General features: G+C 33.8%; 2 protein-coding genes across 2 annotated transcripts in view; one reads left to right on the top strand and one right to left on the bottom strand.

The window, feature by feature from the left end:
• Nucleotides 1-1,282: 1,282 nt before the first annotated feature.
• LanB2 (laminin subunit gamma-1) lies at nt 1,283-69,786 on the bottom strand. Its single transcript, XM_089646125.1, has 26 exons — nt 69,558-69,786; nt 55,499-55,763; nt 52,488-52,605; nt 45,271-45,454; nt 44,157-44,463; nt 24,647-24,832; nt 23,907-24,132; nt 22,529-22,743; nt 22,190-22,404; nt 21,658-22,015; nt 21,331-21,516; nt 20,806-21,003; nt 20,275-20,563; nt 18,964-19,119; nt 17,702-17,816; nt 16,369-16,556; nt 15,989-16,106; nt 15,571-15,812; nt 12,077-12,281; nt 10,231-10,468; nt 8,974-9,176; nt 8,137-8,218; nt 7,123-7,211; nt 5,948-6,077; nt 5,371-5,464; nt 1,283-2,689 (listed from the first exon to the last, which is right to left on the bottom strand). The coding sequence occupies exons 1-26, from the start codon at nt 69,690-69,692 to the stop codon at nt 2,572-2,574; spliced, it is 4,860 nt and encodes a 1,619-aa protein (XP_089502251.1). The 5' UTR covers nt 69,693-69,786; the 3' UTR covers nt 1,283-2,571.
• Nucleotides 69,787-88,871: 19,085 nt separating this feature from the next.
• LOC149412306 (UDP-N-acetylglucosamine--peptide N-acetylglucosaminyltransferase 110 kDa subunit-like) overlaps nt 88,872-119,764 on the top strand; it is a 118,978-nt gene continuing 88,085 nt past the window's right edge. The window contains exons 1-2 of the mRNA XM_089645911.1: nt 88,872-89,085; nt 89,199-89,409. Coding sequence (XP_089502037.1) covers nt 89,052-89,085; nt 89,199-89,409 — 245 coding nt within the window. The 5' untranslated portion in view covers nt 88,872-89,051. The remainder of the gene's footprint in view (nt 89,086-89,198; nt 89,410-119,764) is intronic.

The following is a 119,764-nucleotide window of genomic DNA, read 5'->3' as shown; positions in this document are numbered from 1 at the left end:
CGGTTTCCTAACAACAAAAACTGTTGATGCATCCAGTTCGCCACTACACAAGCAAAGGCCCCTTTAAAATGATTTACGTGTACCTTCTGTGAAAATGTTATAATATATCGTAATAATCGGAAGATTTCCATGATGATTTTATGAACCAAATAGCCCCTGTGGGTGACTATGCGGAAAATCTCGCTTGTCGCGGGGTTGAACAAATTTTAGCACTAGCCACACTAAAATTATTGACCAATCGCAGGCGGTAGACACTGGACGGTGTCACAATATTTACAATTTAAAACGTCAAACTAAACCGGTCAAAACGACGTTCACAACGGTGATGTTATTTATTTATTACGGATTTTGTTTGATGGTTTATTGTCTAGTTACGATCTGTAACATGTTCCCGGGCCACATCCCGACTTTACCGACTATAACCCCTTTACTGGTGCCAGACACGGAGGTGAAGAATCTGACTGAATACGGATACGTGGAGAACTGGCAGGTCCCGGGGTAGCACCGCCACTAAACACGAGCCCATGTCCCCACACCCGCCACACGCTTTGTTCTCCATTCCCCGTAGAATTTACACACCGCCATTTCTGCAGCTGCCATCTTTGAAATTGTGAATCGGCCTCCAGTTTTTCCGAAACAAAATGACTTGTAACACCATCACAAGAGTACTGATCTAAATATTTGACAAGAACTGAGAGAAGAGAAGCTTCCTCCTTCGTTTTCAACCTTCAGGTTTGGTTTCTTTGTGAAACTAAACTAGTCTGTATAAGAAATCAACCTGAACTTTAGCAACACCACCCCGTTGAAACATCAAACTTCACATGAGAGAAGACAAGACTTGCTCCATCGTGATATTGCTGAAAGAATTTATTTAATTTCCAATACCTGGCTCAACAAAACCACCCTCTTGAGGAATACTCAATAAAGTCCCTCCCGCAATTTAGCAATGTTTTAGTTCCTTTTTTGTGCATTAAAATGTTTTATTTTTATATACAAGTTACCTTTAGTATCAGTTCTTTATGTTATCACAATAAATTATTGGTATGAATATTATTCACTTCTTGATCTAACATGTATTAATTCTTGGTTCATATTTTTCCATGCATAGTTTCCAAATATATCTGTAGTACTAGCAGCAATCCAGAAATGTTTGTTTTCTTTTTGTGTTGTCCTTACCAATAATACCATTCTTTACCCAAAATGAAGTGCCAACAGCTGAGAAACAAAGTTTCCAAGAAGAGCTGATGAAAAAAATTAGTAAAAAGATATTGTTGTTGGTTTTTTTTTAATTTATTAAGTATTTCCATACATACACACAATAAATTTATTAAGAAAAAATAATTATGCATTTTTTACTGCTATACTTAAAACATCCATTTCATAGTAACAGTTACAACTGAAAATTATTTGGAAATAGGCCTTAATTTGAATGGATATTTCATAATCTAATAAGTTACGCTAGACCTTAAGAATAGTAAATGCAATAATCACTAAAAGCATAGTTTTAATTGGAAGCGTATATTAGAACATCCTGAACTTTTCAATGGCGTAATAAAACATACAAAATAGGCAATTAACTACAACAGTTTGCCTACGGTACAAAATCAATAGAAAAATACACTGGCTCTGTGAAACGTCTGGCTAAAATTTATTGTGTCAATATTTTATAACAGTAATGTAAAAGTATTTAAAAAAATAATAATATAAGCATTGTTGATGAACATTGTGGCTATTTATTCACTGCGCAAACAATTAGACGCACAAATTTATTTTAAGTATCAAAACACAAAAGGAAAGAAAAATTGGCACATATCAAAGATATTTTTGCAATACGATCTGGCTTATGAATGCCCTGCTTTGCAACGCAACGCCTGCCGTGCATTATTCCATAAAAATATCCAATATATTGATCATCCTGGCGCATTTTGGAATTTACAACATATTTAGCCAAACTGCAGATAAATCTTTGGCATTTAGTATCATATTATATATTATTATATTTGATTATTTCTGTTTCAAAATAACTGATTTAAAAAAAAAATTATTCGACAATAAATTCATCACTTAACCACAACAAGTATAGTCTAAGAGTATTTTTATATTCTTAATATATAATAATGTATCTATTTTAATATAATTATGTACACATATGAAATCAAAATATTGTGGCTAGTAAGAACCAAACAAAAAATTATAACTACTTACACTCACAAACCGTATTTTATAAAATTATTTTAAATATTATTTTAAAATGAAACAGCTAAAGTTTTCTACTCAAGCTATTTAGCTTTAAGCTGTAGGAAAATAATATTATATAACTTGTCAATAGAGAATGTGAGTTTCGTAATAAAATTGTGTTTGAATTTAATTTTAATGTGCTTTAAACCAATAAACATTATTGAATGAATTGTGTTTAAGGCATATGTTCACAAGGCACTGGTGTAATGTGGAAATTAGAGGATGCTTGGATAAATTAGCTGTTGGTGATAAAGTAATGGTTTTACTTTAGGTTCATATTACCGAATACTACTCGTCTTCTCCGTCTATGGCACGTTGTGTCAAAGTTTTATCCTACGGTTCAAGTCTTACTCTTTTGAAGCAGCCATTGGGCAAAACGTCTAAAATTTTCTTAACATTTTCTACTTGTAACTTTAGCATCTTGGCCTCATCTTCATAGTCCTTCAACCATCTGAAAAAAGTAACACAAAGCAATTAAGGCATAACTCATTTCACAAGTATCACTATCAAAATAACCTAATATATAATATAACCAGGCTAATAAGTCTTCTCCTGCGTTCAAATATATAACACCACAATGCGACGCATTTTTCATCTCGTCTCGCCAACCAATAATACTCTTTAACCCTTAGGATACGACCAACTACATTAACAGTTGAGTGAAATCATGACTACCTTCAGGTGCACTGCAATGTGCTGTGGATATTTTAAATATAGATTTTACAAGTTTTGAAGCATTTCAATATTGCACATGAAAATTCCTTAGTAAAATGTTGACATTGTAAATGCCTGTAAATTATTTCAAATACAATTTTCAATGTTATATTTGGCTTTGATATATTTACAAATTATTAGCCGTTTTCTAAGGGTTAATCGGTAGGGGTCCGAGCCCTGCATTTGCAGTGTTGAAGAATCGTACACAAGCACTACAATTGCAGTGTCCTTATACATTCATTTCGCCTTCGTGTATTGCCTCTGCTGGGTTAGATAAAGACAAAAATATGGTATCGTCCACGTGTTGGCTTCAAAAAATCTTTTTATATGTGTAGTTTCTTGCCGGCCCCTACTGGAACAATAATTAAACTTATTTCACATAATTATTTTTTGTGTAGACCTCGCTCAAATAATGCATCCAAATCATAATAAATAAGTCAAAATAATTGTTTTGGAAAGATGTCAATACAAACAAAATGAAATGTTACTGAGCAGATAAAATATTAATGATTAACACGGACCTAGCGAGGTACTTGTATCTGTTTGTTTAAATTATGTATTTTAGAATATTTTTTTTTATCTATGTGTCAATAGCACGAGTATTAAATTTGACAGGGATTTGATCGTGCATTTATTTATAGTATATTAAGCAATCATACAATTTATGTATATTTTTTTAACCTTTAGAATAAAGGTGAAATTTTTCTCTTTGAACATGATCTTAAAATATACCAGTAGTTCTGTGAACAGCAGACCTCATTAATTTTGATTATTCTGATTCGACAGTTCGTAAAGCTTATGCAAACTCTGATGGAGTAAAAAGTTACTATCTAATATGGCTGCCATCTTGACAGGATTGTCCGGACACGGAACACACAAACCAATTTACAGACAGGTGAAGTACTCAAGTTAGAACAGGATTTCTATACGCTCAGCCTTCTTGTTATTATATTCTGTGCAGTTGAACACATTTACAATTTATGCAACAGTATTGCCAACTGCACACAATATAGGTACAAGCGAGTATCTAAATGACACAGTCCTTTAGATACTCGCTTTTGTTGTTGCAATTAAAAATAATTTTCGGTGTAATATTTCTAGTTGGTATGTTGAAGGTGATTAAGCTCAGTAAATCAGAGCTGTCTATAATTAGATTGTCAATTTTAAAAATAAAAGTCTAGTCGGAAACAAGTCTTCTATCTGAGAGTTTTAATAACTTTATAAAGTGGTTATGATATATACTTTCTATAGGTAGATTGAGTTTATAATTAATATATCTTAGAAATTTATGGCAAACTTTTCAATGGAATCGGAGTGGTTATTTAAGTGAGGGGACCAGATACAAGAATTATATTCAACTTGACTTCTAACTAAAGAATAAAATAAGATTTATAATGTTTATATGTTTTTAAAGTCTCTGCCATTATGGAGAATTAAGCCAAGAATTTTTAATCCTTTATTTGTTGTACACAGTAGTCGCCTAGTGCACCTGCTCGCTTAAGAAGGCCGTTTGTACCGAATTGGAAGTGAAACAAGCTAAAGGGGAAAAACTGACTCGGTCGTTTTTAATAAATTTACTGAACATATTTTAGAAATGTTGCCAGAGGTATGGAGTGGATTTTTTTTTAAATTTTGTATCTATAACATGCTTGTACCCAATGCAGCGAGGACACAAACCTAGAAATAACATTAGTCTAAGTAAGTATTAGTAAGCTTGATGAAATTCCCACGATGGTTAGAAATAGATTTTATTAAGTTTTAACTTTTTGATGTTTTTATTGTTCTAATATTTTCCACAAAACCCCCAATTTATTTAAAATATATTACAGAAACTTTTGCTTTCAGAAAATTTACGTATCTGACATTGTTGGTTGAGACAAGTGAATTATACAGGTTCAGATCAGTTTAAATAAATTCTATTATTTTAAGATCTTTGGCATCATTGTTAATATCAAAGTAAAAATGTTTGATATTCATGAAAATTATTGAAATCATCATAATAATAACTGTTTTCATCTAGCAATTATTGATTCCATTTAATCAAATTTTGCACATATTTTGAAAGTTCAAAAACCAAAATATTTCAGGCCGGTATTAAAGTTGCTTTTAAGCGCGACTTGAAGAGATATATTTATGTTCATCAAGTAACTATCGGGTAGATATCCTGACTAACCAATCCTAATAATTTCAGAGTGACCTTAAGCAGATATTTGTAAGTCATTTAGAATAAGAGTACAAAAAAAACAGTTTTATTGTTGTTGCAGTTCAATTTAGGTTGCATGGCAGCAATATTAGCATTTTTTTTTTTTTTTTTTTTTTTTTTTTTTTTTTTTTTTTTTTTTTTTTTTTTTTTTTTTTTTTTTTTTTTAAATAAATTATTAATAATTACAATATAATTAATGTAATCTAATATCCAACCTTTGGTGTGAGCTTTTAGCCTCTTGAAGCATCTCAATATGTCCTGTCAAGTTTGCGTTCTTCAATTCTCTCTCTGCCTCTTCCAAATGCCGTGCTGTAATATTAAAAACAAGTAATGAGATTCTCATTATTGACCTAACAGTATTCAGAATCATTAATTAACCACATAAATAATTTTACTTAACAATTAAAGACTCCCTATAAGATTCAAATCTAGTAATAAACCTAGCAGAGCAGGATCCTTTGCACACCCTGCAGCCTGCACAATATGGGTTGTTATTATTATGGGTTATTTTTCGACAATATGGGTTATTTGTCAACATTCTGATGAGAACAACAACAACAATAACAGTTCACGTAGACTAAATTGAGCCGATTAAGTAAATGTGAACTGTCATTTATTTGTTGGAGATCCGCAGTCGTGCTCGGAAGCGTTAACATATAACTGATATTGTTGATAAATCTTTAACCGATGAGCTTGCTTGCAGCAATAATAATATTAGTATAATAACTAAAAGTATTTCATTGGAAAATCTACTAAAGTATGTGTTCAAATTAATAAAATAACCAAACTCACCCAATTGATCCAAGGTATGATCACGTATCTCGGGCAAGTTTTTGAGTTCATCGACAATAGTGTCAACTTCTTTTAGTGCCTTGTTAACAATTTTTTCGGCCTCAGCTGCGTCAGTTTTGGCTTGACCCACCTAAAATAATAATTATAGTAAAAAAACATTTCTTTGTGGATGATTAAAATATTAAAAACTCATACAATGAGTACTGTTGAAGTGCACTAACTTCGGGAGGTTCCATATGATATACAAGTAAAAAAGATAACAATTTTTTCAGAATTTAAAACATTTGAAGGTATAAGATTTTCACGGCCAAAAGTATTTTTGTTATTTGTTTTTGGGGTATTATGCCGTGTTGCGCTAACTCCTTCTTTAGCCAACGTTTCGGACAGCATTGCAGTGTCCATCATCAGGGCAGATCTGCCCTGATGATGGACACTGCAATGCTGTCCGAAACGTTGGCTAAAGAAGGAGTTAGCGCAACACGGCATAATACCCCAAAAACAAATAACAAAAAAAAAAAAACATTTGAAGGTAGTTTCACGTAAAAATACTAATTGGTTATATGGAAAAAATAATATTATTCTATGGAAAAAAAAATTATGGCAAAAAAAAACATAACTTCGAAAAATGTTATTTATCTTTTTTACTTCTACCATCATATAGAATCACCTCAAGAAGTTAGTGTACTTTACCCTAGGACACTCTGTATATTTATATTGTAGTACAATAATTACTTTTGCAAGCATCATGAATTTTTTTTTTTAAAGACCTGACCTTTATAAATAACCTGACAATATTTGAAAATCTCCTACTACCACCACAGTAAGCGGAAAATGTTGCTTGTGTTGTGATGGAGGACTTAGCCAGCCCAGTAATTGAACACACAATGCCTGGGTGGAACACACAACCCAAACGCCTGGAGGGAACACAAGACCCAAACGCGTTCTCAACTCAGCCACTGACCGGTCAATTGTTTTTGCATTTAGTCCCCCCATTTCCAAGTACCAATTAAAAACAAAGTAACTAAATATATCATTAGTAAAACCCGACTTGTTCATTTTTAATAATTATACAAAATGTCAATATTAAATAAATAAGTAATATTTATGTAATATTATTTCCCCAGTCTATCAACAATGTTAACAATATAAAAAACTTTGTTAAAATAAAAGTGTACCTTAGTTTTGGCATCTCCAGTCAACTGCTCATCATCTCCAGCTTGCCTCTCGAGGGTATTTATTTGTCTTGCAGTTTCAGATAAGCGACCTGCGAGATACAAAGAAAGGATAAAATAATGATTTTCACAAACATAAAAGCTCTTTATGTGGTACTTCATTTTATAAGTATGTATTTTAACATTTACCCAAATAACTGCAAGATAAGAGAGTTTGACTATGGCCCCAATATTGAATATTTAAAGATTTTAAAGTAAAATTAAATGAAAACTAAAGTTTTAAAGATTTTAAGCAAAAGTAAAGATTTTAAGCAACCTATTTTTGTGCTAGCTTAAAGGAAGAATAAAAAGGCATATAAACGTTTAATGAAAAAAATTTATCTGAGACTAATTATTTCTTATCAACTTTCGAAGCTTTCTTTGAAATGGATTGTTCTTAAACTTATTGATACATATAAACTTATTAAAATTAATGAGCCAATAATTTCAAAATACATTATTTTGGTGCTTTCAGTTGAACAGCACAAGCCACATTAATTGATTTTTCAAATTTTGAAATTGATCAATAGACTGCTTAAAGATAATAGCGCGAATGAACCATCCCCAGTACATACCACCGTTTTTCACAAAAGTGGTGCTATATAAATTATCCAATTATTATTATTATATTATATATAAGCAAGCAAGAGTGTGTATATTCCTATATAGCTTTGGTCCCTCCATTTTCATTTACATTGGTATTGCACTTACACCAATTTTTTTTTGTTGAAAAATGGCAGTAAATGTATTTAGATTCGGTCTCCATAGTAAATAGAAAAGGCTTTTGTACATTATGACTCCATTGAAACACAATCATAGAATCTGTTTTTCCTCCTTCCTAAAATCTGGGTCTCTTCAAGACCCGCATTAATAAATCCCTTCCTACATTCCCTACCTTAACTCGCCTCACAACGCTACCCAACAGGGTGGCTACTTAGCTCCCTTGCCTTTACACTGTACAGACAGGGATTATTTTACCTGAAAGCTGCTTGGCCTCATCGTGTAACCTTCCGGCGCCACTCAATGTTGTGGCTGCCTTTGTGCGAATAGCGTGCGCTTCCTAAAAGAAACAACCATTCAATTACTTCAAAAGAAAATCACTGTGAAAATACTTACTACACCATATTATAATACTAAATATTTTGGTACAGACACCATTTCAGCATTCCTTTGAAAAACGTAATAAAAGGGGGTTTTACTGTATATTAGTACAATTTTTATTTTTAATTTACCCCTTGCTATGTGCTCAATTCGAATTTGAGCCCGAATAAAAGTCTTTGTAATTAGTGCGCAACACTAATTCAAGTCGTACAATTCACTTTTTTTTAAATTAGGGACAATGTTTTAGTTATGATTAATTCAGATAAGTAGCTAGTGAAATGTAGTAACCTAATAGGCTAATTGATTTCCTACTATGAGTTTTGTTGAAAAAGTTCAGCATTCTTAGGGTTAATATTTTAAAGTATAATATATATTAGGGTTAATATTTTAAAGTATGTATATATATCTTAGGGTTAATATTTTAAAGTATGTATATATATCTTAGGGTTAATATTTTATGTATTACATTTTGATACTACATATTTGAAATGAGCCTGTTGATATGGAATTTACTAATCCTTTGCTATGAGCTAGGGGTTATTTAATTGCAATTTTATTTTAAATACCTCCTTAAGTGTAAGCATTTATTAATATTCCTGGAATTTAGTGAAGATATACAATATTTTGTAGAAGGGTTCTCTTTTAGAAACAACTGTAAATGAAAGTTATTACTTTTCCAAGTATGAAAAGTTAAGCGAACATAATTTTGCAGACCTCTGATGCTTGTTGAGCATATTTGTGGTGAGCGTCTATGGCTGTGTCCTTTGCCACCTTGGCATTTAGCCCGGCCATCTTAAGATCCGCCTCCACAGTGGTGTGCATGTCTCGGGCCTCATCAACAAGTTTATCGATTGTAGGGAAGGACCTCAGAGCAGTTTCGGCTTCTTTGCTAGAGGTCTGCACTTGATTGTGGAATTCTGAAAAAATAGTGAACATTTTATTAATAGAATAACCCCTATTATCAATTAATCAATAGCCCACTATGCGAGGGGCCTCCCCATGAAGACATCGCCAGCCAATGCAGTCTTTCTTGACTCATGATCTGAAAAATCAGTCTCTAACCAACTTTGACACCAATAAGAAAACTTTATATGTGGGTTCCCCTAACATCTATACGTAATTAACTAACAATCATAGGGGTAGGCTGAGAGGAAGAACCACCAACCAATCGGTCTTAGCACATACTCCTTGCTTCAGTCATATTCATACATCGTCTCATACATATCCTTCTGCTATTCTATTGACATGTCCTGTGTCAAGAATTTGGTTCACTTGATTGTGCCATGTCTTTCTTGGGTGTCCCCGACTTTTTCTACAACTCAAATTTGCATCATATATTTACTCTCTTTATTTACTGTTCCTTACACTCCTGTCTTTTTTTATCTGCTCTACGCACCCAAATCATCTAAGCGTCTTTTTCTTAATCTTATTACGCTTACATCAGCCACACACGGTTTTACCACACATTCACCTTGGGGATCCCATTTCAACAGCACTCAGTTTCTAGATCTCATTTCCACAGCACTTTCATCCTTCCTCTGTCAGATTCATGCCTCACTGACGTACATCAGAGTTGGTATCAGCACTCCATTCTGGACTGCTACCTTCGCCTCTTTAGATAAAATCATATGTATTATTATAGAATAAAGAATACAAAAAATGCCTTGGTGGCGTGTTTCATGATCCAAATATTTCCCTAATCGAGGCATATATTTCAAATGAGATGGAGATCTACGATGACACGTGAATGTAAGTGAGACAGAGCGCTGGGCTATTGGGCTAAATGGAACATTTGTCACCATTCAAATTTGTATGGAAGGCACTTCTAGTTTTCTTCTTTATTCTATATATATAGAAGGAAGAGTTTGCCACACAAATTTGAAACTTTGTGATGAAGGATATTATAATTTAAAAGAGAATTTATAAATAAAATTTGATGCATTCATTTGTGAGATTGTAAAGTACACTTACGTTTAAGTGTTTGCTTGATATTTCGTGCTTCTTCGAGTGTGCTGTTTCCCAGCTTGACGGCCAACTCAGTCTGGTTGTGGATGGCGTCCAAATGAGCGAGCTGGTCTTGAATCGAAGCCTGCTGGATCGAGCCTCTCTCCAGAAGATTCTTGGACTTATCAATTTGATCACCAAGATTTTTCAACATTTCTTTATTATCAGACAACAGTTTTGCTACTTTGTCTTCGATTTCTTTAGCCTGAAAGATTAACAATAAACATAAATATACCAACGGAGAGATGAGATGATACCATTTTACTGATGTTTGCCTAACCAAACTGAAGAGATAATCCCTAGAAGTGTGATCTATGTACGTATACCGAATCGAAAGAAAACGGATGCCATCAAATTCACATAAAACAGCCAACAAAATTGATTATCCGTTCAAGAAAGAATTTCAATATTTTAAAAAGTTTCATTTATTTTCACCTGAAGTAAGGTAAATAGAACTAACTTTGGGGGCACCAGACTTCTCACGCACTTCTATCGTTATTTGGTTTTGAACTGAGAATATGCTTAGTTTATATTGGGATGTCATTTATCCAGTTCCTACCTATGCCTAACCATCACCTTGCTGGAAAAGTATTTGAAATTTTGAACAATCGCAAGAACATAGTGTAGTGATGCTACTAGAATATTCAGGAACGATCGCCAATGCAAAACGCATTGTAGCGGGAACTCTCTAGATACAATGCGATCATTCGGCGCTCCTACCTACAAGTGTAAACGTTCTCCGGGCGACTACAAAATGAGGCACATCGAGATGTACTCAGTCAGTCATTAATTAGCAGTTTTACGAGTGACCAACCTGCGAGCCCTGCGACCGGCCACTGAGTGGCTGGTACCCCCGTGTCGCACCCCGCTGTTACTTCACTGCGCCGCTACAGGACCTTATCTACCTCTGGCTCTGTACGGACTACGAATTATCATGGACTCCTCGGGATCACATCAGCACAAATTCATGTGCATTTGTTTTGAAATCAGAAGAAGGATTGAACTACTAGAAACAAGTTGTTTGTGTTTTTACATGTACATAATCTTTTTTGCATTAGACATCGGTCCAGCTATTTGGCTGCAATTTCGATTGCTGGCAAGCATTTTTACCAACCCCACTTTTGATTATATTTTTTTTAATTAAGAAATACTACGAAATAATACTTTTATGACTACATAACCCAGTATGAAGATGGCTAAAATAAGCTGAAACCGGTAACGGTTAAAAAATAAAATAAGTGCAAAAAGTTTAAAATTGTTTCAAAATATCATTATGTAGCATCAATGTTAAATGTTTCCGAAACTCTCAAATGTTTCGAGAATCAGTGGTTTCCATAGATAATCTGAAAATTTGTTAAACCGAACAGGCTCTGTTTTTAATTATTCGGATTATAGAGACTATCTATCTATACAAATAAAAATGTAAATGTTCGTTCGTTCAAAATTCGACATCTCCTAAAGTTCTTCACTAATGGCTTTGAAATTTTGACACAACATTGCATTCGAATACGCATGTGTTTTTATATACCTATACATATTATCTATCTGCACAGATTAACTGAGCCACAACAATGCGTTGCGGGGTTACAGCTAGTATTGTAATAAACTTTGTAGACTCCACTATTTCAATAAAATTTTATATATTTCAGAGCCAAGGGTTCCTTCATCAGTATATAATCAAACATTTAAATAAAATAAATAACTTTGTAATAAATAACTCTTGATTTTATAATAATTAAACGAAATAATAAATAACTTTTTTTTATTTTATGTATTATTTCGTTCAATGTAGAATAGATTGTTTATTACTTACGCTTGTCTGTATCACATCAGCATCAAATCTTATTTTCTTCGTATCAATTTTGGGAATGACAGTTCTGTCCACTTGAGCGTAGATGTCCAGAGCATCGTTGTAGGCACCGGATGATCTGTTCAAAGACTGAGTCGCCATATCTTGGACATTGTTGAGTTTTCCTTTGGCAGCGGATATTTCCCCAGTCAAAAGTCGCAGATCAGCGCTAAAACATTAAACTTAAGTATCAATACATTGTTTACTGGGTTTATGGTATTACTGTCGGGAAATCAAACAAGGAGTGAACCAGCATAAAGAAAAAATTGTATCTTATATATTTAATATGTCCATAATGTTATCAAAAATGGACTAGCAAAGAGCCCTGCTTTAAAAGAAAATCAATCAATTCAATATAATATGTAATAGTTTTTTTTATCTGAATACCGCACAAGAGTCCCAATTGACAATAAGACTACGGAATCCGCAAATTGGGGTGAGTTGTGAGACTGGAAGGAATTGGGGGGGGGGAGGAGATGCGGAAGAGGAAGACGTGCAGAAGTGCCTTGCTATTCGAATCTGGTCACCAATGTTTCGATTCTGAGCAGCAGTATTTCACCATAGAGAGACAAAGAGAGAATATAAAGTGGTAGACACTCTGTCAAAGCAAAAGCTCTGGCATCATATTTCCACAGATTTATCTATCTGGAGTTTCTAGATCAGTATCATTATGTACAGCTAGCTCTCATCACAATTACGATCATTAGCCAAATAGCTTTCTACATGAGCTAAATCTAAGAAGAAGCCGGGTGGCAAAGTTAGTACATTGTAAAACAATTAAAGAAAACCTCACTAAATTAGATCAATGATTGGCTTTGACTGTAATGTTCAAGATTTTAACTCAAAATGTTTAAAAACCCATTGAAAAAAACTACATCCTCTTAAGCAAAAGTGTTATTACTACAGCATAATTTATATACTTGACTGTTCATACGTATCCAGATATCCTAGATCCGCTTATGAAGGCCCAGAAATCAATAATTTAAGTCATAATGCGCAAACCATATACATAGGTTCTCTAGCGATGAGCTCTTTAAACAATTTAATGTACTTGATGTTCGTCAAAACTATATAAAAAAGGTTATTATCCATGTACATAAAAATCTAGACAATATTAATAAAATTGACCATAAACACATCACAAGAAGCCACACCAGAAATGACCTTATGATCCCAACGAGCAATACGGCAAAGTACCAAAAGACACACACATACTTGGGACCTAAATTGTACAACAAAATCCCCCCTGAATTAAACATAAAAACTTGTAATATTTCATACATAGGCCCAATAATAACTAAATGGTTGATTGGACTGGGCAGAGGAGAATCTGAAAAAATGTTAAAAAACGTCATGTAATAAATAGACATAGACTAATCACACACTATATATATCTTCCATTATTCTAATTATTGCTCATACACAATTGAAACATACACAACAGCTCAAGTTCGACTCTATCATAAGATTGTAACGATTAAACATCACAAATTAAAACATTAATAAGATATATTATAGACATAGACAAATCACACACTTACTTTCACATATTTTTTGGTTTCTTGGAACGGGCAATTTGCCTAGTTAGGAACCATTAATTTCGACTTGATAAGGTACAATAATCGATAATCACAAAATATTTTAATTATATCTTGTATCATATTGTACTGTGTGTAAATTTAAATGAATAAATCCATGATTTTCCAATGAAATTCATATTTACGTAAAAACTGCAAGAACACTCAAACCCCGAAACCGCTTGATACCGTGTCACCGACACAATTAAAAATCTTTACATCACAATTACTCAATCAAATGATATGTGATTAATCAAGATAATTACATAGCGATATAGCAGCAGAACCTGAAACACATCTGAAAATAACCATCCACCAAATATGATTTAAGATTTTCACGGCCAAAAGTATTTTTGTTATTTGTTTTTGGGGTATTATGCCGTGTTGCGCTAACTCCTTCTTTAGCCAACGTTTCGGACAGCATTGCAGTGTCCATCATCAGGGCAGATGTGTTATTTGAGGTTGTGTTAAAATGTGAGCTTATGTATGAGGTTGTGATACCGTGTTGCCAGCTCCAACCCTCTGAGCTAATATTAACGTATCATTTTTTTTATTTTTTATTTAAAGTGGTTTTCTTCGTTTAGCTCTGGTGTATCCGTCAATTACCGGATACCAAGAACTATTAAGCTTAGCTCCATCGTCTCTATTAATGTTTACGGGATTTTTATGAATTTCAATGGCCTCCGTAATCAGCCGTGCTCTATAAGTTTTCGGTCTCCCCAGGATTTCAGGAACAAATCCAAAGTAATGCCCGGTGTCAATCAAATGCTCGGCAATTGCCGATTTGTCAGGGTGGCCGAGTTCGGCCGAACACTGCAATGCTGTCCGAAACGTTGGCTAAAGAAGGAGTTAGCGCAACACGGCATAATACCCCAAAAACAAATAACAAAAAAAAAAAAAAAAAAAAAAAAAAAAAAAAAAAAAAAAAAAAAAAAAAAAAAAAAAAAAAAAAAAACCATCCACCACCTCACTCGGAGCCACCAATCCACGAAATAACCACCGCTAAGGAACCGACTCAGTATTCACGTTGATCCCCCTCCACTACTCACCCGAGGGAATTCCATGATGGCCGCCGTCTTCAACCAATCACAGCACAGCATATTCCATTGAGATTTTAATCAAACAATGATTACAAATTCAAATGTGACTATTTGTGATAACATCAGACCCAATTTATGGGAAAATGATTGAAAATATAACCACAGAATAAATATCAACATCAAGAAATGATTATACGCTAACATAATAACATGAAAAATTATACCTAAATATATTTGTTACTCTTTGGGAAATGTTCAAACCAAAGATATTTAACTTCAAACCCAATATAAAAATTTGTATAATTTATTATAAAATAAATAAACGAGACTGGGGGAGATGGTTTTGGTAGATTGAACTGACTTGGTTAAAGGTATCATATCAAAATATTACTTTCCTCTCAGCAAACTAATTACGGAGAGGAAAAATACCCAACCAATTTACTCCTCACTAAAGAGGAAAATCTCCTCCGAGAGGGCCCGATTTGGATTTGTTCTATAAATAGAGAACCGAATTCCATACAAAGTCAGTTCAACAACTACCTCTGAGAGGGAATCCTCTCTACTGAAGAACCATTACCAAGTCTCAAGAAATATTTTCAAGTGTTTTACTCAGTACTTAGTTCAGTTTTTGCCAGTAATAAATTCTTTTCATCAGCTCAGATTTGGAAATAAATTCCTTTCTGAACTTGGCTTCAAAACTTCACTACAAGCTTTCACCACGCTCGAGAGACTGAAACGTTGACAAGTTTACCCAGCCTCCTACGTATATACAGTAATTGTACGGACGGTTAATTGTCTCGTACACTTGACAACAATTATGTTGATAAAAATTAGTTCTAACCTTATATTGGATTGCTGACCAAGACCATCCTTGGCCAGTTTATAAACTTCGGAGGACGTGTCATAAGCGGTCATAGCAATCTGAATGATGTTCTTGGACTCCTTCTCCAGCTTCTCGGTGAGGAGTCTCGACTCCTGTGCAATGTTGGACATCTGCTTAGACTGTTGGCCGAATGTCTCTGATCGATTTTGGGCCTTCACCAGAGCTGCGGCACCATCAGTATTCAAATAATCCAATGCATTCTGAAATATTTATACATACAAACTCATAGAAAACAGTTGATTCGTAGTTCAAAAGACGTAAAGTAAATAGATAAAGAAATAAAGTTGGTAAACATCAATCTTTCATTATACATGGTCGGCAATGAATGCATTAATACTAATAATTTGAAAAGGTATAACATTCTGTCTACACTTACATCTAATTCTTTCTGAGACGCTTCAATCAGTTCCTTGGAAATGGTGATATTCTTAGAGCCATCGTTGGCAAATTTGTGAGCGTTGCTTGAAGATTTGTTCACATTTTCCAACAGTCCCCTGAAATGATTTCATTTTCGATAATAAAAAAAAATATATCATATGCAGAAGAACAAAACACCGAAACCAACAACTCTCAGTGTAAACTTATTTTCTATTCAATTTTTTATTTTTTTTTATTTTAGAATCTTCCCCAATCAAGCTGTGCTACACTTCTCACGTTACTGTTCAATAGTTTAATTTGGCAAAAAAAAAATCCTCTTTCAGTTTACATTCAGGCAGAAGGTATGGACAACATAATACCATCCAGTTTATTATTTACCTGATATGTTGCAATCTCTTATTGAGATCCTCCAAGCGATCCGCAAGAGACTTTCCACCAGCACTGGCTCCTGCTCCCTCCTTTGCCTTGTCTGATAAGTAATTAATGTCGTTCTTCACTTTCTGAAGGTCAATATCAAAATCAGAGTCAGGGATGACTGTTGGATTTTTCTCAATGTCTCGAAGCATCTAGAATAAATTAATATAGCATACAATAAGAAAAGTAATCCCAAATAAGTAATCTCTAAAAACCACTGACATTATCTGTAGAATACTTAATATCATTATACTAAATTAGTAGGTGTCGTAATCTGAGGGGGATTTTATTAAAAAAAAAACTTTTTTTTTTCATTTAAATAAAAAGTGTCATAATTTAGTTATGCTAACTCTTGTCTTTGGAATTAGATACCTACATTTTGTTCATTGCTATTGAACAGGGTATTTATTAATAGATGTACCTGTGTACACTTGTACAGGGTGAGCAAAACAGACAGTGCAGTTTTGTTTTTTTTTTTGTTTTGCCTTGGAAAGGTTCCCGTTAAATGCTGATTCTAAGTTCGTTTCAGCTTTTAAAAAATTATGGTCAGCAGAAGAGGATAACTATCATGTTGTTAAGTCTGTCAGCTTATTACAATTTGATAGAAAGCCGAAAAACATAGCCTAGTATCGACGTTCAACGGGGATCTTTCAAATGTCCGTACAAACAAAACTGCACTGTCTGTTTTGCTGCACCCTGTACCTAGATAGCATGCAGTTGGAAATAATAACATATTAAATTATTTTATAAATAAATACTAATATTTAATATTCTTCCGCAGGGTTCTATTTTATAATTACTTCAACAAAATTTACTCCTTGAATACTGGTAGACTAAGTAAAGGACTCTAACTTCGGGGGGTGGGTCTACGTGATAGTACAAGTAAAAAAGATTATTGACTTTTTTCAAAATTCCAATGTTTTAAAGTAGTTTTTAGATAAATTTTATAGACCTCCGCTGCCAGCTTTTTCAGCCACTTCTTCACAGCTTCCTAACTATTCGTCTGCTTCCTCCTGCTCATTCCCACCCAAAAACTTCTTTAGTTTAGTGTAAAGGTGATAGTCCGAAGGCACAAATCAGGTGAATAGAGGGGGTGGGTGATTATATCCCACCCAAATAATGTCAGCAGCTCCTGTGAAACTCGCGTGGTGTGGGGCATGGTTTTGTCATGCAGGAGGCTGACTCCCCTCAATGATGACCTAGGAATCTACTATGCATATAAACTGCATAGCGATGATCATAACACTTAAGTGCTTTTACATATTACACTGTTTGAGGAAGTATAAGTGTTAATCACCTGTTCAAGCTTTTGTAACTTTGTTCTGTGTATGTTGACGGCATCCTGCACGAGGTTGTAGCAGTCGGGACAGTCCACGCACCCGTTTTGTCGATTGTGTTTGTTCTCTTTGCACCTAGAAAGCACAAATAAACGATTATACAAACAATCATTTATTTGTATACATAATAATAACATGATCACTGTGGTTGATGGCTGATCAAACACTGACACGGGCTGAGAATTGACAGTTGCCATTATTTGAAATGGCAAATGTCAAAAAAAATTATATGGAGCTGATATTCGATTTGTCACAATATCAAATGTGACAGGGGTTCAAACAACTGGGTCTTAATCATGCGTAAGTTTGCAATGAATCCCTGGCGATTTATGATCCAATTTGCAGATGGATTTTAACCAGAAATTTTGTGCATTTGTTGTTCTCTGTTGAATAAGAAATAATCAATGGAAAAGATATTGGAAAGCTATCAAAGTGAATTTCATAACTACATAATTAGCTTGAAATTATGAGAAAAACATTTATTACTTTGTGAAGGAAAAATCGAATACATATAAGACAAATATAATGATTTTTAAACTTTAGTTCATACGGTACTCTTCCACTACATAATCCACCACCCCAAAAACTGGGCAAGTGTCCAATTAGTAAAAGCGGCGGATTACAGTACTGAATTTGAGATGCGAATACCAGCCAATTATAGAGCTTAATGTTGTGCTTTCAACCAGTAGCGGCTCGTGACTTTTGGGTGTTCTAAAGTGATAATATTACAAAAAATGGCATTATTGATGTTGTAGCTGAAAACAATTTTTTTTTCTTTGAAAATTTTTTTTTTGTATGAAGATTTTCAGGAAATTTCATTTTGGCCATGCGCCGCATGGATATCCTAAAAATCTTCTTACAAAAAAAATCTAATCTTTGAAAAAAATTCGTTTTCAGCTACAACAACATCAATAATGCCATTTTTGTAATATTGACACCCAAAAGTCAGCAGCAGCCACTGATTGAAAAAGGTCGATTACTGAGAGAGTACTTTGTCAAGTTGGACCTCTCGAATACTTCTTACAGAATCATCGCTTCATAATCAGTCACTGTCTATCCATCGTTGATAAATATCTTATACAAGTTTTCTTCATTTCTCCTGATCCTTTGAGCAATACTATCTTTACCGTCAGATTCAAAATGGTAATTGATGGGAGACTTAGGCATCATTCAGTCTAAGACAGACAGTGGCCGATGGTGTTAATGATGATCTGTTGCAAACCTGTCACATTGGCGCCCCTCCACATTGTCAAAGCAAGGACACTGCCCCCGCGGGTCGCACTGCGGGCCCTTGGATCCGATCTTGTCGCACTGGCACTCCTTGCAACCGTCCATTGAAAATCCATACTGAGACGGTTTGCACATGTCACACTTTGCCCTTAAATCAACAAGAAATTTTACTGGTTAAAAAATTATTTTAAAATTGGTTAATGTATTCAATTAATATTTGTCACTAAAGTACCAATTACCTTCATATGTGTCTGTATCATTGGTACAAAGAAGGACTTAATATGTATCAACTGGTCATATTATATTATTTACGATTATTATTATTTTAGGATTTAATTCACGCAACAAATCACCTTTGTCCTATTAGCATGAAAAATGTAATACTCCATTAACCCCCTTTATGTGGGTGACAAGGCAGTTGGGTTGAGAGCGGCCGTACTCCGTTTGCGAACAAGACAACAGTTGGGTTGAGAGCGGCCGTGCCCCGTACGTGAACAAGACAACAGTTGGGTTGAGAGAGGCTGTGCCCCATATGCGAACAAGACAACAGTTGGGTTGAGAGCAGCCGTGCCCCGTATGCGAACAAGACAAGGGTTGCGAAGTTTAGGCGTCGATAAAGTCAGAATCCTGTGGTCGTTATTTGTAAACATTCACATAAATCTATAAAACATCTATAAAAGACATCTATTATAGACATCTATAAAATTTAAAAAATATCATTATGTTTATATTCTCTAGTCATAAGTATTCATGGTTGAGTGTGCATGCAAACCCATACAAGTAAGAAGCGTATGTAGGGCTAGCTTTACATGCGTAAATTAAATATACAACTCATGTAATTTTTACACACTTTTTTCAATAATTTTCGAAATGGCCCAAAGTAAGTGTTGGAATAGAAGTTTGCTAAAAGAAAAAATGATTCAGGCACTTTCATTCCGTTAATGACAGAATTAAGAATAAAGGACCAATAGCAATTCTTTAATTTTATCCGAATGATATGCCAGATGACAGCAATCGATTTCAAATACATCATATTAAAAAGTATTGAACCGCTAATAAGAAAAGGATGCCCATTTTCAGAAAGCTTTTTACCACCTGAAAAATAAATAACGATATCTCTTCGATTTTTGCAATCTGATATTTTTTTCCGTTTACATTCGTTATCATAGTATCATACTTTGGGTTTTGCCTAGTGTTATTTTTTTGGGGAGATTTTAGTTCTAATAATAAAAATACCTGTTTTTGTAGAAAAAAAAAACCTACAAAATTATATTTTAATTTTTAGCATCAGCAACATAAGTACCCGGTAACTCCCATCTTGCAGGGACACTCCCCGGTGACGGCGTCGCAGGTCCGGTTGAGTGAGCCCTCAACGTTGCAGGCACACACGCTGCAACCGGCAGCTGTGAGGTCGAAGTAGCCGTCCTCACAGCGGCTGCAGCTGGGCCCGGCAACGTGAGGCGCGCAGGTGCAGCGCCCGTCCAGCGCATCGCACTGTGGCACGCCGGGTGCGGCGAGTAGCGCTCCCGCCCCGTCGCAAGCGCAGCGCCGGCAGTCGCCCTTGCGTACGGCTAGCGCGTCTCCGTAGTGGCCTAAAATTATTATTCATAATACTGTTTTTTTAAAAAGCACGCCATAAAACAAAAAACAAAAAATTGTATAGTACCGCCACTGTGGTATATTATATATAATTTTAAAACATTTTATTAATCAATTTCCTTCATGCCACAAGCATGATTTCCTATTATTAACATCACCTATTCTCATCATCGCAGTGAGGTTTTAGATTTGAAATTATAGAATCTTTACCACCTTTTTTAAATAAAATGATTACCTGGTAGACACTGATCGCAGTGAGAACCGGCAGTATTGTAGATACATTTCAGGCACTCCCCAGTGGTCCGGTTACAGTTTCCAACAGCATTGAGGTCGATGTTCACATTGCAGTCACAGGGTTTGCAGATGTTCACCGATCCAAATAAACCAGTTGGGTCTCCGTAGTATCCATCAGAGCAAACGTCGCATTTCATTCCTGAAATCCAAATCATTATATCAAAGTGAGACGTGACAAACATAGTCACAGAAACAAAATTAATCAAATAACCTCCATATTCGTCTTAATATATATTCTTATTATGTACAATTATTTGAGGTCAGCGACTTACCTTCTTATAAAAGCTAATTATCGGTCAAGCGTGAGTAGTGTAATCAGCAGTAAACCTGTTAATAAAGTGTAATAAAACCTTTTTTTTCCTAAATAAAAAAAAGGTTTTATTATATTTTATTAACAAGGAGTTCCACCAAAAATTAACAATAAAAAAACAGATATTCTAGTACATATTACATAATATGTTCTTACCTGTATATCCAGTGGGGCATTCCGTGCAAATGATGATGGCATCCGGCATTTGAATACAAGGTCCGTTGCTGGGGCAGGGACATTGAGTGCAGTCATAAGGCGTACCAGCCAAGGCATTTCCATAGTAGCCACGGGCACAACGCTCGCAGTTATCACCATTGGTGTTGTGTTCGCAAATGCATCGACCTGAAACAATAATTATTATGTTTAGGTTTTATAAATTATGTATTGACAAAACAGTTATGACTGACCATTTCTTAGCTGTGGTGTCAAGAAGCAGATAATCACATGGGATAAAAATAATACTTGAAATTGTCAATAACCTACCTGTTTCAGAGTCGCAGATCTTTGCGTGGTTGTTGCAGTCGCAAGGCACACAGGGCTTGAAGGGGCCTCCGCGGGAGGGACTGTGGCGGTATCCTGGCGCACAGGACTCGCAGAACTGCCCTACGTAGCCCATGGGACAGGTGCACATCTCAAGCCAATCAGCTGACTTGCCTGCCCCTCCGCGCGCCGCACTCTCCAGTCTCACGCTGTCCAAGAAGCCAACTCCCTTGTCGCCATAGGTGGCACGAATCTTCAGACTGGTCAGATTCGACAAGATAGACATGAAGGCACGAGCCGACACTTTTGGACTCCACCCATATATCGAATTTTCGTGCAGCCGGAACACATACTCGTTACTCTAAAAATAATTAAGAAAATCGACATAATACCACCTGATATATTGAAAAAAAAATCTTATTGACGCAACAAATACAAAAAAATATATTATAACAGTCGCCAAAGATTCATAAAACATTTCGCATTTTAAAATCAAAGAACTTCATTGCAATAGGAAAGCAAAATATTTTTATACCTGTTTACCCGGGTATTGGTTGTTTTGGCCAAATATAGGTATGGCTACATATGTTCCGGCTCCTTCCAAGATCAAGTCCGATGATGAGGGATAACTTGTATGATCTCCAATGCTCAAGTTAAACTTCAAGTCATGGTTGTAAGAGGCTCGCTGATCTCCAAGATACATACTCGGTGCAACAAAGTATATTGGTTCATTACTAGGCGATCGAACACCTACACATTAAAATAATTAAAGAAAATTAAATGTATTAATGCACAGGAACTCAAAACATTAATCAAATTAAGTAATAGGTTATACTGAACACAAAAAATTGAATGTATTAAATACACAACTCACCAATATGCTTCTTGGCAATATCATATTCTACGCCAAGAGTTTGTCTCTGTTCATCCTGGGCAGACCACTTTTCTAAGTTTCTTGCAAAGTTAGATTCCAATGTAATTTTAGAATATCCAATGGCTGTCTGGCACTCGGCTGAGTGGCCGTAGCAGAAGCACGGGGTGCACCCAAACTTGTTCTCCAAATCCAAAAAGAAGAATCCAGGCTTGCACCTTTAAAAAAGGACACATTATAGTACTCTGATACTGCCAATCTTATCAGGAGAACATTAAAATATAAAAAGAAGAAGATCATCGTTTTATTAACCAGTGGGGAAGACAAAAAACTTCAATAAATAAAGAGATCTATGTATTTGTTAAAGCCAAAACGTAGACAATTCATACCATAAGTTACCTATAAGTTTTATATAATTATGTTTGAATTTTTTTTAAATTTACAACCATGCATGATAAAAATTAAATTTTCATGGTGCAATGACTTCTTATTAAGTAAAACCTCAAATTATAATATTTAATTTTTGAAGATAATATTAACAACTCTCAAAATAAGATGTGAATCAAAACAGATTCTGTTGCAATTGGGAATATTAAAAATAAAAATGGATATATTTATCCAGGACACTATCTAGATTACAGTTAAATTTGGGTAGAATCTTGAAAAAAAAGAGCATTAATAAAATGAAGATAATGTTGGTAGAGCTCTACCCTGGCAAGGCAGAGGTCCTGGGTTCATTTCCCAGATGCTACTGAATCTTTTACTGATTTTTCTATTTCACGTCTTTCAAGTCACTGTTTCAAGGACCAGCAGAAAAACTCACACAATTCTATTTAGAGCTCGATCTCCATGAAGACTTGGGTATAAAGTAGTTGACAACCCAAAAAATTTGGGAGCTATTATTATATCTTAGTGTGTATATATTAATAAATGATCATATATATTTTGATGATTCATGATCGTGTATATTTTTTTTTTTTTATATTAACCCCACACAAAAGGCCCTAAAGAAAATAATTTCCCTTAAGGCCCATGTCATCTTTGGGATGCTACGTGGAGGGTCTTTTCTAAGGAAAGGAAGGAGAGGAATTTTTGGGAAGATAAAATGTATGAGGGTTGGGTAGGAATCTAGGGATCAATTTCAGAGACCAACTTCTCCCAATCTGGCACGCCACGCAGCTGGTGGGTGGTCGCATCCTGAACACACCTCACCTGATGAACCCGGCCACCCCTGCTAAATCACCAAACGCAGCGAACCACTCGGCAGAGAAGTCGGTTATTCTATAAATGGTTCCCGGAACGGCAGTACGTTTAAACGCCTACTTTTATTTACAAAAGTTATATTATATTCGCCGTGTTTAACTAATACTTCAAAACTTACTCTCGACATCTCTTTCCTTCTACGTTTTCCTTGCATCGACATATTCCAGTCTTGGCGTCGCAGGTGGGACTATTGTCAATGGAGCCAGCATCGTTGCAGCCACAAGGCTTGCAGCCGCTGGATGTAAACTCAAAGAAGTTGGGGGCGCAAGAGTCGCACTTGTCCCCAGTCACACCGGGCTTACACTGGCACTTGCCCACGCTGTTGCACTGAAGGGATCTAGAACCTAGAAAACACATCAATATTTATTTAACTGCTTAAAACACTAAAACCTTTAACTCATAAATCATGCAGCTTAACGCTTTTAACCATCACCCATCAATGGATTCTGGTCAATGGATTGGACAAGTTAACAGTTAAGATAAGTTAACACTGCTAAGATATACGTAAATCTGATAAGTCAAAATATGAAAATTTTCAGTGGGTATGATTAAAAACAGCTTTACTTAAATTATTTTTTAAGAACTACATATTATATTGAATACTAAATTCAGCATCTCTGAACGTAGGAAGAAAGGAGGAAGAGAATTTCAATGATTATGTTTTATTATTGATTTATCAAAATGGGATAAGGCTTGGTGCACACGTCAGGGAATCACTGCAGCTCGGCAATGACGGCATGTACACCAAGCCTAAAATGTGAACATTTGCAGGTGACTATTGAAGTTAATTCAGTTTCTCAAATCATAGGAGAAAAGGGGGAAGAGTGTTAAAACGATGATGTATGATGTTTCATTTACCTGTGGGGTTGCAATCACAAGCGACGCAGACAGTATCGTTGCGCTGGAAGTAGTTGAGTTTGCAGCGCTCGCAGTTGGGTCCGTCCCTGTTGTCCACACAGTCCAGGCAGTGGCCTCCATGACTCGTCCTGTCGTACAAATCCTGGTCGAAGTAGCAACGGTTGGAATATCCATTGCAATTGCAAGCTGGAAAGAACAAAAGTCACAAATTATTGCTTGTCTCAATCTAGTACATTTGAAGCATTCTAAAATTTTACAAACATATTTAACAACATGTGATTAAGATTATCAACATTCTTCTTGTGAAATGTTTTTTTCTTGTTAAGACAATTCAAAAATATTGTTTATTGTTTATTGTTGTTGTTATACGCCCATAGGGGCTTTTACATAGATTATAAATAAGTTTTACATAAGTTATCGAGTTAGAATTTATACTAAGAGTTATAAAAGTGAAGAATTTTAAAAAAATATACAAGTAGTTTTTGAAGAATATGGCGTAAAGAAACATTTTAAACAACATAATATTTAACAATAACAAAGAACAAAATATAATATAAAACATTACAATAACATATCTAATCGTTAAATCTATTACAATAATTTGTATGATTCCACAAAGTGTTGGTTTAATTTGAATTTAAGATTATAAAGGGAATCATGGAATATATCTATAATACCACCAAACTTGTTGCCCAAATCATGCATCCTATTGGTAAGTGAGTTTGACTGATAGTTGGTTTTATATGATGCAATATGGCGTCTTGTCTTATTTATTTACAGTTATTTGGATATTTCATAGCTGAACGGCACTCGTGGCGTGGCAAGCTTAAAAAATTTGCACTGACCTAGAAACTCCAGACACATTAACCAACAGGTTGATTAAAAAGGGTAACAAAATGTATTGGTTTTGCCCAAGTTTTCAATCAATTATTTTATAAAATTTAAATTGATTGTTTATAACAATGTGGGTTAAACTTGTCAAATTCCACTGCACGTTTTATACGCAAACAATATATAAATAGCACTTGGTTTCAACTTAATTACTACAAGAAATAACTATTTATGCAGTGGGAGATAATAAACGGTCCATTCAAATTCCGTTTTTACTCAAAGTTATGTTTGAAGGTTAGGAAATACCCATAAATTATTAAAAATAACTCAAACTAACACCCTAAAAACCTATTTTGTGCATGTTTACTTAAACCCCCGACTTAAGACCGATTGTAGACATGACAAAATCAACTATTTTCGACACACACGAACTCTGTTGTTCATTTCCAAAACAATATTTTTTCTAACTAGAATTTATTTTAAAAACGTTTGCCTGAAAACAGTAAGATGGCGGTAATGTAAATCTTCGTTATAAAAGTTATGAATTTCAGTTACCAGATGGCACTATTTTTTTTGTATTATTTATTTAATTAGTTTATACTACGTTAGAATTTAAACGAATATATACAAGGTAACATTTAATTTAATTGTATGTATTTTAATATTTTTACAGAAAGCCTGACATTTCATTTTATATTATTATTATTTCTTCATATATCTTTAGTCCTGATTTTCCATATTATGACAAGTATGATGATGTATGTGCCAATTTCTTAATTATGTATATCTCTATTAAAAACATTTTGGCATTTGGTTTTACATAGTATTTTTATAGTGAATAGCTCACAAGAGTCCCAACTGCTCCGGTCTGGAGCCAGTGAGACTATGGCATCCCCGATTGGGGTATGTTGTTTGGCTGAAGGTAAGTGGGTAAGGGAAGGAGATGGGGAAGAGGAAGGTGGGGAAGTACCTGGCCATTTAGATCTAGTCACTAAACACGGCTAAAGCCATTTGGAGAAACGTTTCAATTCTGAATGGTGGTCTTACACCAAGGCGATACTGGGAGTATCTTCTACTCTGGAACGTGCCGCATATATAGTATTTATTATTTTAATTAATCAATTGTGAAATAACACAAATCAATCAAATAAAATTTATTTGCGTACACAGGGTTCGAACCCGCGACCTTCGGAATGGGAGTCCAAAGCCTTACCACCCGGACTACGCCGGCCGGCATTGTAAAAAATATACCTACATCTGGTCAAAAAACAGAGAACCTGTGTTCGTTCTACCTCGGTCAACAAAACCGTTATAAATAACATTATTGTTTTCTAAGGCCCACAGAAATAAAAAAAACATTGCGGCTCCGACCGAATGTTTCGGTTTGTAGTATGTAGACCTCAGAACAGGTATAAAACTTATTGAGGACTATGGAAATGGAACAAAAATAAATACAAATAAACTTTTTCAAAGTAATATATTTAAAAAAAAAGAATCGGAATGTGGCCTGAAACGGCTTTAGCCGTATTAGGTGACCGAATCTGTATAGCCAGGTATTTTCCCATATTCCTCTTCCTAGCATCCCATATTTGTTTTGACATAAAAAAAGATAGTGCTATGTATTTGTCTTTGAGAAAGGAATGAAGGAACCGCAAACAACGCATAACGCTGCTTGCGGTTGCTTCGTTCCTTTCGTTTCAATGTGTTTATAAATTACACTACTACAGCTACACTACTCGCGAAGTTGATCGAAGTTGACCGAATACGATAGTGTGGGCACGAACTTCGCTTCGCTTCGGGCAACTTCGCTTCGCTTCGCCCGACTTCCGATTGTTGTCGGTAAATGCGCCCGAGTCAAAGGACTCGAAGCGTCACGGCATAAATAAACCAATCACTGACTGGTTGGACTGGTATTGTGGACCTCGAAGGAGATGACGGGTGTATGATGATGTATATATATATATTTATATTTTATTTTTATTTTTTTAGAACATTTAAACATTAAATTATATGTTAAAATATATAATGTTACATTACATATTATAATATATAATACTTTATCTTGTCTTCAAATCTTGAACCACTATTATTTATTTTTATTTTATAATATTTTCATAAAATGAGAATTTGTACCCGCTAATCCGATGTCAGCGAGAGATTAGTTCAACAATATTTTATGTATTCAACTATACTGCTACAACTAAGTAAAATGCATAAAAAGTGCCAAAATGCCGTCGTGTGTAATGACTAATGAGAAATGGTTTGCTTTAACAATTTAATAATAAGGTAATATTTGTATATCGCAGTTTTGTGTTATTTCATTTCAAGTGCGCTTAAAACTATGACAAAATTAAAAATAATCCTACAGTGCTCCTTACAAAATATTGATAAAATAATGTTTAATAAAGAATATGCAGTATACGAGTATACAAGGTAATGAAAAGATAACAAAAATTAACAATAATAGTGCTGTTATAGCATAGAACAATATTAGTAGAAAGTAACGGTGCTATTATAGCACAAATAAGAATGTCGAAAAATCCTGGGATAAATTTAATACAATGTTATGGATAACATAGGAAAACGAGACAAAATTCATAAACAAATTAAAAATACACCGTACGACATGGAACCAGTGCCGTATCCATAATAATATCCATAGATGTATAGTTCAAGTACTTCATCTTACAATTATAGGCATACCTTCGTAATGTAGTATAAAAAACAAATTAAATATGAATATAATTACGTTGTGGAAGAAATTTTTTTTTTTTTAAGTTAAAAAAGGATGAAGGGGCCCCGAGACGTGCATTGCCTAGAGGCTCCGACATGCTTAATCCGGCCCTGCATGGAACAACTTAATTACTATAAAAGATATAGAAACATCTTCACTATTAGAATAGCTAAAGAATTGTACTATAAAGAAAAACTTGAAAAAAAATAACCCAAAGTAAATATGGAAAATATTAAAAGAAGTTACATACACACAAAAATACAAACAGCAAAATACTATTGAACATCTAAATATTAAATTAATAAATTAGATACCAATACAAGTACAGAAACTGTAGCAAATCATGTGAATAACTTGTTCGCAAGTATAGGAGAAGTTTTAGCGAACCGTAAAAATACAAAATACAAACACACTAACACAAACAAATAGATCAAACATCAATACACAACCGACGCAACACAGATTTATACGCCAATTAAACTGTAAAACACTACTAAACTACATTTTTGGCTTTTAAAACTTTGGCTTGTAGAGCATTGACAACATGGTCCGGTTCTCTAATTTTCATACCGCGTTGAATTCGGCTATCCGCTAACTCTGGCAAAAGTGATTCGTTGAAAAACTTTGTCAGGCGTGGTAACACTTTTAGCTCAAATTCATTGTCAGGATATATTCTTATTACTTCTACTCCACTTTCTGAATAAATTATAATGTCACAGAAGTCCTTTCTTGTAATGAATAATTGTCCTTGAACTTGAAATGAATAATTATGTGACTTCTTCAACACAAGTATTCCATTCTGCACGGCAACGAAGATATTATCTTCCAGAGCTGCGTCAAAAATAGTTTTGTTTCCGATTGAGGGCAGACATTTTACTTCCACTATACCATTTTCTCCAACCAATCCATCTGGACTTGCCCCCAAGTATGGCCATTCCTTTCTCACAAAAATACCACATGGCGACACTTTTACCTTGTATCTTTCCTCGTACAAGTCAATCGCAGTCTTTTCTTTGATTCTGCCATAGATTATGGCTTTGGTCATGAGGTCTCTCCTCAGAAGCAAATTCTTGACAGTATTGTGTCGGGGTGTAGAATTTCTTAATTTATATATAACGCCAAACTTCGAAGCTGTGAGCCGTTTATGCCTCGCCTCCATCCAGAGAGGATTGTCTGCTTGACCGATTGTCAATATTTGCAGTTTGGTGGTATCTGCTTCAGAGGAAATTTGATGACTCAGCATATCCATGATGCCAGTCATCTTTTCATTTAACTCCTCAGAGGAAAGGTCAGGTTCTGCCGCTTCGGGTCCATATTCACAGTCCGGTCCTCTACTGACGAGTGATTTTCTAGTTTTATACGGGTTAGTGAATACCAAGCGTCTAGCCAAACAACGACGTTTGAGTCGCCTCGCTACCACACGCTTGGTCGTTTGACCAGGTGACTTCCCCGTGATCGTCTTGTGCAAGTCAGTGATGTGAGCTGATCCCAAGGTGTGACTCAAGCCTGCACCGTAACATCGACCCTCGTAACTTGTACCTTTAGAAAAATCTATTCTTTTGCCACCTACAAACTTACTGACAAGTGACATAAAATTCTCAGCTAAGTTCGTAGTGACATTTTTCGTAAGTCTATCCGCTTTACGGACAACAGCATCCAGTTGGATGCGTAAATCTGACAGCAAATGCGATTTCTCTAAAAAGGGTACATAATTGATTGCATCACCACCAATGTGTTTGCAGTATTGAGCACGACATTTTGTGTGACTTCCAAAAACATGGTCAGGACCATTTTTGAGGTCATTTCGCAACTGGTCCAAATTGCCATTAGCCTGCATTATAGCACCACGTGCAGCACTTTTCAGTCTTTTAATTTCCCTTCTTAATATCGTACGACTGCTGGCATCATACTTCGTGTCCATTGTCATTTTATACAATTTGCTCGTATAGCACTTGACAACGTGATTTGCACATTCGAGTTTTTGTATCTTGTATCCAAATGGGGCCATTTCTCGCACCCTTGCATAAATACTGGAGTCACCATCCCCAATTAAAAATTTGGTCCAAACATTGAATTTCTGAAAAATAAATTTAAGGCCCTCAACTATTATAGTTTGTTCCATTCCTGTTGATGGACCGGAATAGTTAATACTGCACTCATGTGGGCGCGTATTTTCACGTGCTATCGCACATTTGTGGCAGTACTTATTTTTAATACCGAGATATAGAAGCTTCCCCGTCCGTCTCCCGATAATACAGGCCACTCCTGACTTTGCAGAGAAACTATGTCCGTAACTTCTCTTGGACCAACCTCCGTCAACAATTGCTGTTATAAATGGATGTCCTTCATCGAAGTCTCCATTGTCACGAGCTAGCTGCGCCTCTTGTCTGTATCTCAATTTCGATAAAAGTCCATCCCGCGTTTCTCTCACCAGAACGAACTTTCCTCCTGTACATGTCATCGGGTGCAAACATATTTCCTCCATTTGACGACAAAAGAAATTGATGTCCACAACCCGTCTACCGCAAGGAATGTGACCGCAAACTTCTTCAGTGCTCTTCTCAATGAGTAGTGGTGGTAGGTTTTCAGGAGCAAAGTTGCCATCAGGAGTAATGTTGTCACCAATCTGCTGTAAAACATGTTAAATATTAATAGTATTCTTTTGTGGAGTAACCAGCTAAATAATTTGTCAGTGTGAAAACATTCTGAAATAATGCATGTTTATGAAGCGTCATGAAAATGAGTAATTATTTACCACAGGGGTGCTTGCCACGCTTATTGATGATTGATGGCCTGCCAGTTTTGAAGTTTTCGCATACGTTTTTGACAAACCAACTTTCCACTGAGGTTCGATTTCGTACGACTTAGGTGAATCTACGTCAAAATTCACATCGAACACAGGGATATCCAAATTCACATCTTCAGTAATATTCAGTTCTTCAATTCGTCGTTTCTTCGAATACGCATTATTCCTGAAAAAAATATTTATTGTGAATATGTACGAAAATTCTATTACCAACGCATAAGTACAAAAGTTTCGGGGGGCCAACTGTCGGGTGATCAACTGTCATGTGTTCTGGTGTGACAGATGTTTATTCACCCTTCCCACTACGGTGCAAGGCGATGGGTCGAGAGAGTCCCGCAGGAGAGGTAAAAAGATCTCCCTCAACCAGTGTCTCCAAATCCGACCCCGACATACAGTGGGTGAAAAGACGCATCCGCCGCCAAGTTCCAGACAATTGAACCCGGGCACCTCTGCTAAGTCATCAAAAGTAGCTGTCATAGGTAACCTCTTAGGCTTACCTATGACAGAGGTGTCGGTTATCCAATGAATGGTTCCCGGGGCAGCGGTCCACATATCCGCCTCTCAAATTAACAGGACTGGACTAAGACATAAAAACATACCTTGCTGCTTGCAAAGATTTACTCCTCTTTGATTTTTTTCCCGTAATTTTCCGTTTCGTCATTATATATAAAGAAAGTAAAGGCGCTGCACTGCACTGCACTGAATCACTTTTATAATAAAATATTTAAAAAAACTAATGTGTACCAAATAAGCAAAGCACAAGTCTAGTCACAACGTAATATTATGAAGATGAAAAGCAACAACCCCTGTTGTCTCACCTCAATGTAATCCGTCACTGAGCATTATTTTTTTTACAAAACATATTTATGTTGTAACTTGAAAACCAATACCCATATACCCAGATGAGGTTTGTTTGAGTTGCCTTTATGAGCGTTGACTCACACGTGCACCATAATTACGTGGCACTAGTAATTACGCTTGCTCGCTTCAAAATACTCTAACCACAACATATGGCAGTCAGGTTATTTGTGTTTGGTCTTTTCATTCATGTTTTTTGAGAATAATTTACAAAAACAATAATAAATCGATATAGGACCGCTGACCTTCTGTCTCTTGAAACGAACATGCACATAAGTATTATATTTGCGGCATTTTTCAGAGCATTAGATACTGTCAGTATCGCCCTGATGAAAGACCAAAAATCATTATTTAAATTTAGACCGTAGAACGGGTATTATTTATTGAATAAGTGAATCTACCTGGCTATTCAGATTTGGTCACCAAACACGGCTAAAGCCATTTCAAGCAACGTTTCAATTCTGAATGGTGGTCTTACACCAGGCGATACTGAGAGTATCTTTCACTATGGAACGTACCGCGAATATACCATACGTATATTAATTCATTAATTGTGAATAACACAAATTAACCAAATAAAATTTACTTGCCCACTTCGGGATTCGATCCCGCAAACTTCGAGTCGAGAGTTTTACAGTATAATGTACAGAATAGCATAACTCATGCTAACACAAACTCGATACTCAAGTCGGGCCATGTCAAGAGTCAGAATAATAGAAGAGTATGTATGAGACGATGTATGAATGTGAATGAGGCAAGGAGTGTGTGCCAAGACCGAGTTGTTTGGCGGTCCGTCCTCTCTGCCTACCCCTGCGGGGAAACGGCGTGATGGTTAGTTAGTTAGTAGTAACACAAACTCACACACCTAATAGGTTAGATTTTTTTCTCTTTTTCTTTTTGTACTTATTTAGTACTTTGATATAAAAAAAACAAATTCCTGTAATATCGAAAAATCTGTTTTTGAAAAAATAATAAAATACACAGATTTAGGACGGGTTGTTTCGGAGAATTTGAACAATTCATCAAATTTCAACGTTCATTTTCGGGTTCCGTGAAAGACTTATTCAAGTTCTGTTTTTATATCATTGTAGGCTAGTTGCTTGACAAAACTGAAATAAAAACAGAACTTAAAAAAATCTTTCACAGAACTTGAAAATGAACGTTGAAATTTGATGAATTGTTCAGATTCTCCGAAACAACCCGTCCTTAGGAAATGAGTTCAAAAGAATTTGACATTCTCAGACTATAAAAATATTCCCATTTGTAATTTCGGCTACTGGCATTATACCTAGCTCTCTTATAAAAAATTTAGGCGTATTAGATCTATCAAAAAATTTATATATATAAATGTAAAAGTCAGTCATTTTAAATACATGTAGGATTACAAAATATTATCATATTATTAATATTTAATTTTTAAAAATATGGTATAATATCATATAATTTAATAATAATAATATTTTAATATATTTTAATTATAATATATATTTATATAATTGTTAAAATATATATTTTAACAATTATCATATAATTTAATAGATAATTGTTAAAATATATATTTTAACAATTATTTATTTAATTAAATGATAATTGTTAAAATATATATTTTAACAATTATCATATAATTTAATAAATAATAACTTAATAATATAATCGGTTTGAAAAATAAACAATAACCAAGACTCCGACCATGATAGCGCCATCTGTTGGGATATTTAAAAGAAGCTTTTAGTTCGATGTTCTACCGTGTTAAAATTTTCAAATAGGCGCCACTAGACGGCCTACTTTAAAAGTAATTTAAAAATCTAAGTTTTCTTTCTTAAATTATAGTATAAAAAATATTAAATTAACTTTAAAAAATGGAAAAATATAATACCAATAATTTATCGTTTAGTTTTGTTAAATAAACGTATCCAAAGTTTTATAATCTGCATTTTAAAAACAAGAACAATTAGTGTTTATGAAAAAATTAAACTACGAACCTATTTTATTTATTTTTTAGTTTTTTTTTTCGTACGTTTAAAGAAAACCCCTTCAGGTATTTTTTGACGATATTAAGCCTTTAATAGTATTTTTTAAAACGCACGTATTACGGTCTGAAAAAGGTCATATTTTCCATTTGATTTTGATAATTACTAAGCCTATGTTAATTTAAAAAATGTATAAAAAAAATTTTACTTGTTGAAAACACTATCATTATCGATTTGTTTAATAATATTATCATTATTTTAAATTAATAAAAAACTACACTCGGCCTTAAATAGTTATCTCCATTAGGTATTTAAGTTGTTTATTTTAAAAAATCCTTTACATGCAGCGGAATTCGATAAGTTTACCTGATGTGGTTACCTATGTATATTTTTGGACACAATAAGATAGATATACATTTGGTATTTTTGTCGTAATATTTACCAGTAAGCGGAGTAAGGGTACTTTACCAAAATAAGTACCTATCTAAACATACGTAAATGTTTTATATTTGTATTTAAAATATTTATCAATGTGATATAACAATCGTAGGTATAGTGCAATTAAATGTTCAGAATGAATTAAAGGCAATAGTAAAGTTGGCAAAACAATCTTTAATTATACCTTAATACAAACATACTATACTCATAATAAGGTTTACTTGATCACGCCAGAGTCCATGGCATGCGTGTTTTTAAATATAAATAACAATAACATCCATGAGACTATTGCCTGCATTCGCGAATGACGTGAGTGGTTTATTTATGCGAATGACGTTTCAAAGTGTAAACAAACGGCAGCCATCATGGTTTTTCATTTACTAGCTTGCCATTGGTCACCCGAATTTGAATGTATTGCCATAATAGAGAACTTAGAAAGGAACTTATTTATGACAGAATCGTATGATATTGCCGACGATAATAACATTAAAATTACAGTTTACATTTTTTTAATGTTTTACTGTGACAAATTTCAAGGCATTTTAAATTAATTTGTTTCTATTACATTATCATTGCTTAGCTGTCCTGTAAAATCAATTTATTTCTATCCAATTAAACATAGCTGCACAGGACAAACCACGTCATCGGCCGCATTTCAGAATATTTTGACAAAGAAATTATTTTTATTTTTTTTTCCAAAAGTTCAAACCCGCAGAGTGAGATTGTCATACTAAATAATATATTAATATATTACGTACCAATACGATACGGAAACTTAACGTGCATACTCAATAATAATAAATGAACAAGCATGACCACACCCGAAACAAATTATTATGTCAAAATATAATATAGGTAAATAACCAGAATCTGTTATTTCCCGTGAAAAAACACGTAATACCTGACTTGCCAAGAAAAAACTAAGGATTTTTTTTATAGAGAATCATATAAATTACACATTTCAAATACGTAAAATTAATAATTTTGAAAAGTATTATGCTGTATGTAGGTACTTTATAGCTTGGATGAATTTGAAAAGATTCTATATTGTAGTTGAACATTTCTTTTTTTTAATTTTTTGGGGCAACGGGGCAACTAAAGGGATAATAAAACGTTTAGAGACGGGTCTACGCTTCGGAACATTTTAAAAGACTTTAAACAGGTGATAAACAACCAGCGACAATTTTTTGTTGTCAAATTTAGTAAATAATAAAACAGTATTTTCTTTTAAACTTTATAATCTCCTAAACCAAACCGTATCTAATGAGGCACAGTCCCTAAACATGCCGACAAATTTTGTGCTTGGGGCCGTCTGCATAATTTTGATATGGGCACCGAGGTATTTTTCCCCACAAATAATGAGCCATGTACACATAAAGTGCACAACAAATTGAATTCATTTGGGCGCCTTGTACGGGCATAGCGGGGACTGGATACTGGACGCCAGTGGTTATTGGCTAGTGGTCACTGGTCAGCGGTAACAGTGCAGAGAGTGGTTTATTTATGGTGCAGCCATACTACCTAAAACCATGCCTACAACGATACACCATAAAACCCGCATCTCGTACTCGGACCTATATCATTACGGAGCAGGTTACTGAACTAGCTACTGAAGTCAAAGTATCATTCTTCCAGGAGATTAAAAATATTAATTTAGTAAATTGCATTTTTATAAATTACAATACCTAAATGTAAAATGTCACAAAAATGCGCATTAATTTTCTCCTATTCCGCCTCACTCTTAATACGCAATATTTCACTTTCAAATAAATGGATTTAGCTTTATTAATTCAAAACATGATTTATTATGTCGGGGGAGACGGAAATATACGCACTTTTAATTTTAATTTCGTTTATTAAGTCACTTACGCGATATGTCAATTAGTATGCGGCGCCGCCGAAAGCGACTATATTCATATCAAGAGTTGGATTATATTCATAATATCGTAATTCATACCTTCAAAATATTTCATAGACACTGCTGCCAACCAAAAAAAAATTAGTATTGCCATATAAAATAAATAATATCATCGTGTATAATTAATCCATATTAATATGTAAGTCAATGTATTATTTATAACAAATAATCAACATATAATTAAATAAAATAACCCGAATAACAAACAAATAGAATTAAATGTGATTAAACGTATTCCGTTTAGGTAGTTTAGGTTAGGTTAGGTTAGAACATGGAAAATAGGTATTAAAATTAAATCACAAACAAGTCTATACAAACCTAGCGTAGCCCACATACTATTTGAAAACTGGGATGTAACTCTAAAGGGGACGCGAGCAGGCGTTATTAAAGGGGCATTTTTTTGCTATAGAAAATCACAGTTAGATTAGGTTAGGTTATATAAATATATTAATTTAATATATTCAAGATTTTATTTTCTTTAACTGAATTAGTTCGTAGGTAGGTACTGTACCTAACCCGCGCACTGGCTAGGTAAATAACTAGTTGTGGTATTTCCGGCAAATGTCACATTTTTTTTTTTTTTTTTTTAACAAATTCAATTTATTCAATAAACAAATTTACAATGTGTGATATACATATATATATTTCACTAGTAAGATAAGATATTATGATATGATTAATATTTATTATTTTGCAATGTTCTCCCATAAAAAGCAATTGCTTGTGTGTATGGGATGAGGTATTATTTGTTTAGTTTCTTAGATTTTTATTTAATTTTTTAATTTTTTGTTTTTGTTTTTCTTTTATTTTATTATTTTTTTTTTAATTTAGTTTAGGTTTTCAGTATATTTTTTTAATTGTGTTTTGAATTCTTTGAAACTATCATTTAGTGATCTTATATTTTCTGGCAATTTATTGAAGAAATTTGTTCCTAAGTATTTGTAGTTTTGCTGACCCAAAGTTTTTTTACAAATCGGAATTGGTAACATGTATTTTTGCCTGAGATTTGCTATGTTTTTGAATGGTACGGTTTTGTTTAGGATATCATCTTTGTAAACTTGTAAGGTTGCGTGATACAGGAAAAGAAACATTATTTTGTTTCTTTGAAATCTCGTGTGACATATCGCGTAAGTGACTTAATAAACGAAATTAAAATTAAAAGTGCGTATATTTCCGTCTCCCCCGACATAATAAATCATGTTTTGAATTAATAAAGCTAAATCTATTTATTTGAAAGTGAAATATTGCGTATTAAGAGTGAAGCGGAATTCGTAACCTTTACCAAATGCGCTGCACAAAAGCAATTTTATTAATATTATTATGATTACTAGCGCAGAACCGTGAAATATCGCGGGATATTATGATTGTACGATTTGTCAAGATGAAAGTAATTATAATATATTTGCCTTAAGAGCATTGCCTTTCAAATACAGGGTTTTCCAATAAGAGGTGTTATTTTGAATAGCCCGCTATTTCGGTAGATGTTACTTTTGAAGCTGTCATTTTTTCACATTTGACAAGTAGAAACTACGCCATCAATAAAAATGAAAAGATACACGCTTCAACAACGCATTGAAATTATTCAAATTCACTTGAGTGAATCAAATGCAAATCATCTTGAGTGATTCCCATTTCCACCTCGGTGGCTTCGTCAACAAGCAAAATTGTTGCATCTGGGGCTCGGAAAACCCGAGAGTTATTGTTGAAAAGCCTCCCTATCCTCAACGTGTGACTGTTTGGTGCGGTTTATGGTCCGGCGGAGTCTTTGGACCTTACTTTTTCGAAAATGAGGCTGGAGCAACAGTTACGGTGAATGGAACGCTATCGAGAGGTGATTAATGATTTTTTATGGCCGCAATTGGATGGTATTGACTTGGAGAACGTTTACTTTCAACAAGACGGCGCTACGTGCCACACAAGCAACGAAACCATTGATCTTTTACGATTGAATATCAAAATAACACCTCTTATTGGAAAACCCTGTACTAATACTGTCAATTTTCTTTATAATATCTTTTTGTTGAAAAATTCTAAAGAGTTGTCAGAAATTATTTGCCTTTCGTATGAACACCATTAAAACAAAAATGCAAAATACAAATTTCAAATATAGAATTATTATTAAAATAAAATAATATTGGTACTGAAAGAGTGTCAGAATTGTAGTATCGATTTTGATCTTGAAAAGTTCATTGTACATACATGAATAATTTCACGCTGGAGTATTAATTTCACATGACAAACAACCGAAATTATTATGTTTGATGACATTTATATGTATGAAAATTCTTATATGATGGCCTCGGTGGTCGAGGGGTAAGGCTCACGGCTAGCAACCTGGAGGTCGTGGGTTAAAATCCCGGCGTGCACAAGAATGTTTTAAAATTATTAATTATTTCACAGTTTACTCATTAAAAAGAATACATATGTAATAAATTTGAGACACGTTCCAGAGTGGAAGATACTTTGAGTATCGCCCTAGTGTAAGACCAGCATTCAGAATTGAAACATTGCTTGAAATGGCTTTGGCCGTGTTTGGTGACCAGATCTGAATAGCCAGGTACTTCCCCACCGATATCATACCATCTCCTTCCCCTCCCCACTACTTTTAGCCTCACAATATAACCCAATTGTGTATGCCATAGTCTCACTGGCTCCAGACGATTGGGAGTAGTTGGGACTCTTGTGCGGACTCTTACACCAGGGCTATACTTAGAGCACTACTCATTTTTCTACGTGTGAGCAATGGTATTTCAAGTTCGTTAGTTGCACAGTTAAATTAAACTTCGTAATAATTTCGTAAATCAATATTTTCATTGATTTTACAAAATCGTATTTTAACATGCTCTTTTTTATTTGAAACAGCACAAGAGTCCCAACTGCTACCAACCGTCTAGAGCCAGTTCGCAATTGGAGTAATCCCCAATTGAAGGTAGTGGGGTGGGGAAGAATCCACTAATCAAATAAGTACCTATATATTTAATTGTCCCAATACTCACAAGAACCGGAGAACCACGGCGACATTCCGCTCCAGTAGCTGCCGCTTGCGCTTAATACCAAACACTGCACTAGGCACAGGTATGTACACAAAGTACTATGCATATTTAAATACCTTTTCGGATACATTTATATAATAATTAAATATCTAGCCAGGCATTTCACATGTTGGCTTAGATCCTTAAGGAGAAGTGTGAGAGCGAATCGTCTATATATTATTGAAAAATGTGAAATATTTTTTAGCTAATTATTTAATTTCGTGTCATTATATTCAACATTTATTGTAACAATAATAGAATATTTGTCATAAATAAAAATAAGTTGTTGTGATTCCATCTGTAACTCCGGTTTAAGGCGATGCCATACGTAGTAATGCAAAATCACGTGTTTTTGATTTGAAAATTTGGTCGCCTAGAAATGTTTCAGATGCTTTAATTAAATACTGCGAGTAAATTTTTTATATAAGTCTTTTTATAAGGCCAGAAAAAATAGTGTATAGGCCTATGAAAACTGCTTTAAAGTTCAAAATTTCCTACTTACGAACCCATTTTCGGTTATAATTTTATTTTATAATGTGGCAAATTAAGTTATTTATAAAATGATCGGATTTTTTTAAATATTTATGCCTGAACATCCACAAAATAAAATAAAAGGCACTTTGTGGCCATGTTTTTTTCTTGCATAAATCAAAACAGGCGGATGGTGTTAAGCGGGAATTTAAACCTTATCGCCATCTACGTAAGGGTTATTATTGATAGCGGCTAAATTTAAAATATTACACGACTTAGTGCATCGCCTTAACGAACTCTTGCTTTGACTTTAAAAAAAAAAAGTTACAAAATTGGAAGTGTTAGTTCTAAAAATTCCGACAAGCAATAAAGTACCTACCTAACTGTAATAAAATATTTTCATTTCATCTTCAAGATCTTAATTTTTTCACGAGTCTGCGCTTCTACTAATACAATACCTACTTATAATCATACCTGATATCCTAGCAAAGGATATCATTATTTGAATGTAATATTATAATAACATGTATATAATATAAATAAAATAGTGAGCAAACGCAGGATGCACCGGAGAAGTTTTACAGTTAATCGAGTCGGCAGAAAATATCCGATTAGCAGATTGCGTTAATACATCGATCGGTAAATTTGAGGGCATTAGCCCGAAGCCCTCGGACCTTTCTTCTCAACTTTTAAATTAAACGTGAAAATGAGGACAGATTGAAATATATTTTTGGTCATTTGCCGAACAATTTCGCTATTTCATTTCAAAGATAACACTTTACATCGAAAAAAATTTTGGCTTTAAATAATAGATGCATCGTTCAAATATAATATAAATAAAAATTATTATCCTTGTTTTAATTAGTTTACGTATGATATTTATAGAGGAAGAAGCACATGTTTCTTTTTATGAACTATTTTTTCACACTTTTCTGAGCACTAGAAAGGTTCACCGAAGCCAGTAATGCTTATTTTGATTGGAGAGGAGTAACGCGGAAGAGTTGTAAAAGACTACTGAGTAGGTACTGACATATCCCGTATGCAACGACGGACGGATTGTAGGACCACTCTTGACCAAACCGGTCGATGGAGCTGGTTCCCTGCAAGGCTGCAAATTACTGCACGTGCACAGAGGTACCAACGCGATACAGGATGGTCGAAGAGGATCAAACATCAAAAGGAGGCTTTCTCCGACAGACACATACGTTTTGGATATTTCGTATGTTTAAATGTATACATTGGCTATATTGATCAATGAGTGGTAGGTTAATATAATGTATTTTAAGATTTTTTCTAAAATCATTTATGCACGAAAATAATGGATGTCGAGGAATCCTGAAATGTATTCCAAGACGGAGGTTGCCATGCGACGCTCCATCGTGACCAAAATACCGCGGTACATGAAATAAAGGGTGGTTCATTGGGTATGCCGGATTTAAATTTCCATCAAAATGCCAGCACAGCGGAGGCGGCCATTTGGCCGACATCGTATTCCATAATTAATGTCAACATGTCTACTTTATAAATCATTAAAACTTTACCAATTAAATAATAATTTAGTGTGTTTCATTTCAAAATTAAATCTGGCGTATTCGATGGACCACCCTACAATACATCTACGCACAAAAATTACGCGATGAACCAAAACCATTCCAACCCAGGCCAGGACACTGAAACAAGCCGGCCTCTTATTTCTCATCCTGGTAATTATGTTATAAGCTAGTTATTCCCAACTTCTTGACCTGACCATGTTTTTCCCCTGGTTTTAAGATATTTGAAATTGTTAAACGATTCTGATTCCACGATGGTACAATTTTTAAAAATAAATTTATTTGGACAACGAATAGCCTGGACAGAGTAGGTACCAAAAACCTACAGGTAATGAATGTACTGGTAGCCAGTACGAATAGTCACTTTAATTTTATATAAATCAAGTGATCTACAACCATGATTTATTTTAATAGGAAAGAAACGCATAAGTATAGAATTTTTAATATAACTTACTTCAACATAGTATTGTTTTAGTGTACTGTTTCAACGACCTCATGGAAAACCCTCAGAATGTACTTACAAGTAGCATGGCTTATAAAATAATTATACAGTAACTTATATAATTAAGAAGTCGACTTGATTCAGTGTCCTGGCCTGGGTTAAGGTGGTTTTCAATTAACCAATGCCTACTTACGTAAATTCTTAGTGACAGCCGAGATGGGAAACAATATTGTTCAAACACATGGTAAGTGTTTATTTATGTATTCACTTTCTAATCAATATACGAAAATTGAAAAGAAAATCGAATATACGAATTCGACCAACTTATACAGAGACGCAATTTTTGTTTTTGTTTCGAAGGTAAGGCGTTTGACGAACTACCGTCGATGATGCATTTGCTAGAATACTAGAAGTTTTAATTTGCAATCAACAGAAGTGCCAATTGCATAGAACATATATATGGTTACAAAGGTGTTATTAACTGAATCAGATAGAACTAGTCTATGGATAGAACCTAATTCATTTCTAAAATATTTAACCGGTTTACAGCGTTGATAGTACCTTTATTTGCGTGTACAGCGCCGGCCCTATGCGGGCGCAATTGGAGCAGTTGTTCCGGACGCCGAATTATCAAGACGTCAAGGCGCTGATAATACCTAACACCTAATGCTACGTATACATAGGCGAGCCGAACTGCCGAACTGAACTACAACTTATGGGAAAGGCCGCTTGCAGTTGCTTCGATCCTTTCCCGTAATTAGTGGCTCGGTTCGCGGTTAAGTTCGCAAATGTATACGTACCATGACAGTCCTAACACACCCCTCAAAATACACAAATCATCAGAATATTATTAATTACGGTTATCACCTACCTAGGCGTCCACTGGTTTGGACAAGGGGCGTCAAAATTTACACTATAAATTTATACATACTACCTACACATTTCAATTCATTGATAGGATATTATATACATAAATATATGTATCTTTCCATTATCCGAAGGTAGGTAAGCATGGTAAGGTAGGTAGGTGAGAATTTAGGATTGTAAAATTGGGTAGAACAAAAGTATTAGTGAACGCGGACGTGAAATAAATGACGAATTCATCGGTAAATGAGCGCGTTACAATGACATAAATGTGGATATCTCGAAATAGAATCAGAGAGGATAGAAGTAAATGGTAGAGAGAGGGAGAGAAAGAGAGTTCTTTGGCCTCCGCGATCTACTTAGAACAATCTTGTCCTATGCTTTAGACTTGCACCAAACTAGAAACTAACCAGTGACAGCGTTTTAAAGATAAATGGCCTAACAAAGATTCATATATTTAAATGAAAAGCTAATGGTGAAATTGAGATTGTTAAATGCTACTGCTGGTAGCTCCATTGTAACCTCTCTCTCATAAAGACCCATCTGAAGTTTTGAATGCATTGTTCTCTAATAATAGATGGGCTGCAGACTTTTCGATGGTAATTTCGTAAAACTGGTGAAAATCTATCTTCTGTAGATGGTGGTGGTCAGGTTGAAAAAATATGGTAAAATTTGTTCTAATTAAATTAGTCTTCCTTTTTTTTAAACTCAAAAATCACAAAAGTTTCACTCTTTTTTAAAGTAGACTCAGCAGGTCTGCACGCCACTGCTTGTGAGGAAGGTCTTTTAAAGATAGGGTGGAGTGAAACATAGTTTTGAAGAGACTCATGTAGTAGGAGGAACCAGTTGACAACATCAATCGAGTTGTTGAGCACAAGATATGTTGTAAACAGGCGAAAAATGTGAAACTTACACAAGTTCCGATTTTGAAGAGTTTGTTGATGCGCCTTCCATTGAAATTCCAGTAAAACAATCACAACATCCCCACCATACGACTATATTTCTAACGACTGCAATGACAATAAAGAATCTACTTATAACCAATATTCCAGATGAGACTAGCCAGACGGTTCAGTTAGCCTAGCCAGTTTTCCGCAGTTCTCCAGACAGCAAACATAATAAACATCAGAGAATATGTATTTTTAATTTACAAATAATAATAATCTACAGTCATAGTAATCAATAGTGAGACGTTTTACAGTAGGTACTAAAAATTTCATTAAATTGTTTAACCATTAGCAAATAAAAATTCCGAATCCACCGCCATTATTACTCGTGTTCGATTCTTGTTACATTATCAACAGTGTCAACTTTGTGTTGATGGGATCAAACGACATGAAAAGTATTTGACAAGCGAAAATTAAATACATATATTAAAAAATCAATAATTTTTGCTCGACGTTCTTAGCTAAAACTTTCGAACGGCGAGCTCTGGCATCATGATATATGCACAGCTTTTCTATGTGAAACTTCCAGGATAACACGGCTTTGGCATGTCAAACGTCGCTCGCCGCTCCTGACCCTGCACAGAAAAGTCCTTCAATGGACTGTGAAAAGCGTTACCTGACTTCAGTGGACTTAAAATTATAAACTCACCCTTGCACTCGTGGACGTGGGTCTGAGAAGCTCTGCCCCATGGGGCGTCATTGTAGAAGTCCTTGCAGCGGTCGCAATCGGGGCCTGCAGTGTTATGCTCGCATTGGCACACCCTTCGGCGGCCGCTCTCGCCGTGCACGAAGTCGCACTTGGACGCGTGCCCATTGCACTTGCAGCGTGCCCCCACGGCGATGTCAGCGATGGCGTACCAGTAGGACTGCAGCACCTGCTGGTCGTTGAACACCTCGTCACCGAAGGTGTTCAGGCGGTCGAGGGTGATTCGAATGTCAGTGGCTGTTACCCATAGCTATGGAAATAAAATAATTTTTTAAATAAATTCGTTTATGTAAGAACGACCATGCGCACATTAGGCTGCAACCGTTAGCCTAAAAGGTCGGAGAGGAAAAGAGAGATCGTTAACTCGCTCCACTGGCTACTGGCCACAAGTGGAAGGAAAAGGATCACACGAGGAATAGTAACTATCTAACCATCACGCCATTTCCCAGAATTTGGGTCTATGGATGCAGAAATGGTGGAAACATCTCTGCATTGTCACATACGCCTGGCTTTATTCATATTTATTAATTGACTCAAGCGTACCCTTCTGTTAGTCTGGCATATTTGATATACTTGATGAATTGGTCATAATTTTATTCCATAAAGCATTTCATTTCTACTGCATTCAGTCTACTTTCGTCTGCCAGTTTCCATGTCTTGAGTCATACAATCAATCTGTCCTGGTCAGACTGAAACAAATGTCAAAACATTTCAGAGATACGTTTGTATACAGTGCAAACTGCATCAGAACTACATGTTTTTGCTTTTTGCTTTATTTGCTTTATTTTTTTTTATTTATGTAATCGTATTATTTGCTTTATTTTTTTTATTTATGTAATCGATATAGCATGGTTAATTAAAGGAATTAAGATGCGGTAGATAGTGCATATCCTAAGATACTTTGCTCGCCAACTGAGAACTAAAATCTAGAGAAGTTAGTCACGTAGCGCAGACCGGGAGTGGTGGAGGAGTCTTGTCTTCCTGGGAAACTGTAGTGGGTTCGCGATCTTCATCAATGAGGAAACCCTTAAAGAAGACGTACAATGTAGGTGCTTACCTGTAATTCGGAGCTGGTGTCGAAGCTGTAGGCCGACGGCCTGCCCTCGAGCGTGGAGAAGGGCACGGGCCCGCCACGCAGTGGGGAGATATCCGAGTACTCGCTGGTGCAAAGCGCTCGCGTCTCGGCGCCCAACGGAGCGCTGTCGCTATCGGGAAGCCCGTACGTCTCGCGGCAAGACGCGCTGCAATAGAAACGGGCGTCAGGCGACTTAAGTCTCATCATCTGTTACAGGCCATAATTCCGACTAAATTGCAATGGATTGATTTTAGCGATTGACCAATCAAGCATGTTTGCAATACAGAAACATAAATGAAAAAAAAATTAGTAATTCGACCTCACCGCTTTTTAAATTAAAAAGGGGTGCTTACGAATGATTTCTATAAATAATCATAATTTCAAACAGGACGCTATGAAAACATTGCCTTTTAAAAAAAACTCATGCGTGGATGTTTAGTATAGGGTTTTCCAATAAGAGGTGTTTTGTGTATTTAATTCCGGCCATAAAATGATTTTTTATGGCCGGAATTGGATGGTACTGATCTGGACAACGTTTACTTTCAACAAGACGGCGCTACGTACGTAAGAGAAGGTCTACGCCAACAGACCAGCGTCGATTCAAGACCTCAAAGATGAAATTCGTGAGGCTATCGAGTATATAAGGCAGCCACTTTGCGATTTGGTTATGGAAAATTTCAGGATATGGTCCTGTAGGCGTGGTCGTGGTGGTCATTTGACTGATGTTATTTTTCGCTATTAACGGCATATCTTCCTCTTTATAATGAAATAAACATTTGATCATTTATATTAAAAAATGGCATTTTTCTTTGAATATCAAAATAACACCACTTTTTGGAAAACTCTGTAGATGGGGTATTTTCAACAGTAAATATGTTCAACTGATTTTTCAGCATTTAAATCCGTAAAAACAAAATTTTGGTAACTAATATTCTTTTAAACTACACGATTGATTGGATAATCATGAAAATCAGCCACTACAATTGTGGGCCTTTTCGTGCATCGTCTATTTTTATTCGATGCAGATGGACCACCTCCACCTGGCGTTCATGAATTCACGTACCTACGCCAAAACTCAAATACTACCAACCAATGAAAAAATTATCACATTGGATTTGATGATTTTTTACTGCAGGTTAGTTTTTTTTACAAGAATACAATGATAATTATGACCGCTTAAACTTCCAACAAAAACATGACTAAACGTTTAAAGTTTGTGGTGCTCAACCATGTGCAAATGCGCTTAGTTATAAACGCATATCGATGATGTGTCCGTTACAACCTCTCTCTCTCTCTCTCGTAAAAGACGCACGTAATCGAAAGAGTGATAACAACGGAGCATCGGCGGCCGGCGTCTAATCTTATTCCTCAAAACTCTGAATGTAATTTAAAATCAAAGACAAGAGTAAATTCGATTAAGAACATATTGTGTTCATTCGATCGCAATATAATACAGTATACACTAAGGGCCATCTACACCAACAACAATATAATGACACATTTATATAAATATATGTGATTCAACCATAATGGATTTAACCGAAGACCTAATCGATAATGCAGAACTCCCAGCCTACCAGAAATCCATTTGTCAAACAGTTTCCATTTTTTCATAATTTTAAAATGATTTTAAATAGAAAATGTGTTTATATTATTAGGGTACCTAGTAGAACTGCGTTTTCGATATTTTTACAATTTATATTTTCGATTTAATCTCAGAAACATTATCCATTACTTTTCCAAAGATTTCATTTTGTAACAACTTGGTTGATAGGTATTTCCAAACAATAATAGGAAATATTATAAAGAATGCCTTAAATCTTAAAACTGTTCTTATTTTTTCATATTTCTCGAGTAAAAATTTTATCTCTAAATTAACTTTCAACAAAAACTTTATATTACGCTGATGCGATTATTCTTATTTTTATTTCTATCATCCCTAACATTATCTATTATTTTTATTTGTATCTTACCTTATTTTTATTTGTATCTTTATTTTTACAAGATTCAATCTACCTCATATTATATATTCAGAATTGGTTATTTATGAAGGGAAGGAACTATTTTAAAGAATGCCTGACATAATTAAATTAAGTTCATTTGCTTTATTATTCTTTTTTTCATTTAAATTCTGTTTTAAATTTATTTTTAAAATAATTAATTAATTTATCTTTATTTTCATCTCTTTCTTATTTTCAGTTAAAGTATTACCTATTTTACAAATACGTTACATTTCAGAAAATAATATATTAACAAATGAATCATGTATTGCATTTACATAATTATACACCAATTTCGACTACCATAATACGGACATGTGTCTAGTGTGGTAGTCGAAAAGCATGTAAAAAACTGTATTCAAATATATTTTATGAATAAAGAAAAAAAAATAATAATATAAACTTTTTTAGAAAAATGTAAACATGATGACATTTTTTCAATTAGTATAATTACATAGGTTTCTTTGCATTACATCACATACAGTAAAAAATTATAAGATTTGATATACATATATGTAAAATTTACATATATGTATATCATATATATCATTAAATGCAAACATTATGTTTCAAATCGCCGGCTCGTTGGCCAAGATACATCGATATATTACGAAGTACGTCGATGCTAAGATCGCATTAATTCAAAATATACCTAATTAGAGGTCGCCATTTCAAATGAAATGATTTTAATAAAATAATACTTTGCATATTGATTTAAACACAAGCAGATGTCCATCAAATTTGAATAGCAAGAGATAAAGTTGTTTTACGCATTGACATCAAATTAATAAAGTTACTGTTTATAATCAGAATCCTTTTTGATTAAATTGGGACTACTCCATGTTATCATGATTTCAATATAGGTATACATTTTATAAAACAGATTTAAATTTGACTCATGGTATGAAAATGTATATTTATGAATAATACATTAAATTGGGACTACTCCATGTTATATAAAAAAAATGTATTTAAAATCGTGATTTCAATATAGGTATACATTTTAAAAAACAGATTTAAATTTGACTCTTGGCATGAAAATGTATATTTATGAATAATACATAAAACTTTGCGAATACCCCACAAGACTCCCAACCGTCTGGAGACGATAAGGCAGTGGAGGGAGGAGATGGGGAAGAGGAAGGCGTGGAAGTACCTTGCTATTCAGATATAGTCACCAAACATGACTGAAGCCATTTCTATCAAAGTTCAAATTCTGAATGGTCGTGTTACACCAGGACGGTGCTAAGAGAATCTTCCGCTCTAAAACGTGCCGTAAATATTGTTTATTATTTTAAACAAATATAATTTACTTGCGCACGCCGGGATTTGAACCCTCTACCTCCGGATTGCTAATCGAGAGCCTTACCCCTCGATTCAAAATATGAATATCAAAAATACTACCGAGTTTTTAAATTCTACACCTTAAAACAAATGTATTAATAAAAAAATGTCGACATAACGTGGTAGTAGGCATTTGACCAAATTACAGAATAGTTCAAAGATAGAAACGGTTCTTATGAAAAAAAAAATTAAAGCTAGCATAACTTAATATGTAATTTAAAATTCAAAACTTTAATTTTCATAAAATATGTAACGTGCAGTTTTACAAACAAAATACAAATGTCAAAAATATATCTAAAAAAACATATATTTTATGTTCTAGAGCACTTCTTGAACTCAATGAACAGATAAGGTTTTGAACATATCATGAAGTAAGATTACAGATTCCATTATTAGGTCAACTAGCTTCGATCTCAATATCGCATATTGTAAGAAGCACGTAGCACGATAGTTTATTGACGAATTAAATATTTGAAAAATATCTCGCATTTGTGTAGGTACTCCTCATAATATCGCAATGTCTTATAACATATTTTATATAATACAACAAGAATAGGGTAATACACCAAAAACAAAAGTAATACACTTTATTTACGCAATTAATAATCACACAAACAAACTTTTGTTTTTAAGCAGAATAGTAAGTTCTAATTTTCCTTTTGGGTATAATACGAATAAATAGCTTCCGGGTGCACCGAGAAAAATGAACATTGCTGATTTATCAAAATCCGGTTAGTAACGGGATTGCAGACCGTTTCCTGATAAACTTTTAGTACATCATCAAATTAGATTTATTATACAGGGTTTTCCAATAAGAGGTGTTATTTTTATATTCAATCGTAAAAAATCAATGGTTTCGTTGCTTGTGTGGCACGTAGCGCCGTCTCGTTGGAAGTAAACGTTTTCCAGATCAATAGCATCCAATTCCGGCCATAAAAAATCATCAATCATCTCTCGATAGCGATCCATTCACCGCAACTGTTGCTTTAGTCTCATTTTCGAAAAAGTAAGGTCCAATGACTCCGCCGGACCATAAACCGCACCAATCAGTCACAAGTTGAGAATAGAGAGGCTTTTCAACAATAACTCTTGGGTTTTCCGAGCCCCAGATGCGACAATTTGCTTGTTGACGAAGCCACCGAGGTGGAAATGGGCCTCATCACTCAAGATGATTTGCATTTGATTCATTGAAGTGAATTGTAATAATTTCAATGCATTGTTGAAGCGTGTAGCGTTCCATTTTTAACTGGCGTAGTTTTTATTTGTCAAATGTCAAAAAATGACAGCTTCAAAAGTAACATTTTCCGAAATAGCGGGCTATTCAAAATAACACCTCTTATTGGAAAACCCTGTATATCCGTAAGTTTTCGCCATGGGGTATAGTTAAACCGCAAAGCATTTGTAAAAACAAGCGGTAAACTATTTATAGTTTAAAAACATAGCAAATTAATGTAAATTGTAAGTATTTTTTTTTTAATATTGCGTCTGAATTTGAGTTTAAATAAAACGCAGGGATAATAACAATACAACAGGGCCTTCGAAGTGCAATACATTGTATCCTAGGCATTTGGCTTCGAGTCAAAAACTTCAAATTCTGTAAAATAGGTAGTTTTTTCTCAAAACTAACTTATGATGCTTCGACCGTGCCTAGGAGGATTGTGTAAGGATTTTTTTTTCAAAACAAAGAAGTTGGTCATACTTGTTCACAACTCATGCTGTATGAATCAGCTTCATTCTGGTACATATGTAGTATAGAGTATAACAGATAAATATAATATTCTAAAATCAAGGGAATCCGCAAATTCAACGCTGAACGCCGAGATAAGAGTACATTGCAATATTGTATGTATATATATAGGTCGCAAAATTAACAGAAACAACCATATTACTCAGTAACTCGACCACACTTACGAATAGTATAAACTCTCGTTTTCTGTCAAACTTCATTTCTTAAAATTATTCGTTGGAAATGATGTAATAACATCGAAGTATACATTTCATGGCCGAATTAATACATAATATATATCTGGAAAAAAAATTTGTGGATAAACTGGATGTTAATCGGGGGTTCGAACCTTGTTCGTCAGAGAGATCATGAAAAGTGGAATAAGAACTTGAATTCATTGTAAATATAAAACATAAGAGTTACACTTTAACTGGAGGTGTGGATACATTATACGAAGATATAGATAATACTAAGTCGGGTTCGTCGCTAACGCAGATATTGTGGAAACAATACAATCAAATATCAAATGGTTAATATTAATTGTAAATAATAATTATTGGAAATATTCAATAGTCGGTTTTGTAAATCTGTAAATCTATCAGATCTAGAAGCGCCATCAAGACGTGATTATCAAGCACTACAATAATTTATTTATTTATTGAAATTTCTGTTTTCACAGCGAAAAATCTCTCAGTATTTAATACATTATCAACAATTGTGGTAATAAAATTTTGAAATAAAAAGTGGGGGAAAGGATAAGATTTTTTTTTTTTTTTAATTGTCTAGTTCATCTAAAACAAGCGTTTATACGGAGCACTGCTCTGCTGGTAGAAGCCGTGGCGCACATTGGTCGCCATAGTGCAATGGACTGCGGGATTTACAATTTGTGGGGTTTAACCCCGCTCCCTCACGGGTCAGTACATAGCCAGATTCAGTGAAAATGCGAGCAATGGAAGAACGCAACATTACTCCCGTGCTGCACCATCCTTTGAACGGGCTTTGAAATATATGGAACGGAGCGCACCCGGTATCACGCTTTACTGCACTCGTTTTACGTTGATTCCCTTTCCACCGCCTAAGGGGACGCTGCAAACATTTAGATACCCCAATGGTGGCAAAGACAATAATATGTTGTCGTTATAATGGTTTAGTATGATGAACCTTAAAAACTGTTTCTTCAGATATCGCAACTAATACCGATAAACAAATAAAATAATACAATAAAAAAAACATGACCACAAAGGAAAAACCGTATTGTATTCTTAACAGTATTTTAATTCAATATAAACTGACATCGAAGTGTGATAGAGACTGGGTTCGCATTGAAACCAAACGACTTGCATCATAGACGATCGAGTCAGTAATCGACCATTATACACTATAAGCTACGAATTGGCCATTTCGGACACTTACTAGAAAACAGTTTGCTTTGGATCAACATCTCTATAATATTAACATCAATATTTTAGGGTTGACTTTTTATCGGGAGACTGGATATGAATACTGTTGAATCGGACGACAATGGTCTTGCAGCAAGAACTCTGCTGTTACCTCCCCCACCTTTGCATGTAATAAGAGGTTACAACGGAGCTTTACAAATAGTGCAACGGAACGTTACAAATAGTGCTGATACATATATATATTTATTGACATTATCGAAAATCGGTTCCCCTCCGGAATAACAAATGACAAGAGAATCGGGATGAATTAGTTGGAATCTGATTGTTTAGAATTCGATCGAGTAGCATCAAGTAGTTTCAATTCGATTACAAGTATCTATCCGGAAAGCATGCTTTGTACGTAGATAACGTACCTTCACACTGTCCTAGGTAATTGTAATAAAAGTAGATCAGAGACTATGGAATAATAGTGAATGTACGCTTTGATGCGAACATAGGATATGATATAAACGTTAGTAGTTCTCTTCTATTTTGACCGTGATACCAGATATACTTTAAATATACTTATCGTTTCGGAGTCTATAATTTGTTGTACTTTCCATCAACAAAAAAATATACTTATTATTGTAATGTAATGATGGAAATGTAAGTAACAAGAAGGTTGACCCAATTATTTAAATTATAACATCCGCCAGCAGAGAGCACAATTGGTTATTGTAAACAATTTACCTGTAGTATTGATAAGGTTCCCAGTTTCCATCGGTTTTCGTCCTCTTGTAGATGGAGAAACTCTCGGGCCTTGGAGAGTAAAACACCAGCCTGACGTACGTTATGTCGAATGCTTTGCCTGTGAAAAATAATTTCATTGAATATTTCAGTTTAATATGACCAAACGTACTAATTTCTGTGGTCTGTCCGTTAGTTCTAAGCTAAATCTAATTCAATGAACTTAAATTTGTTTTCACTTTAAGTGTAATTTAAAAAAAAATAGGACTGTTTGTGTGAATAATCTAATATGGTATTTCTTCACAAGAAAATTATTTTATTTTTCTATTCTGTATATAAATCTTGACAACTGGTCAGATTTCTATATTTTTAAGGCTTATTTACTTGGTAACTAATGGTGCGTAACTGATTTAGTGTTCACTCTAAATGTAAATTTCTGATAGTCTCTCCGATTTGTCAACAAAAAATATTGTTATATTATATTTAAAGAAAATTGATAAGATGGGTTTTTGAAAGGCTTGGATACTGAAGCAAATATTTCACAAATGCGTTCATAAAGGATAATTTCACGAATCTGGTCAATTATAAAACGAGATGGAGCGGACTCGAACAGAAAAACTATAGAAGAAAGAACTATGATCTGATAAAATTTGTATAGCACTATTCTTAATTCTATTGTCAGGATGAAGACAGCACATCAAGTTAATAATTTGCAATAAGATATGATGATACAGCTACACTGTGGCCTGAAGGTTGGCCAAACGTGTAGTGGCTACAACCGCACTGCGGCCAAGCCTCCAACTTCCAACTCAGAACTCCAAACATCCACATTCATGGTAGACGTGGAAGCGATGGCTTTAATTAACTAATTAATTAATCAATTGTCTACAATAATTACTATGTAGAACTATACAGACGATTAAATTATAATTGTAAGTTGTAAGTTTTTGATAAATAAGACGTTGATAAAATCACGAAGGCAAATCTTGTACGAGTGTAATATAATAATTGATAATCATACAAAGACACTTTCTTTTTATGCAGGCAATGCGTCAGGATCCATAATATTGGTTTCGCTTCATAAATCTCAAAAAATAATAATTTCAAAAATCTTTATACCACACTCCCGGAATAATATTATTTTATAAACGGCACATCTATCTCGATTATTCAATTGCCTTCCGATCCCAGACTATTTAGTGCGAGTTGGGCCAACTACTTTGATTCGGTTGTGGTTTATTGTCTACGGAACGATCCCGGGCCAACTTGAACTCCAACCTTCCAACTCGAACTGTAACTCTTATACAATCGTCAGAATGTTCGGAGATGGAAGTTGGCCTCAGTATAGTAGTACGATAAGTCTAACCATACTTAACCCATAGTAAATATTCGTTATTTTGTAAAAAAAATTACTCGTTATGCCAATTTACCAACAAAGAATTCAATCATTTTAAAACTTCGCGAAATAGTAACGAAAATTTCAGTCCGTATATGGAAAGATAGCGACGACCAAATCACAGTGAAGTTTTAATTGAATGAAAATATGTATGTAAATGACTTCATCCGAATCTCAATACACATGTGTAGAAATGTGACACTGTCTCGAACTGGAAGGTTTTCAATGAACAGTTTTTGTAATTCAAGAGACAGCGTGCAACATGTGTTAGGTGAAAAAAAGCATTCATGAGAATTCCGTTAGCAGATGATGTCGAAGTCGGTACTTTGTGAGCTTTTAAGTCGTGTATTAATAATAGTAATAATAATAATAATTCATATAGTCCGAAAACACATGACTTCACTAATATCTAATACAATTTGAGAATTATTTTTCTTATGAAACGGTCAATACCTTCAAGTATGTACTTACCTTAATACCGTACTTTATAATAGAAAGGGTTTTTTCATAGGTTTTAGCCCTAGAACTGCCCTTTGGTATTTCCTAAAATCTTTGACTTGCAGGTGGAAGTAGCAAAATAAAAATAACATCTCATCTAAATTGAGGATCCAATTGACCTGGTTGGTGCACTGAATATCCTCGTTCGTAGTATGCTGATGATGCACGGTGATAAAGTAACCCTAGAACTGCCCTTTGGAAACTACTGTTAGGGTTCCATGTGGAAGCAACAGAATACTAAAAGCAAGATCTCAACCTAAATATACGCCCCGGTTTACCAGGTTAGTGTTCTGAATGTTCTCGTTCATAATATCGGAGTGCTGGTTGACCAGCTCGTGGTACAAGGTAATGAAGTAGCTGTTGAGGGCCATTTGAAAAGTATCTACATTTGACTTAACACATTGTAGTCGGGCGCTTCAAACAATAGACTCTAGCCTATAGCGGGTGTTTTTCGCGAATATCGCAAAAATATTTCGCTTCAGCTAAATCTTCACCAGAATGGGCAGACAAATTATCAGCGAATATTTCCTCATGACTTTCGTTATTATCTGAAGACATTTTTGAAGGGTAAAAGAAAATATCAATTAAATAAATTCCACTAAAAAAACACGTCTGTTTTGTAACTCTGTATATCATAACTAAAGCACGTGTATATTAACTCTATCTTCACAAGTAACAAGTGCCGGGAAAAGTCATTCAGGAAATGATTATTGTAATAACATCCTCGGGATTATCTCATAAGAGAGGTCCAATGAATTTATAACACGTCATAAAAATATAATAGGTACTCATATTCCCAGTACAACTAACAAACAATCTTTGAAATTTAACACGATAAAATTGCCTAATTATTGCAAGAGACATACTCTTTTATGTACACACATGTGTACATAAAAGAAACAACGGCTTATCTTTTTTTTGTTATATGTGTGTGTAGTTTGTAATGTCTTCAAGCGTTTAGATTAAATAGTCACGCGAAATAATAATAATAATTTTCCTTCCTCGCCTTTGAAGTGGAGCCGGCGCAAAGGGTATTTTTACCCGTCCCGCCGATAAGCACCAGTCGGCCGCGCGGGTTAAAATACCATTCCCGCTCATAGTGTGTTAAGCAAGATCTCACCTAAATTGAGGGTCAGGTTGACCTGGTTGGTGTATTGAATGCCCTCATTCATAGTCTCGGACTGCCACCACGTCTGGTTGTCCTGCTCATGATGCAGGTCGGTGAGGAAGTAGCTCTGGAACTGGCCCCGCTGGCACGTGTCACAGGACTTGCGCGTGGAAGTGCCGGTCTGGATGCAGTAGCGGATCTCGCCATTGTCGCCGCACGTGTTGGTCGCGTCCACCAACACTCCGAAAGCGGCGTTCTCGAACTCCGGTAGGCATCTCTGAAACAAATCAAATATTAAGATTTTCCCTAATTCTAAAAGCTTTTTCACATTAACCCCACTCATGAGGGGAATTATTTTCTATGTCATCATTGGGGATGATGAGTTTTTAAGGAAATAAAAGGGTTCCACGATAGCTCAATACAACGGCAATTCAAAAAGTGTTGTAAAAAATAACCTTTAAACCTAACCTATTTGACCTAGTTTTTTTTTTAATACTTTCATAACTTTTCAAAAATCGTTTTTAAAAGTGTGTTGAATTGTTATTTGGTTGAGTTATCAGGTCACCGATAAATATAAAGTGGACTTATGTACTATTTAAATTAATTATACTTATAATTTTTTTGCTTATAAATATTTCCCGCGGTGTTATTCGTAACCACAATAATTCCAGTAAATATTAAATATTATAAAGTTCACAAAAATGTGAATTTTATTGTATGCATCACTGTTTATTATAGTACCTACGAAAAACCACAAAAAATTGTAACAATTAGATCATTCTTCATATAATTGAGACTCTCATTGAGCTGTACCGCTCAAAATCATGACCTTTTTATCTAACGATTACATCCGTATACATTTAACTCATTCGTATGAATTAAACGAAAAAACAACCGGCACAGATAAGGCAATCGTTACTCTACTCTAGTGGGAACAACGATAAGCACTCAAAATGTTAAATTATTAAGTATGGTGGAAGAATCTACTAAACTTTATACAACCAGGGCGCGATGCGGTAGGTACTACTTCATAAGTCATACCAGGCGAAGCTTAATGTTGTATGGTGGAGGAAACTACTATACTTTCTAGAACCAAAGCACAATGACTACTTCATAAGTCATACCAGGCGAAGCTTAATGTTGTATGGTGGAGGAAACTACTATACTTTCTAGAACCAAAGCACAATGACTACTTCATAAGTCATATAAGCTTAATGTTAAAGTATGGTGGAGGAAACTACTATACTTTCTAGAACCAAAGCACAATGACTACGTCATAAGTCATACTAGGCGAAGATTAATGTTAAAGTATGGTGGAGGAAACTACTATACTTTCTAGAACCAAAGCACAATGACTACTTCATAAGTCATACCAGGCGAAGCTTAATGTTGTATGGTGGAGGAAACTACTATACTTTCTAGAACCAAAGCACAATGACTACTTCATAAGTCATATAAGCTTAATGTTAAAGTATGGTGGAGGAAACTACTATACTTTCTAGAACCTAAGCACAATGACTACTTCATAAGTCATACTAGGCGAAGATTAATTTTAAAGTATGGTGGAGGAAACTACTATACTTTCTAGAACCTAAGCACAATGACTACTTCATAAGTCATACTAGGCGAAGATTAATGTTAAAGTGTGGTGGAGGAAACTACTATACTTTCTAGAACCAAAGCACAATGACTACTTCATAAGTCATACCAGGCGAAGCTTAATGTTGTATGGTGGAGGAAACTACTATACTTTCTAGAACCAAAGCACAATGACTACTTCATAAGTCATACTAGGCGAAGCTTAATGCTAAATCACTATTTTGATTAATCTTTATAACGAATTGGTATACATTATGAAGACCAAAAAATATTTTTTAGATAAAAAGAGATTTTTCCTATCGTTTCGCTTGAGTAGAATACAAATAAAAAAATAAATAACTCAATAAAAAATATAAATGTTAACTACAAAGAAAATATTCATTCAATAGAAATGTATGAACGCGTAGAGGAAACAACTTTAAAAAAATACGGTATTATAGCTAAGATTATCTGTTACAGTTTCACTTGATTAACTTTTTTGCTTTCTAATAAAATTATTTATAAAATAAATAAAAACAGTTTTGTGCTTGAAATAGAACGTTTCTAGACTCCGTTTGTCAAGCGATTTTAATGCCTATCACCTACAATATAAGGTATACCCAGAATATAAACATTTTTGGCTTGGAGCTTCCTCTTAACTTCGAATTGGTTTACATTATGGATACCAAAAAATAATTCTTTGATAAATTGAAGCTTTTACCACCTTCTCCATTGGTAGCATAAAAAAAACGATAATTCCTTTCGAAGAAATATAAGCGTAAACTAAAAAAAAAAGTTTCACAGAAAATGTATGAACGCAAAAAAGAAAAAACTTTAAAAAAAATTACGATTATGGCTAACATTATCTGTCACAGTTTCCGTTGTTGGCTTTTTTTTCTTATAATATTATTCAAAATAAAATTTAAAAAACTTTCGCGCTTGATACGTCAATACTCATCACTCTTATCACAAAAACGTGCACACCTCAGCACAGGTTCTCCTAGTGAGGCATAACATCTACATAACATATACTATACTACTTCACAAACTCAATAAAGTGTATATTATTTTTATTTTGATTCAAATCAATGATTTTAAAAACAATCTAAAACCGCACATTCCGTAACGGTTCCAACTGGCTAAGACGTCATTATTTTTTATTTATTTATTTAACGCCCAGAGGGCTTTTACATGTGGGTGGTACAATTTTAATGATATACAGTTTTGAAACATGAGAAAGAAATAATAAAATTACATTAAAAAATAATACATATATGCAAGAAACAAAATTAAAAATAACAAGAATATAAATTAAAAAATACAGCGATTAGACTGGTTTACAAAAATATAACTTCCATTTAGGAATAGTTTTGAAATAAGTCTTTTACGTAATACACAAAATTCACAAAGTTAATATTAAATATATCGACATCACCTAAGTATTGGTTTTCCATAGTGTGAAACCGTTGTATTGGGGAGTTCGCAATGTAATTGCGCTTATGTGTGTTGCAGTGGAATAGTGTATTTTGTCGTATTGTTATTGGTATTGTTATTAAACCCTTGACTCTGTGCAAAAACGGGCGGTCCGTTTGATAGATTCCCCAATCTTAACAAACGGACTGCAATCTTTAGAGCACAGGCGTCAGGTAGGTATGCTGTCCTTGTTCTATCGGTATTACAATGGAAGATGCTCTGAGGAACTAGCGTCATTGATCCGTTCGGCACCGGTGCGTAGTCGGGATACACGCCAAACGCGCGCCCAACATTTGTACACGGTTGACATTTGTTACATGAGAACGGGTCGCTTCTGCGATTCGTTCTTAAGTTCAACAGCTCGGCTGTGGAACGAACTGCCGGCCTCTGTGTTTCCTCCCTCCTACAACATGGGACTCTTCAAGACCCATGTTCACTCCTTCCTCTCCACACAGCATCCCCAAAGATGACATAGGCCCTGAGGGCAATTATTTTCTTCAGGGCCTCCTGTGTGGAGTTAATATATAAAAAAATAATTGTAGATATTCGTAAGTTTATGAGTTGCAGAAGTTCGCAACAGTCGAATTTAGAGTTTAGAATTTTGATAAAAAAGTTAAGTCGTTTATTTTACGCCTGTCTTCCAATGTGTGTATTTAATAAGAAATGTTATTGTAAAGTGTTCTAGTTAATTATGACATATAAAACACCAAAGTCTTGTAGGACGGCTGTCACCACCGAATTCTCGATTAAAAACGAACGTGTCGTTTTGGCGGCAAATCGAAAATGACACATTTTAAATCATTATAGACAATTTATTCCTCAACATAAAAATAAAATAAAAATACCTTCACTATCGTTCATTTTTTTATGAGTGTAAAAAGACCGTGAAAATATCCTATTACTATACAATGTACCTACGTATATAAATAAAATAAATAAATAGATAATTGAAACACGGGAGAACAGTCATGAACTATAGGGTTTTCCAATAAGAGGTGTTATGTGTATTTAATTCCGACCATAAAATGATTTTTTTTGGCTGGAATTGGATGGTATTGATCTGGACAACGTTTATTTTCAACAAGACGGCGCTACGTACCACACAAGCAACTAAATCATTGATCTTTTACGGGCAAAGTTGGCGCACCGTATTATCTCTCGAAAAGGTGATCACAATTGGCCACCAAGATCTTGTAATTTAACACTTTGCGACTTCTTCCTTTGGGGCCACGTGATTGAGAAGGTCTACGCCAACAGCCCAGCGTCGATTCAAGACCTCAAAGATGGAATTCGTGAGGCTATCGATTACATAAGACAGCCACTTTGCGATTTGGTTATGGAAAATTTCATGAAAAGGATATGGTCCTGTAGGCGTGGTCGTGGTGGTCATTTGACTGATGTTATTTTTCACTATTAACGGCATACCTTTCTCTTTATAATGAAATAAATATTCAATCATTTATATTAAAAAATGGCATTTTTCTTTGAATATCAAAATAAAACCTCTTATTGGAAAACCCGATATGATACCGCGAGCATAATAGGTCCCAAAATCCAACATCCATTCTATTGCAAATCGAATATACGCACAGGGATTGGCGCCCCACCTTTATTTCTTCCTACACACAAAGCCCCTCACTAATAAATGTGTTTATAGATGTACACAACTGATAAACCATATATGGTTGTTTATCAGTTGTGTAAAATTTATATGGCTGCGAAGTGTCATTTTCATTAGCTTCGCCGTTTTGATAGACGGTGTCAATGCAGTTTGGTCTCAGCTCGGCAACATACGAGTATCTACATTTGTATATGTGCAGTATAAAGAAATACAAGTCTAAAATAGTGACTACTGCCCATTTACACTAACTTAATCTACTTTGCGTTGATAACACGAGTTTCTTTAAAATGTAATTTACACTTATTCCTTTTTTTTAATTATATATTTTTTTTTGTACGTTTAATATTCACTCAAATAAGTGTTAACCTATTTACAAGTTATTTTAGTCCTAGTGAGGTTAATTATTATGCGAAGAATTAGGCTTCGTGTTTCGCGAGAAGTGTAAATATAAATTTCTATTGGTATATATGTATATAGGTATATATATTATTTATTTTATTTTTTATTTTTTTATATATATATAAAGCATGGCAGAAAACAATAATTGCTCTAGGTGTACCAAGCAAGCGTTAAACGGGGCAAAGGAAGTTTTCAAATAACATAATGCAGTGTGTCGGTACACAATACATTGATACCGTTCCGTTCGGTTATATAATATTATAATTATTCTATCGCAGAGTAAAATGTCATCTCAATGACGGTTCCATGATAACTCCTCAAAATGACAATTCAACACACCTATAAAAGATCATACTACATTAAAATTGTGTCCGGAAACTCGCAGTACCTACTCGCGGGAAACTGGAGAATCTACTACACATTCGGAGTCGACTTCGTCGTATAATTTTTTTTGATTTGAGCGGTAGGTTTCGAGTAAATCGAGCCTGACGCTGGAATTTTTTGGGTCAAATTTGAAAAAAATCTGTCTCTAGGTAGTTAATATCCAGCTCTTTAAATTTTTTTCACCCTTTATGTGCCGAAAACAATGGAAAAAGTTTTTAAAAATCGAATGCTCGGATCGAAAATAATCACTGAGTGACGTAGATTAACCACGTTCCTGTTTATTCTATGAGTTATCTGCCCGCGGAAAGCAATCAGAATTGAACACTCGTTTACCCCAGTTAAAGCATTTGCTCCCAATCCTTATAATGTGTTGATATGCGCAAGTTGAAAGGTTAATCCAAATCACAGTTTTTTCACAGAATCTGTTTCCCAAAAGTGATTCAACGCTTCATAGGATATACGTATGACTCGTATAAATTAAACTACAATTCCAATATATCTCTACCCACGGTCATAGAATCTTGAGTACGCAGATTTACGCAGTCCATTTAGTTAATCGTAACCATCTACTGTTTAGCTATAACTTTTTCCATCTCAATGGCATTAAAAGTGTGGAAATTCATTTCCAGAAAGACAAATATATGCAACCAAATCAGAAGACAGGTTTTCTACATCGTATTCCCAACTGAAAATGAGTGGAATTTTAAGTGTTATTTCCACCAAACAGTATATATTCAATATCCAAGGTTTGGTAATTAATTTAAGAAGCTTATAAGTAAGCAAGTTGTAGAACCGAACCTGATCGGTATCTAAAAGCTCAATTTTTTCCAATGACCTAAGAACGTTTTTTTTTTATTTATTTGAATACCCCACAACCCAAGAAAGACCCAATTGTCCAGAGCCCGTGTGACAATGGCATTCACAATTGGGGTACGTTTTGAGGCTGAAGGAAATGGGAAAGAGAGTTGGGAAATACCTGATTTTTTAAATCTGGTCTCCAAACGCCGCTAAATCCATTTCAAGCAATTAAAGTTTCGTTTATGAATGGTGGTCTTTCACCAGGGCGATACTGAGAGTGTCTGCACCTTTCCCCGAAAATTTAATGTTCAATATTTGAGGTGGGAAAGGGGTGGTAGCAATTACTTGTTGAGTTGATAATAATTGTCTTGAGAATTTTTCATTCGTAAAATGTAAGTAATCAATTCATATTAATTACTTACATTTTACCAATAATAAACAGTCAAGGAATCAGTTGAATAATAATCAAAAATATAATATCATTAAACAACATTTTCACAATTAAATAAAACAAGAGATGTGATTTGAGATTATCATGGCCAAAATTAATATAGTGATTTATTTTTTTAACATTATGTCGTGTTGCGCTATTTTCTTCTTTAGCCAACGTTTTGGACAGCATTACAGTGTTTCTACCTGATGACGGACACTGTAACGCTGTCCGAAACGTTTGCTAAGGAAGGAGGCAGCGCAACACGGATAATACCCAAAAACATCACTATAAAAAAAATTTATAATTTTTCTAAAAATTGCATATACATTCAAAATTGGGTATGGAATGGAATATTACTTTTTTTCCTTACTTGCTATGCAGCTTGCGCCATGTTATAGCAAAACCTCATAGATCACAAGGCCCGGATACTCATTCACAGCAGCCTTTCACAACTTGTATGAGATTTTACAAAAATTTTCATGTATTTTTTTTTCTATTTATTCTAATTTATTAAAACATCTTAAAATGCTTTAGTAAATTAAAAAATATATATATACAATTTTCGAAGGTTCCCATACAAGTTACGAGGCTGATTTGATTCAGTATCCCTGCCTTGTGATCTGGGAGGTTTTGGTTATAGCAAGTAGCCTGCGACTTCATTTTGAATGTAAACAATAAAAATGAAACATGCATATTATATTAATAAACAAAAACTACTGGAGTAGTAGGTAAATCAAATGAAGACAGGTAAATAAGTAGACAAAGTAGAAAAGTGTAAATTTAAAAAAAGCTTTGCTTTCAAAGTCATCACTCGGGAAGAACTTCAATGTTTTATCTCCGAACATTTTTTAGGACGGAGACAACGGTTCATTTAGGTATGCGCATGCTGGAGATAAGCATCACTCCTCCTTCCACCTCCAACGGCCCTTGTAATAAATTAGAACAACAATTGCTGGGCTATCTCATAAGCCAATTAGACCAGATTCAGCAACCCGCCAATATGGCAAATGGTAACATTACTATCTACTTGTACCCATCATTCCGTAAAGCGTAGGCTTTGTGAAATAATAATGGATTCCTCCAAGTGCGTAGGTAAAATGTAATGTTCATGAGGAATAATAAACAATAACGATGACGGCTCATCCAACATTCCTTATATTATCTACTTTACACTAAACTCTATTATTATACCTACAATTTCAAATCTTTTAAGTTAAATTTCATTATTTCTTTTCTCTCTGTACAAACAATGTTAAAAAGTAGTTAAACAAAACTAGAACTACGAGTATTTCTATCGATTATTTGCCTAGTCGTGTTTTGTTGGACCGGGTTTAAAAATAATTAACCTTATTCCTTTGCGATGGGAGTGCCTATTGTCTACTGAAATAACACTCCCAAAATTGCTCGTTATGTATTTAACGGATCGACACATGTCGATCTTCATTAGTACGTCCCTATCTACGGACTCCGCTTTTGGATTCATCGCGGAAACTGTGGATGGGAACCTTTACTATACTTTTATTATCTACTAGTTACTAACGAATACCTCCACGCTCGCAGTAGCTAACAATTTCAGTGATATTATTATTTTAGAAGCCTTGCTAAGTAATCATTATTTTATTCATGTTTGGCTAGTAATGAGTAATGGCTCATTTGATAACAATATTAATAAAGACAAAAACATATTACAAAAAAAAAACTATTGGATTCCATAATTAATCTTTTATCTTTTGAAAATGTATTCTAGTACGATATATATAACCTATATAATATGTTACATGTAAGAGTTATTACCTTAACGTAAAATAGTGAAATAAAATGGGGAGTGAAGAATGGGCCACTTGGAAGTTTTTGCCTATATTTATCTGGAACTAACGATCATGGTCGTACTTACTAAGGCTACCAATGTTGCAGGCTATGGGTCTACACCACAAACTTGTGGGTACGAAGATATTATAAATTATAAGTAGCTAAGGAAAATATTCTTTGAAATTCTCTAGCCATCCCTCCCCCAAGGAAACGAAAATACCTCACCCACCAGGATTCTTAAATATTCTGAGGGAAAATATACTTCAGCTGTACAAGATTGGCTCTTTCACACATCACTTCATTTGACGTGGGACACATACCTCAACAGTTCAATTCAATATTTGAGTACCTCATAGTAAGTCGTGTTCTTCCCAACACTGCGAACCACAGGTCCAGCTGGACCTTTTGTTAGTTCATTGTTTTGTTAGTTTCATGGTTTTGAAATAATCAACTTCATCGCCCTGTAGAAAACATAAACATATCTTCCGTAAAATATGTTAGTTTTTTTTAGTGACTTTATATCACGTTTCAAAGTTGTGTTGAATTGACATTGTATTGAGTTATCATGCAAACAATTCAGAATTTTGTTAAAAAATATTTACAAAAGGAATATGGCAGCAATTTGGGGACTTTAGACCCCAAACTTTCTACCGGGCGAGGCAGTTGATTATTTCAAAACCATGAAACAAACATTATTAAGCCTTGTTTTGATTTGGATAATGGATATTTCAAAGCTCAATAGCCAGGCAATCGATATTTAGATATTATTGCGTGAAGGCAGTAATGCAGTTTATTCGTCTGGATCCATTGTGTGAATTGAAAACTGTATATTACACTTGTGTTACATTTTTATTTCCATCTTAAACAGATTTTGTTTACAGCGAAGAAGTAGAAACGAAGTGTTAAATCAATATAATTAAATAATATAAATAAACAAATAACATATTTCTGTAGTTAAAGGGCTAAGTTTAAAATGTACTTTTATTTCTGTAATTTACTTGAGGGAGAACGATAAAGGAAAAACCACAAGTCACTTATGTCATAAGTGAATACCATCTGGCTGCAGAATATTACGAATCGGTGAGTACTGATTCTGTTTTCAACCAATTCCAAGAATGTAAACCCTTTGTTTGTAATATGTAGCAAGGAAAGGAAAAACCAGGAATGAACATCCGACTTCATAACAAAGGATCAGAGTTATCTTCTAACCATTGCACCATTTACAACAGGGGTAGGCAGAGAGTAGGTATTGGCGCACACCTATTGCTTCTATCACATTCATAGATCGTCTCACACATACCTACTCTTCACATTTATTTTGATGATGATAATGATCCTAATTCTGAATTTCTACCGATTTATAACATAATATATAAGTTTGTATGTTTGTTTTTTTAAGCTCTAAAAATATATATTTTAAAGATAATTTCTATACATTTTCCGAGCCGAAAAATTAATTACGTATTTGTAATTCTTTCGTTAGAAAAAAACGGCAAAGTACTTTATTAATTTACGTTGTTATTTAATTGACCTATATCGTCTGAACATGTCCAAACATCTAGTCATTAGGCTTACGATCAGCCCTGCATTATTTCCAGATATTCAAACCGTTGAATATGGTATTGACCGGTCGGTGGCCGAGTTGACATCGCGTTTGGGTCCCACCCAGGCGTAGTGTATTCAATTCCTCGGCTGGCTAAGTCCTCCATCACAACACAAGCAACATTTTCAGCTTACTGTAACGTCGTCCGATTAAGTGCGTATAATATACCGAGTCGCGTTTTGGCCGCGAGTGTGTAGGAGATTTTCACCAAGAGTCTCCATTTTCTATATTCGTGTTACCTGTTCCTGTACTTTATTTTACTTAACTTAACTTCACTTTCTTTTTGTAATATTTATATTTTTTGTAATACCTGCATCAACTGTAAAGCGCCCCTGAGGTGATGTCTCACAAAAGCGGCGCTATAGAAATTAGCCAAGAATTAATTAATAAAAGTTGATAGAATGCATTGTCAGCGACTACGAGTCTATCTGTCGAGTTTCAGCTCGGTCGGAAGTGGGTTGATTTCCGCTTCCAAGATTTGCATTCATTCACTATAGAAAACAAAAGTGAAATTGAAATAGATGTATTTAAAAATGAAATACATACTTAAATGGTTGAAAATAAATATTCGGCGTTGATTTCAGATTTTACTATTAGTTAGGAAAGTTAAATTTGAGGAGACATTACAGGAAACGGTTATTATGATATCACATGCGCTTGTTCAAATGATAAGAAAAACAAATAAATCATCGAAACATTAAACAATGACGACTTGTTGATATTACACAAGTAAACAATTGCAAATTGCTTGTTGGATTATAAATTGTTAACCAGCCAAGAAGATACCTGTACAAAATTGTTCATTTTAATTTTAATTTACGGAATTTTATGAGTGGAATCGAACTTACTTATGAATTATAAATTACCATTACATCTCTGTCTTACCGGGGCAATGCTTCTAACATAAATTGAGCTATTGAGACAAATGCCTCTACCATAAATTAAGCTATTTATACAAATGCCTCTACTATTAGAGTTTATTACTATATTGAGACATATATATATATATATATTATTTTCAGACAGTTCCCATCCATCAGGAGCCAGCGAGTCTATGGCATCCCCTTGTGTGGCTGAAGGTTGTGGAGGGAGGGAGACGAGGAAGAGGAAGATGGTGAAGTTAAATTAATTTAATAATAGTTTTGTTAATACGTTATCAACAGTTTCAACCGTTACCTTTTTGTTTCATGTGTATCTCGTCTATTTCATATTTCATTGATAATAAAACTCTCACGTATCTCTCTCGGTAATATGACAACTTTACGATTTTCTTCATTGATAAAATTACAATGAAGTTTATAAGCGTCAATAAGTTAATAGTGATATACTGGATACATATTATAGGTACATAATACAATGATAGGTATCAGTGGAAGTTCGTGATCTTTTTCACAGAGGGTTCAGAAATTCAAGGCAAGATTTATATTTTAATTTCATCGAATTTTACGGAATTTTTTTTTTTAAATTTTATGACTCTATCATCTCGTTTTATTATTTTATGTAAACAAAACCATATTTCGCCATTGTACAATATCATAGCGATACCTAGTATGAATAACTTGGAGAAATCAATATATGCAACTGCTTTCTAATAAAAAGCCGAAACTATACAAGGTAAAACGCAACAAAATATTGCATAACTTAGTTAACTTTGGCAGCTTAATAGTATAACATTTTAAATAAAAAAGGTTGAATTTTGAATACGAAAACAAAAGCATACTACATTAAGGTCTGTTTTACTAGTAGATTTAGAAATACCATTAAAAGCAAATGATTGGAGAAATGTAGAAACAAGAAAATAAAAACGAACTAAATTTACTAAGACCTCCGATAACGTAAAATTACATTTAAATTTCAACAAGTTGCAAGGTAATCGGCAATCTAGGTGACACTTGTCAAACTCCGGAGGTCACGTGGCATCAACCATTCCACCATCGCTTCCATCGAAATGCCAATCGCGGCGCACAAAGATAGTCTTGGTTTAGCGTAATTTATTGGATTTCGCAGTTAGGAGGATTGTGCTGTGTTGGTTTTTTTGTATGAAGTATTTTGTGCTGATTCTATATATTTATTTCTGGATTCACAACATGGCGATATCGGGTTGCTCTTCGACTATATTTTTCCGTGACGTGTATTTTATAAGCGGAATTTTAATGGCGCCCTGTTTAGAATATGCTAATATTATTATAATGTGAGTTTGTCTTTGTTTCTCATATTTAAAATAGGGGTCCACTGCAAAAGCGCACTTTAGAGAAAACCGCTACTGGTATGTATGTATAAGTGTATGTGTAGGAGGGCAAGTGAGTAAAGAGTATTTTTAAATGCCAAGAAAGCAATAAGATTATTTCTTTGACATTTACTGGTAGAACTTAAAATGTCGAACAGCAAGAGATTATGATGATGTTTATAAATATGTAAATACAAATTAATGCGGTTGGTATTTTGCTTACAACTTTTTTTGTTGAAATTAGAGATACGCTTAGATTGCAAAATAAAAAAATACGATTTTACTAGTGTGAAAGGGTGAGATATGTTTGTAGTATTTTTTTTTCTTCATGCAATATTTAATAAATTTGGCTGAACTGCGGTTTTAGGATGAAATAACCAGGACTAGAGATTGCAAATTTATTTCCTAATAATGTCTGAAATTGTGAAAAAATATGTTATCTTTTATGTTAATAAGAATTAAGTTATAAAGGAGCTGAAGGTTTTGGGAGATACAGGCAATTAGGTAATAATTGGGGAGTTACAGGGTATTAATAATATTTCGGGAAATTTGGCTTCGGATATTCTGGGTATTTCATAGAGTATTCGGCCGTTAAGGAAAGATGTCGTTTTTTGTAGTGAGATACGTAATTTTAAAACAATAATCAAATCAGTATTCCTTTGGGTATATAGTCAAAAATAGAGTTGACGAGAATTTTTTAAAAAGGTAGGGAACACTTGCTGTAAATTATACCAAATTTAATAAAAATCTTTGCTGTCACAAACACTATGAAGCCGTAAATACGATTTCTTTGGTCGGTAGAATTTAATAAGGGTTTTATAAATATGTGAGATTTTAATGACATTCGACTAAAGTGAACACAACTCGTGTTGGAGGCAGGGACGAATTATATATTTTGTTACATTTGGACTACCACCGATGACTGAGGAAAGTGGTACCTTTGGTACATCGGTAGGTACCTACTTTTCCATGAATTGGCCCTAAATCCGTCCCAGCCCCCAACACGACTCTTCTCGAAAAATGTGAGCCTATTTTTACATTTACAGATTAGTTGAATTTTCGTGTTCCTTAAATGACATTTTCAGATAAATAAATCTGGAATTAGAACTAGTCAAAAGAATAAAATTTAATTCCTATAGTTTATTATCTACAATTTAAGTGCATGGGGATAGGATTGTGGTTATCACTCTTAGACCAAATAATTGTATTATTGACTTACTACTGTGTTGATTTTATGGATTATTAGAGTGTACATTTTAATTTGTGTACATTCTGATTATAGAAGTGCTATTTTGATATGAATTTGTTTATTTTTCTATTTGACAAATTAAAAACGTATTTATTACGATAATAAAAATCATTGACATTTAGTGGAACTTTACTGGATAGTGTAAAAGTTAATAAATTAATTATAAACATGTTTTTTTGTTCAACTGTACGTTTCCCGAAAACAATATATGTATATATTATATTATATTATATTATTATATTTATTATATATTATATTCAAACATTGTTGGGTTATTCGTAACCCGGGAATGTTTGTCTTTCTTTTTAAAAAAAAAAAAATATATATATATATAATATTTTTTTAATCTCATCCAAGTGAAATACAAAGTTACTTTACTATACATACAATATCCAGAACAATATAGTGGCCAGTCAGCTCGAATTCGTTGCCGGAGCGCCCACATACATAAATAAAGATAGTGGAGAGGTTTGTTTTGAGCGTGAAGAGTTATGTACCTGAGGAGCGTTCTGGTCGTTATAGCAGGAGAACTGCGCCTTGGCCGGACTGACCTCCTGCCCCAAGGCCATCTGCACTATCTGCAGGAGGATAGTCATCATCAGGACCCGCGGGCCCAGCATCCTGGCTTCCATGTCTATTAGTGTCACGCACTGCACTCGCGAACACCGGCGCGACCGTAACTGACCGCGACGTTGTACTGTACTGAAACAAGCACAAGAAACTTAGAGCGTCCACAGCAAGCGATCACCAGAATAGTCACACCACATTCGCAAAAGCGCCAAACATTCAAAGAAACATTTTTTTTAGACAACTGTTTATCTTTTATTTGTTACTTTTACATTATTTTTGAGCACAGCCTTCGAGGAAGCGACGTCAACTCACACATGTTTTTTAGCCGGACGGCGATTAGCAGATTGGCGTCTAGTAGACAAAGTAGTTATCTAGTAAAAGTGTCTGGAGCCACTGAAACCGGTTTTATATGGTGCACCCCTCTTTTGTGGAGCTCCGTTATGAGGTGGTATTCTGTTTAGTTAAATATTTTGAGTAAGCCTAAAATGGTTTCTCAGAAGAAACCTTTGACTGAGGTGCAAAACCGTTTCGTTTGTGAAAATTGGAAATAGTTGACTAACTGACGGATGAATTATTGCCATGCTATATGCACAAGCGTAGTCAGGTTCTGAGAACGGGGAGCTGCCCACTTTTTCAAAATAGCGTGGTTACATTTCAAATAAATACATAGAGTAACATTCCGAAAAAACTATTTGAAACATTATCTTTACACATCTACACAGTTAGATCAATTTTAAATTATGTAGTAAAATAAAATTCTTTTAGAAGTGAGAAACATTACATTTTTATAATTCATTGTGTAATACAACACAATTACATCGATATTTAAATCGTGTAATTCTGTAGTGTAGTAGAAACATTTAGGAAGGGTACTTACTCCTTCCTGTGGTAATAGTGCAAGCAAAGTCACAGTTCACAAACACCAATTAAAAATAACTTTGTCGGTGAAAATATTATTTATTTATTATGTGCATCTATATAAAAAGGTGTACATATATTTTTTGGCATTGCCTGTCTCACTAGGAAAACTTGTGTCGAGATAGACTAGTTTAAAAATATTTTATAATATTAATAAAGTACATTTTTCAATAAAGCAAAAATATTTAACAAAAATTTTCAGGTTGGTAGGTAACAATAATGAGATAGAGGATTATATTTGGGTGAGGTGATTAATTATTGCACGACCTTTTTCGATGATCCATTGTTTGATAAGGATTTAATTGATTATTCGATTGTCTTGTTTTTTCAGGTAGGTTATTGTATATTTTAGACGCAATGTATTTGAAAAATCTTTGACCATATGTTGTGTTTGTATGAGTTCTTTGGTTTTGTGCCTCGTGTTTACAATATTTTGGGTATTTTCATAAAATGTATGTGTTTTATTTTAAAACAGATGAGTTAAGATAGTTTTTGTGTAAATTTGTCGAATATCTAATACATGGAATTTGTAGAATATATCTGCAGTACTTTTTATTAAAGGAACTGAATAACTTTCATAATTAATTTCTGTGCCTTCGATAATGAATCTATAGCTGATAGTGTTGCACCTCCTCATGCGATTATTCCATACTCAATGACAAAGAGAGTATTAAACAATTATCATAGATTTGTAGTGGTACGCAACTAATTTATTCGAACGAAATTCTACAAGTCTCGATTTTTCCAAGCAAGCTTCTTGGATGTTCTTTTATTTATTTGTTTGGAAAATTCTACATAGCAACCAAATTGTTCCAGAAGCTTCTTCACCTTTTAAAAGCGACAGCGTGAAGAAAGCAGTCAGTCAGTCATCAATCTGCCATCAGTTAACAAGGTGCTCAACGAGTGATAATCCGCGCACCTCACTTGCGCGAAGGACATTCTTCCCGGCTCTCATCATGGACTCCATAGGGATATCATCATAGCGCTTTGGCCCAGATCGCCGTCCCTGGCCAACGCTACATGGATTACAGCGCCCTGGTTCCAGCGTCTCTGACCAGCGCTTCATCCACGCTCCATGACCACCACGAGGACACGCAGCATCCTCACTGGTCAGCTCAACTCCCGCTCAACCGCCTACAAGGTCCACCGCACCTTCGGCCTTCCCGTCAGCACTGGAGTACTGATTGCCAAGATCGCCAGTGCCTGACAGACAACGAGTCTGGTCACCAGCGCCCGGCGTCGACTCACAGACCCGCGCTTGACCTGCCATCACCGCCAGCATCCGGAGAATACAACATCAGTCCTACGCCCATTCTCATCACGGCTACCTGACTCATCAAATAAACACTCTGACCTTCACAACATCTTTCATTCCGTGCCTCCTCACAAGATCACCAAAGATTTGGAGTCTAGGATGTTTCTTATGTTTTTGAAGAAATAAATATGTTTTCTGAGTTTATTCGTGATAAGTAGACAATGTGTATTCCACTTAAGATATTGATCAAACGTAAGACCAAGGTACTTGATATGGCCCGTTCGATCTAGGCAAGGACTTTGACACAATGTATCGTCAGTACAAGAACATTCATGTACTTTTATTTCAACATGTTGATTAGGTTGGCCAACGATATTCATACTAAAAGTAACGTATTTTGTTTTGGAAGTATTTAGTGCAAGAGAGTTAATATCTAGCCATTTTTTAACAGAGTTAATTGATTTCTCAGCCATTTTGTATTCATCTAACCAAGTGTCGGATTGAATTAGTAGCACAGTATCGTCAGCAAAACTTACAATTTTTCCATCTATCATTAAAGATCGTTTATGTAGATGAGAAACAAAGTAGGGCCTAAGAATATGAACTCACTCAGTCAAATGGCGACAAGCATACGAAGGTTTCTTTTTTTGGGGGGACGGGGTGAACCTCTGCCTACACTCGTGTCAAGATGAGACTTTATTTATTATAAAGAACCCCATTCACGTTGGCCCCTTCCATTGGGACAATATTGGCACCAACTCGCCAACGTGTGAACGCCGTCGCCAACGTTGGCCGGTCAAAAACAGTTATGTCGCTTAGGCGGCAAATGGAAAACGGTACATTATAAAATCGTTATATAAAATTTATTCGTGAATATGAAAATAAACTATACGGAGTGCCTGAAGTCTAGTCACCAAACACGGCTAAAGCCATTTCTGGCATAGTTTCATTTCTATATGGTGGACTTTCACTAGTGCGATACTGAGGGAATCTTCTATTCTGGAACGTGCCGCAAGTACCTATACAATATATTATTTTAAAATTGATGAATTGTGAAATAACACTAATTCATCATTTTTTTTTCAGTGTGCACGCACTATTATGCAGTATAGAGGGTAGAGCACGTACGTTTACATGAATTAAAATTAGTTTATGTTTTTAAAAGATTTATGTCATATGTACTCAAGGAACACGCTAAAAAAATAATAGTTATGTTAGAAATTGTACCTTCGTACGATGTTTGCCATTATTATGATCTGGAGAATTTTTAATATTTTCCCCTTCTGCACAGCAGTGACGGCTCGACTTTTGGGGGTGCTAGAGCACTAATATTTAAAAAAAGACATTATCTTTATTGCGGTATCCGAAAACTCAAAATCACCAGCTTTCACTGGTCTATTGGCTCTTAACATATATGCAAGTCTCCCTAAATGTCAAATCAACAAATTACAATCCGTTTTCAACGCCGCGGCAAGGCTTATCACCGGAGTATCTAAATACTCCCACATTTCAGAGCATCTCAAAAATCTGCACTGGCTCAAATGTCCTGAAAGAATCCAGTTCAAGGTATGCTGGATGGTATTTAAGTCACTTAACGGAATGGCTCCGGCTTATTTATCAGAATTGTGTATTCCAGAAGATTCCAATTCCCGACAGTCAACCCTTAGGTCAGCAACGTCATCAGCTATCGGAAGGTTGAAGGAACCAAAGCGCACACCAGATACTAAGTTCGGTGAGCGTGCTTTTGCCGTGTCAGGACCTAAAGCCTGGAATGGACTGCCACATGATTTGAGAATGATCGCAGACTCGACAGAATTTAGGTCTAAACTTAAAACGCACCTTTTCAGACAGTCGTATCCATAATTTCAGAAACCTCCACTTTCACAGTTGACGGCAATTTAAATTAACAAAATGTAAAAAATATTAAAAATAAAATAAAATAAATAAAAATAATAATTAAAAATAAATAAATAAAAATGATAACAACTAACAATTTGTAGGCTTTTAAGACAGTTAAAATACATTTTAATTAAAATAAAAACTATAGCAGACTTAAGATCATGCGACGACCAGTGTTTTTTGATATAGTGTCCTCAGCGTGCAGTTCTATCTTTTATAAGCATAAAATTTTAATATAAGTGTGTTTGTCGGAAGTGACTTGCCAGGTAAGTATGTTTTGGTATCTTTTCTAAATAACAAATGTAGATCCTAGGAAATAAATTGTACAGCGCCCTTGAGGTGATTTTTCACAAAAACGGCGCTCTACAAATTATCCAATTATTATTATTATTATTAACAACAGGCTTTATAACATTGAGGTTTAAAACTTTATAATAATAATTAATCTTTTATTTATTGTGAATTATATTCATATGTCGAGTACCTACAGATCCAAATATATTTAATGAATAGCCGCAAAAAAAATGCCAACAAAATCACGTGGCCGGCTCGCAGGACACCGGTTTAGCACGTATGATTTTAAAAGCGCTGCACACATGGAACAAATCCATTCATTTTAAAGCAGACTTAGGTATATGACTGTCCTTGTTTTACCAGGCAGACTAAAGCGGAGTGAAAGGGATTGATGAAAACACGTATTTTTAAGAGAAGACATTTGAAATGCCGCGTTCCCGCCTAGCAACAGAGTTTGACAAGTAATAAGGCACACAGTAAAAATATGAAGTGTTCAAATATGCCTAAATAACCGTGGAGAGAGAATAGAATCACTTTTTTAGGCGGTGTTCTATTTTATTTTCTGCTCTGAAGAAAATAGCGATAAAGCAAAATGGAAATTAAATAAAAGCTACTAGCAAATGTTCGGTTTCCTTATTGTAATTAATAATTAGGTATTGATGTTAATATTATAATTGTTGTCGTAAGCCGTACTTTGCACGAAGTTGATTGAATGTCTGCCAACAAAACATTCCTCTTCCATATAAGCACATACATACCTGTATGCAATGACATTACTAACTTACCTGTAAGAGGGTGTTATGGACCAGCCTTTAATAATGTAATAATAAACGAAATGGTGTATGGAGAATTGCAATAATAGTTGAACAATTAATAGGAAGACATAGCGTACGATTATTTGCCTACGCCATATGATGCATATTTTCAAAAGAGTTTGGAGTCATACAGCTTGTGACTAGTGACTAGTAATCTGGTTTTCACTATTTGCGACCTGTTTAAGGTAGGTAACTTTGAAAATCCTAAAGGGTAATGGTCAATCTTGTGAACCACGAGGTATGAGGTTTGTTAGAAAAGTTTATAGCTTCATCTTCATATTTTGGCCACCTCCAAAATTAAGTGCGTCATGCTGTAAAACCCGACTAATCTCAAGTAAGTATTTGACATTCAAAATATCTATTCGCTATCGAGAAAGAAGTGAATTTTAGAGAAATATTGAAATGACGTTATAATTAATTTGTTTGCTTTCAAGAAAATCATTGAAGCGAAACAAATATCTGTCTATTTGATTCAGGCCAAATCAAGAGTCGGTATAAAGTATTACAGAAGACTATGTATGTGATGGGGTACGAATGCGAATGAAGCAAGGATGTCTACAAATCCAGATATAAATATTCTCATTCGTCACTGAAAGGCCTAAATTTTAAATAAGTAGGTAGGTACCTAGTTTTTTTACGTACATGTAAGTAGGTACCCCATTTTATTCGTGCTCCAGAAAAAGTCGATTGCGCCTATCTACTTTGACCTTTGCCATCAAAAATGATAAAACTATAATCGACATGGCACTGAGCTGGAATCCCAAAACGAGTCTTCTATTAACTATTTACAAATTCTGCACTTTTTCTATTATATAAAATTATTGAAGAAAGCAATTACTCTGTGGCTTTAATATAACCTAGACTTGTTGAAACACATGTACGAGTATAAATCATAATAAAGTGGTTACAACAAAGTAACTGTTCACACAAATATAAAATAGTCGGTTTTATCGAAAATAAGTATAGTAGGGGAGAAGTTGCATGGAGGAGCCGGGTTTTGGAGAGGCCGGTAACTCCCAAACGCATCGACTACCGACGACGGATTTGAATTTTTATTTTTGTATCAATATTGTCAGATGAATATTTGTTATTACTTCTTTTCCCTGACGTTTGACAGTTGGCAGACAAAACGTAAAAAAATGTGTGTTCCGTCGGAGTTTTCGCCGCCAAAAGGTAATTTTCTGATTACAACCTTGTTGACTTATTTTTTTTTACAAGCCTTGGAGACTTTTGCATGTATACATTGTTATAGTTGTTCAGGAGTACAATAATAAGTGTATAGTACGAGTACATAACATAATATACTGGCTATGAATAACATAAGCAGGTACCTAACCTACAATACCTCTTAACTGGAGAATAATCGTATATAATAACAAGAGTACAAAATAAGTAGGTACTATAAAAGTAGTTACAGAGATTAGTTATTGTTACATAATCTGTGGTGAGTTGAATCTGTTGCTGCATCAACCAATAAAATTAGAATATTGTTTTATCTACAAATTAAAATAACATAATTTAGATGTTCCTAATTACTCAATAATTAGTATGCAACAGAACCCTATATATGTACAACTACACATACAGATAATCCAGAAGTTTCAATTGTTCCTATTATATATATATAGTTACCTTTTGCATAATGTTATTCAATTTTCCTTATAAATATATTTTGTAACCATAAGTACTTATATAACATCACTGTACCCACTTATAAATATTCAATAAAAAATAATATAATAATATTGTTTTACCAACGGTGTTGGTATTACGAAATTTGAAAAAAAAATAGAGTAAAGATTAAAAGAGAACTTTTTTGAGTAAATTTTTGCTTTATAAGTATATTTTGTGTTGGCAGCTTATTTTTCTTTAAATAATACAAACATGGCGTAAGGAAAAAAAAGTGGCCCCTACATGCCACCTCTCCCCTAAATACTTGAACTATGAAACTTTTTTTTTAATGAAAGATGAAAGCGTAAACGCACAAACGAGCTTACAGATGGCATATCTCATGGCTGAGGAAAAGTATTTTGGCTGCAGCACAACTTCTCCAATAAGAGAGTAGAAGGTGTTTTCTGTATTGGTACTCTATTTTAAGACTTTGTGTAGTTTTGCAATTCCAGCCTTACCGTCTAAATACTTTAAATTAATGAAATTATTTTATTTAGGAGCAGGTTCATTGGTATTGAATTGGTACCCATGTGTATCATTTAAGTATCACTATTTAATAGGTGCCCAGTGGCGTATTAGAACGGTCCAAAGACTCGATAGCGTAAAAATGAAATTCAATTTAGAGTATAAAAATTCACCATTATGTAATGCAGTACAAATTATTTCGAAGACCAGGGGGTAGGATGTACAGGGTCGGCCTAGTATTGGGATGATTTATATTTTTGTGTAGCACCGGAGCGAACGGCTCCAATCGCGTCCGCACGGGGCCGGCCCTGGATATATAGCATATAACGCAAAGTGTACGTGGGAGTATACTTATTTTTAAACCTTTATAAACTTAGTTACACGTAGTTAATTAGGAAACGCAAGAGATTTGAGATTGTACTCAAATAGTTTTGACATTTTTGCCCATACACTGTTGAGTTTATCTCGACAACATTCAAGATGGCCGCGCGCCGGAAGCAAACAGCGGGAAATGGACCGATAGCAATGTCTGATAAGGGCGGCAGGCAGCTCCTAGGCGGACTAAAGATAATAGGACGCGCTCATTACCATTATAGCTATTCCCATTCTTGGAATGCTTGCCATAGAGCCGGTGACGTCATACGGGGTCACGCTAACGTAGGCTGAGCCAGATAAGCAGGGGTCAGGCCCAGAGTCCGTAAATTTGTACTTTTATAAGCAGACATTACGAATGAAGTAGTGCGCGGTGTGCGGTAGGAAGGAGATAGGATATACGTAGGATGGATGGAGGATGAATATAGGATTATTTTAGGATGGAGATGGGATGTAGGGTGGAGGTAGGTTGAATGTAAGATGGAGATAGGATGGGTGTAGGATGGATGTAGGATGGAGCTAGGTTGGATGTAAGGTAAGGTAGGATGGAGGTAAGATATATGGGGCAGACAGAAAGGATAGACTACCATACAACTAGGTCGCGGCACACACTCCTCGCTTCGTTCACATTCGTATGTTGTCCCATACTTACCTATAAATAATAATATTTTCTTAAATGACCCGTTCTCATGTGAGAATATTAATGTCAACTGTTTACAAAACATTGGACTGGCGTTTGGCGTACCCCCGAATGTGCACCGGTGCCGAAAATAAGATGTACTTGTGCCTAAATGAAGAAAATGGATTGAGCACTTGCAGCAAGATAATGTTATTTTACATACCCTTACAGCAAATAATAAGAATAATAATATTTGGCCGATTTATATATCGCCGTTTTCGTGAAAAATCAACTCAGTGGCGCTGTGTAAGTGGGATATTATTAGTTAGTTTAAATTGACAACAAGTATTTATTTTTTAAATACATATAAATATAATTTATACGAAATTAGAGAAAATATTTTCAATTTTTTTTCGGAAAAAATGGAAACTTGAGGTTGGACGTTGGAAGCTACATTTTATCTAAATTTTCTGACATCTAAAAATAATCTTTTAAGATTTTCTCCTACGATCAAGGTACTTATAACTTTCTTATTTGTGGTGGTAAAATTCGGAATTGTTAATTATTTTCCTAATTTACAATTATTGTAACTATGTATGATGGGCATCGAAATATTCGTATAGGTCTTACTGTACATATTTGTTGTTTTCACTCTTGATTTGTAGAACTCCTATTGTACTATTTTTTATATTTATTAAATTTGGTATATCATCACAAAGTTAGCTTTCCGACCGATCTAATTATCTAATTAATTTTCTGTCCTACCCCTTAGAAAGTGAAAATTGTATCAAGTACCTAGGTGAAAAGAGTTGTAATTTTTTGAGATGGAATAACTATATCGTATATTAACAAATAATATCAGGAGGATCACCACCAATATTATCAAATAAAAACTGTCTATTTTGCCTTTGTCCAATGTCGACTTTCTTATAACATAGTGTGCTGGGTATATTCTGCCCAATTTAGACCCAATAAATATTGCTCACAAGTTGATTCGTAAAGTTATGTACAAGGAAAAAAATACGTTATCCATCCAACCTACTTTACGAGAAATCTAAGGTTATGTAAGTATAACTGCTTTACATCACTCCATTACTTGGTAGATGTTTAATTCAATTTTGTACGTGATTTATGTAAGAATAACAATAATAAAACATAACGGAAAAGTAAATTTTTATGGTAAAACAAAATTTAAAAAAATGCGTATTACTATAGAAAACATGTTAGAAATAGAAATAAAGATAAAACTTAATAAATTATGTAGTTAAAACTTTTTTTTAAAACAGTGTTAGGAACTCATGTATTCTTTAAAGAAGGCTCGTCCCCTTTCAAATAGCCAATGTTGAATACGGATAGTAAAAAGGGATATAGAATTAATTGTCTTTATATCGGTTTTAACGCATTGTATATTTCTGTACCCGAGAAGCATACGGATGCAAGTCCAAAAAGCTAAATGTTCAGGAGAGCCAAAATACTTTTTTTCTGTATGTTTGGTCTCATAACTTTTGCGGATATTCATGATAATTGATTTTTATTTTTATCCTATTGAATCAATTAATTTTGTATTGAAAATGAGAAAATAAAATAAAATATTTTATATGCAAAGCCTAAAAAAAATGTTTTAAAAAAAGCATTGTGGACTTGATTCCTTCTGCTTCAAAATGATATTGAATATGATGATATGACACATGGTATATTATAAAAGGATCAATGTTGAAAACTTCATTTGGAAGTAAAATAATAACTATATAACAGGTAAATATAAATATCTATTTTATTTATATTTATATTTCCCTATAAATAAAATAGATATTTATATTTACTAGGTAAATATAAATATAAATCAAATAGATATTTTTATTTTATTTATAGGTAAATATAAATAAAATAGATAAATGTTGAAATTTTATTTGGAAGTAAAATAATAACTATATAATAGGTATATATAAATATCTATTTTATTTAATTATAATTATTATTACAAATTATTGGTATTTTCCATATCTTCGTCATCTGACAGAGAAAAAAAAGATTTAAAAAAATAAGTGTAAAAAAAGTGCAGTGGCTCTGGTACCCACTGTAACATCTTTTGTAGAACACCAAAATTTGGTGTATTTAATGCGATTGGATTTGTATTTACCTCGGGCAATACCTCCGGGGTGCTCAAAACGGTTCCATGATAAATCGACAATTCAACACCCCTTTAAAAAGTGATATAAAGTCATTAGAAACGATGAAAAAAATAAATTAAACCTAACCTAACCTACTTAACCCACTTAATAACTTGTTTCATCACTTTTCATGACTTTATATAACTTTTTAAAAATGCGAAATTATCATGAATTATCATTTTGATGATTTATCCGGTCGCCGCTCAAAACACATCTCCTTTTTCTTCTAATATAATAATATTTAAATTCAGTTTCCTTAGGAAACCCTCACCATTCATATTCTTCTTTCGATACACAAAAGTTGATTGTGAACCACTTTAAAGGGAATTTAAATATTTGAAATATTCTTAGTTCATTGAGTGTACAATGTACTGATTATTAGTTTTGCAATATCTGATGAATTGTTCCCGTTAATTTTTTTTGTCGTGCGGTAAAATATTTGGAATTGGGTAGTTTTTTTTTGCCCTTTCAATCGCTGAATGGACAGAGTCTACTTCCAGGTGAGTGTGACTACGTAATAAAAATTTAAGATGAATGATCTTGAGGTTTTTATTTTTTTTTAAAACCTGCCATACGTAGGATATGGCTATTGTTATATTTCTATTTTGACCTGCACAGTTGTCAGACCATACGGTTATTTCTTCAAAATTATCCCCCATATCGCTGAATATCCACTTTAAGAGGCAAGAAGCTACTTCATTTGCCCCCTGTTTTCCATCCCTATATAGTCCATTCAGTAGTATAATGATGAGGTAAGGTAAATGTAAGTAAATAAATAAATAAGTGACATGGTCAGGTCTTCAATAATAATATCACCACCTATGTTTCCATCAGTCTCTTAAGAAGAATTCTGTTTCTTGAGCCTCGTCATACATTCATACACGGAAAAATACTCTTTTTCATCGTTATTTATTGCAGGAATGCAATAAATAATTATGAGAGCACTGGGATTGTTCTGTTTAGTTCCACAGAAAACATAGAAATTAGAGGCAGAAGGACGCAAAATGGACTTGAGTCTACATTCGAATGTTTACTTCCATGGAAAGCGTAGTAATGTTAGAGGCAGAAAGATGCAAGTCCAATGTACATCTTTATGCTTGTACGATGTAATGGTTCTGGCATGCTTATATATTTTTGAAAATACCATAAATATTCAAGATAGGGCTTGCATCTTTCTGCCACTAATGAACATGATAATTTACTTCATGTCTTCATCAAAAACTCATTTCTTCAAATTTTGGACTTGCATCCGTATGCTTCTTGGGTACAGATTTTAGGAGCGATGAACCAGAATTGTCGTTGAGCGAATGTGGTTCTAGTTTTAGGGACCACGCATCTCAGGTTTGATGAAAAGCGGATGTGTGAATGATGTTGTGGAAATACCAGCAGCTTATTTTTCCGTATGTAGCACAAGCTTGTCTTAGTAGATAACTGGCAAATATCTAAGACCATAATTTTAGCAAATAGTTCGTTTGATGGGTGGGTAGATTGGCATTTAAAAATAAGTCTCAAAATTAGTTTTTGTACTTTGATAACTGAATTTATAATAGATTCAGCTCAGCCACCCCATCCCACAATACCATATGTGGATACACATTTTAAAAGGGCAAAATAGACGCTTCTTACGGCCGCTGTTCCCAACTTTTTAATCGTTATCTAAGTTCAAATCTTTGTTTTTGCTCAGCCAAGCGATTTTTAAGCATTTTGTAGGGAACGTTCGATTTGCGTTGTTCCTAATCATTTTATCTTTGAAAATCTTAAGTAGCCCCACACACTACCGCACATTACCATAGACAATAAAATGACATCAAATTAAAAACTTTCTTTGTTAAATTAATATTAAAGAGTTAATTATTGTAGCTCTTATTAATACACATTACTTCTTTTAAATACCGTTATTCATAAACTGGTATTTCATATTTTTAAACTAACGTATATAATATATTAAAAATAAAGTGACAACATGAACGTGATGCCACAATCGGGACTTTCCATTTCATTTGGCAGATCGACGTAAGTTTTTTCGACGTAAGTAAGTTTGAAGTTGGACCTAAGAGAGCAGAATATATGGCAGAGCTTACGGAGTCTTTTTATTGTGCAATTTATATGAGCCTCCCAGCGTAATTAGCCGTTTATGATTATTCTCAAATATTTACGTCATTGAAACCTGTTATTACAAGAGAATTACACGAACTTAGGTTGCATTTAATGAAAAATGCTTGTTTCAGAAGTATATTTTGGAAAATTACATTGCTTCTGCCCAACTTGGTCCTGAAAAAACACACCAGTGGTTGCCCACCTTATCGTACCCAGTGTTGAAATTTCATTAGATACAGAAGAGAAAACAGCTACATCATGCATTGAGCACTTTCAGATATGTACAGAAAAGTGCCTGTACGGGCCAATCTACGTACCTTAATTTAACCTTCATTTTCCTACATATTGACAAGAAGTCATACAACAGTTTCCTCGTTTGGGCGTAAGATGTCGGTAATGTACTAATACTGAGAATACAAAATAATATTATTTCTTGAAATTTTTACACAAAAAACGATTTCCATTTTGGTATTAAATAACTTTATAACTTAAATCTGAAAAGGAAAATACTTTTTTTTTCTTCACTTTGTAGTGTTGGTACTCGGTACATAATAGTATACTTCATGTGCTGAGGCCTACATTTTACAATCAAGATCTACTTTAAACATGTTGAATAATAATAAAGTTAAGTCTTATAGTTTTGATAATGTTTGGTTACTGAAAATCAAATAAATTTTATTTAGGTAGGTTGGTCGGTACCTACTTCCTACCAGGGGGATAAAATTCGAATTGTGGAATTTTTCAAAACATATGAATCTCAAATAAATGTCAAATAGTAAATTATAGATATTATTAGAGGATATTTGCAAAGTGATTAGATTATCTATGTGGCTGTTAAGGTTTTTAGGTTAGTTTTTCGAATAAACGTTTTGTTTAATTAAGGGCGCGTTAATATATTCTAGTAGGTAATACTAATACAAGTGGAAAATCGGCTTATAATATAAACTTCCGTATAGGTATAGTATATATCATTAGTTTACAGAATATAACATAGCTTAGTGATTATTGTTACAACATTGTGTCCGTTTATACAGATGTACATCGCCACTTACGACAAATAATCTATAAGACGAAAAACTTACACTAATTCAAGTCAATAAGGTTTTTTAAGAAATTGTTTGGTGGTGAACCGGTAAGCTGGTGAAGCTGATTAAGTGATACCTAATTACCGTAGTCCTAAGACAAAACGATGAAGAGATCGCAAATTAACATGATCATAATACTGGCTCACACAAAGAAGAAGAGAACGGAAGATACTCTCAGTGAAGCCCTGGTTGACGTAAAAGCCACGTTTCCAGATTTAGCTATGCTTGGTGAGTGGATCTAATATTTCTTCATACGCCCTTTTAGGAAGGTACATAAAAAAGTATTGAAAATTATGCAAACCGTCATCTGTTACTATTTTGGGTAAATATGGATTTTATGTTAAAAACACTGTAATAATAATGAGAAGTAAGTATTTTAGTTTCCGGAAATTGAAAATAATGTATTTTTATTGTTATTTCGTTAAATTTTAAATCAATTATTAACTTCAAAGTTTTAAGTTTGATTTTTCTTCTCTTATTTATACCAAAATATGAAACTAGGATCCTGAAATTGGTTATTATGTTGTTAGTTTTGATTTAATTAAAAATAAATAATACTTACAAAAAACTATTTTATTATTATTATCTCAAAACTTGGCGTGAATAAAAGAACTCGCAAATAAAATAAAAGGCATTTTTTTTGCGATGTATTTTTCTTATATAAATCAAAACAGGCGGCTAGTGTTAAGCGGGAATTTAAACCTTATCGCCATTTACACAAGGAATGTTATTGTTAGCGGCCCGATTCCAAGTGTTACACGACGTGGTGAATAGTAAAACAGTATGTTATGCCCTAATAATAAAAATAAAATTTAAAAAAATCAATCTTCGCCATGTTCCAGCAGCGAGAGTCGCGATTAAAATAAGTCGTGTTTTTCATTTCTGAAATTTTTTTGAATAAAACTTTTTCTTATTAGTTTTTCTGTAAGACTCGATCAAAGGTCTCATGCCTCATGACGGTCATCGTTATCACATAAACCTGTTCGTTTAATTTGTTACTTACTTAGGTCGTTGGTTGATTATATTAATTTCGTTAGAAATGTCTTTAATACCTTGGGGTTTTCATTGATGTAGATACTAATTAATTAGGGTTTTTGAATAGTGTAGGTACTCATTAGTGTTTTTACTAGTATTGTATCATTATTTCCGTTGAATAATATTTTTTATTAGTGATTTCGTTCATCATAAAATATGCAGTCGTTTGATGTTATTAAATTCTTTATTTGTGTAGAAAAACTTAAAACACCCATTTCACTATTTGTTCTAATGCCATTTACTATGTATTATTGCAAAAATATTATTCATTAATATGTTTTATATGTTACGCATTTTAAATGAATAAATTGTGAAAATTTGTAATAAAAAATAAATGTTTATTTGTATAGCGCGGTTTTTGTCAAATAAAAAAAATCAAAACAAATTACACGGAAACTGTATTAATAAACAGTTTTTTTTTAAATTATTTATAGTTATTATTAATTACTATTTTATTATTCTCCTCGAGGCCCCTCATTGATTTTTTTGTATCAATTATTTGCTAAATAATTTAATGTTATAAAATTGAATAAATTCCGCAGTTTTTTTGAGTATGCGAATATTTTTTTTAAAAGTCCTATTTAGCGCCAAATGTGGCGCGCGCGCTGCAGTGACAGGTGTGTGTACTACAGGCTGTTCGACGAATGGAGCACGGCAGTGCTTCGTAACCCCATTTCAAAATAGATTTTGAAATGGGGTTATTGTTTATTATTGTTTTTTCTTGTATGATTCATACTTGCATACTTATGTTTCTATAAAATAGTATTTTTTTAGTTCTTTTATGTTATCTTTATTATTATTTTATGTATAACTACCACAACACGGGTATTAGCCTAGTATAGTAGTTAAAAAAATGTAACATATAAACATTTATTAAATAATAAAAAAAATAAAAAACTGCGCGCATGGATTCATAATTGATTATCATTCCACATTATAACTGTTGACATTGTTTTACAAAGTTGCTTATATTTTTGTTGATTTTTCGTTGATTTTTGTTGATATTCTGTTTCTATAATTATATGTAATTTTCTCATTGTACAATATTTTGTAGTATTTTTGAAAACATTATTTTTCCATTTTTGTAACTAGACATATTATTATCTATATATTATATAAGCACATAGACTAGCTCCCCAGTTTGACCCGAGAATATTTCTCTACAAATTGGGTAAACAAAAAAAGTGATGTCTGATATGAAATGTAATATATTTTTATCTCTTGTGAATGTTTACTTTTTTTTTCTAAATAAATAAAAATAAAAATATATATTTATAATATCTACACGTTAACCGTAAGTTTTTATTTTTCATAATAATATCTCCATATCAACAAAAGTTGAGCTTGGAGATTTTTCATCATTAACTCTAATCAACTTCCATTTATCTTTAACTAGAAGCGTGAATATCCCATCTTATAATGATTTAGGGATTTTTCACAATTTTTTAAACTTTTTATGATGATTTTTGATTCGCGGTACACCGGTTTCGGGGAGCTGAAGTTTGTAAAAAGGCGGCCGCAAGACGAACTAACCATTTGCCCATTTTGTGGCGCCTATAAAACCGGATCCAGCGAATTAATAAGGCAGCCTAAACAGCGACTAACGAATGAACGTGGTAGCCAAGGAACAAATAATGAACAAAAAAACATCATTAATATGGACTGACGAACGAACGAAGCGTCTCAAAAAGGAAGTGACGACTGAACGAGACGGTTCAAAGAAACCTTTTTGTGTAATCTGGCAACACCGATACCAACAGTTGCTACGCCCCGACATGATTGAAGAATGTAATAAAAAGCGATTATGATTGGCTTAGAATTGATCTTAAGGCTGTGTGGGTCTTTGGCTTTTCGCGCTGGTGCCTTTTAATGTGCAGAAAACCCTCTTTTTCTGCGGGTTTGAGTTTCTGCAATGTGGCGTGAATGGCAAACCGTCGATAATGAGACTTGAAGCCAATATAAAATCAAGGGTTCATCAACTGAACTGTAAAAAAGACATACATAAAATAAAAGAAATACTCGAGAGAAAAGAAGATTAACAGCATTCGACATAAGTGACTGACTGAAGTTATACATAAAATAAAATAAAAACACGAGAGAAAAGAAGATCGACAGCTTTCCACGTAGTAAAAATACAAATGATATACATATTTTATGAAAACAAAAATAGGTAGTTCATTTAATTCAACTACTGTTAATTATTTATGTTAATGGCATTATACAAAAATTAATGGTAAAATAATATCTTACGCTGACGACACTGTCATAATAATTGAAGGCACTGACTGGAATGCTGTTAATAACCTAGCTAATTTAGTCAGCGGAGAAAAAACATTGGCAATTTTCATAGACTTGATAAAATGCTTTTGATATTGGTATGAAAATGGCTTTTAAAATTGGGATTTCAAATTTGAAATTATACTTTATTCCTACATTATGTATAAACTTTGAAACTAATACACAAAAAAATAAAATAATAATGATAATAATATTTTGAAAAACTGGTTCGATAATTACAACATGTAATTATTGGCGGGGGAGGAACATAGGAAAATATTTTATATTCAAAATAGTTGAAAGATTGATAATTAAGGTAATCCTGAAAAAACCATCTACATTTTCCACCGAAAATCTCTTTTTAATATTTAATGTAACCACAATATACAAAATGTAAAAAAAAAACCAACAACAAATTTTTAAGGAAAAGCAACGTACGATTCGACATGTCAGCAAGATACCAGAATAATATTCAAAATACCTAACTCTATCTACGTATAACTTACTCCAGAATTTCAGCTAAAATTGAAAAATTATCATAGACTTATTATTATTTTTTTTTAATCTTAAAATATATTATTGATAAATCTAGCGTTTTCTTACTCTTCATGTTGTTATTGTTTAAAATATTTTATTAATTACTTATTCGATTTGTTTTATAATTGAGCTAGAATTCCTTCACCAGACGCAAGAGCCTTGTCTCTTTATGTTGGGGAAAGGCTATTTTTTGTTTTAAAACATTGTATATTTATTGTAAAAAATAAAAATATCAAATAATAAAACAACCAAATAAAAATATTTTTGAAATTGAAAACAAAAATCGGTAGTTAATTTAATTTTACTGAAAATAAAGTGTTTAATGAAATTTTTTGTTGTGTATCAGCAAACAATAGCACGTTCTAGGCTATGAACTATAAACCGAGATTCATGAAAACATCCCAATTATGTTAATTTTTTTTCTCATTTTATGTGAATTTCCTTTGACATTAGTGTTTCTAGAGAACATGTGAGCTCTTTTTGGATAAATCGACCTACAAATAGTTTAGGTTTAATGTATTGTAATACTGTTTTCTCTCTGGTACGTATAAACGAAACAGCGGATATAAAAACTACAAAAATTCATGCAGTTGTAAAGCTACCACGATATTGGCGCTGCCGTACTAGCAGAGCCGCCAACCGAATGCCAGCAAACTGTAATTTCCATAGTGATGTTTGGGAAGAAGCTGTCACTGCGGTTCCACCGAAAAATAGCCGGCACCGATCCATCTTTTCAAATTTTTCGCGCCATTTTGTTTTATTTGTCTCCTCTAGTACTAAACATGTTGAAAGGATTTGTAAAAAATTCTTTGGTCTTATTGTTGATTTTATTTAGTGAAATCCAAAAATAACTTTATTTTTGGTTAAATAACTTAGTGAAATACAAAAATAACTTTATTTTTGCATTTCACTACGGGAATATAATATAAATGTATATTAGCAAGTTGTTTTTAGTACTATATCGGAATATATTTTTTCCGGTAACTAATAGGTGATCAAATATGTAAAAGGTTCGGTTAGGTAGGATGGTTTAGGTGAATCTAGTTTTTAACCGTATTTGGTGAACAGATCTAAACAGTATCTCATAACCTCGCAACCTTCATCTTTTTCATATATTTCCCTGCTAATTCCCTACCCTCCCTGCTACTGCCTTACAACATATCCCAAATTGGTATTACCGTAGTGCTACTGACTCCAGGCAATCGGAACACTTGTGCAGTAATCACATTACATATAAATAAAAAAGGTACACACCCTTACTCACTTAATGAAATGATTTCAGAATCCGAATCCATTTCAGCAATATTATTATGGAAAATTATATTTATTATTATTAATTTAATCATTTTACTTACTCACTTTTATGTTTTATTCTGTCACACCACGGACATGTGCTTAGTATGGTAGTCGAAAAATTCAAAATAATGTAATGAACTGTTTTGATGTACCTACTGAATAGGAGTTTTAAAATTATTTTGATAAAACCACCCAAAAAACACATAGATAATACAATGTGTTTTACGGGGTTTAAAAAACCGCCATTAAAAAAAACGTCCCCGTTTCAAATGAACCGGTTCCCGGAAACATGATTTCGAACCATTTAGTCACCGCTATGTCACGGTGACAATTTGAGCGGGAAAGCGAAATCGGCCATCTCTATTTGGGCGGCTTTAGTATTTCAGTAATTTAGTATCCTGACGTTTGCCCGTTCGTGACGTCAAACGTCCGTGTCCGCCGTATGCGCCGCTCTGTGACGTGAAAACAGAACACTGAGAGTCTCGCGCGTCGTGAGTGATTTTGAGTCATGGCTCTCGCTTGAATTAAACTTACTTCGTGGTTGGTGATGGGTTTATATAATGCATATTAAAGTTTAAAAATCAAAGTTCTTAAATAATTAAAAAAAACCTCGCGATGTCGGAGTCGGCCCCCCTTACTACAGCTATTAGTGAGTGATAAATGTGTACACAAGTTCATTCCGCATTAATTCTACTTCAGTTTGTTAAAAATGTATATATCTATATATGTTTTTTTAATTAGAGTTTAATTTTGCGTGCGTAGATATCCTGGAGCTCGCGCATCATGAGTACCAGAACGGGGAGTATGAGGCGGCCGAGCTGCACTGCATGCAACTGTGGCGCCAGGAGGCCACCAATACCGGCGTCCTGCTGCTGCTGTCATCCATCCACTTCCAGTGTCGCCGTCTCGACCGCTCAGCGCACTTCTCCACGCTGGCCATCAAGCAAAATCCGCTGCTGGCCGAAGCCTACAGGTATGTACAAATTATTATATCAATCCTCACTACATCTGGTCAACATAAATAAAATAACGGGTGGAATTTTTTTTCTTTTATTGGAATTGTTTTCGTATGACAATGACAAAAATAAATATCTGCCTAAGTTGTGTACTTATTCACTGACATCCAATGCATAATAATAATCGCCGGCAAAATGGCGTCGCCTGCTGAGTGCTGACCTTGTGAACATAATACATTTTGCTTGTGTATCTCCGCCGGCTGGGGCTAACCGAGCCCGGGGTCTCACCCTTCCGAGGGGAGTTCGCCCAGGTACACATCTGTTTCATGAAACACGAAATATGTGTTTTATAAACAAAGAAAAAACGTCATAATGCTGTTATTTTTAGCGTTTTATCTTTTGCTGCCGACATTTCTGTGGAATCTGTTGATTATCTGCGAATTCCTATTATTTACTCGGTTTTTACAAAAACTCGTCATAATAAACCAAAATTACGGCAGCGCGGTTTTTATATGAAGAAGAAGAATGTATTTTTGAAATAAATTATTATCGTTTTGTTCCCGTGAACTGTTCTGAATATTATCTGCCTAACTCTGCGGGACACTGCCCGGTGAGATATTTCTTATACCTATACATAATATTAATAACCTCTTCAAATATGTGGCTATTCAGATCTGGTCACCAAACACTTAGTATTTTTCCGGCATACCTACTACATGATATTAACGAAGATAAGATCCTTATCGCTCTGTAATGTGCCACAATATAATTACAAGTCAACATAGGCCTCACCAGTGGCGTGCGTAGCTCTACAACCGAAGGTAGGCTGTGGGTAAATTTTCAAATTCGAATTTGAATTATTGTGCGTTGAATATTTGAATATGGAATTTTACTTTATCACCTTTCGCTTATTATTGTTAGCAAGTGAATAAATGAGCAAAAAATTTCCTACATTGGAATAAAGTCTTCAATTAAGTAAATCACTTCGAATGTTTTTGTGTTATTCATGTATCAACATAATCTACTTTGGGCATGAAGGCATAAACTTACGTCAAAATAGTATGATGTTGCGTAAAAATATGAACATTAAAACTTTCCGAAAGACGTTAATAGTAAAAGTGATAATTTAAATCACATAAACATGTTATTATCATACCTACACTGATTACTGAATAGTGAACCATTTTACTTTTCTAACAAAAATGTTCTTATTTAGTTACTAGATACACAAAGAAGTTACTAGGTGATGTAGAAAATAATACATACATTGATTGATTTTAAAACCATTGGAAAATGGCGATAATTTTTTTTAATTGCAACATTTTTAAAAGTGATCTTAAGTCATCAACACAAATTAAAGACTGGTATCACTTTTCAAGTCTTTAATTTGTTAATCACGTAACGGAAATCTATAACGAGGGATTACAAATGTTGGAATTTATACCGTTAGCTAGGAATTTCAACAATATTAAGTTATTAAACTGTTTGTATTTTGTCTTTCTTACAATTGAACTTTAGCTCTATACTCCCATCTGGAACCCACATTATAATATTCATGTTCAAGTTATTGAAATAATATAAAATACATTCTGACGCTTTAATAAGTATTCCAGCAAATTTTTTGAACTGCAGCACTCTTATATGATAAGAATATGCTTTATGTAACACTCTTTTAAAAATCATAATAATATATTGTCAGATGGAAGGATTTTCACTGACTTTCTATATAAAATTATTAATAATGCATTTGATGGTCCATAATTGCTTGCATTGATAAGCTTTCGGTTTCTACTACGCGATACTATAAGTCGGGTTAAATTTCGGTGCAGAAATTCTAGGACTAACTGCCATATGTATTCCTCTGTATCCAGAATACTAAAGGAAGAAAATAATTATACTGAGTCAGTAGACGTCTTCAATTTGTCACTAATTAAATATAAAATGTTGGTACCGAGGCAGTAAAACCTCCTAAAAAGGGTGTTATTAAATAAATAAATAATTAAGCTAAAATAATATGTATCTTCAGATACTTAATCAATTTTTACCCAAAATAACAATGCATATATTATTGTAGGGTATTTTGTAGTTTAACCGTTATGTATTAACTCTTTCCCCAAATACTAGGAATTTAAGAATAGCAGGTATAAATAGGTCTATTAAGCTTAGTTGACTTCATCACAGTACTCACACAGATGCATAACTTACGTACAGCGTGTTTTTTTTAGATTGGAAAATATAAACAATTAATGATTATTTAACAATTGAGAGATCGAAGCCAAAGCGTGTTGAAGTCGGCTGTATAGAATGTTTTTTGATACGCTAATTATTGTTTTATTCCATTATTATCACTGAAGGTTATTTTGATATATTTTTAATTATTTTTGGAATAACTCAACTCAAATTGATATATAATGTTCTTATTTAGTTACTAGAATATAATTATAAAAGGCAGTATAGCCGTTTATGTATTTAAATTAAATTGAATTAAATAAATAATCATGACAATATTAGCGATTCAAACGAAAATTTTAAACAGAAAATAAATAAAAAAAGATTCGGTGGCCTCTAGGAATGGAACCTATGACCTTAGCCTTGCCGGGACAGCAGAGCCCCGGTAAGGCTGATAAATTGAATAGATTATCTGAATGTGGTATTCTTCAGGACTCAATTCAAATACGAATAAACAACGACAAGGTACGCGCCCTTAGAATATTCTAACACGGTGAACATTCTACTTACTTTCCCTTTTCCGTTAGTCACATTAAGTATGCGTAAACGAGACAAGGGACATCGCGCATACAGGGATATTAAAATATATTTTTAAATAATTAGTTTAATGGAAAACATATTCATAGATATGTTCATGTATTATCAGCGTCATTAATTGTCTATATCCTATATTTATTAGTAATATACGTAGTCCAGTGAATAAATGAGATGAAAAGTCAAATAAACAAATTGTAGCAAAACTGATGGTATTACTACTACTGACGGACAAAATGTAGGTATTAATAACGATGCGATCTTTACATAATTAAATCTGAGATTATTTCACTCGCGATATCATGCATCCGAACGAACTGGAACATCTATGAAACTTTGTATTTCTTATGGTGGGGGGGGGTCGGAGGGGAATCTGGGTTAGTGAGCCAGTCTAGGGCCTCAGGCGTCACACTGTGAACCTCATGAATCCCGCCGGGGAATGAATGCAGCAGGCATTCTTTGACCACATGTTCGGTGGTCTGCACCGCACCTCATTCTCACGTCGCCGATTCGGTCATCTCTGCATCATATAGGCACAGCGGCTGCAGGAGGACCTTATCCTATTGATCGCAGACCAAAGTTCACGAGGCGGTGAGAATCCTTGTCAGATTGTCACTCAAGTTCCCACCTATCTTCTGGAGTGAGATGTATTCTCTTCTTCCATCCAGAATCGTTTTCGGGACTTCAAGCAGCGTGCAGGGTGAGAGACGACATCATTGGATGGCAAAGGTATGGCGCTTTTTTGCAGCACTTTCTTGTATTCATTCAGTGTTGCAATCTCTCGCCTGATATTTGGCGGGGTTATATTTACAAGTACTACGGGGTGCCAAGGGAGATGTGTAGAATTTAAAGTCAAAGAAACTTCCAGATAGACGTGGGTGGGGGTCATGATAAATATTTTTTACATTAAACTGAACACAGAGTTTGGTATTCGCCTGCGATTTGCTAAGATGATATGAATAATAATGTAGTTGAGAAAGTCACCAAAATTGTAACGGTTCAATATTAATACAATAAAAAAAGAAACAGAATAGAACACCTTCCTAGCTTCCTAACAATATTATTTTACAAGCATCGTAAATACTTGCTGTCCCTCTTCCACACTTAAGAATAAGTAGGCGTAAACAAGACAAAGGGCTGTTTCTCGCCGGTGGAGGCATATACGGATACACAAATACATTCAATGCTAAGCTTTTTATTGCAGCCAACTCTCACTGCGTTACCTATACAGAGAAATATCTCGGCGTGTAACATTCGGAGAAAGGTTGAAATTCCCGCATGACACAGTCCGCCTTTTTCGATTTATACAAAAAAAAAAGTGGGTGTGTCAAGCCTACGCAAGACAGAAGTGAAACTTCTAGTATTCCTCTCTCTCTATTTTCATTTCATCATCTCTATTTTCTCTCTTAGGTTAGTTTGAAAATTAGAGGTTAAATAATTCAACGACGAAGCATGGATTTGCTTTTTCTAATATTTTCTTATAGATCAATGACGTTCGATTAATGTATAGTTCCAAAAATTTTCAATTTATTCACAAGTATACAATATTACATAAATAACAATATTACAATTAAAAATTACAAAGAAATTACAATGACAATGATGTGTTCATCACCTCTATCTCGTCACTACTCATTTTTAACACTGAAATTCTGTACCAAACCGTATGAACCACAATCAATTACGTATTTCACTCGTATTACACTCACGACGCAGTATACTAACCAAGCAGCTGATGCTTGGCGTGGCGCAGTTCGCTGGTGTCTGAGAGAGAGGAAAGAAGAGAAGAGAGAGAACGTTCGTGAGCGGCTCCCCCACCTCAACAAGCGCATATGGTGAGAGAGGGACAGTGAACGGTGAGCGGTGGTGGGGGTACCCGCATTTTCGTGTCGATCCTGACTCGGTTTTACTCCGTCCCCGAAAATCCATTACGCGCCTAAAGAAGTTTCACTTCAAAAACAATGCTTTTTTCATTTTATTTTGTGAAGTTCCGTAATAATTAAATGTTTGTCGATCGTAATCTAAATAACATAATTTGTCATATTATAGAATAAACCATGGACATAAAAATGCGTAAAAACTACATCAAAATATGGCTAACTAAACAAGAAGATGAGGAAATAAGACAACTTACAGTGATTGAACAAACACGAAGATTTTTTTTATTACTTAATTTTTTTTTATACTGTGGAAATCAACAAACATGAAGAAGAGGAAATCGTGATGTAACGCCCATACAACAACCTACAGTCCTCCTCGGAACAGGAGAACTGTGAATAAACCACTTTGTATTTTTAAAATTAATTAATTATTAATAAAATTTAAAAAAAGCTTTTACACTTCAAATCATTTTTATAGGCTTGATACTTTTTGATACTTATTACTTGATTTTTTTATCTAAGCCTATAAAAAGACTTCTTGGGGTATTTAATAATAGCATCTATAATATTTATATGCAATCAAATTTTCATACCAAAAACACAAGATTTTGCAATACATCGCATTGCATCGCAGTAAGGAATTACGAAATATATATTTTAGCTGAAGCAGCCTGTAGTTACCTGAAAATGTCAACATAAACCGTTTTTATTCACATATGAAACTTAGCATTTATTTGCGTTTTGTAGTAATAATGCGTATATCAAAATAATACCTAATTATTACGGTGCTAGCATTTTTCAATCCAGGCACGAATGTTTAAAATATTTAAAAATAGGAGTTGTAACAAATGTTCATTTGTATTTTTCAAATATTATACATAGATTAGGTAACATACATTACTAAATTTCAATATTATAAAAGTAGCTCCAAAAAGGAAATAAAATAAAATAAAACATCAAAACTACAATTAAAAAATCGACGAAAATGCGACCTCAATAAGATTAAAGTGTATAAGGTTCCATTATTTAGTGATGATCTTTTTTTGGTCGGTATTTTCCAACATCCCGAAAAGACCCGTTTAGATTCCACGCTGGCATTGATTTTAAATCCTTATAGCATTTTTCTTTTCTTACTCCACACTTCCTTTTTAATAATATTTGTTATATCTACTGCTGTTCTTATTAGAGATTTTAGAATTAGTCCACGATCATTTCTGCATAATCTTGATTGCTTTTGTGCTAAAACTGGAACAAAGAAGATACACGACTTCGATGAACAAGTGAATTGAGTTCAATTGAATAGCAAAACCACTATTGCCCAAATTGCTCATTATGAAAGAAATTGTTGACATTGATCAGCTGACAGAATCGTTGCGTCACGACGATAAAATATTTCTACTGCTACCATGAAACACAAGCTGTTCCACCGAGCTTTGATGTCCAGCATCAATTGAAGTTCTTTGCCAAATTGATCATTTATATGTTTGGGAGCATATCGTTTCTTGTCGGTGATTTGCGAAGTAATCTAACGATAATTCTTACTTTTCGGTTTAATTATCGAGATTGAAAAGGTGTTTTAACACTAATAATGTATTTGTGTTATTACATGATACTCTACCAGATAGGTTTCTTTTTTCAATTCAGTTGAATAAGAAAGAACAGTGCTGAAAGTATTTACGCCTTTTTTTCTCTAGACCCCTGAAGGTGACAAATTATATGCCACCGAAATCTGCGAATATTCCAAATTTACTCTGATTTCATTGAAATCGCTTGGACGGTTTCGGAGATTAGCGTGTACGAACACAGTGACTCGTAATTTTTATGTATTAAGATAACCTCGTCTGATGTGACGAAAGCCACAAAAAAGCGAAACATAAATTATCCAACTCTGTACAAATTTATCAAAAAGATGCCATATTTATCAATATATTAAAAGGCAAAAGAGAATAACCAGCACAACAATAAGATAACCAATCGTCATGCGAATTTCTATCTGCTTCGCTACTTCAAGTATCTCGTCGGCACGAAAATATGTACACAATTCCAGGTTTAGATAAAATTATGTACCTAATTAAAAAATTAAAATTAATTAAACTTGCGAAAATACTACACACACCAATTAAAAATGACTCTGTCACGACAATTAAAAATGACACTGTCACAACAATCATTTACCAGCTTACTATCCATAAATATGGAATAAAAAATATATCTTTATCTAAAAAGGAAAAGCAGGTTCTTGTCTGTCCATCCTCCCGTTTAAGCTCGCTTCGTTGAAATATTGGGGTTATTTTCGACAACAGAGCGAAAAAATACAATTCTCAATTAAGTTTTAGATAAAGGCATTTATTGGTACGTATGCATTTGTGAACCGAGCCACATATTACGGGAAAGGAACTAATCAACTGCAAGAGGCGTTTCGCGCCATTTGCGGTTACTTCGTTCCTTTCCCATAAGTTGAGGTTCATTTCGGCAGTCGGGCTGGGGTATGTATACGTAGCATGAGATAAAGGCCTGCTCCATTGTTACATCTTCCTCTTTCTCATTAAAAACACTTCAGCGGCAGGACAAAATATAATTTGATTGACATTATTTTCTTATAATGACTGTATCTAAATATATATTTAGTTACCACCTCTGTTAAGAATTTTGTGAATCGTTGCTAGATCTGAATAGTCGTAGTAACACATAGACCAGTGAGCCAAAAATAACCCTAGCTCCGAAACAATGCATAGAAAGGATATGAAAGTTTGTAATAACATTATTATTTTTATTTCTTGCAACAGAGCAATCCCGATGAGTTCTAATGCCTGAATATAATTTTTTTGACACCACTCCTAATCGTTTAATATTTTTTAAGGTAATATCTACACATTTAAAACTAATTAGTTGTTACTATCTACCCAGCTTCCGTCATTTGGTATATTTAAAACCTTTTTTTCTTATTGAACTATTGAATAATATGGAACAAACATCAATTTACATTTAAATGATTATTTCGAAGCTTCGAATGTTCACAGTTCGATAGTTATTGTTTGAACACAAATAGAATTCCGGCTTTGTGGTTGAGATCTATCTTTCGCCATAAAATCCTCCGCCGTTAAAATTATCAATGAATTGATTGACGACCGTGCTACGCTCAAAATGCACACTTCCTATTATTAAAGCGATCAATGAAGTTCGTAAACGTTTCGTCGAGAAATTAATGTTCAGTTTTAATGTAATATTTTGAAATCTTCCCGTCATTTCCGTGAAATCCACTAGAATGTAACGATGTTAACCTCGAAATTGCACATTCATATAATTATTCAGTTATCTGCCAACGAATATCGTAGACGCTTTGACAATGAACCAATTTGAATATTATTCACGGCGAAATACCAGAAACACTGTGTGCCCAAATTCAAAATGGCGGTTGTCATTTCACGTAATCCTGTTTACTTACCAGCTTCTCTCCGGCAAGAATATTATCGCTTTTAGTGATTCTCCGACAAGAATATTATCGCTTTAAAAATATGTTATCTTTGAATATTATCACTTTAAGAATATTATCACTTTTTACAATTTGCTTCGGCATTTATTAGAATTTATTCCAGATCCGCTAAGCTCAAAACTGCTAAACGAATATAAGTGTAAAGCAACGAATAACCTAAACGAAACGAATGCAAAATATCCAGTGAACATTATTTGCTTAGTTTAAAAATATTGCTTCTTGACATTTCCCGTCAGGTTTTACCATTTACGGCAAACGTTATATTATCACTGTATATTATATAATTACTATATAATTTTCTTATTTCCAGCTACTTGCCAAGCTCAAAACTCTTGCAGCTTTTCGTCTGTTATGTCTCAACGTTGTGAAGACCAAATATTAGTTTAAGAATAGGTAAATTACTAGATATAAAATGTGAAATATTATAGCTAAATAATATATGCCATTAAAAAACTATACAATGAATATAGAGTGTCAGTAGGTATAGAGTGATCTACCAACTGAGAACGTAAACGTTTCGTTAACAAACTGAAGCAAAATATTCAGTTAACATATTGGAGATCGGAAAACACACTCAAGCCACCATTACACAAGTGTAAAATGTGTTACAATTTATATGCCTTTTATATATTGTAATTAATTAATATTATGTATACTCTAATGTAGCAGACACAGTATTGCACTCAACCGCTCTGGTCAGCTGAATTAAACACACATTATTATTATTACACATATCTGTGAGCAAAAGGAACAACGGATCGAGTAAATATTGAGTGTATAGTGCAAATATTCTTGGACACATCATCTAAGGAACAACTCTGCATGTGCACTCAATATTGAGGAATCATTCCACTGTTCCTTTCGCTCACAGAATTATTTGCCTAGATTTAAAGTGGTACTCTTGATAATTCCCTTTATGTTTTACCAGCTTCTCCGTACAGCAAACATTATCTTATCACTTCGTATAATTTGCAAAATTCCAGGTAAGTTCCAAAGCTCATGAAAAACTGCATAATGAATACTCCTATTATATAGCTGTGTACCAATGTAATTGTTTCGTTAAGAAGCTAACGTACAATTTTCCACTTTGCCTATATTTACAATGAAACCCCTTGACATTTCTCGATAACCGATTTACCAGCTTCCCTCCACTCGCTTACCAACAAACATTATTAATTCATAACATTGGCTAACTTCTAAGTCGGGATTACCGCTAGCGATATCTGCGCTTCAATTCGAATAATCTGTGATTTTTACCTGCAGAGTTGACGCGTATCTGCACTGTGCACACATCGAGCTTTCCACGAGCTTTCCGCGATCTCTACCCCGCGCCCCGCCCCCTACATCACCCGGCGTGTTTCAGGCATGCGGATGCGGATTTTCCAAGCGACGTATTTGTCCGTACTAGCAAACTATGAAAGGCGATATTGCATTAAGTTTTTTGAGCTGCCTGTTCGGCAACAACAGTTGCAACCGTTTAAAGGTGGTGAACAATCTTGAATGATTTACGTAAAACTGCTAGTTGGTCTAGTGCCAAAATACTATTATATTATTACCAATTTCTAGTAAACCCCTCTGGTTGTTTGACTCATGGAACAGTATAATTGGAAAAGTTAATTTCTGCAGTCATTTGCTACCGAGTCGTCAATATTTCACAATCCGTTGCAATGCATTGTAAACACTAACGCGATGACTAATATACCTAGTAATGCGGCTACTTAAAACCTAACTCCACAGGTCAATTTAATTGCGTTTGCATAAATGTTTTCTGCGTTTGTTGTTATTGTAATTTGCTTGTTGACTAACTTTATTATCATTCTGCTCGCAAATGTACTGCACGAGTAAGCTCTTTCGAGTGGCTTTATGATTTAAAATTACTGCCAGTTTTCTGACCATTCAATGCGTATTGTGTGATGACTACTTCGCAGCGAATGAAAAATTCTATCAAGAAGATGCAACTAAACGAGAGGAAATTATTATTTATGTATTGTACTTAACTCTTAAAACTAATTTCACTTTCGATTTACATATTGTCAAATCTGCTTTTATTTTTGGCGCTGCTCTCTTTATTCTTTTTATTGCCATTTTCTTGTGCGTTTCTCATTCCTTTTCTAGCATGTATTCTTCTCGTGTATTGACTCTCATGTATTTCCACTGATGTATTGCATCTCATGTATCGCTTCTCATGTTTCGCCATTCTCATCTTCATCTCATGCGTACGATGCGTTGCGATCATCCCTTGCTACTCAAAATCTTGATGAACCTATCTATAATGACCACCCTACTGAATGCAAAATTATTGTTGTTAAGACTGTTAGCCTATGGAAATCACCTCGTTATTGTGTATTATTGCCCCATATAATCATTTGGCGATCGAGCTACATACTGTAGCGTGCATTCTTAATGGCGTATCTCTTTGCTTATATTGTCATTATCTCATGCCATTTCCGTTGTGTTCTTTGCATTTAATAGATCGTTATGTTCCCTTGCGGCGTGGAACATAGAATCTCCATGAATCTATCTTCAAAGACTTTTCCGAGGCGAATGACTACCAAATTCAAAAAGCCTTACCTTTATGTAATTGATTTGCTGTAAATTGCATCTAAAATGGTTTGGCAATCGAGCAAAAGTTGAAGTGGCGCATGTATTGATTTATTTATATTTTAATCTTCTCATACCACTGCCTGATTGCATCCTACTTATTGCCATCTTCTCATTTGATCTCTCTCCTTAGTATTCATTCAGTTCATTGCGATTTTCCCTTGCGAATCCAAACTTGATCAACCAATTATTTATCGTAGCGAATCTAAAATTCTATTGGGGGATAAATCTATCCACTTAAGTTATTTTGTGCCTAAAATAATCTGGCGATCAAGTTATGTAAGTACATTTTTTTGTGTACATATTTTGGCGCACAGCTATGTTTTTTTCTGTTTTACCCATTGATGTATAGTATCTCTATTGTTTTTCCAGCTTATCGTACCATTGGCACCACGTTTGTGCATATTTTCATGACACATGTCCGATTATGTTGCTTCCTGCTTTGCGACTCCAATCCTTCCACTTACAAATCTAACAGCACTTCTTATCCACCATTCTTTCTCTGGATTAGGTAGAAATACCTCATTCGTAAAAAATGCGATGGAAACTTGCTCTCCAAAGCGTAATAATAATATGTGGTTATTTCATTAAATATAACTACATTTTTATAGTATACAAAATTATACCATCATGAAATTAAAATTTGCGTAGAATTTTACTAAAAAATGTTTTAAAAAAAGCGCTAACTGTAAAGAAAGAATTCATGTAATATTGAACTTTAGCCTATGTATAATGTGCGTAAGTAATTAGGGTAAGGATTGCGTAGTATATTGTATTATTTATCTCAATTAATAACTAGGTAATTTCAAGGCATCATCCAATGGATTTTTTTTATTTATTTTTTTTTTATTCATTTTTGGGAAAATCAACAGTTTACATTTTTACAGATTGTACATAAGTAAAATAGCCAAAATAAAACCAATTACGGATTTCCTCCTTGTGATTTTACGTAAGACAGCATTAGAAGAAATAATTAAATTTATGAGAAATGTGAAGTTATAATTATATAAAATAAAAGAATTGTATAAAATAATAGAAAAAAATAATACAACAAAAATAAAAATAAAGGGGAAAAAAAAAACTAAAATTTATATAAAATAAAAGATTATCGATACATTGGTAACCATAAGAATACAAACAATATTGTGCATATAAATCATATCATAACCATAACCATAAGAAGACAATGTTGTGCATATAAATCATACCATAACAGGATTATAAATATATAAATACTAGAAACATAAACATCAGAAACATCAATTCAAGAAACATCAGTGAAATACTCTTTTAAGGTCATTTTATATTTAGTAAATTCGCAATTGAAGATGTCGATATTGAATAATATGTTATTGTAATTATTACATATTCTGTTCAGGCAAGAATTTTGTCTACAGTTCGTTTTGCTTTGATCGATTTTAAACAGGATAGAAGACCGTGTTAAACGTGCAGGCACATTAAATTTAATATTATTTAGCAACTCTGGGCATTGAATATTATTATTAATTAATTTATATAGGAATAGAGCATCTGCATGATGTCTTCGTACACTTAATGAATCAATTTTAAAGTATGAAGCTGCCTCTGCATAATTATTAAATCTTACAAATGACCTGTAACAGAGATATTTTAGGAATTTGTTTTGAATTGCTTCGATTTTGTTTATGTGGATTTTATAGAATGGAGACCAAACAATTGATGCAAACTCCAGATGACTTCGTACGTAGGCAAAGTAGAGTTGCTTAATGATATTGATGTTATTAAAAAGTTTTGTGTTTCTAATGATGAAACCTAACATTTTAGCAGCCTTATTTGTGATTTGTTGTATATGAAGGTTATATTGAAGTTTATTATCAAGAGTTATTCCAAGATCACGAATATTTGAGACTGTTGCAATGTTGATGTTATTTAAAGTATAATTAAATAATGTTTTATTTTTATTTCTGGAAAAGACAATGTGATGACATTTTGAAACATTTAGAAATAATTGATTTTGTTGGCAATAGGTAGCTACATTGTTTAAATCATGTTGTAAATTAATACAATCGTTTAGACTTTTTATTGGCTTGTATAGCTTAGCATCATCAGCAAATAATTCTATTTCAGAGTTTTTTACAACATTGACCAAATCATTAATATATAAAATGAAAAATAATGGTCCGAGATGTGAACCCTGTTGGATCCCTGAGGAAATTTGATTGAAGTCTGATACAAAGCCCTTTATTGCTACTGCCTGTGATCTGTTAAGTATATAAGATGTAACCCAACTAAATAAATTACCACGTATACCTAATGCCCAAAGTTTTCTTAGTAGTAATTTTTGATTAATTTTATCAAATGCTTTGGCAAAGTCTGTATAAATGATATCTACTTGAGTGCGATTGTCCATGTGACCAACAATGAATTCGGTAAGAAGAACGAGATTACTTTCCACATTTCTGCCTTTTGTAAAACCATGTTGTTTTGTTGTTATGATGTGATTGAGTTGTGGACTTAGGTATTGGTAAACAATTTTTTCCATTAACTTACTGAATATTGTTAGTTTTGAAATCGGACGATAATTTTTAACATTATTTTTTTCGCCATTTTTGTGGATTGGTGTTACATATGCTCTTTTCCATATTTCAGGTACCGTGCCTTCGTTCATTGATTTATTATATATAATGCAGAGAGGTTTAGCGAGTGTTTCAGCACAATTAACTATAAAGTATGATGGAATATCATCACACCCCGCGCTTGTGTTTATGTCAAGAGCTTTTATTTCTTTTAAGACTATTTCTCGTGTGAATTTAACCGTGGTGATATTTATGTTATTTGTGTTTTCTGGTATGTCAAATGTTGGTAGGTTATTATCTTTTATGTAAACTGATTGGAAATATTCCATAAAAATATTACATACATCTTGGCCATTTTCAGCTTTTTTGTCATCTAGATGCATCGTCCTTGGAAGGGACGATTGTGTTTTTTTCATATTATTGAAATGATTCCAGAAGAGTTTAGGATTACCATTCATGTTACTTTCAGCAGTATGTATATAATTAATGTAGAGTTCTTGTGCAATTCGTTTTTGTCTAGATCTTAAGAGTGAAAACGTTTGGTAGTCACGTGGATTTTGAAATTTTTTGAAATATTTATGATATTTATTTTTTTCTTTAATTATTTTTATGAGAGATGATGTATACCATGGCGGATAATTATAATTTTTTGCTGGTTTAGTTGGTATGTAATTTATTTTAATATTGTTTAATATATTGTAGAAGACGTCAGTTGCGGATTGAGTATTCAGATGGTTCGATTTCTTGAATGTAAAGTTTTTCTGGTTGGCCCTATTTATATAATGCGAATGAAGCCGATGCGACGATTCCATAAAACTTTATTGAAAGCAACTAGAGTAAAGTCCACCGTTATTTAACTGGATTTATTGGAAGGCGCCGTTTTCTATTCTACTGACCACGAAAAGGCTATTTGAAGGACTGAATTTCTAGAAAGTTTCAATGCTTTCCTGGTTTACCCGTGGTGTATTGCGAATGAAGCTGACGATTATTTTGTTTCAACATTGCGAGTATTTGTACAAAGTAGCTTCCATGTTCGCTCGAGTTTTGTATAATTAGAACACACTGTGACGTGATCTAACTTATGGTGATTAAATAAATAATATCGGATGCATCTTTATCACATTGTTATTATTTGTACGTATACTAAGGTAAGGTTTTTAAAACCTTTTTTGCCGCTTAACTATCATCAATCGCCTTTTTACCAATCATAACTCCCAACCCTTCCCAACAATATAGTCTCCAGTTATGTAGTCAAAGTTTTCTTTTTTGTACTATTGATGAGACTTAAACTGTTCAACTTTCAACACATATTTTGTCGAAACCTTTTATTTTATTGAACGATTGAAAAATATCCAACAAATAAAAAATAAAAGTATATATATTTTCAAGGTGTTTAAAACCACCCAATCGGCCCATGAGATTGAAATGAAATTGCAAGCAGAAATAGTTTGGTTGATGCTACTACTCTGGCTCTTGCTTTCAGCTCGTGCAGAATGTTCCGTCGTGAGCTATGGATTTTTGTAGTGTCAATATAACAACAAAAAACAGGTAAATATTTAGTCAAAACAATATTTTTTTCGAACAAATCATAAATGCTTATATTCAAAGGGATGTTTCAAAGATCTGTCACGATCAAATAGACCGGCTGGACAAAGTAATTAACTGGTTGTGAATCAATGAAAATCAAGACAAAATATATTACTTAGGTTTAGTATCTACAAGAAAAAATAATGCACTTCCTATTCAGAGCTTCGCACTTGTGCTAGCGATGCGCGAAATTGATGATGTCGGTAAATGGTCGGGAAATGTCGCTACCTCTGTAAACTGATCCAAATTGATTAAAGAGGTTTGCGTTTAATCCGGATTGATTATTCAGAACCCTTCATGTTCTATGCTGCTTTTGAGCCTGAGTTCTACTTGTGGATTCAATAGTTCAATGATAAACACAGTTGTATCAAATTTTTGTGATATACCTTTTTTGTTGTGTGTAAACCACGTTAGAACTATCTAGAAGTCAGTGTTTATAAGCAACGATAGTAATTTCCTTGGTACTATGCAGTAATAACAGTTTTAAGCAGGAAATAAAGTAAAATATTTAATAAAGATTTAGCAACTACTAAAGTTAATTATAGTTCGGGCCACTTAGCACAAACACATCGATAATGTCGGTTACTTGTCATCGTTAACGAACACGAACACATCTACTCGGGAATGATATCATGTTACAGATAAGATCTTATAGACGACAGCGTTGCAAATTGTGCAGAGAGGATAGATTCTTTGAAGAATCAATAAGGCTTACTTTTTAATTCTCATCATTGACGTAAAATATATTCGATTTCGAAAGCGATCCTGTTTAGCAAGAATATTCCCCCCCACACCGTCTAGATTGGTCCTACAGGCAGGAAGATAATATATTATATTGTGACAATGTCTTCTATAGTCACGGCGAACATATTATATTAACACTTTCTCTTTATCTTAATATATAATATAATATAATAGCGAAGCTCTCGAAACAACCTCGCAGCAGTCTGAAAAGTGGGTGGCGGCATACCCCTCCCTTGTGGGCTGCGGGGAGTGAAATCCGAACACTTTGTTCGTGCAGAAAGTTCGTTGGGTTTGGGTATATAAGAACCACGGAGTGACCGGATAACTCATCACACCTTTATTCATTGATATAAAGATTATAAAGCTATGAAAACCGATGAAACAAATTAGACTAAATTGGTTACGTAGGTTAGGTTTATCACTTTTTTATTTGTGTTGAGTTATCTGGAACCGTTGTGAGGTAAGAAATTGGTGCTATTAGCGGAAAGAAATGGGAGGATACAAAGAACCTGGATGCTTATATCTGGTCACCAAATATAGCTACAGCTATTTTATGCCACGTTTCGATTCCGGATGGTGATACAAATGATAGTAAGAATAATCTACCGCTTTAACCAATTATTTTCTATGGAATCTAAAAGGTATTTATTTATTCCGAGGGCGTAACAGCTAGTGTATTTTACCAATGACCAGATCAGCAATAATAACGGGCACTTACGGAATATATTACAAGCGCAGCTCGCTTCCTTCCTGATGCAGCCCACCGACAAGATAAGTTATGGTGCGCCCGCGCTTCCCTACCCCCCCCCCCCCCCCCCCCCCCCCCCTTTCCGTCCCCATCACCAAACTCTGGCGTGGTGAATAAAGTGCTTCATGTTATATTATTAAAGCCCAGCTACACTACTCGCGAAGTTGATCGAAGTTGACCGAATACGATAGTGTGGGCACGAACTTCACTTCGCTTCGGGCAACTTCGCTTCGCTTCGCCCGACTTCCGATTGTTGTCGGTAAATGCGCCCGAGTCAAAGGACTGGACTGAGTTACTCGCGAAGTTACACGAGTGTGGGCACGCACTTCGAACTTCGGCTAACTTCGTCGAGGACTTCGTCGAAGCGTCGAAGCGAGTAGTGAAGCTGACGCTTTATGTTGAAGCACTGACGTCAGTAGTACTTGCACCGTGCCGTCGTTTAACCCTGTGGAAACCGAGCTTATTTGCCTGGTGTATACCACTGTTTATAGTTTTATATCTGTATCCACCATATAATCAAACCTTTTAAAAATACGTTTACATTTAATTAGGGTAATTTTATATACGGGTAAAATCTCAAAGACTTTTATTTTAAAAGTGTTGAAACTCTTATATTTTAACCAGTTTAAAATCGTTAGTTTACCTTTCAATTATATGCTCTTTTATTCTTTTGTGTCTGTTGTTTTCTTTTTCTTTTTTTAAGTTCTTTTTTTAAATCGTCAGAATGATAAATAAATAAATCTTGATACAGGAATGCCCTAGTGAGAGATAGAGAGTATGTTTTTTATATTAAAAACTGTTTTTTGAATAAATAAATAAATAAAATAAATAGCGAAAACCAAAATGACATAATGTGGCTCGGCGAAGACTTAAAAGAATTTTAATCCAGTTGATACGAGTAAATCAGACAAGGAAGTGGTGTAGGCACTTCTAATAAGGATCACGCAAATGAGTTGCTTCGCTGTTAGGTTAGGTTAGGTTAGGTAGGCACTTCTAATAAGGATCACGCAAATGAGTTGCTTCGCTGTTAGGTTAGGTTAGGTAGGCACTTCTAATAAGGATCACGCAAATGAGTTGCTTCGCTGTTAGGTTAGGTTAGGTTAGGTAGGCACTTCTAATAAGGATCACGCAAATGAGTAGCTTCGCTGTTAGGTTAGGTTAGGTAGGCACTTCTAATAAGGATCACGCAAATGAGTTGCTTCGCTGTTAGGTTAGGTTAGGTAGGCACTTCTAATAAGGATCACGCAAATGAGTTGCTTCGCTGTTAGGTTAGGTTAGGTTAGGTAGGCACTTCTAATAAGTATCACGCAAATGAGTTGCTTCGCTGTTAGGTTAGGTTAGGTTAGGTAGGCACTTCTAATAAGTATCACGCAAATGAGTTGCTTCGCTGTTAGGTTAGGTTAGGTTAGGTAGGCACTTCTAATAAGTATCACGCAAATGAGTTGCTTCGCTGTTAGGTTAGGTTAGGTTAGGTAGGCACTTCTAATAAGTATCACGCAAATGAGTTGCTTCGCTGTTAGGTTAGGTTAGGTTAGGTAGGCACTTCTAATAAGTATCACGCAAATGAGTTGCTTCGCTGTTAGGTTAGGTTAGGTTAGGTAGGCACTTCTAATAAGTATCACGCAAATGAGTTGCTTCGCTGTAAGGTACATTCGCTATTTCATTATACTCCCCATCAGACGACTCTTGTGGGTACAAATAAATCACTAAATATGAAATACATACGCATTTTTTTTTGCATTCGCAATGCCAGTTCAACCCATTTAAATTAGTTTTTTTTTTAAATATTTTCAATGATATTACCATTAAATTTTTATCTAATTTTTTTTTCTGAACAGGTTCACCTGTGTAATTATTTTTTACGCTTGACAACGGTTTCGGCTTTAGATGGCACTATCAAACTTTAGCGAAGAAGATAAATGTATTTTTATTATTTCCAAATAGTCGCTTGAAGAATGAAATGAAGAACAAATTGCTTTTAATTTTTATTAACTACTTTTGGATTTTCCAGTAAAATGTAGGAAATTATTAATGGTTATTGATTTCCTTCTAAAGTTTCCCCACTAGTGTGTTATCCACAATCTATTACATTGAATTTTGTGTTCTAAAATAATTGAACTCGGCGTAAACACATTGCAACGGAACGATTTGAATGACTCAGGGGTTTATTTTTCATCCACTATTATTTACTAACTTGAATATTTTTGTTTTACAATAATTGATCTAGGCTTAAACATATCCCGGAGTGGCGAGCGAATTATTTTTGTTCATTTAGCAAACAAGCCTTAGTATTATTAGAATTTGGAGATTGAGTGTAACGCCTTTTTTGTTTATGTAACAGAATCGGCTTATTACTTTCATTGAGTGGGTGATTTTCATCTAGGAGATTTTTGTCAAATTGTGAAAATATTTTATTTTTTTTATTCTTAAACGATCACGTGAGTTCTTCGAATCTAGTATTAAAGGAACGCGCAGTTTGTCTAAGCCACGCAGCGTTTAAGAATAAATAATTAAAATTATGTAGCATGCAAAACACTTATGTCTTTGGCAGTTCTGGCCCGTTCTAAGAACAATGATTAAAGGTAGAAATACACTGGTACGACGTATGCTACGTAAGCAACGCATCAAGATTACTGAACTTATTACAATCCATACATTTTCTATATAAATATATGCTTTAGAAACAGTACTTTTCACTAGTGCTACGTGTAAATAGTGGTTCCATGATAACTCAACATAGTGACAATTCAACACACTTTTAAAAAGTGATATAAAGTCAATAAAAACGACGAAAAAATAATTTTAACCTAACCTACTTAACCCAGTTAATAAAGTTTTTGTTTTTTCACTTTCCATGATTTTATATAACTTTTTAAAGATGTATACAGATGAATTATCATTGTGATGATTTATCCGATCACCGTAAATAGTATATTTAACTATCTGTGTAGAAACGAGATACGCTACTGAAATTGATTAAAAAATAATTAGTCGCCGCTTTATTGATTTTGTTTCCGAAAGAGATGTTAGAGACGATATTTATAATGAAAGAAGCATAATATTTTAAAGTAAATAGAATATTTAGTTTTCTGTGCAGAAAGAGATGTTTCTAAGAGGCCTCAGAACTTTGTTAATTTTTCCATCGAAGTGAAGTCGATGACACAAGAAAAAAAAATTTCCATTGCACTTTCTTACGCTATATTACTATCGGTTCCATGATAAATTAACACAGCGACAATTCAAAAGTCATTAGAAATTATGAAAAAAAAATTTAAACCTAACCCTCTTAACACAGTTAATAATTTTTTTGTTTCACCACTTTCCATGACTTTATATAACTTTTTAAAGATGTGATGAATTATCATTTTGATGATTTATCCGGTCACCATTATTATCTTGGCATCTCGGGCTTTTACATAAATAATAACAAAATTATAAATACAAAAAAGTAGAATAAGTCGGCCCATAATATTAAATATTATAATACATAAATCAACCAAATACAGTATTAACAAACAAAATAATGATGTTATATTATGTTGGTACATACATATTAATAAAATAATACATATATTCTAATGAAGTTATAAAACATGAAGCAGAAAATATTAAAAATATCAAATATCAAGAGACCATTAAAAGTCACTATTTTCCATATAGAATTATTGGTGGTTAAACTTTAATCTACTCGTATTTACTAATTGGAAAGAACTGACACGCCCATATGTAACACATTTAATCCTTTCACCAGTGTGGATGTATTTTTAAATAGTGTTTTTAAATTTTTCGTAAATATTAGTGGGCATTCAACGAATTGTCTAATGTATTATAATTAATGAACAACCTCCGCGTGCCCATTACCATTAGGTAATGTCAATATGTGATGGAAAGTTTTATTATTGATGGAGTTATTTTTCCACAGTTTTAATCGCATTATTTATCTGGGGTAACCGTAAAATAATATGTATCGTAAATGACACAATTCCATTCCAATTCAATTCCACCATGTACCTAACAATTGCAGAGTTACAAATATTAATAACGCAAATCAATCACTCAAACGATTTTCCAAGCATCTGGCCGAAAGGATCAGAATTTTTTTAAATTTATATTTTTCTTAATCAGAAGCCAACTTGTGTACAATTCTCCCATCTCATTTCATAATATTATAGGGATCTCTAGGGAAGTTACTAATTCATCGCCTAGAAAAATAAAATCTGGTGCTTTCAGCTAATTTTATAGTTTTAAATCAAATATTTGAATGGCAAGGTCCTGTTTTTATTAATCTTAAATATAAATAACTTACATCCGTAGGGATCCCTCTAGAAACATCTAAGATTTTAGTAATATGTTCATCAGAAATAATTAAAATGTGAGCGTCAATAATTCTCTTTATTAGTCTTATGTCGCTTTAAGTTGTCAGACAGAAGGAATTTCACCGACTTGGTATTTCTATGTAAAGTTTTAAATGATGCAGCAATTCTGGGACTAAATACCACATATGTTTTCCTTTCTGCCAAGAATGGAGGGAAATACAAATACAAAATGTTGTAACTGAGACAATTTAGTTTTTTTTTTTAATTTATTAAGTAAATAGAAAACAATTTTTGTACAAATTTAAGGTAGTCCCACAAAGCTGTCATGTGAAAGCTTGTCTGTAGGTTCTACCAATTAAACATTCTACTAAAAACAAGTTATACATATAGGTAGATACATCAACAAAATTCATACGACAAACTACTGAAAAGTAGTTTATGGGAACTTTTCTGTTTTTTATTTTATTATTTACTGTAATATATATTTTTGCCTTGCTTTCTTTAAATAAATAAAAAAAGGATACATGAAATTTTCATACATTTTATTTATTTATTTATTGCATCTCACTATACATAAAACACTTTTTTTCACATAAATTAGCCACAGCTTTACCATTTTAGGACATAGTCTCTCATTTTTTCAAATTTAAGATTTTTATGACTTTATTTATACTTGGTGGAATTATATATTATTAAAATAGAAAATAAAACATTTTTTAACTTATTTCCACTTTTTTATTTTACCACTACCGGTTTCATCCTATTATGTAATATAATACATATTATTATATAATATGTACCTACCTTGACATTGTGTACCTAATTTTGTATAAATTCTGTAACAAAAGAATTTCAATTGCCAGCCTGAAGATGTCCATAATAGGATGAAACCGATAGTGGTAAAATAAAAAAGTGGAAATAAGTTAAAAAATGTTTTATTTTCTATTTTTTAAGATTTTTATTGATTTTATTGAAAATCACTGGAATTACATATTGAAGAGTACGGCTTCCATATTTATTTAATATTCGAGGAGTTATTAGACCCTTTCCTTCTTTAAATCTTGTGGTATATTTGTGTACCAGTGGGTGTTTGTATGAGCTTTCCCCCATGTTATCCATAATAATAGTGAACCAAAGGAGACCTTTTATTGTAAGCAGGCTCTCTGATCCATATAGTACTTTTAAGTTAATTGTAAACATTAGATGTGCAATGAGGTAAAATAAATTTTAAATTGTAAAAGTTACAAGCCAAGGATCTGAGCTGGTTACAAATTTTTGCCACTTGTTTATCCCACTTAAAACTATTATTAACAATTATTCCCATAAGTATATTAATTTATGAAATCAATTTTTTCACAGTCGCAAATATTAACAATTTCTCTATGTATACAGTCAAAACTATGAGCGGTTATTTTAGGTATATTCCACATTTTCACACTAGGTGATCTTATATACATGCATTTAGTTTTTTTAACATTAATAATAATTAGTCCTACATCATGGGTCCATTTGAGAAGGTCGTTAAAGTCTCTTTGTAATTCTTGTATAGCTATTAAGGGGTTTTCATTTAATACTACAAGCGCAGTATCATCAGCAAAAATGAATCTACGAGCATTTTTGAAAATCTTACACAAGGCAATAACATATATAATTTATCATTTTGGACCTAGAATTGACCCTTGCGGTACTCCTGATTTGATATATCTTGATTTACTAATTATATTTAAAATTTTCACACTGATTTTTAAATAGTAAATTAAATAATTAATTAGACATAAAAATTCAATCAAATTGCACCCCCGAATTAAAAATAAAATAAAAAAATGGTTAATAGATCAAGCTTTTTTATACTGATATTGTTTATAATCTTATGCATATATATATACATATGAATATGAGTAATTTGCCTGTGTTACAACTGACTGTCTTTGTATTTTATTATTTTGTATTGTATTAAGTTAAAAGTTATTCTATTGTTTCTTTTTTTATATATGGCTCTGCGTTTGTGATTATTTAAGTTCTTATTTAAATTCTTCTGTATCTATTTTAAATATTGTGATTTCTCGCTTTTTGTATGCTTTGATAATATATTATGTTAAACTGACCTGCTGACAAACTGCTTGAGCAGTTTAGCGGGTATAAATAATAATAAAATAAAAATAGTTTTTTGAAGAATAAGAGGAGTTTATCCCGGATTCCTATAATTTCAAGTACTTTAATTATTTGTATATGGCTGAGTGTATCGAAAGCTTTTGAGAAATCAATAAATAGAACCAGTACATGTTATTTAGAGTTAAGTTGTGAATTTATATAATTAGAAAATTTTTCAAGCAATTTATCGCAACTTTTTTTTTTTTTTTTAAACCATACTGGTATTCATCAATAATACTCGTTGTGTATAGTAACTATAATAATGAACTATGTATAATAACTATGTGTAATGTATTATTACTATGCATATAAAAAGCCCCTAAAAAGAGCGTTAGAAAAAAATAGATCAATAAAGTGGTCATTATATGTTTTCAGAGGGTGGCGAATCTACCATTCAATTTAATGAAAAAGCTCGTTAATCTAATTGTATCGGTTACTTTACAAAGGTGCGGTTAGTTTGCAGGATGCTTTATCGTATTGTAATAAATTTACTAAAATAATATGCAAGACTTGTCAACTTGTCAAGTCAGCGTACATTGGTTGTCGTTGGTGTCGTATTACTATCGTAATATTTTTTTCGTAACGCTGGACATGTTAAATATGGTGACCGGATAAATCATCACATCTTTAAAAAGTTATATAAAGTCATGGAAAGTGATGAAACAAAAATTTTATTAAATGGATTAAGTAGGTTAGGTTAGGTTTAAATTATTTTTTTCATCGTTTCTAATGACTTTATATCACTTTTTAAAGGCTGTGTTGAATTGTCACTGTGTTGAGTTGTCATGAAACCGTTAAATATAAATACGTAGAATAATTTTATTCATATAAAGAGAAGTAAAGAGTGGTGGGTACATATAAATATAAAACATGTATACTTTTATGTACCCACCACTCTATGCGACTATACAAGAATATACACATTTTTGACTTGTAGCTTCCTCTTAAATGCACAATATTTGATCTCCTTAAAAGAACGAATTCCAAAGATTGTCACAACTGCAAGACTATATGTTGAAAGAGTCACCCTTTTAACCTAAATTGTATATATATATCATGTCCTTTTCGTGGACATATGTGTATGTGTTTTCGTAGATCAGGTACTTGAAGGCCAACATTTTTAACTCATGCGACTTTCAGAACAATGATGCATTGATAACAAAGATATTCAATTTATTACTCACCTCCACTGGAGCTAAAAGTAATTAATCATTTTATTGATAACGAACTCAATTTAATCAACGAACAAAACTTAAAAGTCAATGTTGGTATATTGCTGGCTCCATTGTGTAACGTTTATTCCAGAGTGTAATTAACTAAGCATATTAGAGGAAATGGCCACAGCCATAATACTGATAAAACTATTTGCCACTAGTTTAAATGATTTGCCAATAATCATGGAAAAGATCAAATAAGCTAGTAAGAATAAATAATACTGGATTTTAAAAATAGTAGATAACTTTGTGATCGATTTTTTTCTTGTTGGATAACTCTGTATGTAAACAATAATCGAAGTAACCATGTTGTACTTGCTATTATGGAATTAACCGTGCAGAATATATGCAGAAAATATTACAAGATGGTTTCTCGATCCTGAATTTAGTAGCCTTGGAGAGACCAGTCACGCGACGAATTTAGTTGTCAGCAAGGAGCCATTAGATAGCACTTTTGGACGTGGAATCTGAAATCATATCTACGAGTAGTACATAATATTTTGTGTAATATTATAATTCTGCTTGTAAATGACCCATCACTTTTTTATTAAGCCGCGCTTAGTATTTAAACCCGCGACCTCCGAGTACACGGCCAAGGGGCTTTCCGCTCTACCGCGGAAGTCATCAATTTTTTAAAGAAAAATATTATAAGATGATCAAAATGCCGTGTTGTAATTTTCCTATTCTCTGATTTTCTATTTATTCTCTTTATGTATTTTTAAATAAATTTAATATTTTACATCTATGATTATAATAATAATTTAATACAACGTATAAACAGGTATGTACTGATCCTATTTTTAAGAACCTGTCGACAAACTAGCAGTTTAACGGGAATAAAATATAATTTTGTAACTTTTAAAGGAAAATAAAGGGATAGTAAAAAAAATCATTAATTTAAATTAATAAATAATCGACGATATGAACGAAGGAAATATAGTGGTAGAAGTAAATAATTTCCCCATTTTCTTTTACATTTCCCTAGATTTCTGGCGCGGTGCCGGACTATACTAATTCGACGCATTATATCAAAGTACCTACCTGCTTCAGTCTCATTAAAAACTGACTACGTAGCATGTCATTCAACGCCGAAAGGGCTAGAATCAAGACCGTTAGTATAATGCTCCTGTATTATTTAACTGGAAAGCGCAGCGTTTGGCGCATTGAAGATTAGTCTGCGGCGCGCGCTCTTTCGCCGGTCAACCCTGGTGCTGATAGGTTCTATTCTTTATTTTTTTATGTGATTCAACTCTATAGTTACTTGCTTTATAGAAAAATTTTATTTCAATGTGGCGCGCGCTTCACGCCACAGCTTTCTGGAGTAAAACCTGTATTCGTGACACTGTTTTTATGTGGCAAAGCTAATTTTGTTTCATGTGATAAAACTTTTTTTTTAAATTGTTTTATTTGGTATAACTTGATTGCTTGTTTTATTTATTTACCGAAAATAGTTTCTATTTACATATACATACTTATCACTCATAACAATATTATACTAGCGTAAAACTATTAAACTAGACCCGTTAAAAGCTATTTGTTAAAGTTTTTATTAAATAAATATCTGCCTCAGGATTATTGCCAAACGATTCACGATTCACGATTATTGTCAATTTTAGAGACGGTCAGAAATGTACATTTCGACCGAACGCCGTTAGTTAACTTGAAAAATGATAAAATCTGTAAAAAAATTGTACGAAAGAAACACACGTTTGAAATTTAGAGTAACTAAATAATAAAATAATGTTGGTACCTAAGTTATTGCTGCTCTGAATTGTTCCCACAATCAGTTCCAATTTTTTAAATAAAATCAAATCCCAGTTCTAGTGTTTATTGAACCGGAGTTACATATCCACACAGTTGACACAGATGCACACCATTGCAATTATTATTTTAAATTTAATGAACAGCTTGTTACATAAAGGTTATCAAGGAAGTGATAATACATAATATATGTAAAAGAAATAAGTTCATACCGAAAAGAAATACAACTAATGATAAACGTACATTTTTTGGGAGAAAAATGCTAGTTAGATATTATATTTTATTTACATGCACAAAATAGGTTATTGGGGGCTTGGTTTGGGTTAATTATGCCAATTTATATATAAAGGAAACTATCGCAAGTGTCATTCCATACAAAAGACTGTCCAAAATGAGGGCAAAGGGATCGTTTTATAAGGTGAATTTTGTTGATTGAATAAAAATTTATATATAATGTATATTTTACCATCTATCACGACGTAAATCGTTGTTTCTTGTAGTACTTAATTAAGTTAAAACGAAGTGTAATTTCCATAATATGGAAATATCAATTCTTTGTCCATACTCGTTTCCAAAGATATGAAGTGGGTATATTTATATTATATTCAGGTAATTTTTATATAAGAAATTTCGGAAAAATAATGTTTTGGAAAGTGAACATAACCATTTGCTAGCAATGTCCTTATTGGTTCTATTCGTGAATTGTAGAATATTAATTTCGATGAACAGATTTTATTTGGAAAAGTAATTTTCCTTTTTGTAATTATCTAGTTATCCAGTTAGTCCAGTATCCATTATTATTTTCAAAATTTAGAACTACCCTACTTTTGAACAATATATACTGGTGTATACGGGCAAATTATTTTATGTTTACGTTGTATTCTACATATTTGCAACGGGCTTTTGGAACAAAATTTATCCGTTTTCATTTTGGCAAACCAAGTTTCATACCGTGATTATTTAATTCACGGTAATAAATAAAATCTACTCTTAGGACGGGTTGTTTCGGAGAATTTGAACAATTCATCAAATTTCAACGTTCATTTCCGGGTTTTGTGAAAGTCCTATTCAAGTTCTGTTATTATATCATTATAGGTTAGTTGCTTGACAAAACTGAAATTAAAACAGAACTTGAAAAAATCTTTCACAGAACTGGAAAATGAACGTTTAAATATGATGAATTGTTCAAATTCTCCGAAACAACCCGTCCTTAATAACTACAAACTATATTCATAATTTAAATTAGTTTTATTAATTTTAGAAGACGACAATCCAATATCCTGTAAAAATAAACAACCTGTTCTACGTAACTTCGGCTGCTGTAAGATTTATCCGTGCACTGGTGAAATTTGAGAAGTCAGCCGTGGAAAACTACTTTAACACTTTCCAGGCCGCGAATTTGCACGCGTGCTAAGTGCAGAGGCGGCCCGTGACAAATTGCCAGCAGTGCATTTCACTTTTAAAATGTACCTAGTGTATAATTTAGGTGGAGCAAATTAAATAGGGGTACCTACTGCAATTCATTTTATGTACTAAGTTATATTTGTAAAATAATGGATGAAATAATTCTGCTACGTCAGCGTTCCCAAAATCATTTCGAGAGTAAAGGACAAGCAATTCATCGTTGAAAATATAGCGAAACCGTTTGAATTCACCGCGCACGAGTTCCAATGTGTGAATGTCTTAGCGCTAACATTGTACATTAGTATTTCTAAGTGATGCGAAATTCACACGCCATCAAGGCACTTCGATAATGCACGGGATGAGTTATATATCTGCACTGCTCTAACACGTGATGTGTAATCTGTCTCGCTCATGTCACCGTTTCGGCTAGATCGGACTGTCTCGATACAGCCAAATGCTGTGTCACTAGTATGGTAAAACATGGTTCTGTGCATATCGGGGTAGGTATGCACGGCCCGTTTACTCTTGCGCTTGAGTCTTGTACTAGAAGATAGCTAAAATAATGACCTGGCTCGAATTACGACTGGAGCCTACTTGCGTACATCGATGACTGGGGCTCAAATGTCGTTGTAAGTTATTATGTGAAGACTGAGACAAGCAGTGCAATCCACAAATGCACGTCCAAGGAACCGCCTCTGGCTAAGTGTATCCGGCCGCGTCCGAATGCAGTTCGTGACGCAGTTATCGCCCGACTGGCCGGGTTCCTTTAAGTAAACATACCCCACCCGGCCGGGCTTTTTGGCACATATTCAATAATTCATATTTACACAACCATTATTTAAATTGAGGTTATTATTTTTTAATATGTTTGTTATCATACATTTTTTAATAAAACAATGCATTTTGTAATTAGTAATAAACTAGCAATTTTCGTGCTAAAACTCGTACACGTTTATCACACGCTAAACTTGCGCGCAACTAAAGCACTTAAACTCTCGATCTATAAAAACGGTTTGTTATACAGCGACGATTTTGGGAGTATGTGTGATTTACAATTCCCACTTGACCTCATAAACAGGACATATTGTTTAGTTAGGGAAAATATGCAAGCCTAACACGAACACAGTTCGGCTCTGCCGATTAGCCTAAAATATCTACACTTCTTATCTCACCTATTATTTATTACTTTTTCTCACCTATTCTCATCCGCCGGAGTAAAGAGCCGACCAACTGGAAGAAAAACCCGTAACTAACAGGGTCCGGGCATGGCCTGGAAAGTGTTAAGACAGCAAATATGCTGTGATTGACTATGAAGGTATCCTTCACAAGAATAGCACCTTCCACTCTTGCAAGTAGAATGCTTCAAATGTTTACTTTGCAAATTAAACTTTACCATTAATTTTACTTTTATATCAACCGTTGGTGCATAAAATGTATTATAATTATGTGATACTAGCAGTTAAAAACCCGCTCCGCGGGTTTTTAACTGCTAGGCCCTTTGGGCGGCACTTGGTTGGGCTTCGCCCAGTTTAAGTGATACTAACAACAATTATATTTAATAGGTAGATATTAGGTCATTCACAGAGAGAGGGTGAGTATATATTGTTAAATCACGGAACAGGAAGGAGTTTAGGCATATAAGAATGACAGTTGTTCGGCTAAAACTTTACCTTTCCCGAATAATTGCCTAAATGGCTAAATGTAAATTAATATAGGTAATTATTCGGAATCGCTGGACACGGAAAAATACGAAATATTTTTAAATAATACCTTCTGATTTACCTTAATTACTATAAAAGGAATCGAACAGCATTTGGGAAATTTTTAATTTTAGCTTTTTAATTTTTAATTACGTAAAATGAAAATTCGCTTTCGCTGTATGGGATAACAGCCTGAATAATTTATGTTGATAACATTTTCTTTTGTCGGTATTCCTGAAATGAACGGCTAGAGACAATTGAAAAACGTAAATTAAAAAGTTATAATGTAATACAATATTCCGGCAAAATAGTGCCTACTTAAAAAACACAAATGATTTATTTCGCTATTATTATCATTATTATTTTATTTAACCTCACCTATAATAACCTAACCTAACCTACAATAATCCAGCCTAACCTATAAAAATCCAACCTAACCTATAATAACCCAACCTAACCTAACCCGTAATAACCTAACTAACGTTACCTAACCTAACATAACCTGACTAATCCTAACCTATAATAATCCAACTTAATCTAACCTAACCTATAAACTAACTTGAACTATACTAATCCAACCTAACCTAACCTAACCTAGCATAACCCAACCTAACCTATCCTAACCTATAAAAATCTTTTTTTAAATATTTCCTTACTTGTAAAAGAAACCAAAATACCTTTATTTTATTTTTCGAGCTTGGCTAAAATAGTACCACCTACCTAGTATTTGCATAGAGTAAATGGTAAAAATTCTAGCCACTCATATCAGGAATACCAAAAAAAGAAAATATCATCAATAGAAATTATTCCGGCTGTCATCCAATACAACGAAAGCGAATTTTAATTTTACGTAATTAAAAATTAAAATGCTAAAATTAAAAAATTCCCAAATGCATTCAGATTCCTTTTATATTAATTAAGGTAAATCCGAAGAATTATGTCCAGCGATTCCGAATAATACCTTAATATAATGTATATTATATACCTGGCAAAATGATTGTTTTATTAAACATATAAGTACATGTCAGATTAGAGATTTGTTGACTAATTTTACAATCAACGAAGCGTTTCTATCTTCCGATTGTCTTTCATGTTATTTTATTGAGTTGGCAGTGCCTATACTTCCGCGTATTGTTAACTTCATGTCGGTGTTCTGTCAAATAGTGCGAAATTATTATTTACGTAAATAATATTAAATATCAATATTTTTCAAAATCGTACATGCAAAGACTTGTTGTTTATTGTCATTAAGTTGAATCAAATGTTTGTTTTATTTGTAAATGCGTATTAAAACTGTAGTTTCACGTAAATAATTACCGTTGTTTGAATAAATGAAATTGTACGTATTTGTATATCGCTCTTATGCGCTCTGTCGGCCAATAGCAAAACTACTCCAGCGGCCGGTAAAGGAGGGATTGACATTTTTAAGGAACCCTGGAATGTCTGATTCTTGAC

Source organism: Hesperophylax consimilis, chromosome 23 (genome assembly GCF_061612785.1).
Source record: "Hesperophylax consimilis isolate HC1 chromosome 23, BYU_Hcon_1.0, whole genome shotgun sequence".
Classification (NCBI taxonomy): Eukaryota; Metazoa; Arthropoda; class Insecta; order Trichoptera; family Limnephilidae; genus Hesperophylax; species Hesperophylax consimilis.
This window is presented reverse-complemented; position numbering and strand designations above follow the sequence as displayed.

Bases quoted from the DNA above. Each gene is read 5' to 3' on its own strand.
- LanB2 (XM_089646125.1), bottom strand. From the start codon at position 69,692: ATGGAAGCCAGGATGCTGGGCCCGCGGGTCCTGATGATGACTATCCTC. The intron at 24,133-24,646 runs GTAAATGAAACA...TGTGTTTTCTAG, and splicing joins TTGTGATTGCAACCCCACAG to GTTCTAGATCCCTTCAGTGC. The intron at 10,469-12,076 runs GTAAGTAATAAA...TTAATCTTTCAG, and splicing joins CTGATGTGATACAGACAAGC to GCTAAAGAAATCGAAGACAA.